The sequence below is a fragment of the Conger conger genome, chromosome 11, assembly GCF_963514075.1.
Source record: "Conger conger chromosome 11, fConCon1.1, whole genome shotgun sequence".
In the NCBI taxonomy this organism is placed as follows: domain Eukaryota; kingdom Metazoa; phylum Chordata; class Actinopteri; order Anguilliformes; family Congridae; genus Conger; species Conger conger.
Genome location: NC_083770.1, coordinates 46,384,272 through 46,523,540, shown reverse-complemented (window position 1 = coordinate 46,523,540; position 139,269 = coordinate 46,384,272). Strand labels below are relative to the sequence as shown.

The 139,269-nt window shown below is 47.9% G+C and overlaps 9 protein-coding genes across 15 annotated transcripts in view; 7 read left to right on the top strand and 2 right to left on the bottom strand.

Annotated features, from left to right (window-relative positions):
* Positions 1–19,891, top strand: part of slc4a5a (solute carrier family 4 member 5a) — a 26,013-nt gene extending 6,122 nt beyond the window's left edge. The window contains exons 5-23 of the mRNA XM_061259746.1: positions 350–405; positions 2,540–2,697; positions 3,121–3,208; positions 3,955–4,109; positions 5,320–5,448; positions 7,348–7,522; positions 8,448–8,581; positions 9,573–9,844; positions 11,268–11,332; positions 12,300–12,491; positions 13,185–13,298; positions 13,743–13,904; positions 14,273–14,451; positions 15,325–15,397; positions 16,016–16,084; positions 16,596–16,769; positions 17,283–17,450; positions 18,528–18,586; positions 19,237–19,891. Coding sequence (XP_061115730.1) covers positions 350–405; positions 2,540–2,697; positions 3,121–3,208; positions 3,955–4,109; positions 5,320–5,448; positions 7,348–7,522; positions 8,448–8,581; positions 9,573–9,844; positions 11,268–11,332; positions 12,300–12,491; positions 13,185–13,298; positions 13,743–13,904; positions 14,273–14,451; positions 15,325–15,397; positions 16,016–16,084; positions 16,596–16,769; positions 17,283–17,450; positions 18,528–18,586; positions 19,237–19,402 — 2,588 coding nt within the window. The 3' untranslated portion in view covers positions 19,403–19,891. The remainder of the gene's footprint in view (positions 1–349; positions 406–2,539; positions 2,698–3,120; positions 3,209–3,954; positions 4,110–5,319; positions 5,449–7,347; positions 7,523–8,447; positions 8,582–9,572; positions 9,845–11,267; positions 11,333–12,299; positions 12,492–13,184; positions 13,299–13,742; positions 13,905–14,272; positions 14,452–15,324; positions 15,398–16,015; positions 16,085–16,595; positions 16,770–17,282; positions 17,451–18,527; positions 18,587–19,236) is intronic.
* A 1,646-nt stretch (positions 19,892–21,537) lies between these two features.
* On the bottom strand, positions 21,538–25,553 carry ogfod2 (2-oxoglutarate and iron-dependent oxygenase domain containing 2). The gene is made up of 7 exons (XM_061261696.1): positions 24,742–25,553; positions 24,565–24,621; positions 24,326–24,436; positions 24,131–24,230; positions 23,649–23,773; positions 22,760–23,017; positions 21,538–22,454 (listed from the first exon to the last, which is right to left on the bottom strand). Exons 1-7 carry the CDS (start codon positions 24,877–24,879, stop codon positions 22,182–22,184), a joined length of 1,062 nt encoding a protein of 353 aa, XP_061117680.1. The 5' UTR covers positions 24,880–25,553; the 3' UTR covers positions 21,538–22,181.
* On the top strand, positions 24,497–30,428 carry zgc:113436 (uncharacterized protein LOC503528 homolog). Of its 3 annotated transcripts, none has more exons than XM_061261695.1 (9): positions 24,497–24,838; positions 25,476–25,644; positions 26,102–26,295; positions 26,469–26,580; positions 26,775–26,913; positions 27,415–27,469; positions 27,566–27,823; positions 28,320–28,436; positions 29,149–30,428. In XM_061261695.1, the coding sequence occupies exons 2-9, from the start codon at positions 25,476–25,478 to the stop codon at positions 29,395–29,397; spliced, it is 1,293 nt and encodes a 430-aa protein (XP_061117679.1). In that variant the 5' UTR covers positions 24,497–24,838; the 3' UTR covers positions 29,398–30,428. The 3 variants fall into 3 exon arrangements, with proteins under 3 accessions (XP_061117679.1, XP_061117678.1, XP_061117677.1); XM_061261694.1 differs by having other exon boundaries at positions 25,428–25,644; XM_061261693.1 differs by lacking the exon at positions 24,497–24,838 and having other exon boundaries at positions 24,998–25,644.
* Positions 30,429–31,452: 1,024 nt separating this feature from the next.
* abcb9 (ATP-binding cassette, sub-family B (MDR/TAP), member 9) lies at positions 31,453–42,548 on the top strand. Of its 4 annotated transcripts, none has more exons than XM_061261222.1 (13): positions 31,453–31,486; positions 31,682–31,759; positions 32,300–33,426; positions 34,541–34,655; positions 34,762–34,892; positions 35,620–35,825; positions 36,411–36,608; positions 37,442–37,570; positions 38,447–38,635; positions 39,125–39,298; positions 39,934–40,093; positions 40,470–40,606; positions 41,563–42,548. In XM_061261222.1, the coding sequence occupies exons 3-13, from the start codon at positions 32,784–32,786 to the stop codon at positions 41,866–41,868; spliced, it is 2,388 nt and encodes a 795-aa protein (XP_061117206.1). In that variant the 5' UTR covers positions 31,453–31,486; positions 31,682–31,759; positions 32,300–32,783; the 3' UTR covers positions 41,869–42,548. The 4 variants fall into 4 exon arrangements, with proteins under 4 accessions (XP_061117206.1, XP_061117205.1, XP_061117208.1 ...); XM_061261221.1 differs by having other exon boundaries at positions 31,455–31,759; positions 32,300–32,434; positions 32,720–33,426; XM_061261224.1 differs by having other exon boundaries at positions 31,455–31,759; positions 32,720–33,426.
* Positions 42,549–42,827: 279 nt separating this feature from the next.
* Positions 42,828–63,224, top strand: vps37ba (VPS37B subunit of ESCRT-I a). The gene is made up of 4 exons (XM_061261357.1): positions 42,828–43,016; positions 52,354–52,525; positions 58,903–58,985; positions 59,567–63,224. The coding sequence occupies exons 1-4, from the start codon at positions 42,912–42,914 to the stop codon at positions 60,020–60,022; spliced, it is 816 nt and encodes a 271-aa protein (XP_061117341.1). The 5' UTR covers positions 42,828–42,911; the 3' UTR covers positions 60,023–63,224.
* Positions 63,225–64,869: 1,645 nt separating this feature from the next.
* On the top strand, positions 64,870–75,900 carry ascc2 (activating signal cointegrator 1 complex subunit 2). Its single transcript, XM_061259894.1, has 19 exons — positions 64,870–64,975; positions 65,564–65,669; positions 65,817–65,975; positions 66,479–66,652; positions 67,082–67,211; positions 67,314–67,381; positions 67,569–67,682; positions 68,407–68,519; positions 68,962–69,036; positions 69,126–69,230; positions 69,407–69,475; positions 69,586–69,660; positions 70,104–70,305; positions 70,935–71,131; positions 71,691–71,810; positions 72,385–72,627; positions 72,842–72,932; positions 73,246–73,340; positions 74,654–75,900. Exons 2-19 carry the CDS (start codon positions 65,583–65,585, stop codon positions 74,826–74,828), a joined length of 2,292 nt encoding a protein of 763 aa, XP_061115878.1. The 5' UTR covers positions 64,870–64,975; positions 65,564–65,582; the 3' UTR covers positions 74,829–75,900.
* Positions 75,901–77,544: 1,644 nt separating this feature from the next.
* On the bottom strand, positions 77,545–83,180 carry rnf215 (ring finger protein 215). Of its 2 annotated transcripts, XM_061259893.1 has the most exons (10): positions 82,821–83,180; positions 82,312–82,449; positions 82,032–82,103; positions 81,813–81,898; positions 81,426–81,480; positions 81,222–81,326; positions 80,769–80,885; positions 80,337–80,477; positions 79,102–79,204; positions 77,545–77,738 (listed from the first exon to the last, which is right to left on the bottom strand). In XM_061259893.1, exons 1-10 carry the CDS (start codon positions 83,058–83,060, stop codon positions 77,716–77,718), a joined length of 1,080 nt encoding a protein of 359 aa, XP_061115877.1. In that variant the 5' UTR covers positions 83,061–83,180; the 3' UTR covers positions 77,545–77,715. The 2 variants fall into 2 exon arrangements, 1 of the variants encoding a protein (XP_061115877.1); XR_009709998.1 differs by having other exon boundaries at positions 79,102–80,477.
* Positions 83,181–83,227: 47 nt separating this feature from the next.
* On the top strand, positions 83,228–105,128 carry LOC133141183 (SEC14-like protein 2). The gene is made up of 13 exons (XM_061261620.1): positions 83,228–83,326; positions 83,950–84,139; positions 85,279–85,354; positions 88,889–88,932; positions 89,973–90,035; positions 90,190–90,378; positions 91,089–91,184; positions 92,013–92,073; positions 92,316–92,399; positions 92,802–92,908; positions 98,089–98,228; positions 99,282–99,451; positions 100,380–105,128. Exons 2-13 carry the CDS (start codon positions 84,086–84,088, stop codon positions 100,529–100,531), a joined length of 1,236 nt encoding a protein of 411 aa, XP_061117604.1. The 5' UTR covers positions 83,228–83,326; positions 83,950–84,085; the 3' UTR covers positions 100,532–105,128.
* A 2,907-nt stretch (positions 105,129–108,035) lies between these two features.
* On the top strand, positions 108,036–139,046 carry LOC133141182 (metal transporter CNNM4-like). Its single transcript, XM_061261619.1, has 7 exons — positions 108,036–109,424; positions 120,415–120,558; positions 120,922–121,056; positions 123,776–123,945; positions 131,151–131,247; positions 136,621–136,796; positions 138,684–139,046. The coding sequence occupies exons 1-7, from the start codon at positions 108,041–108,043 to the stop codon at positions 138,900–138,902; spliced, it is 2,325 nt and encodes a 774-aa protein (XP_061117603.1). The 5' UTR covers positions 108,036–108,040; the 3' UTR covers positions 138,903–139,046.
* Positions 139,047–139,269: the final 223 nt, after the last annotated feature.

The window sequence follows — 139,269 nt, the reverse complement described above, 5'->3', positions numbered from 1 at the left end:
AGTTTTCAATTTCAAGGTGCTGTAATGGCATGAAGTACACCATGCACTGACAAAGAAAAAACAGTAAAAAAAAACTCATTCATTCACTCTCATGTTGTTCTCTCTCTCTCTCTCTCCAGTATTGACTGTTTCTTTTTCCTTTCCTTTCTTTCAATGTCTTGAAAGATTTGTGTTGACACCATGAAATGAGAATCACTCGCTGTAAGCCTGGCGTGGGATCTGCCAATCCCAATCTATATTTACCCGATATCATATCTTTAAACATTAACATTAACCAGCATCAGCAGTGGCTTGAACCGAAAGGTTTCTGTGGAATGTGATTGGCTGAGGACTGTGCCCTGTGTTCCAGGCCACGCCCAGAGTCGGAGCATGAATGACATCGCAGACACACCCAGCGAGGACCAGGTGACTCTAGACTCCTCCCCAACCCCCCTCTCAAACAGCCAAGTAGTGCACACAGAGGTATATTATGCCTTGTGTGTGTGTGTGTGTGTGTATAATGTATCTATGAATATTCATAGGTGTATTCATACATACATACGTACGTACACACACATCAGGCAATTCGGCAAAGTGCTGGCCTCAGGAGTGACTTGGGCCCTAAAGGCCCGGACACACCAAACCGACGGTCGGCCGCGGAGCGCCGACAAAGATCGCCTCGCGTCGATACGCGTCGTTAATGTTGGCTGTGCCGAACACACCGCAACGACGGTCCGCCGACGGCCGAGTTGCACGTACGTTCTGCGCCTGCGTGAGAGGTAATAACTCTCCACACCAGCAGGTGGCGGTAGTCTGTATTTGTCTTTCAAAAAATGGAAACCGGAAGACCGGGGAATGCGTTTGCATTGCGTTGGACCTAGAAGCAGCCATTGTCTCGCTCGCAACAAACAGTTTGCAGCAATTTCCTTGTTCTCTCGCTATTTAGTAATACTAATCGAAAATTATGTCTGGTAGTGATAGTAACTTTGGAATGGCTTGCTTTCGTCGCTTCCGTTTCTCTTCTCATGCACTGATTCGCTAGCTGGACAGCCAATCAGAGAGCTCTCTCTCATCGACGGCTCCGGGGGCTCCGGGGAGCCCTCCAAAACATGCCGACGGCATGACACACCGGAAAGACTTGGCCGACAGGGCGCCACCGACGTCCGACGGCCGACCGTCAGTTTGGTGTGTCCGGGCCTTAAGATGAATTATTTCCTGACTATGACTAGCAGTCCACAGCAGTGGAACACATTTGTTCTAAGGGCTCCAAGTAATACTTATTTACTCATTTAATTGTCTCAGTGCTACTCCCATATAATATCCAGTAGAAACACAGCTGCCAAACGTGTAGTTTTAACTGTAGGTTAAGGAATAATCACATAGAGCCATTTCCACTTGATATTACAGTCGCCTGGCTATCTGTATGAGAGCGATCTCTCTCCCCAGTGTCTTCCAGAACATCTGCAGTGTGCTGGGCTAGTTTAAGTGCTGCGCTCCAGAATCTCTGCAGCAGCCAAAACAATTAACCAGTGCAATCCAGCGGCAATTAATTCCACACACCTGCTCTCCGTGATCAGATAATGACAAGGTTATAATTGATGTTGATGGTGGATGCCATTTCAGCGTCGCTCAGACCAGTGTCTGCTGGATTCAGTGCTGTTGTCTCACTGCCGAACGTGTGGGGCGCGCACTGAGGTGAACGCGGCTCGTGGGGAGGAAGCGGCAGTCTAATAAATAGTTAAATCGCGCGCAGACGTTCAGGAAAATATGTGTTTTTTTTGCAAGAACACAGTCCCTGTCTTGAGGGTTGAGAGCACAATGTAATCTCATTTATGGAGAAAAGCTGCTTTGTCTGCCTGTAATTTGTCTCACCGCCATGTCTGCTAAATAAAATCAATACAGTCTCTCATTATAGTCATCTACTGAATAGATAATAACCACGTTGCTTTTGTGAACTTCCCATCCATTGTCAGTGGGGCAGAAAGTAGCTGTAGCCGTCATAGCGTTCTTCATAACCTACCCTCCAGTTCCCCTTCGGCTGTTTTGTAGCACTTTGCTGAGCCAATAAAGAACCGGAGATTGATGGATTATCAAATGGCCGAGACAAACACACGTCCTAGTTTTTTTTGTTTCTACTCAATATTGCTTTTGGTGGCGGCACGGATGGCGCAGTGGGTAGCACTATCCCCGTTGGCCAAGGCCTCTCTGTGTGGAGTTTGCATGTTCTCCCTGTGTCTGCGTGGGTTTCCTCCGGGTACTCCGGTTTCCTCCCACAGTCCAAAGACATGCAGGTTAGGCCGATTGGAGAGTCTAAAATTGCCCGTAGGCATGAGTGTGTGAGTGAATGGTGTGTGTGCCCTGTGATGGACTGGCGACCTGTCCAGGGTGTATTCCTGCCTTTCGCCCAATGTATGCTGGGATAGGCTCCAGCCCCCCTGCGACCCTGATCAGGATAAGAGGGTTCAGATAATGGATGGATGGATGGATGGATGGATGGGATATTGCTTTTCTTTAATGCCCCGCTCTGCCGCCGTCTTCCCCGCTCCCCGCTCCTCCTCAGCTGAAGAACAAGTTCATGAAGAAGATTCCCCCTGACGCCGAGGCCTCCAACGTGCTGGTGGGCGAGGTGGACTTCCTGGATAAGCCCTTCGTGGCCTTCGTGCGATTGGACCAGGCCACCACACTGGGGGGGCTGACCGAAGTGCCCGTGCCCACCAGGTCAGTCTCCCGCCTGGGTGAACATGACCCCACCACTGTGTGTGCTGGTTACACATCTCCCGTTATGAATACAAGACAATTCAATATATTGCACATAATGTATGTGGATATCTTTAAAAATGTATAAAGACACATATTTCACAGCAGTGTACATTGCAATCCTCACAGTGATATTCCCCGTACTGTATTTTGAGGCATTAGCTTGACAAATTGTACTCATTTTCTGTAAAGCAATGGTTCCCAACCTGTTCCGGGAGAGCTACCATCCTGTAGGAATTCATTTCAACCCTAATTTGGCACACCTTGCTTCCACTAATTAGCTAATTAGCAACAGCGCAGGGAACCACTGCCGTAAGGGAACTTCTAGGTTCAAAATCCTGTTACAAGCAGGTCTTCCCTGACCCTGATCCCACCCACACTCAGGTTTTTATTCATGCTGCTGGGTCCCCCTGGGAGGGCCAAGTCTTACAACGAGATTGGCCGAGCCATCGCCACGCTCATGGTGGATGACGTAAGTGCCCGTCTGTGTCCTGCCCTGCCTTCTGGACCGGTGACCATACCTGTCCCGTGTACAGTATGAGTTACGAGTGACAGCTACAGTGTGGACCTTACGATGACAATAGTACTTACGATCGTAGTAGTAGTAGTAGTAGTAGTCATTTATTTTGGTCCTTATTAACAATTTTTACAGAATGAATGCACATAGAAATAAATGAATAGCAATATTGACGGAAAAGGTGTAGGCTGAAGCTTTAGCTTTCCCTTTCCCTTTCCCTTTCCCACACCTTTCCCACACCTTTCCCTCCCCAACTCACAATCACTGTGATTAGCCTTAGACCGTAATGGCACTTATGTATAGATATTGTTACTTGTATAGGTATTGTTGTTTTTATTGGCTGTTGTATTCCAGCTGCCAACAGTGGTATGCTAGTTTGAATGTTGATTGTACTCTTCAAGGGTTCTGAATTTCTGTATGTTTACACTAGGACTCGGAACTGTACTGTCCTCTCAGGTCTACTTTTGCACTCGTTCTTGTGATTGATTTGCACTTTGTTGTACGTCGCTCTGGATAAGAGCGTCTGCTAAATGCCACGTAATGTAATGTAATGTTATTACACCTACCCTTTTTACACGATAACCCTTTCACTACTAGGTTTAGTCTATACAAAAACAAAACATAAGAGAAACAAAAACAAAAAGTTAAATATCTCTTTGCGTAGTCCTTGACCTCCATCCGTGCGTTCCCTCTCCTTCCAGCTCTTCAGTGACGTGGCCTACAAGGCGCGGGACCGCGAAGACCTGATCGCCGGGATCGATGAGTTCCTCAACCAGGTCATAGTGCTGCCCCCGGGGGAGTGGGACCCCAACATCCGCATCGAGCCCCCCAAGAAGGTCCTCTCCGCAGACAAGAGGTAGGACTGAGGGCGCGGAACGCACATGAAACACTGGGTGACTGTTGCCAGCACAGTTACCGTTCTCACCGACAACAACAAAAAAAGAAAAAAAGCGCAGATGTTTCAAGAAGGCTTTTTGATGATTTTAATGTGCTCAGAGACAAAATAACTGCAAAACAGCACCCAAGATGTCTCGCTGCGGCACTCAAGCTGTCATTGGCTCCTGTACAAATAGAGGAAAATAAGTGAATAAATCAAGAAAAAATCAAAACATAAATGGACTATTTATTTATTTATTTAGTAATTTAATTTCCTCTTATCTGTACAAGCACTGGTGACAGCCTGAACGCCTCTTTGAGAGCAAAAAATCCTTTAAAAAAAATAATATGATTTGTTCTCGGATTCAGTAGTGGATGTAATAACTAAATTGGTCACTTATTGGATATTGCACAGAAGTATAAGACATGGACTAGCACTTAGCCTCAGCATTTCAGCACAGCCATGCACTGGATAGCACTGTAGCCTCCCTGCAAGGAGGTCCTGGGTTTGAATCCCAAAAAAAGGCCAAATGCCAATAATATATAATCCCGACTGAGGCCTTTCTGTGTGGAGTTTACATGTTCTCCCCGTGTCTGTGTGAAGTTTGCATGTTTTCCCCGTGTCTGTGTGGAGTTTACATGTTCTCCCTGTGTCTGTGTGGAGTCTGCATGTTCTCCCCGTGTCTGTGTGGAGTTTGCATGTTCTCCCCGTGTCTGTGTGGAGTCTGCATGTTCTCCCCGTGTCTGTGTGGAGTTTGCATGTTCTCCCCGTGTCTGTGTGGTATTTGCATGTTCTCCCCGTGTCTGTGTGGAGTTTACATGTTTTCCCTGTGTCTGTGTGGAGTTTACATGTTCTCCCCGTGTCTGTGTGGAGTTTGCATGTTTTCCCCGTGTCTGTGTGGAGTTTACATGTTCTCCCCGTGTCTGTGTGGAGTTTACATGTTCTCCCTGTGTCTGTGTGGAGCCTGCATGTTCTCCCCGTGTCTGTGTGGAGTCTGCATGTTCTCCCTGTGTCTGTGTGGAGTCTGCATGTTCTCCCCGTGTCTGTGTGGAGTCTGCATGTTCTCCCCGTGTCTGTGTGGAGTCTGCATGTTCTCCCCGTGTCTGTGTAGCATTTACATGTTTTCCCTGACTGCCAGACGAGTGCTCTTACCACCTGAGCCAATGTCGCCCCCCGTCTGTCTGCGCAGGAAGACCATCTTCTCTCTGCAGGAGCTGGGCCAGATGAACGGGGCTGCAGGCAGCGGTGGGCGGGTCTCTGAGGACGAGGAGATGCCCGTCGCTCACGAGCCGGGAGAGGAGCTGGCCTACACCGGGAGGTAGGCAGCTGAACGTTCCGGAAAGAACTGCGGCTTTCCTCCACGTACGCGCCGTGCGTTTTCACGGCGTGCGCATTTGCCCGCTTCACCGTGTCGTTTCATCGGGTATTAAAATGTCTCCGTAGCGCGTTCAGCACCGGGGGCTGGAGAAGTGCTGAACTAACCGTTATTCTCATTACCGGGACGGGGTTGAGCGTGAGGTTGGGCGAGAGCTCCTCCGAGAACGTTTTCTGTTTGCAACATCCAGCAATTTCACAGGTGCCGGGAGCGCGGAGCGCAGCGGTAAAAGACAGGGGGATGACTGCGCGCACTGTGTTAAATGCTGTGCGAGTTTTAATGATGCAACAAAATGTCAACATGGAAGGCTCTCCTCGGCTGTCGCTGCGTATAATTCACGGTTGTTCGGGTTCGTGCAGCGTGCAGGTGTTTGCAGCAGTGCGTCTGAAGCAGACTGAGGGCTCGCCTCTCCTGACGTTGCATCCCCTGACAACCTCGAGACAACTTTTCTTACCCTCTTTCCCTGTTTGGATTTCCCCTTCGAATAATGTTATAGTCATAGCTGTGTGAAGTGGTACAATACAAATCGTTATCTGTTGAGGTGACATTCCAGTTATTGATTATCGTTATTGGGCCGCTGTGCCTTCTCGGTGATATTGCAGCTGTGTATTCCTGGGAGTTTCACTGATCTTCTCCACTTCAGTTCAATTAAATTTTATTTGTATAGCGCTTTTTCCACAGTGGGTTGTCACAAAGACACTTTACAGAAGGGAAGAATCATGGGAAATATCAGAACCTGAGTCCCCAAAGAGCATATGAGATAAACGACTCCATAGCAGGAGAAAAACCCTCAAACAGTAGCGAGAAATAACGATGGGAAGAAATGTTGAGAGGAACCCGGCTATAGGGGGATGCCCATCCTCCGCTGGCCTACAGGTTAAGATGGCAACAGTTCAGGTATTGAGCTGGCTGGTAATCTAGAAAGTACACATGGAGGGATGTAGATTCTGCAGTTCAGAGGGGAGGGGGTGAGTCTGTAGCTCCAGGATGTGGAGTGTACAGTTCAGAGGGGGGGGGGGGGGGGGGGGGTGAGTCTGTAGCTCCAGGATGTAGAGTGTGCAGTTCAGAGGGGAGGTGGTGAGTCTGTAGGATGTAGAGTGTGCAGTTCAGAGGGAGGGGGTGAGTCTGTGGGATGTAGAGTGTGCAGTTCAGAGGGAGGGGGTGAGTCTGTGTTGGGTGTAGAGTGTGCAGTTCAGAGGGAGGGGGTGAGTCTGTGTTGGGTGTAGAGTGTGCAGTTCAGAGGGAGGGGGTGAGTCTGTGGGATGTAGAGTGTGCAGTTCAGAGGGAGGGGGTGAGTCTGTGGGATGTAGAGTGTGCAGTTCAGAGGGAGGGGGTGAGTCTGTGTTGGGTGTAGAGTGTGCAGTTCAGAGGGAGGGGGTGAGCCTGTGGGATGTAGAGTGTGCAGTTCAGAGGGAGGGGGTGAGCCTGTGGGATGTGTGGATGCGTGGACATGACCCTGGAGAGGAGCGGGCTGCAGCAGTACATGACCTCAGGGCAGGGGTCCAGTTAGAGGGGTCCAATGGTCCAAGAGCTCGGGGAAGACTTATGTATGTCTCTCTGAATGAGAGAGCCTGCTACACAATCGTAATGTAATGTAATGCTTCATTCTCTGTACTCCTACAAGTGTATTTACTTTAAATAGCCTATTTATTATGATTTTGAGAGTTACTTCAATTGCAGTCAAGAGTGCAGGTTATTAATTAAATGTTCAACTCACAGGCAACAGCATGGCAGCCCAGGTTAAGCGTAGCAGGTGCTGCCCACCCCCGACCTGCTTTGGGGGCGTATGTAACAGCATTTCCATTTGAAAAAGGGGGGCACCTTTCCCACAATGCACTGCAGGTTCTGCGGAGGGCTGATCCTGGACCTGAAACGGAAGTTGCCATGGTTTCCCAGCGACTTCTACGACGGCCTGCACATCCAGTCCGTATCTGCCGTTCTGTTCATTTACCTGGGCTGCATCACCAACGCCATCACCTTCGGGGGCCTGCTGGGTGACGCAACGGAAAACTACCAGGTGCGTCGGTAGTTGTGCGGTACTATAATACCGTAGATTACCGCGGTGTGGTATTTTTAAATAGATTTATGAAATTCAAAAACTCCGATGATCAAATAGGCCCTAGTCCTTATCTTCGTTGTACTGTTAGCAGTTGAAATTGTACTTGCCTCTAGGGTATTTCAGCGCACTTATCCCTGGTTATGGGTATGCACTTTGCACTTTGTTGTACGTCACTCTGGTTAAGAGTGTCTGCCAAATTCCATTAATGTAATATAGTGTAATGTAATGTCATGTAAGTCCAGTTCTCTAGGGCCTACACACTCACCCCATACCCTCCTTATGACTGTATACTGTTGTTTACCACTGATGATGATATGATGAACAGGAAGATTAAATATAATTTATTAAGTGACTGTAACATGTTGAATCATAACAAAGAATGAGGTTTTCTGAAAAGCCCCTTGGTGCTTTCCTGGCCTAGATCAAACTGCCTGTTTTTGAAACAATTGAACAAAAAACTAAATCTTATTTCAACGTCAACGAAGCTCCAAAACATAGGATTACAATCACATAAAAGAACTAGTGAGAATTTAAGTTTCTTTGAAACATCTGGAGCAACTTGCTGTGGGGTGACATGGCTCAGACAGTAAGAGCAGTCGTCTGGCAGTCGTCTGGCTGCCAGTTCAATCCCACCCTGGGTGCATCAAAGTGTCCCTGAGCAAGACACCTAACCCCCAAAATGCACCTGACGAGCTGGTTGGTGCCTTGCATGGCAGCCAATCACCATTGGTGTGTGAGTGTGTGTATGAATGGGTGAATGAGAAAGCATCAATTGTACAGCGCTTTGGATAAAGGCGCTACATAAATTCCAACCATTTACCATTCAGCATTTACTTTCCTGGGTGCGGGCAGGATTGACAGGCTGCCTCCGCCTCTTCCGCAGGGCGTGATGGAGAGCTTCCTGGGCACTGCCCTCACGGGGACGATCTTCTGCCTGTTCGGGGGCCAGCCACTCGTCATCCTCAGCTCCACGGGACCCATCCTCGTCTTCGAGAAGCTGCTGTACGAGTTCAGCAAGTGAGCACGCGTGGGCCGATGGCAGGGCGAGCGGATCGCAGTGATAAAATGGCGGAAGCCAAGAACACTCACCTGCCAGACTACCGCTGGCGACCGCTGTCCGGGCTGTCCTGGCATTTTGCATATTAACGGTGGCTAAAAAAATCGTTTTGTGGAACTTGTATTTCACATTCTCTTAGTTCATCCTCATCACGTCCGCCTTGCTTCTGCTGTACTCTAATAGAGTGGTTGGCTAAACTCTGGGCCACTCTGTAGATGCGCGGTAGATCAAAGGCTGGTTCAGGTTAAAAAAAGATTTTCTTTTATTAAAAAGAGGCAAAAAAAAAAGAGTCCAAGAGGCACTTTCCGAACGTTTTCAGGAGATTCTGACATTATGAAATAGGTTTTTTAGAACTGCTGGCATTTATGGCAAGTCCAGGGTTGAAGCCTTAAGGGATTCGGGCAAACGGCTCACGACTGGTTGTCATGAGAACAGCCATATAACTGTTTAACCATTGATTTTATGTGGACTTTTTTTAAAGAGAATGTGATGCTGTGGCAGCTTGTAGCCTAGTGGCTAAGCTCCATGACTGGGACTTGGAAGGTTGGTGGTTCAAGCCCCGGTGTAGCCTTGATAAGACCCACACAGCTGTTGGGCCCTTGAGCAAGGCCCTTAACCCCACATTGCTCCAGGGGGGATTGTCCCCTGCTTAGCTTTGGATAAAAGCACCAGCTAAATAACAAGGTGTTACTATTATTTCTGATCTAAAGTTGGTATAGAAAGGGTTAGGATTAGGGATACAGGGATACAGCTCACAGATGCAATATCGATGATTCACTTCCTTAGGTTATATTTGACTTCAAAGAGGCAAATATTTAAGGTCGGTACAATCAGACATTCATGATATGAAGTGCCGTTGGTGTCTCCATTATTCCTGTGTTGCGTCTGCAGCGTCTCCACGTTGTGTTGCGTCTCCACGTTGCGTCAGAGTGTCCGTCTGTCCCTCTCCAGGAGCAACGGCCTGGATTACATGGAGCTGCGCTTGTGGATCGGACTGCACTCCTGCATCCAGTGCCTGCTCCTGGTCGCCACGGACGCCAGCTACATAATCAAGTACATCACGCGCTTCACCGAGGAGGGCTTCTCCAGCCTCATCTCCTTCATCTTCATCTCCGACGCGCTGAAGAAGATGCTGGCCGCCTTCGCGTACTACCCCATCAACTCCGACTTCAAGCCCGACTACGTGACCTTCTACAAGTGCGAGTGCCTGCCACCAGACCCAGGTCAGTCCGACTTGTCGCGACTTTGGGGTTTGACGTGGTGCGTTCACGGGCCGTGACGTTGAAGCGGGGCTTGATTAACCCGAAACGGACCGGAGCTACATTTACATTTACATTTTTGTCATTTGGCCGACGATAGAGTTTGAGAAGGTGGGTTTTGAGTCTGCGTCGAAATAGGGGGAGGGATTCTGCTGTTCTGACAGTGGTAGGCAAGTCATTCCACCACTGAGGAAACCAGAACGGAAAACAGGCGTGAACGTGCAGCTCGACCGCCAGGAACCATAAGGCGACCAGAGCTGGCAGACCGGAGTGGTCTAGGCAGACCGGAGCTACCTGTCATACGCTCACAGATGTGTGCTAAACTTTGTGTTTGTGTTTGGGTCTGGAGCAAAACTTACTCGGTCAGCTCACTGCTGCTCCACGCATCATCACAGTGGGGGGGGATACTGGAACTAACCACCCACGGCAAGGTGGGGAGGGGGGGCCAAAAAGGCCTGGACTAAAGTTTGCTATGGTCTACAATTTTAAAGTGGCGCATGTACACAGGGACTAACATTTTGTGCTACACCTCTGCCACCCATTCAATCAGAAAACCTCATAAAATGGGTGTGGCTGGAGCTTGCCTGGAGCAATTTGAGAATTTAGGGTACTACAGTAAGTTGTGGTGTGTGCTACACTCAGTGTAGGACTATAGGTTAGTATGGTGAGACATAACTAGGGTCACTGTCACAACAGAGGTGTGGCGCACAACATCAGTGCCATTGTTTAAGTGCAGCCACTTCCCAGAGGTGTAAAACCCAGAAAGTGAATGTCTCCCCCTTCCTGGATTTGCTCATTTGCTCAATTCTTCACCCAGGAGGTGGAGCTAATTAGTGAAAACAGCTGGCTGAGTTTGTGGGTGGAAGAAACGCGGGGCAGGACCTTCGAACCCCTGGGCTTTCCGCCTCTGCGTGTTCCCTAGTCTCTAGATTAGAAACAGTATTTATGGGGCTGACCCCACATGAGGTATGCGTTCAGCACTGTACAGCTTAGTCATCAGTACATTATATGTGTTGGCCAATTTGACAATATTTCAGCACTGTGTATTTGGATATTTCACCATTATAACTGCTTTCTGCCATGTTTGCTTTTGCTGCAACAAACACTTATTTGGCTGCTGTCGGATCGGAGTGAGTATCAGTTTATATTTCTCTAGCATGAGCACGGTTAATTTCTCCTTTATTTATTCAGGCAAATCATTTTAAGCTTGAATAAATCCTTGTATACCTTCAGAAAAAATGTGTATTGATTTTAAAAAAGTGATGTTTTGTTTGTTTTCTCTCCTCCTTATTCTGCACATCATCATATTCTTTTCTCTTCTTTTTCCTTCCCTTATTTTCTTTCCTTCCCTCGCCGCCCCTTTGCCCTCTCACCTGCGTTTGAACAGTCGCTCGGACGATCTTCGACGTTTCAGCTTCGGTCGTCCCGGACAACAGCACCAGTCTCTCCACGGTAAGTGGCAATGCCACTGTGTTTGTCTGCGTTAGAAACACTGGACCACCTCAGTCCCCACAGGCTGATCTACGGCAAGAGGAGCGGTGCGGTAGATATTTCCATGGTTGATATTCATTGCACAACTGGTACTTACCTCTACATGGGGTGACATGGCTCAGGCAGTAAGAGCAGTTGTCTGGCAGTCGGAGGGTCGCCGGTTCGATCCCCCGCCTGGGCCGTGTTGAAGTGTCCCTGAGCAAGACGCCTAACCCCCAAATGCTCCTGACGAGCTGGTTGGCGCTTTGCATGGCAGTCAATTGGTGTGTATGAATGGGTGAATGAGAAGCATCAATTGTACAGCACTTTGGATAAAGGCGCTATATAAATGGCAACCATTTACATCCAAAGGAGCTTTCTGTTGTAGGCTCCCATTCTCTCTCCCTTTTTTTCTTTTTTTTTTCAATTTTTCCCTTTTTTCTCCCAATTTGGTAGGCAATTGTACCCTATCTAATCCAATTAGTGTTACGCCCCCATCCCTTCAGCGGCCCAGAGGGAGAACAACACGCCTTCTTCAAGCAGTCTCGTCTCACAGCCTGTGACCGTAATTCCAAGGCGACCGGGGTGCGTGCATGCAGCGATCCTACTAGTCCCCGCTGAGTCCCTCCCTTGGAGCAGTGAGCTAATTTTGCTGCTCCATGTGAGCCGGCCAAACTCAGATTTTGACAGGACCGGGAATCGAACCCCGGTCCTCAGTGTGTCAACTGTAACGAACTGACGCCTGCATCAAGGTCCGTTACTTTAGCTGTGCGCCACCACGGCCCCCACCTCCCCCACCTCCCTCCCTTTTTTTAGTGCTCTGGTCGAGGTCTAGCTCTGGTCACTTGCCCGCTTCCTCGACATTCCCTTTTCTCTTCGCCTCTTTCGGGGCCAAGGGTCCCTCATCCTGCTCGGATGTTTTTGGTCCACCCCACTCTTGTTTCCGCAGTCGAACGCAACCGCCCCGGACTGGACCCAGCTCGGTAACAAGGACTGCCTGACGTCCGGGGGCTCCCTCGTGGGGAAATCCTGCGGCTTCGTCCCTGACCTGGCCCTCATGTCCTTCATCCTCTTCTTCGGCACCTACTCCATGGCCGTCTCGCTCAAGAAGTTCAAGTTCACCCGCTACTTCCCGACAAAGGTAGGCCCAGTGTGGAGAGCGGAGTATACACTCAGTGAGCACGTTATTAGGAACTTTATTACACCTACTTATTCTAATCGGCCGATTTTGAGGCAGCAGTGCAATGCATACAATCATGTAGATACGGGTCAGGAGCTTCAGTTAATGTTCACATCAACCATCAGAATGGGGAAAAATGTGATCTAAGTGACTTTGACTGTGGAATGATTGTTGGTGGCAGAAAGGGTGGTTTGAGTTTCTCAGAAACTGCTGATCTCCTGGGATTTTCATGCACACTAGTCTCTAGAGTTTGCAAAGAACAAAGAAAATCCAGTGAGCAGCAGTTCCCAAATCCATATACAAATCCCTGTGTAGATGGGGTTCCCACCGTGGTACTTTCTTCACTGTGGGCCCATCTCTGTACGTAACTCTCTGCTTTCCCCCCGGTCTGGATAAAGTGGAGAAATATGCAAGGAGACTGGACTACTTGCTTAACTTGACACAGTTAAGTATCATTTAAGCTGTTGAAGGTCCAGGTATATGTGGAGAAATCATTGGAAAGCAACACAATACTTGATAAACGAAACTTATCTGGGGCTTGAAACATACCTTTTTCCGTGGGGTGAGATGTTTCTTAATGTAACATTTTCTTCCGTCTTTTCTTGCTTCTCTCTCTCTCTTGGTTTGCATTGTTTACGTTCCTGCACCTCGCAGCTCCGGAAGCTCATCAGCGACTTCTCCATCTTCATGTCCATCATGACGTTTGTGGGTCTGGACATGTACATGGGGCTGAAGACCCCCAAGCTCATTGTGCCTTCTGAGTTTAAGGTGTGTGCTGCCAAACTCATCGTGCCTTCTGAGTTTAAGGTGTGCGGGTGCTTTCGTATGCCTGTCTCTAACTCCTACTGGGGGCAACATTGACTCAGGAAGTACGAGCAGTCGTCTGGCAGTCGGAGGGTTGCTGGTTTGATCCCGCCCTGAGTGTGTCGAAGTGAGCAAGATACCTAACCCCCATATTGCTCCTTACGAGCTGGTTGGTGCCTTGCATGGCAGCCAATCACCGTTGGTGTGTGAATGTGTGACTGAGAAGCATCAATTGTACAGCGCTTTGGATAAAGGCGCTATATAAATTCCAACCATTCACCATTTACTGTACATGTACAGCTGCTTGTCCATGCTATGTCAGGGTACCATGCAAGTGTGTGTTTATCTGGCGTACACTGTAACCACTGGGTTATCCTAAAAGTTCCTCTTTATGACCATCCTCTGCAGCCAACGCGTCCGGACCGGGGCTGGGTGGTGACTCCATTTGGGAAGAACCCCTGGTGGATGTACCTGGCCAGCTTTGTGCCCGCCCTGCTCGCCACCATCCTCATCTTCATGGACCAGCAGATCAGCGCCGTCATTGTCAACCGCAAAGAAAACAAACTCAAGGTGCCTCACTGGTGTTGAAGCTGTTCTTAGTCAGCACCAACAACTCCGTAATAATGTCTGCCAGCTCTTGAAATGTTCTGGGGACACCAGTGAAACTTGGACAAACATTTCTAATACCATACTTGCTCTCTTTTAACATCTCTCATGTATTCCCAGCACTCTACAAAACCTGTAAAATTTTATTTAACCAAGCATTGTTGAAATTATTTCTTTTATTTTTATCACCTTGGCATTTGAGACCTTTGAGGCGGCCATTTTGTTGTGTTTGTTATTTGACCATTATTGGCCAGTCATGTTTGGCTTGAGGCCGCATATGAAACAACGCAGCGCGATGTCGTTGTTCCCCCCCCCCCCTCTCTCCACATCAGAAGGGCTGCGGGTACCACCTGGACCTGTTCTGGGTCGGGATCCTGATCGCAGGCTGCTCCTTCATGGGATTACCGTGGTACGTGGCGGCCACCGTCATCTCCATCGCCCACATCGACTCGCTCAGGATGGAGAGCGAGTCCAGCGCCCCCGGGGAGCAGCCACAGTTCCTGGGAGTCCGGTGAGAGACGGGAGGCCGTCAGACATTATATTACATTACATTACATTACATTACATTACTGGCATTTGGCAGAAGATCTTATCCAGAGCGACGTACAATAGTACAAGTGCAAACCCCATAACCAGGCACAAATGCGCTGAAAGACCCTAGAGGGAAGTACAGTTTCAAGTGCTAAGAATACAACAAAGTAAGGACGTGGGCCTTGTAGATTATGAGATCTATGAGCCGTCTTAGGATACACAACACTGGGAATAATATCGTATACACTTATGTAGGAACAACAGTGTGCATAGCCAAATGAAAATAGAAATGAAACCATCCGAGCAAACAAAACCCTAGTAATAATTAAGCACGACAATTGTAAGAACTAAAAATAACAGCTAACATTCGATTAGAGATTGCAGGGAGGTAGGGAGGGGTTTGAAGAGGTGGGTCATAGGTCTGTGCTTGAAGATGGTCAGTCTCTGCTATTCTAACCTCTATGAGGACCTCTACATGGGGCGAAATAGAGGATGCACTTGTATCTTCATCTTGTTGTTGTAGCTCTTTTATCAAATCACTGGCAATCATACCTCACTTCTGCCTTAATACTTAACCATTGCTTTATTGACGTAGGCAAAGCTTTACTTCGTGAGCTAGACTTCTTGGTGTTCCTGGCTATGAATAGCTGCTACTTTATGAGAAATGTAGTTTATCTGACCTGCGTTTGTACTTGTTCCAGTGACCTTCGTATGCACTTACTGTACATGACTTCATCTGCAGACTATAATTCAATGTAATGTAACGCAATGTAAAGGATTGATTAAAATGGGAGTATAAAGGGAGATCTGTCTACACCATGCCCTGTCCTTTTGTCCCTTTCTCCACATGCAGGGAGCAGAGACTGACAGGGATATTGGTGTTTGTGCTAACAGGAGTCTCCATCTTCCTCGCACCTATATTACAGGTGAGACTGACATATTGACACAAGCAGAGATGGGGGTCGGTTCCAGTTCAGTTAAAACCAATTCAAACACATTCAGTGGACTTCAATTCATGAAATAAAGTCTTCATCGAACATGGGCAGTTTTCCGTTCATTCTTTGAATTGACATAGAAGTGACCCAATTCTGGTAATAACTAACAAAACAACATTCATAGAAGATTAATTATAGTAGTGTATTGTAACTTAAACATCGAAGATTGTTGGAGCGACTGTTCAAACGCAGATGAGAGGGCAAAGGGGCGGCGAGGGAAGGAAAGAAAATAAGGGAAGAAAAAAGGAGGGAATAGAATATGAGGATAAGTAGGAGAGGAAACAAAGAAAATATCACTTTTTTGAAATCAATAGACATTGGATTTATTCAAGCTTAAAATGATTTGCCTGAATGAATAAAGGAGAGATTAACAGAGCTTGTGCCAGAGAAATATAAACTAATACTCACTCCAATCCGACAGCAGCCAAATAAGTGTTTGTTGCAGCAAAAGCAACAGTCATTGTGGAAGGTTTTGTGCTTCTACGTATGTGAGGGTTTGTAATTTGAAAGAAAGGCTGAGTTGCGTTTCTCTCCCTCTTCTATCCATAGTTTATCCCCATGCCGGTCCTCTATGGAGTCTTCCTCTATATGGGCGTGGCCTCTCTCAGTGGCATCCAGGTGCAGTGTGTGTGTGTGTGTGTGTGTGTGGGGGGTAACAGAGAGAGAGGGAGAGAGGAAGGGAGAGAGGGAGCGAGAGAATGAATAGAAGAACACCAAACATTTGTTTTATTTGTATTATGCAGTTGGACAGATGGGGTTCTTTTTAGGTCATGGGGTTTTAAAGGAAATAAAATTGCCTAGCAGTGCAGCAAGATTCTAAGAAGGTAAGCAGAAATTGAGTCTTCACAGTGCGTCTATGAATACGAGACAGAACTTTACAGTGGGGGGGGGGGGGGGGGGGGTGTGATGCGTGACAGTGACTTGAAATAGGGGGGCATGACTCACCGAATGGCATTGTGGTAATCTAGTTCAACGCCTGTTCATAAAAAATGCAGACATTGTGACTTTTTTAAGACAATACTGTCCCAATACTTTTTTTTCCATTCGACCGCATAACATTTTCTTTGGAAGAAAGGCGAATGCGTGGCCATTAATGCGTGAGCCCCGCGCGTCTGCATGTTTTGGGCAGTTCTGGGACAGGATCAAGCTCTACATGATGCCAGCCAAGCACCAGCCGGACTACTCGTACCTGCGGCACGTCCCCCTGCGCCGGGTGCACCTCTTCACCCTGGTGCAGGTCGTCTGCCTGGCCGTGCTCTGGATCCTCAAGTCCACTGTGGCCGCCATCGTCTTCCCTGTCATGGTACCAGCGTTGGCGCTGCACTGCAAAAAAAAAAAACGATGAAAAATAAGTCTGTCTCAAGAAGTTTTTTTTTTTTTTTTTTTTAAGTATATATATACCTACTTATTCATGCGATTATCTAATCAGCCAATTGTGTGGCAGCAGTGCAATGCATACAATCGTGTTGATGCAGGTCAGGAGCTTCAATTAATGAATTCATATCAATCATCAGAATGCAAAACAAACTGAATGTGCTATGAATGAATGTGGCAACACTTTCCTTTGGAAAGTGTCATTCTTTGGAAGCCTAATATGACTTCTTCAATAACCGCAAATAGGCAGTTGGTTTGTTATGTCACCAATGGTGCTGACAGATTACAGATATACTAATTGTGCTAATGTGAGATTATGCATATTTTACATACGTATTTTTAAAGTGAAAGTTAACAATATGATCTCTCATCATCTCTAGTCATTCCTTCCCATACCCCTTGATAATGTGACGCTTTCCCTCTCCCGCTGTCCCTGCCTCAGATCCTGGGACTGATGGGGGTGCGGAAAATGCTGGACAGGGTGTTTTCTCAGCACGACCTGGCCTGGATGGACGACATCCTCCCGGAGAAGGACAAAAAGAAAGATGAAGAAAAAGAAAAGAAGAAAAAAGAGAAGAAGCCCAAAGGCGGGGAGGACGGCGAGGAGGAGGTGAGGGACGACGCCGGACGCTGTGAAGGATCCTTTTCTGGCGTAACAACTAGCCCCCGAGCAGCTTCTGGACGCGTCTCCTCCTCTCCCACGTTGCGCTTTCTCCCGTTTCCCTGCTGCTCCACTTGGCCGGGTCGCCTCTGCTCTGAATGCTTAATGCTGCGGCTGCCTGGCCTGGCCTGGCCTGGCCCTGCATCTGACCCGTGGTGTCTGTCCCGCCTCTCGTATTTCACTTGCAGAATCCTGATGTTCCAATTTAGGCCTTTTTCACGGGCCTTTCTTTTGTATGGATATCAGGGAACATGCCAGCCTGCGGGCTCTGTGAATGTCTCCGTTACGCTCCACGTTGTATGTCTGTCTGTTTCCCCCTTGCATTCTACAGGAGAAGCCATCAACCATTTCCATTCGCTGTCCCTGCTGTCAATCATCATTGTCCTGGTCCCGCCTCCACCAATCACGTCTGCTTATATAAACTGTATTTGTCTTTGCATTCTCAATGCTAGCAATGCTTTTCTTTCTCCCATTAGTAAGGTCCCCATTCCATCCCCTGTAAAAATGAGTCAGTATTTAACTGTATTAGCCCAACCCCCCAGACCTACTCCATGGGCACTACCCTACCTGTGAGTCTCTGAATGTGAGTACCCTCTCCTCTACCCTACCTGTGAGCCTCTGAATGTGAGTACTCTCCTCTACTCTACCTGTGAGTTTCTGAATGCGAGTACACTCTCCTCTACCCGATCCACACAAACTGAATCCCAGAAGTGTGTGCACTAGACTAAATCTACAGGGAAAATATTCGAGAGTACAAACGTCACAGAAGAACAGCGCAGCACTTTCTAAAACACTGCTGTACATTGTGAGCACGGATTCTAATCATTTTGTGGTTAAACAAAAAAAGAAAAGTCATGTCCCAACAAATCAGATGCAGCTCCTTTCTGAAGGTGCCTGCTGCCACCAACTGGAGTGTTAAAATTGTTCTTAATCTCTCCAAACCATACTTCTCCTTTTTATCTCTCCTTTGCTACTCCATACCTTTTTTTTTTGTTTGTTTGTTTCTGTTTTTGCTGCAAGTTTAAGCAGGAGAAGATCCGTCCCTACTCCAACTGCTCCCCCGGTGCTTTGGACGCAGACCGCAGGTACTGTGTGTTCAAACAGCGCAGTGCCAGTGTATTACAGCCATCCTGTTATGGGTGTTTGCTCCCAGCCCGTCAGTTACAAACACAAACACAGGCACAGATACACACAGCTGAGACTCTTTTTACTTGAACTATGCACCATTCACGATTCCATTACCATTTAACTTGAATTCATCTTTGAGTATAATTAATATTAGAAGGCTGGAAATCTGTAGCTTACCGGTTGCCTTAAGTAATAAACAAGCACACATCATAAGGTTTCACCACTTCCAATCTGTCAGTTTATTTTCTGTGAGGACAAACATCTTACAGCTATGTTACAGTGGCTTTCTGGATGAATGACTTGAATGTGACCAGAAATGTCACTGTAAAAATGTATTTGGTTAGATCACTGATAACCCCTAAACGATTTGTTGACCTGTGACGTGGCTGCAAGGTACTGATCAATGTGGAGTCAGGACGTGTACATTTTTCCAATAAATCAGTGTTGTCCTCATCGATTTACCAAAGTAAAAAAGTAATTTCTGGCCCATCAGTTGATGTAATATCGACCTCCACGACCGACGATGAGCTTTTTTTATTTAATCTCTGTGAAATGTGCCGGGGTGAATGTGCACTGACAGTCGCCCTGTTCTGGCCGCCATCCCCAGCATCACCCTGCACCTGAAGATCTCCTGCCCCCCCTCCCCGGCCACGCCCCTGTCCCAAGGCATGTCCTGCCCCATGCCCCAGCTCAAGATCGAGATGGACTCCAGCTACGACGACACCGACTCCGACCACCGCCGCAGAGACCGGAGCGGAGAGACCACGCTCTAGAACCACAGACACGACACTGACCACTGCCACAGAGACCGGAGAAGAGAGACCACGCTCTAGAGCCACAGACACGACACTGGCCACCGCCACAGAGACCAGAGAAGAGAGACCATGCTCTAGAACCACAGACACGACACTGACCACCGCCACAGAGACCAGAGAAGAGAGACCACCCTCTAGAGCCACAGACACAACACCAACACTGACCACCGCCACAGAGAGACCACGCTCTAGAGCCCACAGACATGACACTGACCACTGCCACAGAGAGACCATGCTCTAGAGCCACAGACACTACTGTGGGCACTGACTGACTGTACTGTCTCCTGCTGTGGATTCTGGCAGCACTGACACTGTAACTGACTCCAGAGTCTGTACATACTGACAAGGCTCTGACACTGTAACTGACTCCAGAGTCTGTACATACTGACAAGGCTCTGACACTGTAACTGACTCCAGAGTCTGTACATACTGACAAGGCTCTGACACTGTAACTGACTCCAGAGTCTGTACATACTGACAAGGCTCTGACACTGTAACTGACTCCAGAGTCTGTACATACTGACAAGGCTCTGACACTGTAACTGACTCCAGAGTCTGTACATACTGTCAAGGGTCTGACACTGACAGACCCCAGAGTCTGTACATACAGACAAGGCTTTGACACTGTAACTGACTCCAGAAACTGCAAATACTGAATGAGCACTGACACTGTAACATACCAGGGTTCAAATATTTTTTGTCTTCGATTCAAATACTTTTCTGTGCTCTATTGATCATGCCTGGTGCAATTCAGCCTGCAACGAGCAGATTACATTCTTCGGATCATTTCATTTGTTCCAATACACAAGGCAAGTTTAGTCAAATGTATAAATGTTTTTGAATCCAAAACCAAACACTATTTGAACCAAGGTCGGTAACATTCTGCAGAAACTGCAAATACTGGTATACAACCCTCTTTTCTGAAATCTGGGGCAGTAAAGTAGTTCTAATTCCCTGTATTCCGGAAAGAAATATGCAATTCAGGAGGCCTGCACATACATGGACAAACAATAATATTATTTTTCCCATTTCCATTATAGCAGCTCCGATCTTTGACTGTAGGTTCATCATTTTCACGCTACATAAAAATCCGCAAGCTGTACCGTACAAAAGAAACAGTTGTCCTCACAGATGAACAGGAAGGTCAGTATATGTACTGTATATATATATTTATACATATTTTGTGTATCTATATTTGTAGGAAATGTATTTAAATAATGTATTTTACATTGTTCCAAGAACCCATGATTACAGCATTGTAATGTAACATGTATTTTAAGCTCTGTTCACCTGTACCCTCGCAAGCTCTGAGGTGTCATCAGAAAATACATTTGAAAAAGAAAAATCGAGGCAGCATTATGCAGGAAATGGCTAGCTCTGTCCCCTCTCACTTTCCAGTGAGTATCCACACTTTCTTCTCATCTCTAGAAATCTCCCTGTTCTGTGACACTCCAGTAACACCTGTGTGGTCCAGCTCAAGAAGAATTTCATTAATACTTAAATGCAAAATCTCACTTTGACTCTACTGGACAAAACAATTGTAAAATGTAAAACAATTACGTCACCCACATCATTTTATATGCATGTGTATTTACTTTTGATCTGGCCCACTTGGATTGAGGAGAAAGTGTTTGTCTGGGGTAAGACAGTTAAGTGACACTTCTCTGGAAGCAGAGAATCTACTTTTTTCCCCCCACCTATTCCACAGTGTGCAATTCAGGGGACTGATTACAAGCAAGTTTCTTTTTAAAGATATTTTTTAGGCCTTTTTCAGCTTTATTGGACAGTATAGTATAGAGAGACAGGAAGAATGGGAGCGAGAGAGAGGGAAAGACATGGGACAAATGTCAGACGGTCGGATTCAAACCGCCGACGTCGATGAGCATGCGGTCAGTGCTCTACAGGCTGCGCCACCGAGACACCCCCACAAGCAAGCGTCTTAATAGGATGTTTAGAATATAAGGTTGTAAATAAAGTTATATTCATTAAGATTTGTACAATATTTTATGACAAAGCTAAATATTGTGCAATTAGAAATGCAGTGTTCTGTCATGCAGTGAATATCCATTTCAGTTTTGTGAAGACAAAATGTAGACTGGGCAAGTGTTTTTTTTAATGTAATTTCAATTACATTAACACGTATTGCACTGCTCATTTGGCATCAGCAGGAGAAAGCCGTTAAAAGTACATTTAATTTGTTTACCAATTTCCGTTCCCAAGTTAGGGAAGGCATTTTTTTCGTATGTTTTGCATATCACATATTGTCTCAACAGCTGGCTGGTATATATTGTCTACTACATTTCATAGTAGTACAACATTACTCAAACTTTCAATATGCATATTTTCTGCTGAGGCTGTTCTTACGAAAGAATTATTATTTCTCTTTTTCTCATTATTACATTAATCTGACCCAGGGACTGCAAGTTTAAAAGTGCAAAGAAGGCAAACAGTACAACTAAATTAATTATGCACATTTTCAGGTACAAAGTGAAAGGGTATAATGTTAATTAAAACAACACAGACATCCCAGTTAGTCAGTGGGTAGCATCTGTTCACTCTTCGGAAACAGACTCATAGACTTTTCCAAATGAGTACACCATATGTGGCATCAGCCCTGGGGAAGAATAATAAGATTGCACTTGTGAAATGATTAACATGCGATCAAAGATCCTGCATGGGCACGAACTGCAATATGTGTACAGACATACGAATACTTTCTTGGTCATAACACACGGCGCTAATTCAAGACGCACAACATGTTTGGAAATGCGCCCGCCTGCGCGTCGTCGGTGAACCCGTCGGCGAAGCCCCGGCCCTCCATGAGCTGCGGCTTGTTGCCGCACATCGGGCAGAGTTTGTTGCGCACGCGCGAGGCGCGCATCCACACGATGAGGTTCCAGCGCTCGCCGGAGGAGATACGCAGGGCGCCGTGCATCTGCTGCCCGCGGTGGAGCAAGCCTTCCGCCACGCGGTGTTCCGTCTCTGCACACTCCGACTCGCTCAGGGGAACCTGTAGGGGGGGAATGTGCGCGAAACTGAGAACGCGTGTAATGGCTCGAGTGTCATTATCGCAGCAAGAGTCACTGTGCCAACAGCACCTGTGTCATGGAAATACAAGAGAATAAAACGATGCAAAATAATAAAAGTACTTTGGAGTCACTGAAGCACAGTTGGCAGAAACCAGCAGCTTCACATGGTAATGAGGCATCTTAATTTAAACAAAACCCCTGTTTTTGTGAAAGAATGCTTTCTTCTCAATCTCACTGGTCCGATTCACTGAAAAGGAACGTTACTGGTTCGCCACATCTTACATACGTGTCTCATGTCTCCAAAGTACAGATTTCCCTCCACGAACTCTTTGCCCAGAGAGACGTTGAGCGTGACTTCAGCGTTGTCATAGTGGTAGCTGAGGTCCAGGTCCTCGTGCATGGCGTACTTCACCACAAAGGCCTTGTGGCTGTCCAGACAGTGCCCCCCGCAGTCTGGGTAGAGAAGCGCCGAGACAGGCTGGAGGTATTCCTCACGGAGAGGGGTAATGAACCCTTCATCAAATCCCAACTCGTTAAGCAGGATCTGTCAGGGAGGATGGCATACCAAAGTCAGTAACATTTAGATTGTCACTCTTTTGGGGCATGGATGCGTTAAGGGTCCCGAACTGGGACACTGATAACAGATAATATTTCCTGATAAAACAGGAGAAACAGAAGAGTTGGTGGCGCATCAGTTCAGGCTTCTCTCTCCAGCAGGAGGGAATGCGCTGGTTGCCTAGGTTACCTCTCAGCGGGAGGGAATGCGCTGGTTACCTAGGTTACCTCTCAGTGGGAGAGAATGCGCTGGTTACCTAGGATACCTCCGTGTTTGCCTCAGAAAAACAATAGCGCCCCCTGAGGTGAAGTCAACATACATTAATCTCAATCCCGATAATCCCAATTATCCTTTACCATACACATTCACACATTCAAGTTATGGCAAAAAAAGCTGAATCAAAACATGATGAAAAGCACCAATATTGTTGATATGGCGCATTGGGACTCACACTGTCGCTATGGGAAGATTGCGGCCTACCAGTACAGGCCAGGGGGTGTTGTGTGGGAAAGCTGCAATGCAGTACATAGTTGTGGGGTGTCACATGTTAAGCTTCCTCATCAGTCAATAATACCCAGACAAAAGTTGAAATTGAATGGTGCGATTAAAGATATCATACCCCATAGTTGTTCATGGTGTTGGGTCTGCCCTTGGGTGCCTGGGACTGCTCAAAATGCTCCAGCTCTTCAATCAACTCCTCACAGAACTTTCTACTGAATACGGGGAACCGATACACCCTTTGTGCTACAAACAGAGAGAAACATCGGTCTTTATAATACAGTCCAACAAATTGTGGATTTCATAGATCTCATTATTACAAAAATAACCCACATTAAAGTATCTACCTTCCCAAATCAACTTTTCAAATTCACGAAGCTGATTTGTGAAGGTAGATTGTGCTTCATTCCGTCAATCAACCATTAGACAAGTCAAATTCATCTCTGGTTTAAAGGCAATGCCGCAGTGCATTAGGCTATTTTAAATAACCACAGTACAGAACAGCTCATTAACTTTTACTATGATTTCTGGTAGGACTAAAACCAGTTCACATAAGATGGACTCATGACAGCCCGGAAAGTCCAGCTTTTTTTCACGACTCACCTGCCAAGGGTGAAATGAATTCCAGCAAGCCCTCTTCACTGGCCCCATCGGAACGGCAGTAGTTGACAATTTTGAGAAATTCAGGCGCCAAGTAGGAATCCTGGGTCAGTGACAAGTAAAATGAAAGTATATCATGTGACTTTGCTGTAGAATTATTGTTGCTGTTTTTTTTTTCGAACAGAAACTTCACTTTACCTGTAAGAAGTAAAGCTCTTTATGAAGTGGTTTATACGCTTCCTTTACAAGAGCAGCTCGCTCTGCTGATTTCACGCAGAGCTGTTGCCGCCTTTCAACTTCTGTTTTAATCTAGGCGAAAAAAACATCCAGTCACCCTGCTGAAGTCAAACAGCTGAAGCTAGGTTTTGAAACAGGTGGTAGCTGATATTTCAAGATGACTGAATTGTACACGTCGACATAACTGATAGCTCGCTAACCTTTTTAAGGAGTTCCTTGAAGTGTATGTCAGTTGAACAGCCACGAGTTCTTAAGACCTGAACATATACCAACAGCTTAACACATGTTTAGTCCATTTTAAAGTATAACGTCACTTTGTATTCAATGGTTTAAATACTATTCCCGTGCATGGGTGACAAAGCAATGGCAATACAAACCTCTTGATAATCTGTTCGGAATTGCTGTTCAGAGATAAATCGAACATGAAGCTTGTATTCCTCCAGAAAAATATTATCCGTGCAAAAACAACTGCAGGTATAAAATTTTATTCGATTATGATGTTCCTTACTTTGCATGGCTAATAATACGTATTTGCTTGGCACAAACCTGTTTCAGTCCTTCCACGAAGTTAAATCGATTAAATTAGGAATTAGTGCTCGTGTGCCTCAATAAATTGCATTAATCCCATAGACCGCATAAGATTAAAACGCAGCTGTTGCTATTTTCTGTGAGTGTGACGCTTTAGTGGGCTGTTTTGTTTTTGTACAACCATAAATGTGTCCGAAGGAAACATGTATTAAAACGCAGTTGTGGCCGCTTTAAGTGTTGAAATGCAAATTAAATGGTTGCGTTAGCCAAGCCACAACCCACAAACAACAAAGATTCGCTGATCTCAAATTCAAGACGTGCCTGGGATCCGATTACCGTTACATTAAATAAAGCATTAAATTAGCTAAGAAAAACTGTGCCTCCATTACTTCCTGGTCCATCAATAAATAGCATCCGGCTTCTCAATCAAAACGAAAGTCGATGAACTATCATTCTCAAACAATGTGCTATTAAACTCAAAGCAGCCAATGTTTTGCATTTTATCTGCAGCGTTTGAGATATTTTAATTTTATAGTTTCGCATATGTCATTGATTTGGAGTTTTTTTCTACGACGTGGCCCAGATGTTGAGCATGGATTCTTTGCAAGTGGCCGAAGAGGAGGTCGTGGAGTCTACCTCTAACCGGCTGGAAGACATCTACACGTTTTTGGATGAGGGCACCTACCCCCAATCTATGAATCCAATGCGAAAAAAAAATCTGAAACGATACGCCCAGAAATTCATGATTGAAGGTAGAGTCTCATCTATAACTAATTCAAGTAGTTGCTAGCTAACTGAAGCCGAAAGTCGCGGATTTGTAGCTAAATAATGTATAATTTAATTAGCTCCTATTGGTTGCTAAGTTCCCTGTCAAGTAGGCTAAGTAAACACAACGAATTAAGAGCATTACCCCCCTTAGTTTACATTTCTAGCGATGTGGCGCTGACTAGTGTATACTTACACGAAAGATTCACTGAATGTTCGATCATCCAGTTCTTTATTTCACAAATGTACAGTTATTTATTATTATTATTATTATTATTATTATTATTATTATTATTATTATTATTATGACTTATTGTTGTTGTTAATGTTGTTGATCAAGTTTTAGCTTTAATCTAGAATACAACATCTATGTTTATCAAGAATTAAAAAAATGTCTGTAAAAATCGAATCAAATTCTTCATGACTCTGGTTTCGCTCTAACAGAGGGACGACTGTATTACGTGGGACCAAAGAAGGAAGAGAAAAGAGAGGTGGTGATTGACGCTCAGAGGAAACAGCAAATCTTCCTGGAGTGTCACTTCAATGATATTGGGCACCACTTAGGACAGAAGAAGACCGTGCACAGAATTCAAACAAAGTACTACTGGTTGGGCATTGTAAAAGATGTGGTGGACTGGGTATGTGTCGGTCAGCGTGGCATATACTGTGCTCCTTTTTTCCATTATCTTTGGTGTATAATGTGTCTACATGCATGTACACGTGTATTCAATGAAACCCAAAACCATTCTCTGTTTTAGAATGATTGTATAGACCTACACTTTATAGTCCATCACCTTTTTTGTCTTTATAGATTAAATTGTGTGAAACCTGCCAACACACAGAGAGGAATAAAAACATGACGAGAACAATCCGACCAATAAAAGTGGAAGCTCCATGGGAAATTCTGGGGATCGACATTTTCGGTAACTTTGATCGAGGGGTTGAAAGAGTGGATCCTGACAATGTCTCAGAGTATGGGGGGAAGAAATGTTAAGAGAGGATTTTAGAATAGGCCTTGTAATTACACCCATGTATAGTAATGTGCACTTAAGGTCAATCTTTCTGATCTAGCGATATGTTTTTATGTATGAATGTTTTATTTGGTGTTTACAACCAGGACCATTTCCAGAGACCAAGCAAGGCAACACAAATGTCGTAATCATAACTGATTATATGAGTAAATGGGTGGAGGCTTCCCCGATACCAAAGAGGGACTCTTTGTGTGTTGCAAGATGCATTTCTACAGCCATTTACAGGTAATCGACACATATTTACTCGTTGTTTTATGCACAATGCATTGTCAAATTAGCGTTTTACTGTTTTGCTAGTTCAGTGTTCTACTGCTCATGGGAAGAAACACGCATCTTCATAGCTGCGAACTCTCACGCTTTCGGCGTGGGACACACGCATTTGCATGTGCGTGTGAAAACAGGCAAATGCGTGTGTCTCACGCCGAAAGCGTGAGAGTTGGCAGCTATGCATCTTTCTAAGTTTCTAAGGGCGGCCTGTAGCGGCCTGTAGTGTAGTGGTTAAGGTGCATGACTGGGACCCCCAAGGTCAGTGGTTTGATCCCCGGTGTAGCCACAATAAGATCTGCACAGTCGTTGGGCCCTTGAGCAAGGCCCTTAACCCTGCATTGCTCCAGGGGAGGATTGTCTCCTGCTTAGTCTAATCAAATGTACGTCGCTCTGGATAAGAGCGTCTGCCAAATGCCAATAATGTAATGTAATGTAAGTTTAAATGTATGTGTTTGTTAGGTTTGGGACGGTAAAGACGGTGTACTGTTCTCAGAGTATGGACTTCTGTGATGAGGTAAGACCTTTGCGCTCTCCGTTCGACTCTTCGTTTTTGCTCAGTATTGTGAAGCGCGCCGTCAGACGTGTGACGGGCGTGTCCTCCTCCCTTCAGGTGACGAAGCACCTGTGCGACAGGTGGAACGTGGTGCAGAAGGTGTCTCCCGTGGAGCAGCCTCAGCTCAACGCCCTGTACGACCGCAGCAGCAGCCTGCTCCGGGAGGCCATCCGCCAGGTGGTGACGGAGAAGCAGGCCGAGTGGGACGACTTCCTGGACCCGGTCCTGTTCGTGTTCCGCACCTCCGCCAACCCCACCACCCGGTTCACCCCGTACTACCTGATGTTCAACAGAGAGGCAAGCTTAACCAGCGAGGTGAGCGATTCATTAAAGACGTCGGTCACTCGACTCGGTGTGTGGACGAGGTGGGTAGGGTTTTCTTTTAGTTGCCTAACGACAACTTGCATTGATTACTTTTTTAAATTATAACCAATGCAAGAATAATCCAAAATAAAGATTTATTTATGAATATAATGATGAATAATTATGTATTATTATTAATAGTATTTTATTCATTATTAATAATGTTAATTTATATCAAATTATATATTTCATATATTAGATTATATGTACCTCCTAAAACAAACCTTTGAATCACTAGATAGGCCTGAAGCCACTGATATATATGTACTATAATTCCCCTCCAGATATTTAGATACTGATTCATGGACCATCAGTAGCTTTTGAGTAGAAAGTGTTCAAATACCGTATGTAAGATTCAGACCCACATTAGTAGTTAGTTCCGTGTAATGAAAGTAATTATCATATTTACATTATGATTTTTGCTTTTGCATTGTCCCTCTTCCTAAAGATGGAAGTTGACTTCCTGAAGTATCACCAAGTGCAGGAGATTTGTCCCGTGAAAGAGGAGAGTGTGTCCAGCTTTGTGGAAGCTATGCAGGAGCAGCAGAACAAGGTCAAGCAGCTTGTGAGTCCCCTCTTCTCGCCTGGTTCATCAATTTCATTATGTACTGTTTTGTACCTCAAAATGCATGCATGCCCATCTCAATGAAAATAAAAAATCTTCAATGAGCGTGAATGAATTTCGTGATACACATCTCACATGATCAGTTGAATGATCTGTGTATGACTTGAAGGAATGGGCTTCAAAGTTCAAAGTCTACCTCAGTGCCTCATTACTGTGGCTTTACTCTACACAAAGGTCAGCCCGGATTACATATTGATCCAAGAATACAGCGCTTCAATTGCTACAGTCAATACGCCAACACGTGTGGGCACACTTACAACAATAAAGGAGCAAACTCAAAACTTTCAGGGTTTAAGAAAATAACACAAAACAAGCAGACCTTTGGACCCCTCATTAAATTCCACCAACAAGAATCCACAATTACGGTCACTAGATTTTCGTTCAGAGCTGAAACCCCAAACTAGACCAAAAACCCAGACACAAGCTGGTTGGTGCCTTGCATGGCAGCCAATTGCCATTGCTGTGTGAGTGTGTGTATGACTGGGTGAATGAGAAGCATCAGTTGTACAGCACTTCAGATAAAGGCACTATATAAATGCCAACCATTTACCATTAACACAAGCGGAGCCAAACAGTCCAGAATAATATTGTTTGTGAGAGGTGGGGAGTAATGCCAGCCCTCTTCACAGGTAGCCCTTGCGTTTGTTTGCAGGTCGTGGCGAACATGAACGGCGCGTACCGGCAGCAGAAGAAGAACGCCAAGCGGAGAGCCCGGAGCATGCCGTCCATCACGTTCAGCGTCGCGGACCCCGCGTTCGGGACCGGGGAGTCGCCGCCGCTGAAGAAAGAGAGCCTGTATCTGTCCTTCCCCGTGACGACGGTCCTCGCGGCCGAGCAGAGCGGCTCTGACGATAAGAAAACGGACTTGGAGTATTCCCTCCCGGTTTCCCACATCCACTGACGGGTCGGGCCGGAGGACTTGACGTATACTGGCCTCTGAGGTGCATTGGCACGCTACCCCGGTCCATTTTTGGGTAGACTGTTCGCACCTCTCGACTGTGTGAGTCCCACACGGGTCCAGCCTGGGTCCGCTCTTGTTGACGCGTCAGAGGGAATGTGTTGAAACTACAGCAGGGGCTGTTCAACTGGCAACCCAGAGACCAAATTCTGCCCACTGTGTATGTAGTTCTGGCCCATTTGCCACTGAGATGAAGGGGAAAAGCATTATTCAGATGCATCTGCACAATGTTGGCATACCTTCCACTAGTGACACAATAACAGCTATGCATATATTAAGAATGCATCTACTGTGTTTACACGTGTGCTGGGACCTATCTGTGTGGAGCTTGCATGTTCTGCACATGTCCACTGGGGTCTCCTCCCACAGTGAAGCTAACCTAACCCAGTTAGGCTAATTGGCGAGTCTAAATTACCCGTAGGTATGAGCGTGTGTCTGCGTGCGCCCCGTGATGGACTGGCAACCTGTCCAGGGTGCATTCCTGTCTCTCGCCCAATGCATGCTGGGATAGGCTCCAGACCCCCTCCCCAACACACACAAACACACACACACACCATCCACAATACTGACCAGGAATAAGTGGGCTAGATAATGGGTGGAAGTTTTATAAGTTGTATGTGGGAAATGTTTTCCCCCTTATTCCCATTTTTAAATAGGAAAAAATATCAAGGAAATGGTTGAATAACCTTGAACTACATTCTGAAGCAAGACCTTGCACTCCATGTTCAGTTTATTTTAATATCCAATGGATTTTTTTTTTGGTCAGTATTTTTTATTTTGTTTTCAAGCTGTTTACAAGGACTAGTGTCTTTGATGCCTCAGAAGATGACTTTATAGAACATGTTCCTGTTGAATTCGGGCTGACGATTTGGGGTATTGACTCTTACTACCTGTGACTGTCGCATAATGCACTGATGTAACTTACCATTTTCCTGCTTTACATAAAGACTGGCTTGATTTTATTTGATATGAAACGGTTTTGGGTTTAGGTGCTGTATAGCTCATATGCGATTTATTTGACCAATTTATTAGCCTGACTGAGTTTCTGTGTGAAGGTTGCTTATTTTCAGTCATGGATACAATAGTGTATAAAATACTTGCATCAGCAAGCCTATTGTAGAATGACCGTATTTTCCACTTGGTTCAATCAAGTGGCTGAAAACTGTGGCCTTACTCTTTATGGGTATGGTGTACGGTATTTAAATAGTGATGTGGTTTCCGGTATAAATGCTGATTTTACCACAATTCATATTTATTATTCTCCAGTAGCTGCATAGGCATCACAATTACTACATTTCTAACCATGAATGTATTTCCATTGATTAGCGTTTCTCTTTGCATGACATTACTAGTGTAAATGTCAGCCGTTCTTATCCTAAACTATTATTTTCTTTTTTTCATCACATTTTGTTTGAATTCCATTCCGTTTTCTTTTTGCATATTTGTGATTTGTTTGCCGATATTTAGTATATCTTTACGAAAGGAATCTCTTTTCGTTCATTGTCACTTTTATGTTATTTGTTATTTGTCTTGGGACGATTTAAATGTACAGCTAAATGATTCTATGTGAGATTGGGCTCATACCACAGAAGTCGCACAGCAACTGCCATAATCCATAATGAAAATTTAAGCAAAACCTTTGCGGCAATATTTCTTGGGCTTTGAATATTTTCAGTTGAAAATTCAGCTGCAACGCTCGAGTAGATGGTGCAAATTTCTACAAAAATTTACAAACTAGTCTATACAATTGCAAAGCATGTTCCTGACTTGGTTCTAATTTCTGTTTAATACAAACACTAGTATTAAAAACAAATATATATGCCATTTCCGTTTGGCGCAAATTATTATCATAAAATGTTGCCATCTCACTCGCAAAAACAGGAAACTGATAAATGTAATACTTTCACAAGCACATGGCTCTTCCATGAGATTAGTTAAAAAAAAAACCGAGATTATTTTTCAAGTGACGAAAATATCCGGGATACAGGACGTAAGGCAGCGTTGGAGCAACTGCAGATACCTTCCTGTCAAGGTAAAAGGGAAATTCGTAGCCGATTTACGTCTTACGAGACTGTGGGAATGGACTGCCGCTAATGAGTTACAAAGAAAGGCGCTATGTATAGTATCTAACACGCTGATAAGGCTCGGTTAACCTGACAAGTTACCACTGTCCGTCGGGACAATATTTTTAAGGAGGAGCTTCTAAAAGCCGGCTTCCGTACTGCAGATTTAAAGACTCCCGATGTTCTCTGCAGTCCAGGCCACACTGAAGAAACGAGGATCATAAAATAGACTGTGACTACAGGTAAACTTATTATTTTTCCACATGACTACGTGAACGAACATTTAAGCTTGTATAATTAAAGTACGTATTTGTATCCTAGTACAGATCTTAACTTTGAAATCGTATGTAAGGAGTGGATTTGAATGAAATTCAGAAGTGTGGTGGTACGTGGTTATGTTTTGACGCACTCAAATGCTTGTTAAAATGTAGCTAGGACAAGCTAGCCGAATTATATTGACACAAAGTCACAATTAAACGACCGTTTCCCTTTTTAATCGAGCGCGAATAGTTGGGACTAGCTTTCTCATCCGTATTATTAAAACTATAGCCTACCGATACCGTAATATAAAAGAACACACTGGTTATTTCCAGTGTAAGCTCTAATAATAATAATAAGAAATTTTATTTGTATTGCGCTTTATATATTTTTTAAAAATCTCAAAGTGCTAAAAAAGAAATACAAAACATGAGAAAATTTTTTAAAATCTAGCAGAAGGCTCTAGAAAAAAGGTAGGTTTTTAGACCTCGTTTAAAAGTATCCACAGTCTGTGGTGCCCTTAGGTGGTCGGGGAGAGCATTCCACAACTGGGAGCAGCCGAGCAGAATGCCCGATCCCCCATTGTGCGGAGCTTGGTCCTGGGGGGTTTGAGGAGGTTGGTGGTTGCAGAGCGGAGGTTACGTGAGGAGGTCTGAGGGGTAAGGAGTTCCTTGAGGTAGCGGGGGGCATTTCCGTGTATGCACTGGTGGGTGAGGAGGGAAACCTTGAACTCAATCCTAAGTGAGATGGGGAGCCAGTGAAGCGATTTGAGGATGGGGGTGATGTGATCATATTTGTGCACCCTCATCAGGATCCTAGCAGCGCTGTTTTGGACATACTGTAGTTTCTGGAGGCCGTTACTAGGAATCCCGATGAGGAGTGCATTACAGTAGTCAAGCCTGGAGGAGACAAAGCTCTCCACCCCATATCCTTCTCTTCCGCAGGTATCGGTTGTCCTGTCTTATTGGTCCCAGATCAGGGCACACCTGACAGCTCCCGTGTCGGAGAATGAGGCCAGCAGCAGCCGTGTGCTGCAACCTCTTCTCCATCCTGGTGGACGTCGCGGTCACCACGGTGCTCTACGTGCATGGGTCCCGTCCGACGCCTTTCGCGAAGGACCTGCTGGACTTCGACGTTTTCACTTCGACCTTCGACCTCTGGGGGTTAATGCTGGTCAGGGTATCTCTGCTACTGGGGGGCTCCGTCGGGGTGTCATGGAACGGTGCGGACGGACCCCGGAGGGTCTTGGCCGTCGGGCCCGTGTGCGACTTCGTGTGCCTGGCGTTCACGGCCTACGCCGTGGCTAAGCTGCTGCTGTTCTCGGAGCAGGGCTCCCTCATGTACGACCCCTGGTTCCTGAGCCTGTTCTCCTGGACGTGCGCGTCGGCGATGGGGACCATGTACCTGTGGAGGCGGCTGGGCAGGTCCCACAGCGCGGGGACCGGCGGAGGGGCCAGCGAGGAGTCGGAGAGGCTGCTGGACCAGGCTGCGGAGGAGGAGCACGAGGAGGAAGCTGCTGGCGAAAACGAACGGAAAGGGGCGAAGGACGCGCCTCATTCCGGGGCGACCGTGGGTCGACTTCTGTCCTACTGTCGGCAGGATGCGGGGCTGCTGGCCATCGCATTCATCTTCCTCCTCCTCTCCGCCGTCTGTGAGTCTGTCCGTCCGTCCCAGAATCCCACGCACGTCAGCGGCAAACGGGGATGAAGGTCCCCCCCCCTTTCCAATGACCTGAGACGACTATTCATAAAGCAGTGTCAACACATGCCACGATCGCTGTCATTTTCAATGATTAACCTTAATAATCTGCCTGTGTGCCGAGAACAATACAAAGACTCGTCATTTGAATGCTCTTCCGGGGGAAATGATAAAAAGTCATTTTAAATTTAAAAAATCTGTTTACTTACAGGCGGCACGGATGGTGCAGTGGGTAGCACTGCCGCCTCACAGCAAGGAGGTCCTGGGTTCGAATCCCCGTCGGCCGGGGCCTCTCTGTGCGGAGTTTGCATGTTCTCCCCGTGTCTGCGTGGGTTTCCTCCGGGTACTCCGGTTTCCTCCCACAGTCCAAAGACATGCAGGTTAGGCTGATTGGAGAGTCTAAATTGCCCGTAGGTATGAGTGTGTGAGTGAATGGTGTGTGTGCCCTGCGATGGACTGGCGACCTGTCCAGGGTGTATTCCTGCCTTTTGCCCAATGTATGCTGGGATAGGCTCCAGCCCCCCGTGACCCTGTTCAGGATAAGCGGGTTCAGATAATGGATGGATGGATGGATGTTTACTTACAGCTAATGATAAGGGGCCAGTTACATGGACACAGATTCATCTCCATTCAAAATTTTATTTAGGGCTTAATCTGTGCCTCTGAAACTGGAACAAGAGGTCATAAGAGTTCTCAGGATTGGCAACATTGCCAGTCTGAGTCACTCTACTCTAGTATTGCAGTCACTGGTGCAATCTTGCCAGTCATATTCCATGTTAATGACCCATTGTGCTTTAACAGTGAAAGGTCAGGTCGTGCTGGAAAAATATATCTTCCGTTAAGCCCTACAGTTTCCCGTGTCACAAAGGCAAAGTACAAAAACAATATTGTTTTAATTTTACAATTTTATGACTGAGGACAATATTCAGGTTTTATGTGAATTATACATTATCTGACATGTGTCCTGTATCCAACTTTATTCAAGGTGTTCCATTTGACACCACTGAATAAAGTTGGATCATTTGAGTATCATAGCACAGCAACATTTCCTTCTTTTTTTTTTTCAGCCGAAGCCTTCATACCGTACTACACTGGACAGGCTATAGACGGCATCGTGATTCAAAAGAGCATGGAGGCCTTCACAAAGCCCATGGTTATTCTCACAGCCCTGGCCCTGCTCAGGTGACATCCTGCAATCCTACATTATAGGGCTTCACTTTGCCCAAAAGCATCCCTCTTGTGCTGGTGTTGGTTTGACTGCCACCTCAACCGGTTTATCTCTCTCCAGCTCTATCGCCATAGGACTGCGGGGTGGTGTTTTCTCCATCACCTTCGCCAGGTTAAATGTCCGTCTGCGGAACCTTCTCTTCAGATCGCTGATGCGCCAGGAGATCGCCTTCTTCGATGCCACCCATACAGGTTGATCAGGGTGATATTTGTAATTTAAATACACCTTTGTGGCAAAACCATCAGCAAAAATAAAACCAAATCTTTTAAAATGGCTCCTTTTAGGTTTTGGTTGAAGTTAAATAGTTCATTACTAAGGTGTCTTGAGATGGTGGATTTTTACTGTGATGTGTTCAACATCTCATGCACATTAGCGTGTGGGAATCATAGATATGATAATATATGAACTCAACCGCATTATAGCCACATCATCATAGGTCATACATGACATTGGCTCAGGCGGTAAGAGCAGTCGTCTCATTGGCTAAGGCAGTAAAAGCAGTCGTCTCATTGGCTCAGGCAGTAAGAGCAGTCGTCTCATTGGCTCAAGCAGTAAGAGCAGTCGTCTCATTGGCTCAGGCAGTAAGAGCGGTCGTCTGGCAGTTGGAGGGTTACCGGTTCAATCCCGCCCTGGGTGTGTCGAAGTGTCCCTGAGCAAGACACCTAACCGCCAAATGCTCCTGACAAGCTGGTTGGTGCCTTGCATGGCAGCCAATCGCTGTTGGTGTGTGAGTGTGTGTATGAATGGGTGAATGAGAAGCATCAATTGTACAGCGCCTTGGATAAAGGCGCTATATAAATGCCAGCCATTTACCGTTTACCATCATAGGAATCATAGAAATGTTTATTGGGATGACGGGTACCCGGGTGGCTCTGTGCTGATACAGGCAGGTTATCTCTGCCGTGGATCGTCCTCCAGGTGACATCACCTCTCGGCTGACGTCTGACACCACGCAGGTGAGCGACCTGATCGCGGAGAACGTGAACCTGTTCCTGCGCAGCGTGGTCAAGGCCCTGGGCTTCTGCTTCTTCATGTTCAAGATGTCCTGGAAGCTGACCCTCGTCATCATCATGGGCTTTCCCTTCATCGCTCTGCTCTCCAAGTTCTACGGGGAGTACTACAAGGTAAACACTGCCGTGTTCCCCTCTGCTCGCCCCCCTCTGCGATGTTTGTGAGCTCAACATTCTGCTTTTATTTGGTTTTAAATGACTAAACTCATTTCAGCTGTTTGTTTTTATGTTGTTGTAAAAATTTATGTTGTCTTTCTTGCCGCGCTGCTAGTTTATGACGTGCCTTAACTGCCTGTCTTTACCTTGTGAACTAGACTTGATGTTCATTGCTAGGGATCACCGATGCTTTATGTGAATTGTACCTTATCTGACACGTGGTCTGTAGTGGCTCAATGACCGGTTCGTTAATGCACTAATCGTACGCGACTTTGGATGACAGCTTCTGCCAAATAAGTATACTGTAATGTAATATTCTGAGTGAAAAGGTAACACCTTTGCACAATCTGGAATCGAAAGATTCTGATTGTGATCCGTGACTGTAGATACATTGTGGTGAATGTGTGTTGAGGACTTAAATATATGAGGAGAACAGAATATAAACCCTGGAAGAGTCGTATTTTGGCAAGTACCTTCTCTAGCAGGCCCGTGCTGATGCTGTAGCCCATTATAACCATTACTATCCCCCCTGATGTGGCACAGAAATTGACCAAGGAGGTGCAGACCGCTCTGGCGCAGGCAAACAAGCTGGCGGAAGAGACCGTGTCCGCCATGAAGACGGTCCGCAGCTTCGCCAACGAGGAGCAGGAGGCTGACTCCTACTATGCGAAGCTGCTGGACATGTATGAGCTGAACAAGAAGCAAGCCCTGGCCTACTCCTGCTACGTGTGGTCCAGCAATGTATGTCCTGCCCTCGGAGGTGCCACCGGGGACTCTGGGCCCCATGAAATGATTTCACTTTGGGCCCCATCACTCCAGACATTATTATGTTATTATGTAATATTTCAGCCCCTTGGGATCATCCTATCCCAGCACCCCTTACTACCCTGGTACTACCTAGCACACCTACTCAACCACCAGTGTGTATGTACTACCCTGTTACTACCTAGCACACCTACTCAACCACCAGTGTGTATGTACTACCCTGTTACTACCTAGCACACCTACTCAACTACCAGTGTGTATGTACTACCCTGTTTCTACCTAGCACACCTACTCAACTACCAGTGTGTATGTACTACCCTGTTACTACCTAGCACACCTACTCAACTACCAGTGTGTATGTACTACCCTGTTACTACCTAGCACACCTACTCAACTACCAGTGTGCATGTACTACCCTGTTGCTACCTAGCACACCTACTCAACTACCAGTGTGCATGGACTACCCTGGTGCTACCTAGCACACCTACCCAAACACTGCTGTGTATGTATTATCCTAGTACTACTCAGCACACCGACTCAAACACTGCTGTATACAGTATGTACTACCCTGGTGCTACTTAGCACACCTACCCTAATACCAGTGTGTATGTACTACCCTGGTGCTACCTAGTACACTTACTGTAATACCAGTGTGAATGTACTACCACCTGACTAGCACACCTAAACACTGCTGACAAAGCACTTTTTTTTTCTGGTTTTGTGTAGTGAACTAATCATGGGTTTCATAACAATAATAATAATAATAATAATTAATAATGATTAAACGTTAAACGTCCCTCTTGTCCTAGCTCTCAGAGGTAGCCCTAGAGGTGGCCACCCTGTTCTACGGGGCCCACCTCGTGATCTCGGGACAGATGACCGGTGGGACGCTCATCGCCTTTGTTATCTATGAGCTGGAGCTGGGGGAGTGCCTGCAGGCAGGTCTCATCACCTGGCATGCTACACAATAAAACTACAATACACTGCACTACTGCCAGGCATGCTACACAATAAAACTACAATGCACTGCACTACTGCCAGGCATGCTACAACATAAAACTACAATACAGTGCACTACTGCCAGGCATGCTACAACATAAAACTACAATACAGTGCACTACTGCCCGGCATACTACTCAGTAGGACTACAATACAGTGTACTATTGCCAGGTATTCTACACAATAGAACTACAATACAGTGGACTACTGCCAGGCATGCTACTCAGTAGGACTACAATACAGTGCACTACCTACACAGTAGAACTACAATACAGTGCACTACTGCCAGGCATGCTACACAATAGAACTACAATAGAGTGTACTGCTGCCAGGTATTCTACACAATAGAACTACAATACAGTGTACTATTGCCAGGTATTCTACACAATAGAACTACAATACAGTGTACTACTGCCAGGCATGCTACTCAGTAGGACTACAATACAGTGCACTACATACACAGTAGAACTACAATACAGTGCACTACCGCCAAGCATGCTACACAGTAGAACTTCAATACAGTGCACTACTGCCAGGCATGTTCCACAGTAGAACTACGATACAGTGTTCTACTGCCAGGCATGCTACTCAGTAGGACTACAATACAGTGCACTACCTGCACAGTAGAACTACAATACAGTGCACTACCGCCAAGCATGCTACTCAGTAGGACTACAATACAGTGCACTACCTACGCAGTAGAACTACAATACAGTGCACTACCGCCAGGCATGCTACACAGTAGAACTACAATACAGTGCACTACTGCCAGGCATGTTCCACATGATGCTGAACCCCGCTTTCCTGTGTTTCAGAGCATAGCGTCGGTCTACACAGGGCTCATGCAGGGCGTAGGCGCAGCAGAGAAGGTGTTTGAGTACATCGACCGGAAGTCCAAACTGGCGCAGGACGGGCAGGAGGCCCCCGAAACGTGCAAGGGGCTGGTGGAGTTCAGGAACGTGATGTTCGCCTACCCTACCCGTCCAGAAACGGAGATACTGAAGGTACTGCATCTGCTCTGTAGTCTGGTGGCTGTAAAAGCATAAGTTCCATGCATGGCTTTCTAGTCTGGACCTGTGCTGTTCCCTTTCTCTGGAACTCAATCAATGATATAAGATTACAATGAGTCTGTGTTCTGTATGAGATGGATAGAGTACAGTACTGCGCAAAAGGCTTTTTTATACTATATTCATATACACTCACCTAGCACTTTATTTGGAAAGTTTTACTTTATTACACCCACTTATTCATGCGATTATCTAATCAGCCAATTGTGTGGCAGCAGTGCAATGCACACAATCATGTAGATGCTGTACATGGGTCGCTGTAGCGACGGGTAGCAACGGGTTGCTGTAATGATGGGTTGCTCTAGTGACAGGTCGCTGGAGTGATGGGTCGCTGTAGCAACGGGGTTGCTGTAGCGACGGGGTGGCTGTAGTGACAGGTTGATGCAGTGACGGGTCGCTATAGTGACAGGTTGCGTGTGTTTGCAGGGCGTGTCGTTCACAGTGCGGCCGGGCGAGGTGACAGCGCTGGTGGGGCCGTCGGGCAGTGGGAAGAGCTCCTGCGTGTCCCTGCTGGAGAACTTCTACACCCCGCAGCAGGGCCAGGTGCTGCTGGACGGGAGGCCGGTGCACACCTACCGCCACTCCTACCTGCACTCTCAGGTGAGTCCTAATGCCACTCCTACCTGCACTCCCAGGTGAGTCCTAATGCCACTCCTACCTGCACTCTCAGGTGAGTCCTACTGCCACTCCTACCTGCACTCTCAGGTGAGTCCTAATGCCACTCCTACCTGCACTCTCAGGTGAGTCCTAATGCCACTCCTACCTGCACTCTCAGGTGAGTCCTAATGCCACTCCTACCTGCACTCCCAGGTGAGTCCTAATGCCACTCCTACCTGCACTCTCAGGTGAGTCCTAATGCCACTCCTACCTGCACTCTCAGGTGAGTCCTACCTCCACTCCTACCTGCACTCCCAGGTGAGTCAATGACTGAACCTGTTATGAAAGGACTGCTCAGTGTTGCTTAGACAAACCCTGTGTGAAGCGTTGTTCTAATTGTGCTGTGCCTTTTTTATTCACCAGGGGGCAGCAGTGCACTTAACCCTCAGGAGTAGGGCTCTGTCTGAAACTGCTTACTTGTCTACTATTGAGTAGACAACTTGTATGCAACTTGTCTACTTAATAGTAGGCAATTAAGCGGCCCAGGTTTTGCATCAGCACCAGCATGTCCAGTTAAGGATATTGTAATCGGGTATTTGTGATCCTAAGCAAATGAAGAGTAAAACATTTTTTTTCAGATAGCATTGGTGGGTCAGGAGCCAGTCCTGTTTGCTCGTACTGTTCTGAAGAATATCTCCTATGGCTTACCGGACCCCCACATGGACACAGTGGTGCAGGCAGCCACTAAGGCCAATGCCCATGACTTCATCAGCAGCCTGTTCCGGGGCTATCAAACAGGTGATCTCACAGCCTACTGGAAGGAATAATACCACAACTGCATCGGGCAACAAATGACGATATCTTGTTGATTATGTGGAGGCGAGAAAATTATTCCAGTTATATAACTGCCTTGTTATACTAAAGAGCAAAGATTTTTCTTGGACATTGCACTACACGATCGTCTTAATCATTTTGAGAATATAATGTAGATCGACTTACAATCTATGCATTATTTATAGTCATAGGCTTTTATAGATGAATGGGCAAAGGGCCCGATCAGCACTTGGTTTACCTTGCAGATGAATAAGTAACTGCGAGTTATTTAAACTATGTGACGTGTCCAACGTGTCTGCCCTCCTCTCCCCCGTGCGTCTGCTCCGTTGCTGGGAGACAGGAGTGGGCGAGAAGGGCGCTCAGCTGTCCGGGGGTCAGAAGCAGCGCGTCGCCATCGCCCGCGCCCTCATCCGAAATCCTCACGTCCTCATTCTGGATGAGGCCACCAGCGCCCTGGACGCAGAGAGTGAGCACATGGTGAGTGAGAGAGAGCGGGAGAGGCGCGGCACAGAAGCACGCTTCAGTGTTCCCCGCCCGCTTCAGCGCGGCAAGAGCTCCGTTATGACCGATGAGGAGCCGTCACATTTTTAAATGGGCTCCACAAAACTCGAATGACACTCGTTATCAGAAACCCCATATCGCTGACTTGAACCCTTTGAAGAATAGGTTTTTTAGATTTTGTTTAAAAAATAAAAGTTAGTGTTCTAGAACTGCGTTGCTTACAATCGCCTGTTGCGATCGTTACACCAGCATTAGAATGTTCAGTTAATCACATATTTTTTTTTGTGATTTTACAACACATTAAAGGGTTAAGTCTTGTTCCTTATTTTCATACGGTGTTGCCAAGTGCAGATATTTCCCACCAAAGGACGGGGAGCGGGGCGGCATTGCTGCAGTGGAGATTCCGGCTATACATGTACAACTGCTTACAGATTGACTTGTTTCTTGTGTGGCATTGAAAGAATCGCAGGAACAGATGACAAGTTATGTAAAGACAGTCAGTAGCCTACTGCGCAGGTTAAGCGATGCTCTTTTTTTGGTATTGTTTTTGATTCGCTTTGGCACAGCAATGTGCAATCTCTCGCACAAACACGTGGGCCTAAATATGCTAATTATTGCAGAGAACAAGATAATGAAACATGAGGCAGGCAACGCAGCACACGTCATTCTAAAGCAAACTATATACTTAAAGTTTTAATCCCTCAATTCAATCAATTGTTAAAATGCCAATGCTGTAAAATGCCATATTCTAAAAGTTTACACATTGCAGATGGTACAATTTAACAACACGCGCACTTGCCTGGGCTGACTATACCCAACCTCATTGTACTGTGTCCAAATGTTCATAGCATCCCAGAGACTAGACATTACAACCCACTTGATGTGATTAGGAGCAGAGATACACACCTTACCCTCGCCCCCCCCTCCCCTAGGTCCAGCAGGCCCTGAATGACGTCATGCGGGACAACACGGTGCTGGTAATCGCCCACCGCCTCAGCACCGTGGAGAAGGCGGACAACATCATTGTGATCGACCAGGGCAGCGTGGTGGAGCAGGGGCCCCACCGGGAGCTCATGGCCCTGGGGGGCCTCTACTGCAAGCTGGTGCAGAGGCAGGTCCTGGGCATAGAGACTGGAGCGGAGCAGCTCAACGCTCCCGAGGAGACGGCCAGGCGGCCAAGGAGCCGGACCAGCTGTAGGCAGGACAGCGTCGAGTCGGAGAGCAGCCCGCGGTACTGAGAGGACTGTGGGACTGTTCGGATGGACCGCGAGGGGCACTCTCAATTGTGTCCTGACCCAAAAACCCTGGCCCGTTGAACTGTGAGGGACCAATATAGTCTTGAAGAGTAAGAAGTTGAATCATAACTTTGAGATTGAAGGTACGAGGTCAGTGCGAGGTCAGTTGTTAAACTAGTATGACACTCTGATTATGGTATCGGACACATTAAAATGCTTTTTAAATGATAATTTATGTTTCCAGGTGTTCCGGGTACAACTGAAGAGTAAAATTAAAGAATATGTTGCACTCAGAATTATCATCAGATTCACAAATGTCTTAACATTTTAAATCATAAGTTGTTGGTGAATGCGTACATTTACAGAATATTATATGTATTGGGAGGCCTTAGTGATGCCTGGTGATGTCATTAAAGCAGCAGAACTTAAATAACAAAGTATAGAGGCTATGGTGTGTTGAACAAAGTGTTGCTGAAAGATACTGAATTCTGAAATGGATCTAAGAGATGGCTACATTTTCTTTTTATTCCTGTTGATTCTTTTTATTTATTTTTTACAAAAATGCAATTGTTGACAGTTTGGATGGAGCATCTGAGAGCAAGGATACCTTGGAACCACAGGAATAGTTTTTTTATTCCCATGTGAATGACAATGGCCTTATATTATTAAAGGTTTCAAATACACATTTAGTCATACGTTTTGATTATTGTATATTTTAATTATGTATCATCACCATCATTCCAGACTGTAATAGGGTACATAAAATATTGCGAACACAACTACCAAATCAAAATTCATAATATAAATGAATTATTTCGCTTGTTTTCGACTTCCTCCTTCAAACCGAAATTTACACTGATGTTTCATGCAGTGTTTTCGTGAAACGCTGAATGACGTCGGTATCCCTGCCTTCTGATTTGATAGTTCTGGGCAAGAAACCCACAGACTTCCGGTTTGAAAAATTGGACTGCTGTTTATTCTTGTGTTCGAGGCTCGAAAGGGAACCACACAAACGGGATTAGTTTTAGCACTTCACCGCTGTAGACATGTCCGGGTTCGGGAACAAATTCAGTTCTTACTCTATGACAGAGCTAAACGAATTGCTGGAAAACGATGAAAAGCTTAATACAATTGTTCAAGAAATGGAGGAGGTAAGCATGATGATTTAGTCTTGAATTCGCAATAGCTTAACATGAGCTCGCTAACATTACATTAGCAATTTTGCTAACGTTAATCTGCAAATACAATCGTTAGACTACAATGCGAGACGGGGCGGTGTCGGTATTGAGAGAGTTTGGCTAGTTTTAAAACTTAATAAGTAACATTCGCTACATGGAGAACTAGTTAACGCTACCAAAGAGGTAAAGAACACTGGACCATTTCTCAGTATGTTACTTAGCCAATGTGAACTTGGAAGAAGTCGGGATCAGGGCGCTAGCAACCGTAGCTAAAACTCCGTTCACGCCTCTTGTTGAATACCATTAAGTCGCAAACAATTGACTCATACCGTCGATATAATGAGGCTAGCTGCTAGCGAACTCAATAGCTAGCTCTGAACGTTAGCTAGCTAACTGGATTCCTATCGAGCTAACTTTTTTGCTGTCAGTGCTAGCTTGATGGCTTGTAAGTAGCCTTGTTTTGTAGGGTCCCGTTAAATAGTTCAAGCAAGTTTTTGTTTGTATCACGCACTATTTACGCAATTTGGTCAAAACTAACAGCAATGTCAAAACCGTGTACAAATGCATAATATGTAAGCTTAACTTAAACAATGCAGGCTTGCCCTTGGGTGCACAGTCCGTACACGAGGGTGTTTAATTACGGCACTAAATTAAGATGGTACTGCTAGTCTATCTAACTTTAACTGTCCAATTCGTCGCCTATTCATACAATGCAGAATGACCATATGACCATTAATGTGACTTTAGGTCGCTAACTGCTACCAATTATCTAACGTTACCATTTTATGACAGCTTTCAATACTATTGAAATTACTGCTGGTGCAACATTGGCACTGCTTAGTTGCGGTGCAAAAGCGCACTGTCCCACGCGCCAGTTTCTAATCCGACTTTTTGATGCGAGGGCATTGCTGTAAAAAAAACGGGTTGCTAGATGTAAACTGTTCCGAATTATCCTCCGTCTAGCTAACAGTGTCTTGCTCATTTACTGGTCCGTAGAATGTGGCCATTGGGCAAGTTCCCTGTTTGTGTATGGTCTCTGGTATATGATTCCGAATATAACGCATTCCCTTCGACAGAATTAATTTCTCACTTAAAGTGCATGAGTGCTTGCATAACCTGTTCCTGGAATGTTGGCAAATGTGTACACTGATGCTTCCAAACCGCAAAGCAACTCTGAAACGAGAACCATGCAATTAGCGGCCAGATGGGGAACTCAAATCGCGATGTCTCCCAGTCCCCCTTGAAAACCCTAATTATCACTCCGGATGGATCTTCCACTTAACCGCGAACGGATTACTATCAAATACTAATTTATCACAAGATTAGCTTTTTTGCTGATGATTTTTTGCCTATAATTAATCGGGTAAATACTCCTTGCCTAATTTTAAACCGCCCTGAATTTATTACTTTTTTCAGTCCTCCTGTAAATCGCTGATGCATTCTCACTGGGCAGGAACGTCCGGCCTTGCCTTTCCGCTTGCTTTGCAAATGTAGAGCTGGAGAAAGATAATCCTTCATTTGCTTCTGTTTGCATAGAAGGTCATTGTGCATGTTGTCTCCATCTTATAAAAGGAACTAGTCCTGCTGTTGCATTGTCCTTTGTCGAAAGCTGTGCAATATTGCGTCTACTGATTTGCATGTCTCTGAAGAGAAGGTATTATAATTACGCAGGGAATTTGTCAATATTTATCAGAGAGCACTTTATTAGTGATTAGCCTAATTACTGTTTGTCATCCTCACCTAGACATACTATTACTTATTGAAAAAGGGTAAGCAAACATGCAAAAATGTAAGGGGTTTGCATTCATCAGCTAGTCAGAACCCCCAGACATTTGTTATAAGCGCATGAAATAGGTTGGCTCCTCTCAACACTTATCTGCTGTGTTTGATTGCCTGCATTATCAGGTCTGACTCCGTGTTGTGCGATTGTTTAACAAGGTGCGAGCTTGCTTTCGGTGATACGGCCATATAGTCCTTGTGAAGGTGAGTTCCACCTAGCTGCTGTATACACCGAGGTGTCCTTGAAAAGTCGGTGAGGAGTTTTGAACCATTCCCGAGTGGTACTGACGTACTACAGAGGTCACGGAGAGGCTGCGGCCTGGTTCGTGAGGCGCTGAACACTGCAGTGGGCACGTTTGTTGCTAAACCCTTTAGGTTAATGTAGCTGTTTGATTCAGTGCCAAGCACTGACTTTGAACTGAGCCAAGCACTTCACACTGCTCAGTTCAGGCCAGGTTTCTCTGGGAAAAGTCGAGAAGAAATTAAATGAAACGCGTTATCCGCATGTTTGTCCTGTTGCTTCGGCCGAAAAGACAACGGTGGGGGCTGGTAGTGCTTGGAGCCGAAATTCAGAGATTACCGAGAGCGGTACCTGTGAAGGCGTTTGCGTTTATGAAAGTAAATGTTTACGTTTATTCACTTCTGGCTTGAGTCCGTGTTAGTTTAGAGCCGGAGCCTCCCACATACAGCTGTCGTCGGGGGGGCTACTGCTGCATGTGCAGTGGGAGTCTCCAGGGTTGTGTTTTCAGGGTCACTGAAGATGAGGTCAGGTCAGGCCAGGCCAGGTCAGAACAGCCAGCCAGACCTGCAGTGCCAGTCAACCCCAGGCTGGAGGCTTTGAATTGTGCCTGAAGACCTCTACCCCCCCCCCCCCCCCAACCTGCCTGCTGAACAGGGACTAGGAATCCTTCTATTTTGGGACAAAGATGGCACCGCGTCTTGAAATAGCTGAATGTGCACACTCCATAATGCTGGGCTGGAAACAAACTAAAATGGGTTAACCCCCTGAGGCTCTGCGCACAGTGGGATTTAAACGGTGAGGTGGCTGCGGGGAACGGGGCACTGCCGCACCAGAGCTCTTTTTGAGTTCGGCCTGGACGAAGGTCGGTCTAAGCGTGTAATTCGACACGCGAGCGAGCCGGAACCACATGTTCCGTGTTTGCGTCTGAGCGCCTGTGGAAACGCCTCGCAGATGTGCGCTCCGTCGAGCTGATTAGTAGAGGCGTCCATGTTAACGTCGAGACGGCGTTCGCTGGTAAGCAGTGTGAAGAAGTTTTTTTGACTTCACACAGAGAAGTGAAGTCAAACCGTCCACCTGACACCCTCCTGCACTGTTTGCTCCGGCTTTGCCGCTAAAGCAAGAGTCTGTTTCCAGGAGCCACCCCCCCCCCACCCCCCCCAGTTATTTTGGTTTTACTGTGTGTTTACAGTTGGGCCAGCCTGGTTTTGGTTTTGTGTACAATGAAAGACATATTAGTTATGTCTAATGCCTGTAGAGTGTATATAATGGGTCCTCTGGGGGATCTGAAACTTTGTGGTTTGAGGAAGACGGTATACTTGAAGGGACTGAAACTGAGGGATGATCAGGGGGCCGGATGTGAAGAGGAAGTTCTGGGGAGGTTTTACCCACACGCCTGGGCCTACCCCCTTCTCCTTCACGTGTCCGTCCGTGGATGACTCATGCTGTGCGTGCGGAATGGGTGGGGTGGGCAGGAATGCCAGATCACGATCAACCCAAGCAGCAAGCGGGCAGACTGTGTGGTTCGGATGTCTCCTCGTCTGTCGTGTGCCCTAAAAGCGGCAGCTTCACTTACACCAGCACCTTATCTCCGAGATACGTGCATCTGAGTCAGGGGAACGTCTTGTCAGGCCATCTGGAGTCGGAACGGCTTGTCTTCCTTTCACAAGCACTTGAGTGACACATGCCAGTGGAATCAACCCCCCTCCCCCTCCCCTGACAACCTCAATTTCTGAAATTTGAAAGAGAACTGAACGCACAAGCCTCGCGGTTTACACAAGGTCACCCGTGTCTTGCATTGGGCCACTTCACATAGTTCTGAGAAGGGAACAAGGGTAACTTTATTGTACAGATAGTATTGCCTAATATGCTCTTCCCCCCAAAGTGTCTTCTGCTTTACTGATATATGTAGTAGAACCTGTCCCTCTGCAGGCCTGATATGGAAGGGGGGGGAGGTGACACACCGTTTGTTGTGATTGTGGCCAGTGAGTTGTGGCAGGTAAACCGGGCATCATTGATCATTGACCGTGAGAGACTGGCCTGTCATCTGCAGTGAATCCCGTGCTCTTCCAGTTCAGTGGAGTTCTCACAAGGCCCGCTGGTTGTAAAGGTGCAGCCTACAGCCGTGTGGCTAAGTAGCTTGACTGGGACCCAGAAGGTTGGTGGTACAAACTCCAGCGTAACCACAATACGATCCGGGCCGCTGTGGGCCCTTGGGCAAGGCCCTTAACCCCGCAGTGCTCCAGGGTGGATTGGCCCCTGCTTAAATGGTGAATGGTTGGCATTTATATAGCGCCTGTAGCCAAAGCGCTGTACAACTGATGCTTCTCATTCACCCATTCATACACACACTCACACACCGATGTCGATTGGCTGCCATGCGAGGCACCAACCAGTTCGTCAGGAGTATTTCGGGGGTTAGGTGTCTTGCTCAGGGGCACTTTGACACACCCAACTGCCAGACATCCCTAGTCAAATGAACTGTACCTGCTTAGTCAAATCGATTGTAAGTCTCTTTGGATAAAAGCATCACGTGAATAGCTCTAATGCGATGTGCAAAGGGGTTTTCCGGTCTGTGCTTGTGGAGGCGGCAGTAGGGATGGAGGGGTTTGAGATCCCCTTCTGGGTCCAGTGCTGCCTCGGAATTAGGAATGGTATCTGATCTTTGGTGAAGACTGAGGTTTACACTGCTCAACTCTTCTCCAAGCGTCTATTTGTAAGGACAGTGATTTCCCCCGACCGCGTTCCCTCTGTAGCCGAGAGAGGGCCAGAGCTCGGCCCAGTTGTTCCCGTACGATCCGCACGTGTGCCCTTTCTCCCAGGAAGGCCCTCGTCGTTCGTACGGATCGGAGAGCGGCGGAGCCGTTCCCTCGCGGTCGGAACAAACTCGTCACATCCGCAGGTGAAGGGCGACCTGCACATGATGAAACGCCGTTCAGTTACACAGTAAGCCAGTAAATGGAGGTTTATGGTTGACCTCGTTGCCCAATCCCTATTGTTTGAGCTAGGGGAGGGGGAAGCCAAAAGGGCAGGAGTCTTATGAGAGCGTGCGTTCCTCAGCTCTGACGTGACGTTTCTCTGATTTAAGTGAGTGAGTCAGGATGGTGAATGACCAGGTCAGTGCATTGGCTGGGGAGGAACAATGTCACAACCAATAATTATTTTTCAATGAGTTATATGACAAATAATCCTTGGTTAAAACACGCCCAACATCATTTTACACGCCGCACCATGCGCTTTTAAGTTGCAGCCATAGCAACACTGGTATTTCTGGCAGCATGGCTAACTTTGCAGTTCTGCATAAATGGCAGGCATTTATAGAGCGCCTTTATCCAAAGCGCTGTACAATTGATGCTTCTCCATTCACCCATTCATACACACACTCACACACCAACGGCGATTGGCTGCCACGCAAGGCCCCGACCAGCTCGTCAGGAGCATTTGGGGGTTAGGTGTCTTGCTCAGGGACACCTCGACACAGCCCGGGCAGGGGATCGAACCGGCATCCCTCCGACTGCCAGACGACTGCTCTTACTGCTTGAGCCATGTCGCCCCCCTATTCCGCATGTTGTGACCTTTGGGTTTTAAGAATTCAGGCCCATTGAGCCAAACAAAATGATCACAAGAAGCTAAATTTGCAGCATTAAAATGCGGGAGCAACCACGTCAATTTTTTGAAAACTGATCCGGAAAGATCGGTCAGTTTACTAGCACAGGAGCTGATCCCACCGCTGTTCAGTGTTGCTGTTCAGTGTTGCCTTACTGTTGTATTGGCCAAATGACGCGTTTCAGACTCGGTGTAATGTTTGTATCACCGTTTAATTGCACATCACAGAAGCGCAAAATTTCTTATTTTGTTGACTGTCAAGTTGTATCGACGTTGGCTTGCATTTCAAATGGTATTTAAATTGCATTTCGAAAAGCTATGCAAGCTAACTGGATAACCACTAGCGTAACGTACAATAACGTTAGAACAAACCGGTTGGCTTGAAAAAGACCCTTCCATTTTAATAGTCACCGGAGAACACAGAAGCAGCTGCGTTTTCAATAAAACGATCATCTAAAGGGGTTTTGATCTGGAGCTTGACCAAGGGTTTGCCCGATTTAAAAAAACCTTTGAGTATGATCTTTAGGCTCGATATACAAGCAGGACAGCGTGTCGTTTTGAATGTCCTGTCAGGTGACATGATGTTGTAGTTGCATGGACATTGATTGCTTTTCCAGTGTCATAGAAATATTAACTGCACGTACTTTAGCTTGTTTGTAATAGACGTTTTAAAGACCGTTAAAAGCTGTTCAACCCGAGTGTGGCTTGTACGGTAGTTGCATGCGGTTTTGAAATGAGCTCCCTTTCAGCCACACAGTCTAAATATGAAAGGATATGTAAACGGTTTTTTTTTTTCTGGTGTGTTTGGCGCTGCGGTCATTGGGCTAGCTCTTGCACAGTCATCCCACATCGTTCGCGTTCAACCGTGTCCCTGTTCTTTCTTTCTTCCGCAGTTCCGCGTTGGTGCTCGGAAATTCTGCTCTGGGGCGTGCCAACGATTTCCCTAACCAGGAAGAAATCCCGTATAACCTGTAGTCCCGTACTGCTGCCCATAGCGGTGATGTAAGGGCTGAGTGATTCTGTAATGGGGTTCAGTGCCGTCCCTGATGCACATTCTTATCTTTGGGCGACATGGGTCAGGCGGTAAGAGCAGTCGTCTGGCAGTCGGAGGGTTGCCGGTTCGATCCGCCGCCCGGGCTGGGTCGAAGTGTCCCTGAGCAAGACACCTAACCCCCAAATGCTCCTGACGAGCTGGTCGGCGCCTTGCATGGCAGCCAATCGCCGTCGGTGTGTGAGTGTGTGTATGAATGGGTGAATGAGAAGCATCAATTGTACAGCGCTTTGGATAAAGGCGCTATATAAATGCCAACCATTTACAATTTATCTGCTCAGTTTGAGTGTCCTGTAGTGTTCCTCTCTGTCCTGGACGTCATGGTGATACGGATGATGGTCTCTCTGTCCCAGCCAGTGCAGTGCAGCAGGGGGGGGGTCTCTCTGTCTCTTGTTTGTTTTTCTTTTTACGAGTGTACAACCTAAGTGTCCATTTTTGGTAGATAGCCGTGACGTCAAGGGCGTAGCCGCGACGATGAGGGCGTAGCCGCGGCAACGAGGGCGTAGCCGTGATGATGGGACAGCAGAAGAGCTAAAACCGTCTGCGTTTGACCAAAGCGCCCCAGAACGCCTCCCGCCCAGACCCCAGTCCACAGGGCAGTGGGTGGAGGGGTGGGTGTGGAAGAACCGGGCTCTGATTGGTTGCTCACTTTTAACTTTTTGAGGGCAGTGGGCGGGGTGTGGAAATACACCGGTTTATTTTCAACAGGGAGGAAATCTCAGGGCTTTTATTATAGCTGCGTTCTGTTGTGTTTGGTTGAGTTAACCACTTAGGGAGGTGTGTGGACTCTCCCTCTGGGAATGGAGGGGGGGGGGGGGGGGGGGAGAGCCTCCTTCTGTAACTGCATGCGCCTCCTGCCCCCAGAGGAGGCAGCGCTGACCCTGTCTGACTCCCCTCCACCACTAGCAGCAGTGGGAGAGGACTGTGTAGCTTAGCGCTTTTTAAAATAAACTGTCTGAAGAACGGGGGGGCGGCTGGAGTTAACCGTGTTTGACTGCGCTTATAAACACGGGCGCGACCGATTCGCTACGTTTCTAACTGTCACAGTGCGCCGTGTTGTTATGGCGATCCACGCTTTTTCTTTTTTTTTTTTAAACACGCAAAGAATCCGTGACACGTTGCCCCTGCAGTGTGATAACGGCCACATTAATAACACGGCCAGGGCTGTCTCTGTTAAACACTACACTGTCCACTGAAAGTGTTCCACTTTGGCATTAAACTGTAAACCAGTAACCTGTTCTCTCCTCCCCTGAAGAAGTGGGAAATTAACGGAAGCGGGGAGAGTTGGAAGTTAGCGAAAGCAAATGTTTTACTGGGCTTTTTAGTGCAGAACAGAGATGAAGAAAGATCCTGTGGCATTTCAGTGGTCAGTGTTCATGGTGACGCCGGAAGAGGCTTGCGGTCGAGGCCTAGGTCGGGCGTCTGTCCCTGCTAGGCTTTTTCTCACAGCTACAGACGCCAAAGCCAAAGTGCCTGCTCGCGGAAAATGTAAAGTTGTTATCCCGGCGCAGACGTGTGTGCTGGGCAGTGAATAAGCGCTTGTGAGGAGCTGTGCTGTTTCATTTAGCCCCGTGATGTGGTGGGGACCCGAAAGGGGGGCCGCCTGTAGTGTAGTGCTTAAGGTGCATGACTGGGACACGCAAGGTCGGTGGTTCTAATCCCGGTGTAGCCACAATAAGATCCGCACAGCCGTTGGGCGCTTGAGCAAGGCCCTTAACCCTGCATTGCTCCAGGGGAGGATTGTCTCCTGCTTAGTCTAATCAACAGTACGTCGCTCTGGATAAGAGCGTCTGCCAAATGCCAATAATGTAATGTAATGTAATGTAATGTAATGTAATGAAAGCTCTTGGCTGTGCGGTTTGAGCCGTGCCCTTATAGCCTGTGAGTATGAGGGCCTGGTGACGGTCTGAGCGTGTCTGAGGGGGCGGTGCCCTGTACCCCGGCAGGTTTGGGGAGTGGGCACCCAGGATCAGTAGAGCTCAGAAATGTACTATAGGTCTGTGTGAGGGCCCCAGCAGACATGCCGGGTTAGCTTTGAGGCTGCCTAGGGAGAGACGTTTGATTGGCTTCTGGACACATGATGTCATTATGTCATACGACCTAGTCTCGGTCTCTTTGGCAACCGTTTGCGGCAGCTCTTTGACCCAGAGAGCCAGTGTGCAGAGGAAATGCTGGTTAGGGTTTGGGTGTGCTGCTGTAACTGATCCTGTAATGAACACATGAATTACAGTGTCAGCAGCTTCCTATTCATTCTGTCTCAGTGCCTGAATTTCATATTTTTTGCCACAGACATATGTTAAGGAATGTAACAGTGTTGCTTTGTGATGTATCTATGGTAATGGTCATGGTGTGTGGTGTTTGTAGGGTAATGGTGTTTCAGTGTGATGTATGTCGTGGTGTTGCTGTGTGTGATGTATGTAGCGTAATGGTGTTGGTGTGTGGTGTTTGTAGGGTAGTGGTGTTTCAGTGTGGTGTTTGTGTCGTGGTGTTGCTGTGTGTGATCTACGTAGCGTAATGGTGTTGGTGTGTGGTGTTTGTAGGTTAATGGTGTTTCAGTGTGATGTATGTCGTGGTGTTGCTGTGTGTGATGTATGTGATGTATGTAGGGTGACCGTGTTGCTGTGCACTTGTTGCAGGTCCTGGAGGTGCAGCGGTCCAAGGAGATGACCCTGAGTGGTAACCGCACCCTGGCTGAGGAGAACCTGGGGCTGCAGCCCCAGCTGGACTGCCAGAAGAACGAGCTCACCAAGCGCTACCGCAGCCTACAGGAGCTGTTCGAGGCCTACCAGGTCCGCAAGTCCACGCTCGGTAAGGACATGGAGTACTGCTGTTTTAGTGCACACAGACATATAAATAACACATATCTAAACACACACACACACACACACACACACACACACACACACACAGGCTCACATTCAGAAACTGCACACACACACACACACACACACACACACAGGCTCGCATTCAGAAACTGCACACACACACACACACACACACACACTCGCACGCACGCACGCACGCACGCACACACACACACACACACACAGGCTCGCATTCAGAAACTGCACACACACACACACACACACACACACACACACACACACACACAAACACACACACACACTCACGGGCACGCATTCAGAAACTGCACACACACAGGTGCACTCACACACACAGCAGGCACCAATGCACACCTGCTTATTCAACGCTTCTAACCTGTTTCCCAAGTCCACCTGTGTACTAATGTATGAACCTGTCTCTGTGTAATTCCACTCTGAAAGCATAGTGCCTTTAGGACAGGCAGGTGGGTTGGCCCTTGTCAATAGAGAAAGACTCCATGTTGAACTGGAAAGTGAGCCAGTGTAAATTGCCTATCTGGCAATGCCACGTCTAACTATTGTGTGGTGACATTTGGGGCAGTGTTGAAGTCAACATCACCTGTAATGGAACATGACTTAGTATCTTCCTTCCACCAGGGATTTGTGATGCGGAGAGAGAAAGGGAAATTGTGAGACTTGCATGGGTGCCCCTCTCTCACACCATGTGTGTGTCTGTGTGTGTCTGTCTGTGTCTGTGTCTGTGTCTGTGTCTGTGTCTGTGTCTGTGTCTGTGTCTGTGTCTGTGTCTGTGTCTGTGTGTGTGTGTGTGTGTGTGTGTGTCTGTGTGTGTGTGTGTGTGTGTGTGTGTGTGTGTGTGTGTGTGTGTGTGTGTGTGTGTGTGTGCGCGCAGGTGTGTTTCTCTACACGTGAGCTTCTCACACGCAGGCCGCACCGGTTTGGCCAGGTCTGTGTGATTTTCCACAGCTGGACTCCCCGGCTACAGCTGAGCTGGCTCCTCCCACCTCCTGACATCACTCTGTGGGTCAATGGGAGCAGGGTCTGTGGCCACGCCCCCTCGCCGGCCCCCGGCCCCGTGACACTCTGTACTGTACGTGTCATATTTAAAACAGGTGTTACCAAGTGACATAACTGTCGCCAGGCAACCAGCTCAAAACAGCCAGTCAACAAGAGAACTGAGAAAGTTTGGCTTCGTTCTTTTGTCCTGCACAGGAGCAGAGAGGATTACGGCCCCCCAGGGCACATGATTACATTCCTTCTTCTTGGGGGTGGGAGGGCGGGAGGGATTCATAATTTTTGTACTTTTATAGAAACTAAATGTTTCTGCAGTGGTGACACGGGTGTCAAGTTCCTCAGGGTAAACGGGGGCGTCTGGTTGTATTGTACATCACTCGACAGGTCAGTGGGGAGGGGGGGCTGTCCAACTCTGTTCCCGGGGATCTACTGTCCTCTACAATTCCACTCCAAACCTAAACACAGCACACCTCACTCAACAGCTAGAGATCTGGGCGGCCTGTAGCGTAGTGGTTAAGGTAAATGACTGGGACACGCAAGGTCAGTGGTTCTAATCCCGGTCTAGCCGCAATAAGATCCGCACAGCCGTTGGGCCCTTGAGCAAGGCCCTTAACCCTGCATCGCTCCAGGGGAGGATTGTCTCCTGCTTAGTCTAATCAACTGTACGTCGCTCTGGATAAAATGCCAATAATGTAATGTAAAAAATGTAATGTAATCTGAATGAAAGCCACCAGGGCAGTGGATCTCCAGGAGCAGGGCTGGGCAGGGCTGAGCAGCCCTGGGGTAAAAGCTGTCGTGGGCTGTGGGCCCTCTGGCTCTGTGTCTGCCACAGTGCAGCGACCGCACCCTCCTCTTCTGCTGTTGTTTACTGGCTCCCAAACATCGCGCTGCTTGATTTCATTTATTTCTTATTGTGTTTTCTGTAGAGGAAGTAAACAAACCCCTGTGGGCGGCCCTTTGTGAGAGAGAGGGAGGGAGAGAAGAGGGAGAGGGAGGGAGAGAAGAGGGAGAGGGGGAGGGAGAGAAGAGGGAGAGGGGGAGAGAGAGAGAGAGAGGGAGAGGGAGAGAGAGAAGGGGGGGGGGGGTTGTGTGAAATGTAGGTAACCTAGTTTCCTCCCCCAGCCTGGCAGTCCCACTTATGGATTTAGACTGAGCAGGATTCCCCCACACAGCTGCTCTGGAGCTCAGAGAGAATGAGGGAGGGGCAGAGGGAGGGAGAGAGGGAGAACGAAGGAGGGGGGAAAATAGAGAGAGAGAGAGAGGGAGAGAGAGAGAATGAAGGAGGGCAGAGGGAGGGAGGGAGGGAGGGAGAACGAAGGAGGGGTAAAGCGAGAGAGAGGGAGGGAGAGAGAATGAAAGAGGGACAGAGAGAGAGACAGACAGAGGGGGAGGGAGAGGATGAAGGAAGGAGAGCGGGAGATTGAGAGATAGATTGTTATACATTATTATTATTATTCATATTGTTGTTTTATGTAAACAATCACTTTGGTGATACTGATGTGGTCGTATGCGGTCATGCCAGTAAAGCTTATTTGAATGGAATTGAGAGAGAGGAACACAGCAAGAGGGAGAGGGCGAGAGTGAGACGGAGAGCTGAAGACACGGAGAGGGAGAGGGAGAGGGAGACGGAGGGAGAGAGAGAGAGAGGCCACGTTTGACCCAGATGAAAAGTCCCGTCCCCTGCAAAGGGAGCATTGTTGTTGGCGTGAGTCATCCTCACGCTTCTCCTCTTTAAATCCCCTGCCATGGCAACGGGTGTCTGAGGGAGGCCGCAGGGGGGCGTGTCGGGGTAGCCGGTGCCCCCCTGTCTCCCTGCCCCCCTGCCCCCCTGCCCCCCTGGGCGTGGTGGCACAACACTGCCGCTTTGTGCGGTGGGGGTGCGAAGGCCGTTCACAGACCGGGGTGGCGGGCGTGAGGGGGTGTGTTACAGACGTGTTACAGACTCCGTCCGGCAGGCTTTCCCCGCGTCAGTTATCGCCGAGCGGCCTCAAGCCCCGAGACAGGCCCGCGCTCCACATACGGTCGAGGGACCGGACCACCCCGCGCGTCGCCGCTGTGGGCTGGGGGCCCGAGGGTAGGGCTCCCCCTGCTGGAGCCCAGGTGAAATGTAGGAGGTTCCCCAGGAGTGCGGTCTCTGTGAAGCTGCTCCCCTCCCCGCTCCACAGATCACCGCTCGGTCAAAACTCTTCATGAAAGCCAAAGCAACGGTATGGTAGCAGCTGGGACAAATTAAAGCCCCCTTCATATGTTGATCGTCAGAAATATATATTTTTGGAATGACTGTGAGGTTCATGCTAAAGTGGGGAATATATCGTGGCATAGTGTTCATTAGTCTTTAGGCCTGGCACCCCATTTGAAGTTTTCATTGTTTGTGCACCATATTTCAGCTGTTTTGGTTCAAGTGTTTTTACATTACATGTCATTTGGCTGATGCTTTTATCCAAAGCAACTTACAGTTGATTTAGACTGAGCATGAGACAATCCTCCCCTGGAGCAATGCAGGGTAAAGGAAGGGCCTTCTTGTGGCTACACTGGGGATTGAAACACCGACCTTGCGGGGTCCCAGTCCTGTACCTTAACCACTACGCTACAGGCCGCCATAAGTCCTGAATGTGGTCCTTTCTCAGGTCTCTAATCATGTTTCTGAGCAGAACCACAAGCTTACTTTATGGCAGGAAGCATCATGGGAAATGTAGTCATTGTAAAGCCTGTGCGAGGGGAACTCACGGGCAGGTGCAGCAGTGTGGTCCTCTCTCTCTGGAGCTCCGCGGGGTCGAGCCTGGGCTGGGGTGCCCGCAGAGAGAGGGTCCGGTCTGGGGCTCAGGAGAGCGAGGCCTGTGGGATGGCGGTCGTTCTGCGGCTCGCCGTTAACGTCGGCCATCCAGCGTCTGGAATATCCTTGTTTTGCTGCTTTAAGACGGCCAGTGTCAGGCTACGTCGCCTTGCATTCACATTGAGGAAACTCGCTGCGGAGGCCATTCAAATCTGGTTTAAAATGCTTAACACGCCAGACTGGGTGCTGACGACTCGACAGACTGGCGTTCGTCAGGATAAAAGAGGATATCAGTTTGTGTCGTTCAGGAAGGACGGATTCCTCGGCCTACACGGCCCCGAATGGGGCCTCTCACTGAACAAAAGGAACATTCCAGAACAGAGGATTGTTTTTTCTTTTTTTTTTAAGCAGTTCAAGGGCATCCTTTTGCTTTTGAATAGTAGACAAAGACAGATGTTGCCAGTAATTCTCTAGCTAACTACTGGGCTCTGTTAGGCAGGATACTGTTTTGCATTAGAAGTTCCAGCTGTCATTGACTGAATTTTTTTTTAACGGAAGGAAGTCTATCTCAATGCTTGATGAAGTGACTTGTAACTACTGCACTGGCCTTTTCTGCTTCCGTTTACTTTACCCCCCTTTTAAAGGCATACCTCCCACCAGGGGTTTGACATGAGTGTGAAGCGCACTGCAAAAAGGTTAAAGTACGCAGAGATTTTACGTCATTACTATAATGCGTACCTAAACCTAGATGCAGTAAAATCGTTGCGCATTTTGCTGTGTGTGCCTAATTGCACATGACTAATGTGAACCCCCCCTGCCCTCCCACCCCCAGTAAACAGAACAGGTACGTGTCATTGGTGACCTCACACAGAACAGGTACGTGTCATTGGTGACCTCACACAGAACAGGTACGTGTCATTGGTGACCTCACACAGAACAGGTACGTGTCATTGGTGACCTCACACAGAACAGGTACGTGTCATCGGTGACCTCACACAGAACAGGTACGTGTCATTGGTGTCCTCACACAGAACAGGTACGTGTCATCGGTGTCCCTGCGAGTACCTTGCTCCTCTGATTGACCCCGCGGTTGCCAAGGAGTCTCCAGGCTAATATGTGCAGAATCCTATTACGGCGCATCCCATAATCCCCTGTCGATTTCCCGCTGCCCTGTGGCATTGATCCAGGAGGTCACGACAGCCCAGTCGCCCGCGCGGAGCGCTCACACCATAAATGTGTGATATGGGGCGGCCTGCAGCGTAGTGGTTAAGGTACATGACTGGGACACGCAAGGTCGGTGGTTCTAATCCCGGTGTAGCCACGATAAGATCCGCGCAGCCGTTGGGCCCTTGAGCAAGGCCCTTAACCCTGCTTCGTCAAATCAACTGTATGTCGCTCTGGATAAGAGTGTCTGCCAAATGCCTGTCATGTCATGTAATGTAATGTAATAAAGCCACCAGCGGGTCGCTTTAACGTGTTCCTGATGCGTGTCTGACACAGGGCGTGAAGGGAAACCATTAGGAGTCTGTACTTGTCTTTGTAGTTTGACCGGCATGCAGAACGTGACTGAATTCCTAGCGTAGCTGTACGTTATGTGCGCTTTGTAAGTGCGGTTTGAAACGAGTCCCGGTCTGGCAAGAGCAAGTCTCCCCCCCCCGTTCACAGGGCCCCTCAGCTGCGATCTGATTGGGCCGGCGGTAGCCCTGGAGACGTCACTGGCTGTGACTCATCGGATGCCTGAGGCAGGAGTTGCCGGAACGTTCTGTCGCGCAGCTTCAGGGTTTAGGTTTCGGGAGGGGGGGCGGGAGGGCGTGTGAACACCTTGTCCCGTCTGGACAGGTCAGCTGTGGTCCCGGGTCCAGTGCGGATGGAGATTGGAGGCTCACTGGACATCATCAGTCAGTCTGCGTCTCTGCGAACATCGCTGATTAAAGTCAGCGTTTCACACGTGAACGTGGAGCTCAGTGTAACCCAGGAGAACCGGTTCTTCTTGAGTTTACTAAAGGTCATTTCAGTGGTGTGGCATTCACCAGAAAGAGCCACTCGAGGCTTAATGACGTATTCTGAGGAAAGCTTGAATGTGCTCAGAGAAACCGTATCCCACCGTACAGGTATACGTTACCTGGGGGGATGGCTGTGCCCGTGTCAGTGTGTACGTGCGTGGAGTGTGTGTGTGTGGGTGTGTTGAGCTGTGCAGGTGTGTGGGTGTGTTGAGCTGTGCAGGTGTGTGGGTGTGTTGAGCTGTGCAGGTGTGTGGGTGTGTTGGGCTGTGCAGGTGTGTGGGTGTGTTGGGCTGTGCAGGTGTGTCAGTGTGTTCAGCTGTGCAGGTGTGTTGGTGTTGAGCTGTGCAGATGTGTGTTTGAGAGAGATGTGCAGGGGTTAGCCCTTTGTGATGTAATGTGTCAGTGTGTACGTGTGTATGGAGGTGTGTTGGGCTGTGCAGGTGTGTGGGTGTGTTGAGCGGTGCAGGTGTGTGGGTGTGTTGGGCTGTGCAGGTGTGTGGGTGTGTTGAGCGGTGCAGGTTAGCCCGTTGTGACGTAACGTCTCCATGGTTACAGATCAGAGCTCAGGAAGCGGCTCCCTGGACACCCTGCTGGCCCTGCTGCAGGCGGAAGGAGCCAAAATCGAGGAGGAGACGGAGGTACGGGCGCCCCTCGCACCCCTGCCGCCCGACCGTGCGTTCCTCCAGGAGCGCGGTCACGCCCCGCCGGCCTTGCCTGCTTTCACAACCCGAAACTGGGAACTGACCGCTTCTGACTCCACACACAGAAGCTAAAATGGCCGCCTTCACTAATCTGAACATTTGCATGTTTTAGTTTTTTTTTTCTGCTATGCATTTCCATACCATCCTGAAGTTCCTGAGCAACGTGGATTCATTAGCTGATACACATGCTCATTCTGTGCGAGTTTGCCTTTAACTCAAACCATTCGTGACGAATAGGTGAATAGGTTTCCCTTTAACCCTTTCAGTCCCAAGCCCAATATGAAGTGGCCCTACACAAATCCCAAGGGGGCTTTTGGCTTTGGTTGAGAAAATTGAGAAAGTTGAGAACATTTAGTACGGTTTTAATAGGGGCCCATTTTGATTGGTGGAAAAGGTATGAGTGGCACTGTGGGGATTTTACAGTAGTTACTCTTGGCACTGAGAGGGTTACGGCAGTGGTGGAGGGTGTGCACTTTAAATTTGACTCCCCTCCCTCCCTCCCCCCTCTCCCTGAACAGAACATGGCCGACTGCTTCCTGGAGGGGGACATGACGCTGGACGCCTTCATCGACGGGTACCAGAGCAAGAGGAAGCTGGCCCACCTGCGGCGGGTGAAGATCGACAAGCTGCAGGAGATGGTGATGTCGGGACAGCGGCTCCCGCATGCCTCCCCCGCCCAGTCCTCCCGCGTCCCAGAAGCCCCCGCTGCGTCCCCCGCCTTCCTCGCGGACACCAACAGCTCCCCCGTGCCCCAGCCCCGGAGAGCCCCCCCTCCCCCGCCCACCCCCCCCTCCGCCACGCCCCAGGCCCCTGCGCTCCCCTACCCCCTCGCCCCCTACCCCCCCATCCCGCCCCGAGCCGGCCACAGCCCTGGCTACCCCAGCCCCTCCGTGCCCTACATGCCCCAGTACCCCCCAGCCCTGCCCCAGAGACCCCCCCCTCGCATGGCCCCCCAGCCTGGCTTCATCATGTAGTGGGGGGCCGCGGGGTCAGGTCGGGTCTGGGGGGCGTAGGGCGGCCTCTCTGTCTGCACCACACACAGCAAGCCGCACACAGAAAACACAGGGAACGCGTTGTCTTAATCAGTCCAAAATATATCTGTCCTCCGGCACCTACAGCCGAACTGTGAATTCTACAGCTGTCGCCAGCTCCCGTCTCCTTTCAGTCAAATCAGGATCTTAAGGTCTTGCCTTTGTCCACGTTTCTTTCTAAAAGGAAAGCCCCGCTATAGCCCGGCTGGATTGAGCGCCGTTTTACGTGCTGTGACGGCAGGGCGTGTGTTGATTCCCGTTTTCTCGGTCATGCTCTGTCGATAAAGGAGCAATAAATCGTTTGTTATCTGCAACTTTCCGATATTTTGACAGAATAGAGGGCCTCGCGCAAGGCTAGGAGACGTGCGTAACTAATCCGAAAGTGACCAGGCTGAAACATATGCAAACAGACAACCGAGACCTTACTGTGCCGTTTTATAGACCTACGGAAACAAATAGCTTGTTTTTAATGCCATCTTATTTCAGAGAATTGAGCATTTTTGATTACCAGGTTTATTTTACAAACCTGCAGCCAAAGATGTTTTCATTTTATTGAATTGTTTTCCTGTTGGAGTGCTCAAAAATGTCTAGTCTTTTATTTTATTTTTATTTTATTTTTTAACAAATAGGTAGGAGTAGGAATACTTCCAACGAAATGAAAACTGGACTACATGCTTTTCGTTATTAGTCGGAGTGATTGACCAGGAATTATCAGGAAAAGTAACTCCTACTGCGTTGGTATTGTTCAAATTCCCATTCCGCCAAACCTCTTCAGACCCGTCTGTACAGATGGTGAGTTGCATATCTGCAGGCTGAGGGAGATGGGTATGTGGGCTTCCTCCACGCCTCCCTCCTTGGCTGGCTTTAGAGGGCAGGGCTGCTGGAGGTGAAGGAAAAGCCTGTTTTTGTGGTTTGGTGGGCAGGCCCCAGCAGCAGGGCACTGAGGCCTGCTGTGTCTCTCAGCAGCAGGTCGGGGCCGTTGGCCGTCGGAGCCAAGTGAGGCTGCAGTCGTGCCAAACGCTTCCCCCACAGGAAGTGGCAATACACGGCACTGAGCATGCTGCTTCTCCTCAGTGTGTGTGTGTGTGTGTGTGTGTGTGTGTGTGTGTGTGTGTGTGTGTGTGTGTGTGTGTGTGTGTGCGTGCGTGCGTGTGCATGTGCGTGCGTGCGTGCGTGTGTGTGTGTGTGCGTGTATGTGCATGTGCGTGTGTGTGCGTGCGTGTGTGTGTGAGCCACTGCTCCTCCTCGGTACTGGTGTGTGTGTGTGTGTGTGTGTGTGTGTGTGTGTGTGTGTGTGTGTTTTAGCGCGTGCATGTGTGTGCGCCTTGTGGGTGCGTTTGAGCACCTTGTGTGTGTGAGAGTGTTGTGTGAGCGTTGTGTGAGCGTGTTGTGCGTGTGAGCGTTTGTGTGTGCGTGTGAGCGAGTGTGTGTTGTGGGTGCGAGCGTTGTGTGACACCGTTGTGTGAGACCGTTGTGTGTGCGTGAGCGCTTGTGTGTGTGTGTGTGTGTGTGTGTGTGTGAGTGCAAGTGTGTCCACCACAGACACACTGAAGCCTTCATGCTATAGTCGGCCCCACCAGCCAGCTATACGCACTAATGACCCGGTCTGTGTCTGGTCACGTTGCGTGACCATTTCTAGTCTAGTAAAAACTAATATGCATATAAAATGTGAGCGTTTGTATATACGTGTACGATTGAGGGAGTCGACCTCAATTAAATCCTGTTGAAGCTGCTCAGGAGAGAGCTGTCATTTTAGTCTGCAGAGTAGCGTACATCCTCTCCGTGTTCCTGTCACCGTTTTCCACTCCTTCCCATCATTTTGCACCTTCTCCTCCTCAGCTCTTGTCCCCTATAACAGCGCTGATGATCATGATGATCGTGATTATTATTAATATTATTATTATTATTATATTGCAGCTACTATGAACACCTGTGAGGTGACGCATTGTCTGTCCTGTGCAGCTCAGTCTCCTGTGCCAAGGAGCATGAGCGTATTGCACTGGGTTTCCGGAACAGAACGCTTCGGGTCAGACTGGGTCAGACTGGACACCAACATGATTTTTTATTTTTGGTTTCATTTTGATATTCCTTCCCTTTTCGCCCCTCGTATGATTTCAGTTGGGGGTGGCGTCATGGGTTTAATTCTGCTTTTTCCAGGGTTTGCCATTAATTGTCCTGTGTGTCCTGCTTTATTTGGTCAAACCAAGCCCCCCCTTCCCTCTGTGCTGCAGTGGGACAACTCCCATTTAATCGCCCTGAACCCAGCAGGTCAAATACCCATCTGCCATTTTCTAAACATGGGAATTAAATTCAAACTACAGTGCACTGCGTGTCTGTGGCGTATTTGGGTGCTCGTATGTCAGTCTGCCATATTATCCAGCTCTTCAGATTGAGTACTATGGCCACACTGGGCGGATGGCTTAGTTACACTCAGCATATACACTCCTTTTCTCAGTTATCTATTAAATCAATTACATTTTTACATTTCTTTTGTGTGCGCGTGTGTCTTGCACCCCTCATCACAGTTCAGATCACACTGGTAGGGCTTGGTGAGAAGGCATGCTGGGAAACGGAGGCTTCATGAACCGCAGGAAAAAAAAGAAACTACAGTGCGATTGTTCGAGTTTGATGAGGCCTTTATACTGTGTGGTCACTCCACCCATTTTGAACTTTGTGAAGTTCACCTCACCCCATCCTTAGTGAGAGGACAGACAGAACTATCCAGCACTGTGCATGCAACAGAGCCATCTGTCTGTATTTGACTTCACAAAAAGTACTTTTCACTGATTGCCAAACTACTTGATAAAGAGTAGTGTCTCTCCCCCCCCCCATACATGTGCTGTTTTTATCGATTTCCGTCTTTACATTCGTGAGAGAGATTTGAGAGATTAGTCTGCAGGCATGTCTGCTGTAAGCAGTTAGGATTCAGCTCGATGTGCCGCAAGGGCGCAATGCAAACCCCTCAGATATAGATAGGTGTTTTCATAATGTAAAATAGTATCTTGTACACACTCCTAATGTAAAATATGTTGATTGTTATTGTAATACCGTGTTGTCTGACTAATGGAAGATTGTAGTGGCGGACTGCAGAAAGTTACCTCTGTCTATTTTTAAGGCTAATAAAAATGTTTTTATATCTGTGCAACGTCTCCTGTGTAATGTTTCCGTAACGGTCTGAAGTGAATGTTTCAACTTAATTGAGTGCAGCATCCTTCTTGTTAAACAAATGTATGTAATGGTCTTCTGATCAGACCTAGGCAAAATAAGTTACTATAAGTTCCATAAAAAATAAAAAACTGTTTTGTGCAAATTCAGTGATTTGCAGATGGAGGGTGACCCATTCTTTTTATTTGAGGTATTTGTAAATTTCTGGTAAATGGAACAAATTATTTAATTCGAAATTATTAAAATAATTAATTAAAATAGTATTTTAAATTAATATAACGGTGAAATATTTTTTTTTCTTTTTCATAATTACTTTAACGTACGTTAGAAATAATATAAATAATGGCCATGAATTCCCCCTTCTCTACGTGTACTGCTTATCTGACTCCAACCCCACTCATGAGAATCTGCAGCTTTGTGGGCTCCACCCTCTGTCAGTGGAGGGAATAGCATGCCTGGTTACAGAGCACACCTGGTTACTGAGCACGCCTGAGATTAATCAGCCTATTAGCGCAGCTGCTTCAGTGCTCCAGTGCCAAATGTTTGGAGAGGTGTTATTGGAAAATATTATTTTGTTGCATGCATTTGCCTACGTTCATTTAATACGGCAGAAAATGTGCTAAATCATGATCCATTAATACGCGGAAACCCTGAAGAGGCTTAATGACTGTGCTGTTACTGGGATATACACCAGCTGCTTAACGTGACTACAGATACACAATTCAGAAAAACCATGTTAGATACGAAACGGGTCACGTTTGTGTATAAAGGCCATCGAACGCATTCAAAAGCTCAACCAAGAGCAATGAGTCACTCTGGTAGACACATCTCCCCGCTCTCTGAATTCAGAAGGATAACAGCCGTGAGTGTGAGTCTCCCTGTTGGGCACAACTCTTGAGATACCTGAAGACCAGAGGGAAGCATCTGGAAGAGGTGAGGGGTGAGTTCAGACAGGATTGCTGTAAAACACTAATTTCATGTTTTCATAGTTTGAATACTACTTTATCTTAATTAATTACATTACGTTACATTACATTACAGGCATTTCGCAGACGCTCTTATCCAGAGCGATGTACATTAAAGTGAACCCTTAGGATGAAATTCATACTTTTTCCAATATCATTTTACACGCCTCTCGTGGACAACGATGGGTTAAGCTATTGGAACTGTTGAAAGTATCTGAAATGACCTCATAAAATGAAATTAGTATTTCAGATATTTTAAGGCTTTTAAAATAAATCTGAAATAAAGTATTTAAAAATAAACAAAACATTATTTAATTTATACATAATGGAAATAAATGAATCTAAATGCCTAAATTAATCTTGTTTATTTTAAAGTATACATAATATGCCTTGGACCAAACTCAAGAACGCAGATATTGTTACAGATTCGGACACACAAACTGGTTCCAGTTAACTTTAATGTTCAGCATATTCCGGGCAATAAAATGCACATTTTAATATCTGCTTAAACATTAAGAGAAATTAGTTAACGTGGTTCTTCAGCACAATTAAAACATATTTTAGTGTTCACAGTAATGTTTCATTCTTATTATGAAACGCATTGTACATATACGTCAGCAACGTCACTGGATAGCTACATCACGGCGAATTTTACGTTTTACGCAGGCGACGTAGGAAGCGAATGTGGCGTTTTGACGCACTCATGTAATGGCTGGGGAGAGATCCCAGAGAAAGACTATCGTTACTACAGTGCATTTCGTGACAGGTTGTATAATTTTTGTTATTCGAAACTAATGCTTAGTCTTCGTAGTTTTAATGTTATCAATTATAACTGACATATTTGCCAGCTAGCTAGTTAACAGACTGTGACATGCTAGCTACCTAGCATAGTCCGATATGTGTGGTACGATGCTATGGAGTTAGCTAGCTTATAATACTAGCAGATAGCTGACTGGCTATTCATTCGTTCGTCACCTCCGGAACCGCTTACCAATGACAATTTCACACTTTATTAGTCCGTTGCACTTGTAAGGTAACTTCTCATAGCTTCCGGTCCGTTTCTGGTGAATACTGACTAACTATACGTGTATTTACCATGATGTATCTCGATTGAAAGTTTTGGCACGTAGCTTACCTAGTTAGTTGCTATCCAACTAATTTACCATCTGCCCGGGTCTTGTTTGCTGCCTAGCTTGCATCCCAACAGTGTTCTTCTGGCATTTTAAACTCGCTGCACAAATAATTGTGTCACATTTAACATTTGGTTCACTGGGCAAGAAACCAACTACCAACTAATGATTGTTGGGGTATTTTCTGTTATAACTAGCGTAACTGACCGTTTTCACCCCCTCAGGTGCTTGTAAACGGAAGCGATGGCGTGTGCAAGAGTCCCTTTGGACGAACAGCATGTGACGGAGCCAAACGGGCCCTCTGGTAGGGACCGTAGCCTACCGGCGCTGGTAAGTCAGCAACACTTTTATACGTGTACTTCAGCTATATATTGGGTTCTTTCACCTGGTGCACAGGCAACAGCAGCTGACAGTGTAAGCAAATCGTCGGGCGCATAGTATTTTTGACATGAGCGCCCGTGTTTTTGTGCTCGGCAGCATCCTGAGCGGGTGGAGGACCGGAGTTTCGTGGCCTACAGGCCCCCACCGCTGGAAGGTTCTGCGGCACACCTCGAGGAGTTCCTGGAGCATGCTCAGTTCATTGCTGACGACCTAGACTGGCTGCTGGCACTACCACATGACAAGTTCTGGTGCCAGGTCAGTAGTCCTATCCTATATCAATTCCATTAATATCATGCGGCAGGATTGCTGAGTTTGCTGGATAAGTATACAGAGTAAAACCTGGAAATCTGTTATTTTAGTCAATGTTCCAGTTTTGTGTGAGGCACATCCATTGCTTGTGTCCCCCTTATTGTGGATGGGAGGGTTTACTGCGTCTGTATTGTGGCAGTTAGTCACAGTTTGCTGTGTCTCTGTATTGTGGCAGTTAATCACAGTTTGCTGTCTCTCTGTATTGTGGCAGTTAATCACAGTTTGCTGTGTCTCTGTATTGTGGCAGTTAATCAGTTTACTGTGTCCATATATTGTGGCAGTTGATCACAGTTTGCTGTGTCTCTGTATTGTGGCAGTTAATCACAGTTTACTGTGTCTCTGTATTGTGGCAGTTGATCAGTTTGCTGTGCCCATATATTCTGGCAGTGAGTCACAGTTTGCTGTGCCTATATTGTGGCAGTGAGTCACGGTTTGCTGTGTGCCTCCAGGTGGTGTTTGACGAGTCCCTGCAGAAGTGCCTGGACTCGTACCTGCGTCACGCTCCCAGGGGCCTGGACCCCGAGGCGCTGCCGGCCTCTCCCGCCGTGGCGGACATGCAGCGCCGTCTGCACCGCTCCGTCTTCATGACCTTCCTCCGGATGGCCACGCACAAGGAGTCCAAGGTGGGAATACCGATCGCGTCTTCTTCCGGTTTCAGCTTTCCACGAGGCTGAGGGTTGAATTAACACGTCGTTGGCGACATTGGCTCAGGCGGTAAGAGCAGTCGTCTGGCAGTTGGAGGGTTGCCGGTTCGGTCCCGCCCTGGGTGTGTCGAAGTGTCCCTGAGCAAGTCACCTAACCCCTAAATGCTCCTGACGAGCTGGTTGGTGCCTTCCATGGCAGCCAATCGCTGTCGGTGTGTGAGTGTGTGTATGAATGGGTGAATGAGAAGTATCAATTGTACAGCACTTTTGATAAAGGATCTATATAGATGCCAACCATTGACTATTTATACATATGCGTGCATTTTTCAGGTGTAAATGTGAGGTGGTGATGTGTCTGTCCCATTTCCTGTCCAGAGTCCAACTCTGTTTTGATTGGTTCCTCCTCAGGAGAACTTCATTACTCCAGCGGTGTTTGGGGAGATTATTTACAACAACTTCCTGTTTGACATTCCCAAGATCCTGGACCTGTGCGTGTTGTACGGCAAAGGAAACTCACAGCTGCTTCACAAAATGATTGGTATGATTTTTCTGTCATTGTTTTTTCTTTGGGTTTTATTTTAAAAATGATTCGCTATCACAGCCAGCCTACATCCTAATATGACTGTTCGTCTTCCAACAGAGAACATATTCACTCAACAGCCCGGTTACTATGCTGACCTGGAGGAGGCGGTGCCTACAATTATACAGGTGCGAGGCCCAACACGTTCTCCCACACCCTTGGCGACTCTACCACTGTATATCTGTGTCTGTGCCGCCGTATGTCTGTACACGGCGTCTGTATCTGCGCCACCGTTATCCCACCACGACCCCGCAGACCTGACGGACCCACCCGGGTCTCAGTGTAACTGATCTGGCTGCCGTCTCCCTCCCTCAGGTGCTCGACACCATCCTGCAGAAGTGCGGCCTGCAGCTAGAGGGCGCCACTGCCAGTGAGCCCCTGAAGCTGGAGGCTCATGGGAGATACACTGCCATGACCATGAGTCAGAAGGTGCCCACATAATTTCACCCAGAGACAGACGTGGATATGTAACACAAAATATAGCTGGCATTTATAGATGGCCTTTATCCAAAATAATCGCTGAGAAGAAAGTTACTACGCGGTGTCGACGTTGTTTTTAATATGTTGTTTCAACATTGTTTCAACAATACTTACTTCATAGAAAGTTTTCAGTGAAATCGTGCACAAATATAAACTCTGTGGACATTTCCGAGGAACAATAGCATTATATTTAGAAGGAGATAATGTTTCTGGAATGTAATATTTGGTGCTTTGAGGCTACAAAAAACTTAGCTGATAGAAACTTGTCAAATCTGAATGGATAGATAGCACTTTGGGTAAGAGTATTTAATTTTTGGCTGAACTGCCACTTTATCTAACAGATATTCATATATTGTTTTAAGGAATAATGGAAATTGGCACACGTGACCCATTGTATATTGCTTGTTTTATATATTCCCAAGATGCTGAAGTTGAGTAACTTTCTCATAACTGTATTTTGATGAACTGCCCCTTTAAGGGCAATCACAGTTCCCTCCAGGTTTTCATAGTTTAGTGCAGACACAAGGGGGTTGGCCTACAACCTGCAGTGACATCACATCATGGTGACGTGCTATTGGCTGTCTCCGTGCCCCACAGCGCGCGGCTATAAACCTCACCTTTGTCCAGGGTGTTTCGTAAAGATGTCACAGGCTTGTGCCTTTACCTCCTGCAGGACCTAGTGGACCTTGTCCTGTACTTGTGCGACTCCTGTACCACCATGTTCTCCTTCCTCGATATCTTTCCTGCTGCCTGCCACACCTTCCAATCGCACGGTTTCCTCAACAGGTGGGTCACAGCAGCCGCTGTAACTGGTGATGTCAGCTCCTTTTGACCCATCCAAACGGTCCATTACATTACATTACATTACATTATTGGCATTTGGCAGACGCTCTTATCCAGAGCGACGTACAACAAAGTGCATACCCATAACCAGGGATAAGTTCGCTGAAAGACACTAGAGGGAAGTACAATTTCAACTGCTACCTGTACAACAAAGATAAGGACCAGGGCCTATTTTATTTTATTTTTTAACAAAGAAACAAACAACAGAGCAAAAGTGACCAAAGTTCACTATCCAAACACTGCTTACCTAGCTGACTAAAAATACCGATACAGCTCCTTCATTTCAACTACAAGATGTAAAAGACTGCATTTATTGTAATGAAAACCAAAATTGGGGGACTGTTTTTTTTTTTTTTAAAAGGCCATCACCTGTTTCTTCTCCTAGACTGGCTTCGTTCTACGAGCTGGCTGTTCCGGACATTGAGAAGGCCATACGAAAGAGGAACTTTGACGATAAGAGGTCAGTGCTGCCGCTGGTGTGCGTTGGTGTTTGCCAGCCCGCCCCTGGCTTGTTTGACTGACGCAGAGGCGCCTCCCCTCCCACTGCAGTCTGCAGGAGGACATGTGGAGACGGGTGTCCCATTCCTGCAGGAAGATGGTGGAGATCGCTCACCTGTTCGTCCTGCACACCTGTCTGCAGCCTGTTCTGGAGGGGTGAGGGGCCACCGCCACGCCTGTCTCTGTCTGTCCTTTTCACTACGCTGACCCTTAGCCTCCTCCTTCACCCTTCACCGGCCCTGTAGCCTGGCTCTTACTGTAGCCCAGCACGGAATCTGAGTTGTTAGCCACTGTCTGGGATTAACGCACCTTTTCATCCCGACCGCTTGCAGCTCAGAGAACATACAGTCGTTTGTGGAGGACTTCTTGCAGATCATGACCGCCTTTCTCCAGGAGAAGAGGTATGAGGTCCAGACGTGTAGTAATATGAGAGCTTCCATTTCCTGTGTGCGAGGGTGTTAACCAATAGAAAGGGTTCATTGTTAGATTCGGTGGCTGATTCCTGTTTCAGGTTCTTGGTGGACTACGACGAGCAGTTCCCCGTGGAGGATGATGTCAGCCTCTTGCAGCAAGCCTTCCCTCATCTGTATCCTCTAAGTTCATTATCTTTTCCACCTTAAGACTCTGTGTGCCACTGAACTCATTTCCAATAGGGATAAATATAAAAATGACAAGATATTAAGGCTATTTTATTCTTGGCTGCCCTCTGTAGGAGAAATTGGAATTGCTTATGTCATGGCAGTTGCATTTTACCGATCTGCATTGCCACTGTTTCCTGGGCTGCTAGTCAGATACAAACATGCCGTTTAGAAACTACTTACTTGACCTTGTAACAAAATGTAATTATTTCATAGAATTTGAAAAAAAAGTAAAAAGAAATCTCTGTGTTGTGCCTTAATGAGGACTACATTTCGGAAAATAAAATGATTGCCCAGAACCTTTGATGGACTAGCCAGGAGCTTCTCCACAGACACAGAGAAACATGTCTTATTGGCTGGTTGTTTCCTTTAAATCCCTCTATTCCACCAGCGATGAGACCAGGACGTCCTACCTGCTGCAGGGGGTGGAGTGTGCCTGGGAGACCGTGGGCAGGAAGAGGGTTCGGCCCGCCCCCGTCGCCCCCCCCCGGGAAGTGGAGGGGGGGGAGTGGGCGGAGACCGCGGAAGACCAGACCAATGGGCTGCAGAGGGGCGCAGAGGCCCCCGTGGATCCCCCTCAGAAGGGGGATAATGTGAGTTTGGGGGGGGGCTGCTCTTTTCATGATCGCGGCTGCGTTCTCATTCCTTAGCTGGAGTGATTTCCGGGGTGTGTTCTACTGAGTTAGCTGGATGGATAACCGTGCTGACTAAAATCCGGAGCAGCTCTGTTTACTGTTACTGTACTGTTTACAGTCCATGATCCATATCTGGGAGGGTTCCTGGTTTTACTCAGTGCAGTTGTCCAGCTAACGGGAGTAATCCTGCTTTGTGAAATATCCCCCAGATAACACGGGGGGCGGCCTGTAGCGTAGTGGTTAAGGATGTGCAGTCAGTGAAGGGGTGAGGCCTCCTTCTGCTGATTGCTGTTATCTCTCTTCCTCCTTCTTCATTGTGACCTTTTACCTTCCTCTACAGTGGCAGCTGGGGATGTTGTGCTTCATTATTAACCGCTTTTCCAAACCAGAACAGCTTTTCGAAGCCACAGTATCTCGCCACAGTATCTGTGCAATGGCATCCGTTTTTGTGCAGAAACACTTCCTGCAGCTGACAGATACTCTGGCTCAGCGTTACGAAACGTTTGGCTGAACTTCAGCGAGGGCCGGTTCCGCGGCCTCGGCCGTTCCTCTGCTCCTCTGACCCCGCCTCCCCTCCCCGCCTGCAGGGGGCGGTGTGCACGGTGAGCGCGGGCGAGCTGGAGTCCCTCCTCTCCCACATCAGGGACCTGCTGCCGGACCTGGGCGAGGGCTTCATCCTGGCCTGCCTGGAGCAGTACGGCTACAGCTCGGAGGTCGTCATCAACAACATCCTGGAGGACCGGCTGGCCCCGGCGCTGGACAAGCTGGACCGGGCCCTGCCCAGGTACGCACACCTGCCCGCCCCCCCCCCCCCCCTCTCTCTGCGGAGCGATCCGGCTTCACCTGGCCTTCACCGCCACACCCGGGTCTTCATGCTAAGCCCCTCTGACAGGGATGACTCTGTTGACCCATCTAATGATCGTCTTTTATTAAAATCGCTGGTATTTCCCATCCCAGAAACGCTCACAACTACACGTGTCGACACAGGGCTATGGTCAGGTCAGGAGCCATGCCTAAAGGCCTGCGATTAAATCAAATCGGTTTGATATTCAAGAGTCAGTAGTCACACACTGGATTAAGACTGGATCGGGAGAGCTGTGACCATAGCCTGACCATAGCTCTGACCGCCCTCACGTCAAACGACCGTCGGAGGTGGAGGTGCGTGCAGTGATTACACAAAGACTGGGGATTTTCCTCAGATCTTGAAAACGGCTAAATCTGGACTAAGAGTCCTGTATTGTACGGCAGGCAGTAGGTGAGGTGAGCTGTGCACAGCAGTCTGCAGTGTGAGGACTGGAGCGTGTGACGCTGTTAATGACGCTGTTGATGATTCGCTCCCGCAGGCCGGTGAAGGAGGAGATCCCGCCGGTGCTCAGCTCCAGGTCCAACGTGTTCGACGACGACGACTTCGACGTGTTCAACCGCGACAAGGTGGACATGACCCGAATCTGGAAGGGAAGGAGGTGAGAGGAGGGGGGATACTCCACTGTGTTGCTTCGTCTGACTTGGTGGAGATGTTTCTCATTTTAGAGCATCTGAGAAAGATATTATATGATTAAATAAAAGAACACACTTCTCCACCACCATACTCATGCCTGGAATCATAGCAGCATCAGAGGTGGAATGTCCTTGTAAATAGTATATAGTAAATGGTTGGCATTTATATAGCATTTATATTGCACCTTTATCCAAAGCGCTGTACAATTGATGCTTCTCATTCACCCATTCACACACATACTCACACACCAATGACGATTGGCTGCCATGCAAGGTGCCAACCTGCTCGTCAGGAGCATTTGGGGGTTAGGTGTCTTGCTCAGGGACACTTCGACACACCCAGGGCGGGGGATCGAACCAGTACCCCTCCGACTGGCAGACGACTGCTCTTACCGCCTGAGCCAGTGAGACGACTGCTCTTACCGCCTGAGCCAATGAGACGACTGCTCTTACCGCCTGAGCCAATGTCGCCCCGTGTCGAAGCCTATTGGCCGAGTGGCTCTGCAGTGAGCCGCGTGGCTGGGTGTCTGTTCCCCGCAGGCAGGGGAAAGGCGGCCGGGAGTTGCTGGACGATAAGGAGCACATAGCGGAGCAGCGCGCCCGGTACCAGGCCTACGAGACGGTGGTGGACGAGGTGCCGGTGGGCCCCGGGGAGGAGGGGGCCGGCGCCGGGGGCGGGGCCTACGTCACCGACGACTACGACGACGAGTACGACGACACGTACGACATCAACCAAGTGGGCGCCAACGACCTGGACGAGGACGACGACCTGCTGAACCGCAGGTACGGGCCCGAGCTGGAGCGCACGCGGAGCGGGGAGCTGCCGGGCATTGTGGGAAGCTGCCGGGCATTGTGGGTAGCTGCCGGGCATTGTGGGTAGCTGCCGGGCATTGTGGGTAGCCGCCGGGCATTGTGGGTAGCCGCCGTGCGCTGTGGGTAGCTGCTGTGCATTGTGGGTGGTGAGGCGTTTGACGGACTCTGCCCGTTCCCTCCACAGGCCCTTCACCACGCCGCAGGTCCTGCGTACCAGCAAGCAGCCCAAAAGCAGGCAGGACGAGCAGGAGGAAGAGGAGGAGGAAGATGAAAAGGTGCGGTGCCGTTTTGAGAATCGGGACGAGAGGGAGGAAGGGCTCCCCTCAGACACCTGTATATTCAGCATCTCCGACAGGACTTTTCAACCAATTTTATCATTTGCACCGATTGCATTACATGTCTGTTTCCACTCCTGATATGACTCTTACCCCGGCCAGCCTGTGGAGAATGGGCTCTATATCCGGGTTCCTGCAGGATTTCTTCCCATTATGCCCATAACCCCTTTTGCGTTTCCACTGCAATGCGTCATTGTCTCGGCGTCTCATGAGTAAAGTTGGACTGTGTTGAATGTTGCGCCTCTGCTCTCAGGATGCGGTGGTGAAGAGAGACCAGTTCGTCCAGGACCCGGCCGTGCTGAGGGAGCGGGCCGAGGCCCGGAGGGCTGCCATGCACAGCAGGAGAGGGTGAGGGGCCAGCGCACCAAACACCTGCACCACACACCCGCACCCAACACCCGCGCCCAACGCCCGCGCCCAACGCCCGCACCACACACCCGCACCCAACGCCCGCACCACACACCCGCGCCCAACACCCGTGCCCAACGCCCGCGCCCAACGCCCACACCACACACCCGCGCCCAACACCCGCGCCCAACGCCCGCACCCAACACCCACGCCCAACGCCCGCACCCAACGCTCGCGCCCAACACCCGCGCCCAACACCCGCGCCCAACGCCCGCGCCCAACGCCCGCACCAAACACCCGCACCAAACACCCGCACCAAACGCCCGCGCCCAACACCCGCACCCAACACCCGCACCAAACACCCGCACCCAGCACCCGCACCCAACAGACATGGCATGACTTCTACTTCCTGACCCCAGGGCTTTACAGCCCTCTCTAAACCTGGGCCCTTCTCTAAACCTGGGCTCTCTCTAAACCTGGCTCTTCTCAAAACCTAGGCCCTTCTCTAAACCTGGGCCCTCTCTAAACCTGGGTCCTTCTCTAAACCTGGGCTCTCTCTAAACCTGGCTCTTCTCAAAACCTAGGCCCTTCTCTAAACCTGGGCCCTCTCTAAACCTGGGCCCTCTCTAAACCTGGGTCCTTCTCTAAACCTGGGCTCTCTCTAAACCTGGGCCCTCTCTAAACCTGGGCCCTCTCTAAACCTGGGCCCTTCTCTAAACCTGGGCCCTTCTCTAAACCTGGGCCCTTCTCTAAACCTGGGCCCTTCTCTAAACCTGGGCCCTTCTCTAAACCTGGGTCCTTCTCTGAACCTGGGTCCTTCTCTGAACCTGGGCCATGCTGCCACCAATATTGCACCACCCTGTGGGGCAAACAGCCTCAGGTGATTGACCTTAAAAGATTCGATCTCAAATTGTGGCACTCGCTCACAAGAAGTAGAACAACGCCCTAACCAGACAAACCGCCCAGTATGATTGCAGTCTACCTCAGGACGCATGTTTACATTTCCCTCAAGCAACTTTTTTTTTTTTTTTTTTTTTAAGCTTCGGTGATAAGGTTTAATGCTTATTGAATACTCACACATTAGCTCACGGTAGTCTTAAGTGGGAGCAAATGTGCTTTTAAATGTACTGTGTCAGAGTGGACTTAAAACGGAACGTCTTGCAGTGTAAGCAGCACTCGTTGCATTAGAAGCTTGGCTCATCGTTTCTAATATAATTCTAAAGCATGTTTTCGTGAATGGAAATGAACGGTGTGAAGGGGCGGAGGCGACGGGGCTTCACGCGGCTGTGTTTTCGGGGTGGTGTACCCCACAGGTACAGCAGACCGGAGCCGGCCAGTCACGTGGCGGGCCGGCCCAAGGGCCAGGGGCAGAGCCAGGAGACGGCCCAGGACCGCCGCAGGAAGGAGGCCCACAAGGGCCGCGGGGCCAACCACAACCGCCGGAACATGGCCGACCGCAAGAGGAGCAAGGGCATGATTCCCTCCTGAGGCCGGCCGTCGTCACGGCGACACGCGTGTCTCTCGCCAAACCCTGGGAGAAAGGGGGGGGGCGGGGGCCAGAGGGACACTCGGGGGGCTCCGGTATCCATGGTGACAGGCAAAGCGGTTGCTTCCTGTCTTGGGACTTAGTCCCAGCCCCCACTCCCCTACACTCGGTGTGACTTCTGGATCTCATCCTGTTCCCTTGTATCAGTTTAACATCCCTACGTTTTTCATACTTTTTTTTTTTTTTTTTTTTATCACTGCTAACAACCCTGAGGATCTTTCCACCGGAATGTTGCCTCAGTTGGCATAGCCTAGTTCAGAATAATTGACGTTTTAAACGAGGAGTCTGAACCGTTTTGTTTCATTTTAAAACCAAAAAAAAAAAAAGGTTAAAGGTTTAGTTCAAGGATTTTGTTTGGATTTGCTCAACGGAAATAGAATTTGAGCATGTAGAAAAAGTGACCACAAAAAAAAAAAAAAACAACACTTTTGTTATCAGAGGGGAAGAAGGAGGGAGAGGAATCTGCATTTGATCACTTTACACAATGGACTCCAAACCAAAGCGCTGACGGACACACCAGACACATTCTGCCATGTAACAAATCCATTTATTAAAAGAATGGAGTAATGTAAACGCATTCTGTAACATGAAAATCAACACGTAGGCAAACGGACTCGAGAACAACAGAATCCAGGGGGTCCGGCCTGAGGAGATGCCTCCGGTACTGTGGAAGGACAGGTTGGTCTCGGCCGGGTACGGAAAAAAAACTGAACCGCTCGGAGAGGGGGGCCGCGCACACACGCCTCCGTTCCTCTAAAGTTTGCAGCAGCAACAACAACGCGCCATTAGCTTTGTGCGAGGAAATGGCGGCAAAGGGCTTGTGATTCTGAAGAACACCGACTCTAGCGGTGAACGGTCTCACCATGCACTGCAGCTAACACAAGAAGCAGTTTCATATCAAAGAGCATTTTTCTAATTATAAAAAAAAAAGCTTATTTAAGATTGCTTTTGTACTGGAGGTTGTGTCAAAACAAAATAAAGAATGAACACGTTAATAAATACCGTTTCCTTCGAGGGCTGCAGTTTCTGTTTCTCCGCTTTCAAGTGTTCCACTAGATAACCTTTTCTGAAAGAGACTTACAGACAAACCCCTTTTAAGAGTAAATTCTTGTAAAAATGAAGGGGGAGTTGGAAGAGCTAATATTTTTCCAAGACATTTATTTTTAAAATGTTTCTGTGCATACGCACACTAGTTGATTCTTTATGGCGGTTAATAGCAGCTGCTAATTGTTGCTAGACAGGCCTCAGGCCAGTGAGTTAGCCGATTTGTTGACAATATGAGCACACAGATCACTGGACTTGGGTGGTAAATCACACAAAGCCAGTGAGAGAACCAGAAGGATTATTTCATTGGCAGTAATAAAAGTAATTTCTCATTACTGTAAAGAGTTGTTGAACATTTGGCCATGTTGGAAGTATTAAAATTGGCGAACACTGCCTACAGATACACACAAGTGCATTTTAGAACAACTTTCAAACTGTGCCACTGCTTACTCAAACAAGTCTCTGTTCAACTGCTGAAAGTGGCAGCCATCTTGGACTACGCCATTCTAAAAGTTTCAAGTTCATAAATACAATGGGCACTTTGTTCATGGCCAGTTCAATGGCCATTTCTAGACCAGTACAAATGTTACCTCCTGGTTTCATTTTATTTTTCTATTTCACCTGCCTCTTGGAAGTCTTAACATCTCTTGATTTAAAAAAGAAATTTTAAAGAATATATTGCATCTTTTAATTGCAGTGAACATTAAACGTTTAAAAAAAAAAAAAAATAGTACCTTTTTTAACAGTACTATCCTTCAAAGTCAGGAGCAACAGCCAGACTACACGGATCATTTTCAATGTCTGTGCCGGGGGTTTTCTGTTCAAAAGCACAAATGAGAGTTTAAAGGACGTTGCTGTTGGATGTTTCTAATGAACATTTTGGCCATTTTGAGGCTACACAAAGTTGGATACGAGAGGTCAATATCAGGGTGAGCTGCAGCAAATAATATTATCTAGAAAACATGTTTCACTGCAACTATCTGAATGAACAGATATTACTCTGGGTAAGTAAGGGTACCTTAATTTCATTTTTGGGTGAACTGTCTTTCAACAACCCTTTATGTCATACCCGCAGTATGGTATTTTTATTTTGTGGTCAATTCCTGTCCTCAACAAGAATTACTTGAGAAAAGAAGATACTGCTGTATCAGAGGGATATATTTCATATTTACCCAAAGATGGCATTGAAAAACACAACTATAAAGCCATGCTTGTGTCACCAGGTATTGTCATACATACACCTGTATGTATAAAAACAAACGAATATGCATCGATTAAATACACTAAATAAAAACGGTTGGCTCAATGCAATATGGTCTTTCTTAAGGTACGGTTAAATAGTTCCAGGACTGGTTAGCACAGTGTGCAAGAAAGACCTTAATGTACTCTATGGGGTCGTACCTCAGATTGGACAATGGTTTTGATGTTCTTGTTGTCACACACAGTACATACACAGTACATGCCAAAGATGACAAAACTGTAAAATATAACGCAAGTAGCTGATCCATGAACTAGAAACTAGGGTTACAGCGCACGTCCAGTGGGGCTCCCCAAAGTTCAGCCAGCTTCCACAAGGCCAGGGATCCCCCCCCCCCCCCCCCCCCCCCCCCCCACCCCCCCCACCGGACATTCGCCAACCCTGAAGAGGACCTGTTACCATTCCCAGACCCTCTCCCTACAGTACAGAGATAACTGAGGTCTGAACCGCCATTGTAAAACTTCACAAGAGAACGAGTATGAGTCTTGATCCCAGTTTTCTTCAAGTCAGGGTTCCAGGAGCTGCCATTAGCTGTCTTTGCAGAAGTTAGCTGTGGGCGGAAATATTTAAACTGTCAAAGTTCTGTTGGAAGTTCAAGGCAGCTACCATAACTTGAAGTCACCAAGTGGCTATGCAAAAGATAATTACAACTATTATACTGGCCAATGACTAAAGCCAAATACTAGACACCAATGATAAGGATTTATGCCATATCATATTTTTTATAAATGGGTACACAAGGTCAGAAAATGCACAAACATCTTGAGTTTATGCTCTCAAATGCAGTCCTTTATCAAAATGCTTAGTGGTGGCAGGTTGTTTTGTTGATTAAAAAAAAGTGTACAGCAGGGCAGCCAAACCCTGTTCCTGGAGATCTACCATCCTGCAGGTTTTAATTTCAACCCTTATTTGGCACACCTGATTCTACTCATTTTCAGGTCAAGGAGGGCTCTAGCAGTTCAACTGCTAGAGCTAGAGTTAGGATTTGGAGTGAAAACCTGCAGGACGGCCGATCTCTCCGATTCCTGGTTTAGAGGAATATTGTAGCATTATGAGCAGGGTTAATTAACTCCAGGTCCTGAGGGCCGCAGTGTCTGCAGGTATTTGCTCCTAATGTGCGCGACACGACCTGATTTTACTAATTATGTTACCTGCTTGGTTCAAGTAAGTAAGCTCATTGGTGGAATCAGGTGGTGTAGTACATATCTGCCAAATGCCATTAATATCTGGAGGAATTCCCTGCAGACACTGTGTCCCCCTGAAGCTGCAGTTGAGTAAGCTGATTATAAAACAGGGGTCTCCAACTCATTGCCACAGAGACACAACTGTATACAGGTTTTCATTCCGACATATTAATGCTGCCTTCATTCATTCCAATTCAGCACAGAATATAAGCAACAGTTGTTATTTAGAAAACACAAATAATACATTTAACTTTAAACCGGAACGTTTTGTTCCCGTTTCCTGGTTGAACGGCATGTTTTCTCCCAATTGTGTGCAACGTTTTGCAACAGGCTTCGAGGTAGGTTTGCTCCCGTTTGGTGGGTGTGTCGGGAGTGTAGCCCGAATCAATAATGACGTAGGCCAATGCTTAAAAGCCCAGATAACGCCTTCTCAGACACCAAAGGAGCAAACCGTACCGACCTCAGTCAGTGCGCCTACGGTTTGCAAGGATCTTCAACACGCCACCATTTTTGTTTAAATAAACGGGTTTGCTACATTTCGTCGGGGCCAAACGTAGCTGTGGTACAGCGATTGGTCGGAATGAAAACCTGCATACTCCCCGTGGCTCGTGATTGGACAGCCCTGTTACAGAGCAAAGCGCTGGCTGCGGCTCTGCGATGTCGGGCGGAGCCGCAGACAGACAGACAGACAGACGGGCGGGCGGGGGCGAAGGCGGAGGCGTCTCTCACCCAGGATGCTGCGCTTGCATAGCGGGCACGTCTGCTGGAGGAGCAGCCAGGGGTCCACGCAGTCTCTGTGGAACTCGTGCAGGCAGGGCAGCACCCGCAGACACTGCGGGGAGACAGACGCACGCGCAGACCGGCACGCTCAAACGGCCATCGCGGGCTCAGTCAAATCACGGCGAGTCGCACAAGAGTTCAGACATGTCACGGTTCCGTCTGCATCTTTAAAGCGTTTCTGCCTTTAAAATGCCGGTTAACAACCGCTAATACGATCATTAAATAAGAAAACGTCGACCGTGTAAAGCCCATTTTTTATGTTTTATTTGTTTAAAAGTTTGATTCCACCCACCGACTAAGTTAGAGTGCAATGGAAAACTAATACATGACTCTTGAAATTTTACAAAAAGAGATTACCAGCATTGGGCCTCATGCAAGAGCATTTTCATAATCTTATCATGCATTTCTCTTACTTTTTTTTTTCGTATGGAGGGCTCATATATTTGTATCACCTTGTGCACCTAACTTCCTAACAACTGTCCTAAATGAAGATGTCGTTATAATACAGAATATGGTACTGAAGGTGGGTTCTGACGGCCAATGGGATTAACAGTAACTGCTCCATGCAAACTGCACAGCTGTAAATGGTAAATGGCAGGCATTTATATAGCGCCTTTATCCAAAGTGCTGTACAACTGATGCTTCTCCATTCACCCATTCATACACACACTCGCACACCGACGGCGACTGGCTGCCATGCAAGGCCCCGACCAGCTCATCAGGAGCATTTTGGGGGTTAGGTGTCTTGCTCAGGGACACCTCGACACAGCCCAGGCGGGGGATCGAACCGGCAACCCTCCGACTGCCAGACGACTGCTCTTACTGCCTGAGCTGTCCGCCTCCCCTGCTTGTCCCAGGTCACAGCCCGGGACCTTGGGTGAGTGACACTTCCTACTCTGCAAGGCTCTTGTGTTTGCATGACTTTGTATGACCGGTCAGGACCACTCGACCTGTCATACAAATGTTGTTCCTACAAAGCAAAAAGATTCAACTTAAGTAAATTGGTGAATGCACCTTAAGTTCTCTTAAATCACCTAATTTCAAAAGATTTGAGCGATTTTAAGAAGAAACCTGTCCGTACACGTGGTTCTTGCGTGAGGCCCACTGAGTGGCAGTCTGAGGTCCTCCCAGGCGCAGGAGTGGTGGGGAGGGTTGGCTGTATGGGAGAAGGTTACTGAGCCTACCTGGTTATTGAAGAACTGCTCCAGGCAGACGGCACAGTCCGCCTCCCCTGCTTGTCCCAGGTCGCAGCACGTCTGGGGCGAGTGATACTTCCTGGTCTTCAGGGCAGCCAGCTGCTTCAGGATGTCCTGCTTTGGAAGTAACTGCACACAGCACGTCCATCACTGTTCCCATTCTGTGCCGGACATGTTTAAATCTACATTTGAGTAATTTAGCAGACGCTTAATCCAATACGATTTACGTACAGGTGCATAGGTTCTTCAACAAGTTAAAAACATCACATCCATAAATACCAAAACGGCAGCTGTTCGAAACAAAAAAAGGACATTTATTTATTTTTTGTATTTTTTCTTTAAAAGTAATCACCACTGAGGAACCAGAACAGCTCATGGTATGAGGTCAGCATTGGCACCAGCGTAGAGAAACTGGTTTACCTCCATGTCATCGTTGAGCTGGTGGTCCCGATACTGCCAGCGTGCTTGAACTATGACCCCAGTGCAAAGGATGAGGGCCACCAGGAGCACTGTGTTCCACAGCTGCTGGAGGTACTTCTGTCAATACAACCGACAGTCAGCATTTGCACTGTGTAGCACGCAGTTATTATAGCCTAGCAATACTGTACAAATTTGCTAATCCTCTTCCTGGAATTTTCTAGCTGTCAGTTGGCAGTGGGGAAACATTGTTGTTGCAATGTTTTGGAAATGAGAAAAGGGTTTTTACTACCATACAGCCATGGTGGTAGAGGTTAGATTCAAAGACATTAAAGACGTACACAGTGTTGCTTTGTTCTCTCGTTGCTGTGGTTTATTTTCATGAAAAGGCTGTGTTTGCATAATGGTATTGAGCATTAGCTCAGTGCTTTGGGTGCCGTTGTTGGAGATTCCCACCTGAACCTGGGAGTTAGTCTCTCCAGTGCAGATGACCCCCTGCCACTCCCCGTAGAGACCCCCCCTCGACCGTCCACAGCTGGACCACAGGGTCAGGGTGGCCCCCTGCGGAATTAAGACCGTCATCATAATCATCATTATTATTATTATTATTATTATTATTATTAGGCAAATTATAAACCAAGCCTGCAATTTAAATCTTACCAGATTATCCTGTAGGATGGTCTTGTATGTGATTTTTGCTGTTGCATGCAGGCCCCTACAAACAACAATCTTGTGTCACTGTATTGCACAGGATTTAAAAGGGGAAACTCCGAATCAGAAATATCATCTGTACAAAGCAGTGGCAGGTGCTGAACTTAAAAGCAAGGCAGTATCGTTTACGATCAAATAGAAGCCTGGAATCAAACAGGGCTGAAACTCACTGGCACACACATACACACGCCCACACACACACACACACACACACGCACGCACATCCACAAATATCACGGTATATATGAAATTATTTAGTTAACCATCCCCTATCAAACCAACACAAAGTACTGAAGAGGTAACGCAAGAAACACTGGGATTTTAGAAATACAACACCTGAGGAGTACTCCAATGAGCTTGGTGACATTTTCTGACGACTGAAACACGATAATTGGTTTGGAGAGCACCTGGGAGAGATCCATCTAGGAGAGACGGACATGTAGGAGCCGAATAAATCCCTCCAGGTAACCAAAGCGCATTACAGGCATATGACGATTATCTGGCGGGGGGGGGGGGGGGGGGGGGGCTGATGGTGCCTGGCGGTGCCTGGCTTACCTCTCTGACTGTGTTCTGATTCAGGGCCAGGATAATAAGGGCCGAGGCACCCAGCACCAGGGCCCGCTTCATCTAGAAACAACAGACGAGCGACGTTATGGATGAATTGACACTCTCCACCAGTGCAATATCGACCTCAAATGGACACGCAGCCATCTCGGTTTAAATAAAGGCTTATTTTGAACCGGTTATTCAAACCAGCTGCATTCAAATCATTTCCCTGCAACACGTTATTTACATACCACTAATTTTGGAATGGATAGGTGATTTTTAAGCTGACCTTGCTAACAACCGCAGCTGCGAACGACTCCTGGTTGCTACTGGAAACCTCGCTCTCTTTCATCTTAACTGGAACCACTCCAATCCAGGGCTCCTCATCCTCGGGTTTCACCTTGAGGTCAAGTTCGTCATCCTGTACCTAACGTACAAACGGAAGAAGTTGTTGGACTTTCATATAATTTCGTATTTTATTGTAAAATTAGGTTTGGCCTTTTAAAAGCTCTTTATTTTGAAGAGATTTTGAGTGAACTCCCTACAAGCAATACTTTGGCTACAGTGGTTGCATGATTATCCTAGTATGCAGCAACACTCGTAAAAATGTTTCATTAAGCACAATTAAGTACATTTTCAAATAGGAAGCATGCTCAACAGCTCGGCGTCGCAGCTCTTCAAGTGTCTCTCAAATTTGCGATTTGTTAACGGTTTTAAATTACGTTCCGCAGTCAAGTTTAAGAAAAGGGGGCGTGGGCAGTTTGGATTAACTTGAATGTCTTAACGTTAGCTACTTACCAATCGAAGACTCCCTTCGACGGGATCATGGTCTCGATTACCAGGGCCATCGTGTGTTTTGCTACCCCAACTTCCCTCAATTACTTCGCCCTGTAGAACACTGCTAACGCCCTGTCGATCCCTCAGAAAAACCTCCATCAAGCCTACCTTTTCACCAGAAACCAGTAGACACGACCAAAATGAAGGGGCCGACAATATCGACACGACAAAAATATAGCACCAGAAGCCGTCAACAGCCATAGCTTAAATGTATAGAATATTAAATATTAGCTAGCTAATAAATACTAGTAATAACGGCTCTTCATAGCTAATTGGACCACCCCAACCAGCATTCAGAATCAGACAGCCTCAGAATGTAAACACGACTACTGCTTCCTGGTTGCACAGGAAGGAGGGGTCTGATCTCAGACATTCGGGGTGAGCGCGCCATCTGTCGAAAACGTGGATTATGTCTCCGAAAACAAAACAACACCCAAAGGTTCATTCTTCCAAGGGCCTTAACTGAGGTATTAAAAACTATTTACATTTAAAATGTAATGTGTATTACACTTTCTCCATAATCATAGCATACCTAAACAATAGTATATTTTTTTCATGTTTTCAAAAAAAGTATTTATTACTAGGTTGGTCTAGTATATATTAAGTCGAGCGAGAAACAAGTGGCTATCTATTTGCAAACGTTTTGTAAATCAAATTGTAGTCGTGTGTGTAATAGCTAGGTGGCCACCTGCAAGGAACCAGAGTATTTTGCTTGCTTTTTAACAAGCACAACTTTAAAAACAATGTTTTCCACGTCCGCAACACAATAACATATTTAGGAAAATATGGTCTTTAAAATGTTGATTTAATGTAAATACCATGGAATACAAAGATCATATATTAAAATAGGCTCTTTCAAAATATGCTGCTTTCATATAATAGACGAAATGTAGCAATGCATACTGTTGTTATTATTATTAGTGGTGGTAGTAGTAGTAGCCTACCAATACTTGCAAAAGGTACGGCTTCACAATACTAATACTAAGCCTGACGTTACTATTACGTTATTATTAGTATCAACATTACTGACATTAAATAGTTTGATAACCATGTATGGGCGTCTGAATTCCGTTCTGCACTCTTTCCGTAGTGACGGGAGATGCTAAACAGCGCCCCCACGCCCTCCCGCCGTCCTAAACTAAAGCGCAACGCAGTACGAAGTAGGAGGAACAACACCTCGAGACAAGCCAAAGGACGGAGCATTATTCATAGATTTGACTGGCAGGATGAGCGGACGGGTCGGCGACCTAAGCCCGAAGCAGGCTGAAGCCTTGGCACAGGTAATTTAAATGTGACTAATATATTTTCATTTCGCAGAGGTGCATCCTTTCCTCATCAACGGGGGCATTGCCATCGATTTCATACCCTTGAGCGTTTTTACCAGGGTTTACTCTGAACGCTCTGACACAGCAGCTTCTGTTGCATAGAAACATTTGTCGTTAAAAAGGAATTTAGTTTTGATAAGGCTCGCATTGTTCGCTTTTCAGTTATTTTTTTAATTATGTGTAATTTCGTCTAAAGTTCAGCAGGGGTGATGTCGGGAAACGGCATCCCCTACGCACTAGTGAGCCCCATAGCTGATACTGTTGGCTTTATAGCTAACGCAACTTACCCGTTAGGTTGACTAACTCGTTAAATGTGCTGGTCTTGTAATGACAGGTGTTCAGGTTCACCGATACAGCGTGTGTAAACCATTATTCCTTTACCAACATCATGACAGAGTCTACTGTATTTGCGTTACACCCGGTAATTAACTCTATTATAATAGCTGGTCTGGGCTACTGTAACATTAATTGTTGGATAATTTCCTGCGTTTGCATGCTGTATCGATTTCCCACCGTGTGCTTAAGGCATGTGCAGGATAGGCGAAGCCCAGCGGTAGCTACGTAGTCCAACAGCGGAAATAACTGGAAACGACCGTTTTATAAGATTATAATAATCCATGATGTACCCCGGTTCCGATGGGGTTTTTTTTGTATATATCGTGTGCATTACTCAATTTCTATATGTATGTGTTGGGACGGCAAGTCGAATAGGAGTAGAATATTTTTGCTGTGATATACATAAAAAGTTATAACTTATAAATGAGCAATGTTGCGCATTTTTAACATCCTGTTTTAGTTTCCCTTTTTAGCATGCACGGTTATCTTATCTTCTTTCTGTGTGATTTACTTTCATCACTTAAATGAAATCTGACTTGCTCTTTATTTTCAAGGATTATGTGATAGTTTATGGTACCGCTGTAGTATGTTCAGATCGTCTGTTTAAAACGGGCAATTATGAAAGTGTGCGAAACAAATATCACTGTTGTTGTTGTTGTTGTTAGTGTCTTCTGAATATCTAGGTCCAATATGTACCCTGCGTGTATGTGGCTTGTGTTTTTCTGGACCATAATGCTCTCTGTCCTTCTGCCGGGCAGTTTCGAGAGAGGCTTCAGGATATTCTTCCCCTCTTGCCTGCACAGAACGACCACTTCCTGCTTCGCTGGCTCAGAGGTGAGGCCCGCGGCTCTTCTGCCCGGCCACAAGCGCAAGTGACTGCACAGAAACATGTCCAGTGTTAATTCAACTCTAACAGCTCCAATCAGGCCCACGTGTACACTGTGAGAGTTAATTGAACAGTGAACATTTTTCTGTCGGTGTGTGTGTGTGGCTAATGCTGAGCATGCAGCTGACCCCTCGGTCGTGTTTGAAGGGATGGATCATTCTTTTTGTAATTAACGTGAAGCTGGTATTCACGTATTGATTTCTTAATGTGATCTGTCAAGAATGTCTTTTCGTCAGAGTAAGCATACATACACGTGTAACAGGGTAAAGGATGCAAAACACACACAGAACCTCAAACATGGAGTCTAGACAGCAGCCGCAAGACCTGTGGTTATACAATGCCGTGTCTGTTACCATGCACAAACACACACCGTGTTCACATTGCGGCTAAGATACGGCCCATAAGTTAGAATGGTACTTATTCAGTAAATTTCCATATTGTTTAAAACCAGCTTGAGACAATGACTTCTTTCAGTTAGAACAAGTGTGCCAGGTAATTCCTCTTCCCACTCTCTCCATCCTGTGTCCCTAATGCAAAGTGAGGGCAAGGGCACAAAATAGAGTCCTTTGTTTTTGGGTATGGGGTGAGTTGTGGGAATCGGCCTAAAAACCTGTAAAATAATAATCAGTGCCACAGCGAAGTCAGTTACAAAAGTCTGCGAGCTCCTCCATCATCCTACAGGCTGTTGTGAAGACGACACAAAAAGCTTCGCATCTTGATCCGTGCATATCCAGTCAAGGCAGCCTGGAGCGTAGTGGTTAGGGACCCGCACGGTGGTAAGGTACATGACTGCGACCCGCAAGGTCAGCGGTTCGATCCCCGGTGTAGAGCCACAGAGAGCCACGCAGCCGTTGGGCAAGGCCCTTAACCCTGCATTGCCCCAGGAGAGGATTGTCTCCTGCTTAGTCAACTGTAAGTCGCTTTGGATAAGAGCGTCTGCCAAGTGCCAGTAATGTAATGTAACATAAGCTAATGCTTTCCACCAACAGTTTCTCGGGGAATGGGTTAAATAGGTCATTGGTATTTATATTAGTTCTAAGAAAACAATCCTCTCGGAGCTAAAAGATTTGCTTCCTGTGCAAATTATTTAAATAATATTTAAATAATATCCATCCATCCATCCATTATCTGAACCCGCTTATCCTGATCAGGGTCGCAGGGGGGCTGGAGCCTATCCCAGCATACATTGGGCGAAAGGCAGGAATACACCCTGGACAGGTCGCCAGTCTATCACAGGGCACACACACCATTCACTCACACACTCATACCTACGGGCAATTTAGACTCTCCAATCAGCCTAACGTGCATGTCTTTGGACTGTGGGAGGGAACCGGAGTACCCGGAGGAAACCCACGCAGACACGGGGAGAACATGCAAACTCCGCACAGAGAGGCCCCGGCCGACGGGGATTCGAACCCAGGACCTCCTTGCTGTGAGGCGGCAGTGCTACCCACTGCACCATCCGTGCCGCCTATTTAAATAATATGCAAAACAATAATCTGGGCCATATTTGATCTGAAATATTGTAACAAAGTAAGATTGACCGGGTTGGGTTTCACTAAATTATTGGCTGGTTGTGGCCTTCTCTCTTTGTGGCACACCGATCTGACACTGAGTGCTGACAGGGACTCATCAAGACCTCGTGTCCTGGCTAAGATGTTCAATTCCTGGAGAGAACGCTGCTTCTGTTCTTCTGTCTGTAGCGTGTAGACCAGCGCTTTTCACTTCCAGGTCCTGCGGGCCTCAGTGTCTGCAGATATTTGCTCCTACCTTGCGCTACACCACCTGATTTCACTCATTATTTTACCTGCTAGGTTCAGCTAATTAGTGAAATCAGGTGGTGCAGCGCACAGTTGAACTAAATGCCTGCAGACACTGCGGCCCGCAGGACGTGGAGTTGAGCAGCGCTGCAGACACTGCAGGACGTGGAGTTGAGTAGCGCTGCAGACACTGCAGGACGTGGAGTTGAGCAGCGCTGCAGACACTGCAGGACGTGGAGTTGAGTAGTGCTGCAGACACTGCAGGATGTGGAGTTCAGTAGCGCTGCAGACACTGTGCAGGACGTGGAGTTGAGTAGCGCTGCAGACACTGCAGGACGTGGAGTTGAGTAGCACTGCAGACACTGCGGCCCTCAGGACGTGCAATTGAGTAGACTTTACCCCGTGTTAACAGCAGGCTGAGATCATGGAGGAACTCGTTCCCTGGGCTTTTTCTGATAAGATTATCAGAGGTAACCGTGTTACGATGAGGCAGAGGTCAGTGGGTCCAGGTGGAAAAGCGGTTGTTTCATAGGCATGGACTGTACTGTACTTCCCTCCAGCTCGTAGGCATTCACTTCAGCTATGCACCTGCCAGACTATACAGTACTGAGTGAAAGCCACGCCCTTGGAGATCCATGCTGTCCGTCAGAGGGATCCATTCTCGTACAGTCCATAACCTGTCTACCTACCTCTTCCAGTTCTTCATTGTGAAGGCTGCTATCTGTGTCTCTGTGGCACAGTGCCGAATGCTTGATTAGCATTCCTTCGTTACATTACATTATTGGCATTTTGGCAGACGCTCTTATCCAGAGCGACGTACAGTTGATTAGACTAAGCAGGAAACAATCCTTCCCCCTGGAGCAATGCAGGGTTAAGGGCCTTGCTCAAGGGCCCAACAGCTGTGTGGATCTTATTGTGGCTACACCGGGATTAGCACCACCGACCTTTGCGTGTCCCAGTCATTTACCTTAACCACTACGCTGCAGGGCCGCCTGTGCACTACCCTGTTGTATGCGAAACAAATCAGATCCAATCCTGAGCCTGAGTCACGCGTGGAAACTGGGGAACTTGAGCAATACGGCAGAGGCTTTTCGGTTGAGTTAGAGGCACAGCGAGGGAGGCCCGCCCTCATGGTGCTGATCCTCCTTTCGCTGGCGTTCAAGCGGATTGCTGGATTTCATAACTGTCAGAGCCACGAGGAGAACTTCCCTTTTCTCCGCATTCAGATTCTGGGAGCGCTGCTTGCACCATACTCGACTTGCATTATGGCATTATAGCCAGTGGCCGTTACGGCCACAGCGGCCTGGTAATCACCTTGACTTAGCATTAGATACTTAGAGTCCACATGACTCCAGGTCCGGGTGGCAGGAGCTGGCTCACGTTTGTGGTTCATATTATGTGAGGGTGCCCCAGATTTAATTTAGATACGCTTTTATGCAGTACTCTGTTTTATTGCAGTGCCGTGATACCGTGTGGAAGTCGCACTAATGCTTACCCTATCTGATTGAATAGAGAGACAGACCAGCCAAGCCTGCCCGTTACTGGAGAAAAAGCACACTCTCAGAGATATTGACATCAGTAAATATATGCATTTTCAACTTGGGGCTGCTTGAATCTGTATCCTTACAGATTCCTAAGTTTAAGATATAACAAACCTTTTTTCCAGTGTTGATTAATTTATCTTTTATTTATTTAACTTGTCTTATGCTTTCTGTTTCCCAGCCAGAAACTTCAATGTGGTGAAAGCTGAAGCAATGCTCCGCAAGGTACCACATTCTCAGCATTTTATTACACTTTTATTTCAGTTATCTATGATAACTCATATCAAATGGGCAGGGAATTGTACATAAGGAAACTGTGAGTCATTTATATGGGTAAATGATCCACAGATCTATTGCACAAACGTGTGCCACGATAACGCTGCAGAGGAACCTCGGCTTTGCCGGGTTTCAGTCAATCACGTTTCGACAGGGTGGCTTCATTCGTTTTTGGCAGTGTAATTATCTTTGGGCCAGTTCCAGGTTCTCTCAGTGCCAGTTTTGTGGCAGGTTCTGTGCCTAGGCCAGGAAGCATGTTAGTGTAGCGCAGTGGCAGGTTCTGTGCCTAGGCCAGGAAGCATGTTAGTGTAGCGCAGTGGCAGGTTCTGTGCCTAGGCCAGGAAGCACGTTAGTGTAGACCAGTGGCAGGTTCTGTGTCTAGGCCGGGAAGCGCGTTAGTGTAGCGTGTCAGAGCCAGTCCTGCTGTCCCCGCTGTGTTTGCTCTCAGATCCCCTATCCCCCCACTGCTGATTGGGCAGATATTAACACTAAGCCTCCTGATCGCCTTTAACCCCCCCCCGCCCCCTCTCTGTTCCTCGTGCCGTGTAGGAACAACATAATCACAAGACGGTTTTGTCGGTGACTCAGTGTAGAGGCCTGTGTAGTGGAGCCCGTATGTGTACCTCTGAAGCGTTTCATAACAAACTTTACTGTAATTAAAAGAGCATCCTTTGTGCTTCTCAGTTTCTCACACAGGGGTACTGAGACTACTGAGGCAGTAAATTACCGGGCCAAAATAATGAGGAACTTTATGGCATTAGTACAGGCGGTTTTATCTCTCAGCGGCTACCTCGCTAACGTCTGAATAATTGAGCAGCTTGTGTAAGAGGAAGCTACACAGCTGCCTTCCAGAGCCAGAGACACGGTTAAATAAAGACCGTTTTATATAGAGAGAGCGAGGTTTAGTTTGTGTGATGACATAGGCCATTATGGTCATATATCTCTCTCTGAAAAGTGTGTTTTAATATTTTCCAAAACTGTGTTCTCAGCATTTGGAGTTCCGAAAACACGTGAAAGCCGACACGATAACCACCGACTGGAAAGCACCGGAGGTACAGTCGCTTATGCGCTGTATTTATGGTTTTTAATATGAGTGAGCAGTAGCATTTTACATAGCAATAAAAGACGTCGAACATTTTTGCATTTCCTCTTTATGGTGTCATGGTTTGAGCCAATCAGCTCCTTTCCCTTGTGTCTGGTGGTCAGGTGATTGAGAAGCACCTATCCGGGGGCATGTGCGGCTACGACCGAGAGGGAAGCCCCCTTTGGTACGACGTGATTGGCCCGGTCGACCCCAAGGGCCTCATGCTGTCCGCCTCCAAGCAGGACTTTGTCAAGTCCAAGGTGCGAGACTGCGAGATGCTGCAGAAGGAGTGCGACCTTCAGTCTGAGAAGGTACGCTCGGCCTGATGTCTGTTAATGTCTGTTAATGCCTGTTAATGACAGGCAGCTAAGGGATCAGCCCCTGCATACATTCAATCACTTATCAGACCCTGTACACCAGCCAGACCCCCTCCGTTCCACTACTTCGGGACACCTGGCCCCTTCCCCCTCATCGCCCCTGCACTTCTCGGTCACGACTGCTGTCTGTTCTCACCCCACGGTGGTGGAATGACCTTCCTGTGGATGTCAGAACGGCAGAGTCTCTGACCAGTTTCAAGCGCAGGCTGAAGACTCACCTCTTCAGGCTGCACCTTTCCCTCCCTACCTCACTACCATGATTAGGCTTGTGTACGCCATAGATTATGATGACACTTATGTATAATTATTGTTGTACTCCGGGTATTCTAGCTGCCAACTGTGGTATGCAAGTTGGTAAGTTGATAAGTCTGGATAAGAGCGTCTGCTAAATGCCTGTAATGTAATGTAATGTAATGTAATGTAATGACCTGTAGCCAGAACCCAGGGGTTCTTTTTCCTGTCTGTGCCTGCTGTCACACAGGTTTGATTAATGACGATGTGTAACTGCCCTCCTGTGCAGGGTTACCTGTGCCTTTGTGTTTCCCTTTCTTTCCCCCTCACTCACTGTCTATAATTCATCTCCCTCTTTCTTTCTCTCTCTTTCTCTGTCTCTCTATCTCTCTCCCTCTCTCTGTGTGTCTCAGTTGGGGAAGAACATAGAGTCCATCACCATGATCTATGACCTGGATGGCCTGGGGATGAAGCACTTGTACAAGCCCGCCATCGAGACTTATGGAGAGGTACAGTACGGATGCCGAGGGGTGTGAGCGGCTTGAAACATACCCTACGCTGGCACACACGAAACGAGACGCTTTGAGATGCGCGTTTCAGACGTAGTTGAGTTCCGGCAATGTGCCACTTGAAATTATTAACTCAAGGCAAGAGCGAGCTGCAGTGCCGAGCGTCACAGCAAGGGGGCGCTATAGCAGGGAGCAGCAGGATGAAGCCGTCTTCTTCTGTGAAGTCGCTTTCGTCCGTGCAGTCTTTCCACTACCGCCCTGGAGCTGCCCCCTAGAGGCTCATTACCACCACAGAGACCTAAGAACGCGCGTTGAGTAGGTACACTCAGGATGTGCGTTTGTAGTGCATAGGCTTGGCGTTGTCATTTGCGTCCACATACTTACGTGGGGTATGTTTCGGGGCTTATGCTGGATACACCGCGCCCCATTAGCAGGTGATAGCTTGTCTGAGGGTGGGAGAGCTTTCCGTTTCATCTCTGCACTCAAACACAACGGCTTTCAGCCTCGTTTGAAGTCTTTATCCAAGCAGTTCATGTGAAAGGAAATCTTTTAATTAAAGAGCCTCAAACTCCCAAAAGTCCCATACACCTGGCCTTCTGGGATCTGTCGGGTCTGAAGTGTTGCTGTTTGTCTGTTCACCCCGTAGGTCTGTGTAGAGAGGTCTTAGGCTTGATGAGGGTTGTAGTGAAGCCTGTAGGTCTGTGTAGAGAGGTCTTAGGCATGATGATTGTTGTAGTGAAGCCTGTAGGTCTGTGTAGAGAGGTCTTAGGCTTGATGAGGGTTGTAGTGAAGCCCGTCGTGTCCCTTTTCTCCGATGTGTCCCTGCAGGTGCTCACCATGTTTGAGGAGAACTATCCAGAGGGGCTGAAGAGACTGTTCGTCATTAAAGGCAAGTGCCGCCTCTGCCCGGGGAAGTCGTAGCTGCCCGTGTGAAGAGTTCAGTCCTGGCATCGCCCTGAAAAGGGGTGTCGTCGTGAGACGGGGTTATAATGATTCGTCCTGAGTCTGAGCGTCCATAACGCTGTGTGAACGGAGGGGCTGTGTGAGGTTCGGTGCCACGTTTGGGGAGTGGGGAGGGGTGGAGTGGAGTCGAGACCTGCCCCCTCACATCACTATCATTCCCCCCTCCAGCTCCCAAGCTCTTCCCTGTGGCCTACAACCTCATCAAGCACTTCCTGAGCGAGAACACCCGCCGCAAGATCAACGTTCTGGGAGGTGAGAGGAGGAGCGCCTGGTCTCACGCGTAGCGTGACCGTGTGCTCACTACTGCCCTCTGTCTGCCAACAGCGTGAGCACGCCAGTCTGAAATTAGTGCTCACTACTGCCCTCTATCTGCCAACAGCGTGAGCACGCCAGTCTGAAATTAGTGCTCACTACTGCCCTCTATCTGCCAACAGCGTGAGCACGCCAGTCTGAAATTAGTGCTTACTACTGCCCTCTGTCTGCCAACAGCGTGAGCACGCCAGTCTGAAATTAGTGCTCACTACTGCCCTCTGTCTGCCAACAGCGTGAGCGCGCCAGTCTGAAATTAGTGCTCACTACTGCCCTCTGTCTGCCAACAGCGTGAGCGCGCCAGTCTGAAATATGTACTCACTACTGCCCTCTATCTGCCAACAGCCAACTGGCAGGAGGTTCTGCTGAAGCACATTGAGCCGGAGCAGCTGCCGGCGATCTACGGGGGCACGCTCACGGACCCCGACGGAGATCCCCGCTGTAGGACCAGGGTGAGTCCAGGAAACCGGCTGTAGGAACTGCTTTTGCTTTGATTTTAATGCGCCGTTCGTAGTAGTCGATGCTTTTTAAAAGCTGCGTATAACAGCGCTACCTACTCGCCTAGCGCTGGTTAGTGCGTTTAGGTGGGGACTGCGGTGCCCTTGAGGCTCCTCTGCATGCCACGCCCGCACGTCAGTAGCACCGTTGAGCAGCGCCACGCTTTGCCGCGTTACAGACAGACCCCCCCCCCCAGGCTGTGCGTAGAGCTCACCGCTGTCTGAGACAGGAAAGGAGACGCTCCAAAACAGGCCAAATGACCCCCCAGTAATGCCTATAGCATGATGATGAGAGAAATAATTTAATACAAGCCTATTAAAGATGGAGGTTATGATGCGAATGTGCCCCTGAGAGAGTGGACGGACTGCCAGCTGACCGTGATGTGGGCGTTATTTTAGTAAGTTACTCCCGCGAGAGCGTGCAGTGCCAGGGATCCTCTACCAACTTTTCACAGAGCAGTTCATGTTGTTTTCTAATTTGACAGTTTGTCGGTTGATGCAGCTACACAGTGAAAAAAAGTGTGTTGTTCAGTAAACATCCTACTTTCTGAGAGCCAAGTAAGAACAGATGATGGCACAGATTAATTCAGACTTGTACAAGCAGATGACACTGGAATCACTGTCTCTTCTCAGTGCCCCACCTGGTTGATCTGGTCTGACTGGGGTTAGTCTCAGATTCTCCTTCATAATGGCCTCAGCAGCAGACACCCACTGGTCCCATAATTCCTTCTGTATTGAGCCATCCTTCCACTGTGGCCCTCTTAAAGGCCTAACGTGCGGTATTTAGATTGCAGATCCACCCTGTTCTCCTCTTTCATCCCCACCCGCTTCCCTGCCTGCAGAATCACTAGTTTTAGGGAGTGCATGTAGTTCAGGGCTGCCCAAACCTGTCTACCCTCCTGCAGGCTTTCACTCCAACCCAAACGCAGCACACCTCATTCCGCAGCTAGAGCAGGGCTGCCCAACCCTGTTCCTGGAGATCTATCATCCTGTGATAGACTGTGATAGACAACAAAGCACACCCCAGTCAACAGCTAGAGATCTCTAATTAGCAGAATCAGGTGTGTGTGATTAAAATAAAGACCTATGGGACGGTAGATCAGATCAGTGTGCAGTGTTGAGCAGCGCCGATGTACCTACCTTCAACCTCCAAGCACTGACCCTGGATCAGTTCAGTTTTTTTGCTTATAATGATAGGGATCAGGATACAATTTTGTGAACGTGATCCTGGATCAGCGGCTGGCAGGGGTAGGAAGTAATTGCGCAAAGTAGTGCTCGCTAGACAGACAATAGATCGGATTTCATGCAAATTAAATAGTTTGGATTTTTCAACTGTGAATGGTAGATACTTTTCCTGAATTTTAGAAGGGCTAGAGGGGGGAGGGGGTGATGTTTTCTTAATGCTGCTATGCTACAGCACCAACACGCTCCTGAGTTTTATTCAGCGTAATGCAGGGAATGTCTTAACAGGCACTAACTTACACTGTCTGTCTGTATATAAGGGCTACGTTTGTGTGAGGCCCTTCTTAGCCGACCAACTGCATGTTAACCGTTTATTTTATAGTCAGGTATTTAACAGGTACAGTAAAAATATCATTTGCATCATTTTAACGTAATACAAAGTTGAAAGGAATGCAAGTTTCTGTGAAAACTGTGGTGTTGTATTTAACAAGCACAAGTCCATGGTGCTTATGAGGCAGATATTTCATTGCTGAGTGCGTCCACCCTGGGTTTCAGTCGGTCCGGGGTGGCCATTCTTATCCGCAATGGATGCAGGCTTTTGTTTTAGGATTAACACAATGATACCTGACTGAACGAAATAATTACGGTTCTTCAGTCAATGCTTTGATAAGTAAAATCGGATGTCTTAGTACTGGGCTAAGACGAGATAAGATTGCACGCCCCTGCAATAGACCCACCCAAGCCAGCTATAAGTTCTGCTGTGCTGTGCTGCTTCTCAGTGGAGTAGAGAGTTGGTGCTGTGGAGGAGTGCAGGATACTCCCCCAGAGTACCCCGGCAACCATGAAGCACGATTACGGAGATAACTGAGAGCCCTCCCAAACCTGGAACATGATCACGGACTGCAGTGCTGTTCCAGGTTTTTATTCAGTCCAGTTATCCAGCTATCCCAGTGGTCGTGCTTCGTGATAACGGCCCCAGACGTTGTTGTTGTGAAGTGACTCCGGAACCTGGTATTTCTGCCCCGTAGATACATAGGTAGAGGGACCCCACCGGGAGCGGAGGACCACCGTTTGCCGTCCTTTTGAGACAAAACCGAAAAACGTCAGTGGACTTTTCCCGCTGGGATGCGCGTCTTCTCCTGGTGGACTAAACGGAACACTGTCACTCCTGATTTTAATCTCCGCTTTCTGCGCCCCCGGCTAGACTTAGAGTGAGAATAGCAGGCTTTGCTCTGTTAGGGGGGGGAAAGACATCGTAGGTTTTGCTGCTTTCGTGAAGCAGTGGTTCCCGACCCTCTCCTCGGGTATCCAGGTGTTCGCTCTGTTCCATCCCAGCACTCCTGTGGCAGCCCGTGAGGGGCTCGATTAGATGGGCCGCGACTGTCCTAAAGTACCCTCGAGTCCCGTGTCCTGTGACTCAGGCCTTCATTCCTCCTGATCATGTCCTAAATCTGTACTTTTACTGCAGAGAGAGGCAGCTTGTGTTTCCTGTTTACTGCTTCCTGCACAGTTTGTGTTTAAGCCCCCCTCCACCCCCCCCCCCTCAGTGATGACTGCTTTTGGTGTAATATCAGATAAAGAAGTGTGTGAAACGATAAGAAGTGGGTAGTGTGTGCATCTGTGCATGCTCTGTGAACGCATCGCAGAGTGTGTTTGTAAAAGCAGTGTTAATGGGGCCAAAGTTCAGTTCAGGCATGGAGGTTCAGGTCATTTTACTCTCTGGCTCTCTGGGTATCACACTAACGTGCAGAAACACCTATAAACAATAGTCAAATGAGGGTCCATCAGTATGTCTTATGTTATGATGGTATACTGGTCTGGGGCCAGTAGGTGCTCTTTGGCTGTTACAGCCTGTTGTGTGTTTCCAGTGCAACTGATCAGGAGGAGTACTGGCACAGGCGAACAGGAGAGTGTGTGTGTGTGTGTGTGTGTGTGTGTGTGTCTGTGTATATATGTGCATGCATGTGTGTGTGTGTGTTTGTGCATGCATGTGTGTGTGTGTATGTACATGCATGTGTGTGTATATGCGTGTGTGTGTGTGTGTGTGTGTGTGTGTAACTGTATGCAGGCGCATGTATGTATATACATGTGTGTGTGCATGTTTTCACGTGACTCAGTTTCACATAGAACCTGTAGTAAACATCCCAGCCCCCCTAGGCTACGTGTGTGAGTGTGAGCTCCGTTCTCTCCCAGCGAGGAACATGAACTGGCCCGTGGCCCATTCATCACATCCTGGGCTTGTGATTCCCGGCCTCTCCCTGTTTACCGCTAATGCTAGTGCCCTCCCTATCAGTCCGTCCTGGAAGTCATAATATTAGTGTGTTTCGTGGACTCCAGCTGGTTTTCATGCGAATAAAAGGAAGTGCGAAGACTTATAAACAGTCTGGACTCTTTTTGCTGTGCATGTAAGCTATTAAAAAAAAGCATACAGCAACAATGTTTTATTCCCCTGAGCAGCTGTAGATGTGCTCCAAGGGTAGTCGCATGTTTTTTATCATTAATATCAATAAAAGTCTGGCATTCTGGTCTCAGAAACATCACTTTTTTATTTCGGTGCTTGACAGCTTGCAGAATATTTTGTTATCTGTGCTATAGACACATATATATATATATATATATATATATATATATATATATATGAACCTTAAGACTGAAAAAAAAATCCATGAAAGCTGAGTAGATATACTTAAATCTAGCAAAGATAAGAGAGTTGTTAAACAGTCTAAACTAATGAAGTGGGACGGAGTGTTGGAGAAAGTTGGAGTTGGAAAAACAGAAGCTAGTTTCACTCCAGGCTGAGGACTGAACCACCGAGTCCTGTTCGAGGGCTCATGGTCGCCATGGTGCTGAACCCTCCAGCGTGCTGCTACTGTCCCAATTGAAAAGGGGGGAGGAGCGTGCCTAGCTTCTGTAGGGAGGGGTGGGGCTCTTCCACCCCCTCCATTCATGAACCTTAGTGCACTTCTGTGCGCTTGTGGGCGGGTGTGTTTTTGACTGGTCATTTCAGCAGTGTGCTGTATGGAGAAAAGAATACACTTTCGCTGAAACGAAGCAGCAAGCTCTCTGATATACAAAACTAACACTTTAGCACTTTCTATATTGTTCCATCCACGTAAGGTACATAGTCGTCTTGTTCCTGCTGAATCAGCTCTTCAGCTAAACATTGCTATCAATGTTTGGGCAAATAAACTTGATCTTCATCTGCTGACCAACAAACAGACGCAAGTACACGGTCTACCACAGCACAGCTGTTCTGCTGGAACTTTTGAGTGATGCGATATCAAACTATCACAGCGATCAGATATAAAACAAATGTTTTACAAGTGTTGATCCACATTGTTAACACTTAAATATAAAACTTAATGTACCCTAAAAATGATTAGATCAGTCTGAAGCCTCTGGTTCATACACTGTCTGGATCAGTGCTTTGCGAACTGTTTTGTAAGAATCTAGTGCAGATTCTATTAAGCTTCTGAATTTGGGCACATGAGGAAAATACCATGAGCCAAACCATCAGTGCCTTAAGAAAAATGCTATATGTGAACTAGAGAAGTGCACTAGCTCACCATCATCTGACACTGATGACGGGGTGACATGGCTCAGGCAGTAAGAGCAGTCGGACGGTTGCCGGTTCAATCCTCCGCCCGGGCTGTGTCGAAGTGTCCTTGAGCGAGACACCTAACCCCCAAATGCTCCTGACGAGCTGGTCGGCGCCTTGCATGGCAGCCAATCGCCGTCGGTGTGTGAGTGTGTGTATGAATGGGTGAATGAGAAGCATCAATTGTACAGCGCTTTGGATACAGGCGCAACCATTTACCATTTACCATTTACCATGTCGCATTGCAGCCTGCTATCAGACGTGAGTTTCACTTTCATTACCTCGTTATTCTCACTTCTTTGATGTTTGTGTGATCCTCTGTGGCCCGGTGTGATTCCCCTCTTCTGATTGGTAGATACAGTACGGAGGCGTGGTCCCCAGGTCCTACTACGTGCGCGACTCCATCACCATGCAGTACGACCAGTGCATCTCCATCAGAAATGGCTCCACCCACCAGCTCGAGTACGAGATCCTCTTCCCCGGCTGCGTGCTGCGGTGAGTGGCATTGTGGGTAACCAGACCCTTTCCACAGGAGGCTCTGTGCTCCATTTTGTTTTTCAGCTATTTCCTTACCCCAATTGTAAACGGCCAAACGTGTTTGGACAATTTGACAGTATTTATAATTGTAATCACGACAGCATTCTCTGCCAGATTACAGTTTCACAGCATTTGTAATTGTAATCTCTTCAGCATTCTCTGCCAGATTACAGTTTCACAGCATTTGTAATTGTAATCTCTTCAGCATTCTCTGCCAGATTACAGTTTCACAGCATTTTTAATTGTAATCACTTCAGCATTCTCTGCCAGATTACAGTTTCACAGCATTTGTAATTGTAATCACTTCAGCATTCTCTGCCAGATTACAGTTTCACAGCATTTGTAATTGTAATCTCTTCAGCATTCTCTGCCAGATTACAGTTTCACAGCATTTGTAATTGTAATCACTTCAGCATTCTCTGCCAGATTACGGTTTCACTGCATTTGTAATTGTAATCACTTCAGCATTCTCTGCCAGTCCCAGAGAGAGTAGGCCAGTATGCGCAGCTTTGGAAACATGTAGCCAGTAGCCGCTGCCTCTCAGTCTGCAGAGGCTCAGTTGTGTGGTTGTTGTGGCTGAGCAACACGCCAAAGATGGCAATCTCAATATCAGCTCCTATTCCGCTCTATCCAAGCCGTACATGGGGCGGCCTGTAGCGTAGTGGTTAAGGTAAATGACTGGGACAGGCAAGGTCGGTGGTTCTAATACTGGTGTAGCCACAATAAGATCTGCACAGCCGTTGGGCCCTTGAACAAGGCCCTTAACCCTGCATTGCTCCAGGGGAGGATTGTCTCCTGCTTAGTCTAATCAACTGTACGTTGCTCTGGATAAGAGCGTCTGCCAAATGCCATTAATGTAATGTAATTTACGAGAAGCCGTTCCTCTCTGAGAAAAGCCAGATGCAGCATTCACTTTCAACGCAGCATAACATTCGGACAAAGGGGCCCATTGCCGCACAGAGAACAATGGCCTCAGTACCACCACCGTTCCCATGATTCTCCTCTTCCCAGATGGCAGTTTGAGAGCATCGGAGCCGACATCGGGTTCGGTGTCTTCATGAAGAACAAGATGGGGGAGAGGAAGAGGGCGGGGGAGATGAAGGGGGTCCTGCGGAGTGAGCGCTACAACGCGCACCTGGTGCCAGAAGAGAACTCCCTCACCTGCTTAGACCCTGGCGTCTGTGAGTGACAAATACCCGGCAATCTGCACGCTTACCGGCATCTAAGGGGTTAAAATACATTAAAGTCATATTTTTTATTTATTTATTATTATTTTTTTTATTTTTTTTGACAAATAAAACTGTAGGGCGGCCTGTAGCGTAGTGGTTAAGGTAAAGGACTGGGACACGCATGGTTGGTGGTTCTAATCCCGGTGTAGCCACAAAGCCGTTGGGCCCTTGAGCAAGGCCCTTAACCCTGCATTGCTCCAGGGGAGGATTGTCTCCTGCTTAGTCTCATCAACTGTACGTCGCTCTGGATAAGAGCGTCTGCCAAATGCCAATAATGTAACTGACTTGTGGCATTTTGCAGGGTATGCAATGCTGAGGTGTTAAATAGGCCTGGGGAATAGGATGATGTTAAAGCAGCCGTGGATCGCAACTTTTGACTCCTGACGAGTGATACTCCTCCTCGAATGCGAGGGAAATAAATGATGCCAAGGGCATTCATCTTTGCCAACATTTGATATCAATTTTAGAGACATCACCCAGCCCTGGTGTTAAAGGTGCAATAGGTGAGATTTTTGTGTTAAAACATTGTTACAAGACCATTGTAAATCCCTTCCTATCAGTGGGCCGGCACTCCAAAACATCGTATTACTGTACAATAATTGAAACTCACTGGTTGAAAATTGGTTCTAATTGCCGCAGCCAGTGGCGTTTCAACGTCAGCACGCTCACAGAGAAGGGGGTGGGATAAACAGTGTTGTGGTTTGAGCGTGTTTGTTGCTGCAGTTCCTCTCTTGACCGTTAGAAGTCCGAAATGACCTATTGTACCTTAAATGAACTATAGATAGTGCGGTCTGTGTGCATGTGATCTGTTCAAGTTGAAGTAACGCTGAACATTTTACCGTTTAGACTCTGACATAAGCTGCTCCCTGTCCACCCCTAGATGTGCTGCGTTTCGACAACACCTACAGCATGTTCCAGTCCAAGAGGATCAGCCTATCGGTGGAGGTGCTCCTGCCCGACAGCCTATTGCAGTCCCCGAAGGCCGGAAGCAAGGACGTTTCTAACACGAGCCTGGCAACAGAGGGCCAATAGCAGGGCGGAACAGGATCACATGCCGCAACCGAGCGTCGTGATTGGGCTACGCTGAAAGTGGGTCGCTCACAGAGGCTGTTCAGTCCGGATGCCGACTCCCCAGAAGCCCGACATCATTGAGGTACTTTAGTTTACAAAGAGCCTTTTTAAAATGCTGCTCACGAAGGAACAGCCAGACCAGAGGGAACCTCTGTCCTGCGCACAGAGCAGAGATTCTGGCTCTCTTAATTGTGGCCTGTATCAAACACTGTTAGTGTGCTTGAAAGTTGAAGTAGAATGCGAACGGCGTACTTTGAATCGATTGTTAACTTTTCCAAATAAGTATTTATTTTTGAGTAAATCCGCAAATGATCGGTCTTGATTATTCTTGTATTTATTGTTGTACCGCCCATCTACCTGCAGTATTAAGTGATGGGAGATATCTCGTCACCTGAAGTGCGATCTTTTCGTCAGGAAATCTTTATTCAACACTATGTATGAGCGTACATATTACATTCTGTTTGTTCTATCACTCCATAGTGTGCCAGTACCTTTCTTTCACACACACACACACACACACACACACACACACACACACACTCACACACACACACACACACACACACACACACACACACACACACAGACACACACACACACACGCACACACACACACAGTTCAGTATTATATAGTATTGAGGAAATGTGGCCTGGTATAGGCTTCACTGAATATACACTCAGTGAGCACTTTATTAGGTATTTATTAGACATATTTTTTAGACTTTAAGTCTTCTGTCTTCTGCTATCCACTTAGTGGTTTGATGCATTGATGCATTTGACCAGTGTGGCCCTTCTCCACTGACCTCTCTCATTTACAAGGTGTTTTCGTACCATTCTCTGTAAATTCTAGAGACTGTTTTGTGTGAAAATCCCAGGAGGTCAGCAGTTTCTGAGATATTCAAACCACGCTGTCTGCCACCAACCACCATTCCACGGTCTAAGTCACTTTTTTCCCCATTCTGATGGTTGATGTGAATATTACCTGAAACTCCTGACCCGTATTTGCATGATTTCATGCATTGCACTGTTGCCACATGATTGGCTGATTAGATAATCGCATGAATAAGTAGGTGTACAGGTATATCCTAATAAAGTGCTCAGTGAGTGTATATGCCAAAAATAAAAATAATTTAAACTTGAAGGTAAATGAATACAGCTTCCTTTTCTCTTGCAGGTTATATCAATGAATGTTTGATATTAGATTGTATTATTTCTGGACCACCATTGCCTCCATGTAGGTTCTATATTTTCTTGTTGAGGCTTACAGAATTATGTTGTGTGAATTATTCTGTAGCGTGTTATCTGTTGGGTTTGTTTTTATGCCACACGCTCAGTAAAGGGGTTCCTGGTGATTTTTCATGTAATCGTTGCTGTACGTACCAGCATTCCAGATGACTGTTCAGACCAATTATATCATGTTTACAACGAAAAACTCCTTTCGGAATGCCTTTTCTGTGCTGATTTAGATAATGCATTGTTTAAAAAAACAAGGGCGACTGTATGCTTTAAAAACCCCTGCACTTCTCCGGGAATCAGTGTCCCAAGAATTAACATTCCATTACCTTGTTGTAATTGTGTAAGTGTAAATGTTTTGTGCTCGGTGTGCGGACTGCTGTTGCAGCACATCTCACGACGACATTAGAGGTACAACAGGTCATTTCAGACTTCTGACGGTCAAGAGAGGAATAGCAGCAACAAACCACAAACGCTGTTTATCCCTCCCCCTTCTCTGGAAATGCGCTGACGTGGAAACGCCATTGGCTGCGGCAATTAGAACCCATTTTCAACCAATGAGCTTGAGTTATCGTACAGGTATACAATGTTTTGGTACTGAGTGTCGGGCCGTCAACTGTATATTTTGAAACCCGAATTTAAGGACTTTAAACAGACAGAGGGTGAGTCAACATGTCAGTGAGCCTTTTTCAATGACAGGAAGGGATTCACAATGGTCTTGTAACAATGTTTTTCAATGTTGGTCTTGTAACAATGTTTTTCCTACACAAAAAATCTTTCCTATTGTACCTTTAATGTCTCAGTGTTCTGGTCATGTGCCTTGGTCATTTCTTGATAATTTCTGTCTGAAACATATGAGTTGTTTTTGACTGTACATTTAACCAGAGGATTAAATCCAGGTTCCGAAAGTAAAACTCCTCCCCACTGTTTTGTTCAAATCACCTGGATATGCTAATTGGCACAATTTTTCAGCCAGGTGGTAGAACTGATTAGTAAAACTAATCTTTTACTTTCTGACTCCTGGACCTTCCACCTCTGCATTTAACTTCCCGATTAACCTTTAAACAGTGTATATAACCAGTTCCAAATATGTACAGTAGAGCTTTTGAGATATGTGAATGGGGTCATTCAGAGCACTGTGAATGTGCTTAACTTCTAAAGTGGCCTGAGAATAAACCAACTTTAGGAATTTTCTTAAATACCTTTGTTGGGATTGTATACTGCATCATACTGTAACATTATTTTATTTTTTTAATTGACTCTTGGTGATGAACATGAATCAATTTGCACTCCAAAAACAACTCAAGGCAACATATGGCCTTAATTGTGACTGTTGACGGCAGGTCTGGCCCTCAATGGCAGAATTGCTGGCGCTCATTCTAATCGCTTGTCAATTTCGATTTGAGGTCAATCCAACCCAAAAAATGCTCCTTGAAGGAGCTAGGAGCAAGGAGCTAGGAGGCTCCAGAAGGACTCTTATGCAAGGATACACAAGTACATCCTTCGCAGAAGTATTTTTGTACCTGTAGATCGACCTCTCCCTGTCTGCCACATCTGTAACTGACGTGGCTTCAAACTGACGTTTCACTGAACGAGGACTTTCCATTTGCCTAATGAACGTTTCCTTGATTCCTCTTGTCCTTGCATCCTTTCCTTGCTTCCTTTCCTTGTGTCTGCCCATGGGGCGGAGCTAAGAAAGGATGCAAGGAGTGAAAAATAAGCGATTGGAAAGAGCTGGTGGTTTTCATTCTGCCCCTCTAATCAGGAGTGACTCAAACCAGAGACACCGGGCGAGTTAGACCTCTGGCCAGTCAGTCACTAATCAATCCATGAACTATCAGGCAGAACAGAAGGGCCGCAGTACTACTGGCCTCGAGAGCCAAATCTGAGTATCACTGCTTAGTATCACTGCTTAGCTACTCTGAGCTGACCCCTGAGGTCAGTTGTACTGCTGGTTACTGATTGGCCAGAGATTACTCTCACTTGGTGTGTCAGGTATACGTCAGTCTAAATCGGCGAAATCGGGAAACTTCAGCCTTTTTCACACTAGGGGGTAACTGGTACCAAACTTTAGCCTTAAACTTAAATTTGAGGGAACTATCACCACGTGTGAATCAAGCTTAAGCTTAAGCTGTTGTTCGCTGAAGAGTCCACGCTCCTCGTTCTCAAGGCCTTAATTGAATGGTGATTGAAAGGAAAACACGAAGACCTGTAGAACACTGCAGTCATCCTTGACTTGACTTAATTACCCAGAAGTCTGTAGTGCAGCGATCCCCAGTCATGTGCCCTGGAGGACCGAGAGTATGCAGGTTCTCATTCTGACCAATCACTTCACCTGCTGATTTGACAAATCTGCTTGAAGGTGTGTCAGCAACTCAGCAGGTGTAATGATTGGTTGGAATGAATGCATACTGTTGGCCCTTCATGTCATGACTGTCCACCACTGCTGCAGTGTATTCTTGGAACTAGAAAAATGTCTGTTTATGAACACCCAACTCCGCCTGTGTGGGTACACTGTTCTGTCAACTGTAAATGAAATGAAGATGAAATATGAGACACTGGCATGTCTTCCTCTGCTTTCTATTCCATGGTGGTATTTATCGTTTGCAGGTACAGCCAGTGTAAGATACTGGTGCTACATGGTAACAAAGAAGTGTAAATGCAAGTCTTAAGTGTATCATTAAACATGTCATTGTTTCTCTCGTGTTTTTTGTAATTGCCTGATCGTTATTTGAAGGCATAATTTAACAGCATCAAGCCAATACTTATACATATGAGTGAGTTACTGTTTTGAATTATGCGTCATAAAGAGGACCAGAGGAAAAAAATGCAAGCCATCGACTAAACACAAAAACACTGCCTTGAGCGTTATTAACTGTGTTACTGCTGTTGTCTTTCTGGCTCTGTGTCATCACTACGTCCTGTAGAAGTAATTCCCCTGGAGGTGTGAGGCATGTAGCTGCCTTCTCTGCATGTCTAGAGGAAAATAGAATGAAGGCACAGCATAAGCCTGTTCCAGCTCTGCAGGAGCCCTAGATGGTGTCTAGCTGTATGGAGTTAAGAGGGCTGTGGGAACCATTTTGTTGACGGACAGATTAAGCTTTTTGAGCAGTCAGCCCTGAGAGTTTTCAGAGCATGTTTATACAGGCGTGCGGGCCTGTAATAGCAGATATTTCATCTGCCCGGGTCTGTGCTAATGCGGGAGCGTTTGCTGTACACGGGAGTGCATTGAATGGGTCTTAGGAGCACGCTTGTCTTAAGGACAGAAGAACATTGTTCATCTTTTTAAATTAAGAATATCTGTCATTAAAAAATGTCAAACAAACTGTATTGTCTATGTATTGGAATGTATGTTTAGTCAAAGGCTTTTCTTTTGAACTAATATGCTTTCACTCAGATTCAGTAAAGACATGTCAGTTCTGAAGCAAGGCACGTGAATTTAAAAAAATGCAATGAATGTAAAATGTGTTCTCTTGCTTATTTGGTATTTTGGCAGCATGGTTATTGCCACAGGAGAATTTGGGATCACTGGAACAAGCTGTATCCAAGGGTCTGTGACATCATGTAAGCCTTGAACTTTGAATTCTGCTTTTGGCTATTGCATGATGTCATCCCTGTTGTCCTCATTTCTGTCCATTTACAGGCTGTTCTGTTGCTGCCCCCCAGTGGTATTAAGTAGTATATTGGTCAACATGTGAGACATGTTGCATAATATTTTAAATTAATGGATGTTCAGGGCAGGTTCCAGGTAGAGGTGGTATTTTAGCAAGTTTTAGCAAGTGCAGTACTCAGCGTTAGCTTCACCTGTAAAGGAAGGCCTGGCTTGGTCAAAAACATGATATCAGACTTTAAAGCATTTCTCTTCTGCACCAGAAACTTTTTATTTTATTCTATCTACTGCTGACCCTTGAGGAAACAAAGCCAAGAGACAGGAAAGGTACAGGAAATAGAAATGGTCAGATGTTATAGAAAGCCTAAGATCAAGTGGTGGTGGTGGTGGTGGTGGTGGGAGGCACCAATGTACAATGGAAATCCTGAAATTTGGGAATATACAAAGGTATCAAAAGTTGGAAAATAATTCACCGGAAAAAAAACTTCACAGGAAGTAAAGCAGGTAATTCCTGCTATAGACACAAGAGGGCGCTGCATGAGCACTGAACGGTGGGTGAAAAGACGCACCAAGCACCATAAAATATAAACCGCAAAGCGATCCTCAAACTCCAATCTGAACTGACCGAAGGTCAGCGATTCGTGGTCTCTGCGATCACTGTCAGAATAAACTGAATGTTATTCAAAAAAGCGTCTTGAAATGCAAATATTATTCCATGGGCAGACATGTCCATTGATTCATTTCCGGATTTTTTGGCCTGTTGCAGTACCTGCCTTTGCAGGTTTTGTACTTTGTACTTGTTGTAAAACTTTGAACTTACAACAAATCTTTGTACGCACATGATTCCTGTATTATCGCAAATAATTATGACATATTCTGAATTGGTGTTGTACCGTGAGGCTACACCATAAGTCATTGTGCTTCATTCTGTTCAGCATGCAAAGCTAGCTGTGAATGTGTCAATCAACATGTTTATCTTCAGTGAGTAGTGTACTTAACTAACCAGGCCTGGCATCCATGGCAAAAGATCCCGCACACTGTGATTGCATCCCTGTGGTTTATGTGGCACTGGAAGCATACTTCACATTGCGGTTTCTGTTCCAAGAAATCCCTTTTTAGTCTCTGGTGCCCTGGCAGGGCTCGGACAGGAGCCCAGGGGCGAAGGGGCATGTCACACATGTCATGTACAGAAACCGCTGTGCTTCACTGGAATGGCTGTGTCATTTACAAATGCGGCGCATTCCTCCGGTGTGTATTCACCTGGGGAATAACAATGATCGGCATTCCCAGAATGCCATTTCATTTACACTTTTTAATATCGTGTACAGCGGTGTTTCAGAAGTGGGTGTTGTTGTTGTTTTTTGGCAGTGTATATTAGACGCAGTCGGATTACAGTGCGGTGAACTCAGCTGCAAGAGACAGTGAATGTGGGACAAGTGCTGCGTGTGCCAATTCACTATGTACACTCATTCTACATGATGCCAGTTCTGTCACGAGGAAACACTACTCCCTGTATTTGTAGCTTTTTGTATGAACCCGGGAGGAATGACTCAATTGCAGAACATGGATCTCTAAATAAACAAAACAAATTTGAAAGATTAATGTGGGATAGCAAAAAAGATTAGCAAGTGTATGCATGTCTCTTGAATTTACTGAATGTTGTTTTTGTTTTTACCTTGAGAACCATGAGCAAGTTTTGCGAAGGGTTTGGGTTTTCTAAAAATATTTCTGTAAAGCACACGGTCAGCCAGTAGCAATAGCTGTCGCCCACTTAGTTAATTAACTGCATCTACATAGCTGAACTACAATGATCTCATCGCCAACCAATCAGAGGGAGCTCGGTATCTGATGATGTAATGTTTACCAACAAGGTCTGCAGGGCTTGTTGTGCCATAAGTCAGAGCTACATGATGCATCATGCTGATGAGAGCCAACGCCACATATTTTGTCTAGCACATAGTTGCAAGTGTATGTTACAAGTAAAATTGCATATAGGTAACTACCCTGGTGTAAAATCCAGCTATGCCAGCTTGACCAGCTTGAAAATAGAGCTGGCCAAGGTGGTCATAAGCTGGTCTAGCTGGGTATGAGCTGGTCAACCAGCAACTGGCTGTTTGACAAACATAGCTTGAATGTTGATGTCAAGTTGGGGGGCTAGTTCTGAACTGGTCAACGAGCTAAACTATGTCGAGCTGGGAGCTGATCTGAACTAGTCAACCAGCTGCCAGCTGTTTCAAAACCTAGCTTGAGCTCTTATTTTCAGCAGGGTAGGATTGGTTGCAGGGGGATATTGAGTATGCTAGGTTTTATTTTCACCTTAAATCTAAAGCTCCCACTAACGTCTGTCTAATAACATCTGTATACGGTAGCTATGATTACCTACTTTCCACGAAAAGTTTGGTGCACTTAAATATGTTAACGTTGTAAACATCCTACATCTCCATATCCCGTTGTCCACCTTAAGACGAGTCACAGTCCTCCTTAAATTACAGGAAGCAGGAAAACGCTTCCTCATTAGTTGACGTTTCTGGTGGGCGTCCCAGAGGGAGGTATTATGTTAATGAGGGGCTGGCTATGTGCAATGAGTAGGTGACGTCAGCTCCCGTCTCGCAGAGAGTGAAACAAACATGGCGACAGACTGGAGTGGACAGGGGTATATTCTAACTTTAATCATTTTTCTCTGGAGCGCAGTAGCCGGTCGAACGGAGGCAGCGGGAGTGGAGGTCAGTAACAGCAAGATCTTTGGCATGAGACTGGAAAGAAGCGACAAGCCAGCGATAACGACTGATGACGGGGTCATCCAGGTAACTGAGGAGAGCAAGATCCTGCTCAGGTTTTATGGGCTGCAGATCAACTCGAACACCTCTTCACAGATCAGGTTCACGGAACGGAGTGACGAGGATAACGAAAATGAAATTTTCAACAGGACTTGCGCCGACTTCACGAAAGACTTCGTACTCGGCCGTCACATGAACGCGAGCAACCAGGGCACTACCGGAGTGCTGAGTGTAAACATTAAACCGCTCCGCAAGAGCGAGCCGCACAAGGAGTATGGCTTGTGCGTCAGGCAAAGCCCGGAAGACAAGTGGTACCTGCTGGGTGAGACGGACGGCCGGCTCCGGGTGGTGGAGGAGAAGCCGTCCCTTCTGCCGATGTGGCTGCAGATCATCCTCATCGCATTTCTCCTGGTGCTGTCAGGCATGTTCAGCGGACTGAATCTGGGGCTGATGGCCCTTGACCCAATGGAGCTTCGCATCGTTCAGAGTTGTGGTACCGAGAAGGAGAAGAAGTACGCACGCAAAATTGAGCCCATTCGCAGGAAAGGGAACTACCTGCTGTGTTCCCTTTTGCTCGGCAATGTGTTGGTAAATACCACTCTCACAATCCTGTTGGATGACCTCATCGGCTCCGGCCTTGGCGCGGTGGTCGCCTCCACGATTGGCATCGTTATCTTCGGCGAGATCGTGCCCCAGGCGTTGTGTTCTCGCCACGGTTTGGCAGTGGGGGCCAACACTATCCTTGTGACCAAGTTGTTCATGCTGCTCACCTTCCCACTGTCGTATCCAATTAGCAGACTCCTAGACTGTGTGTTAGGCCAGGAGATTGGCACCGTGTACAACCGCGAGAAGCTCGTGGAGATGCTCAAAGTGACAGAACCGTACAACGACTTGGTTAAAGAAGAGCTCAACATGATCCAAGGAGCTCTTGAGCTCCGTACTAAGACCGTGGAGGACGTTATGACTCCTCTGGGTAACTGTTTCATGATCCACAGCGACGCGGTGCTTGACTTCAACACCATGTCCGAGATTATGGAGAGCGGTTATACGCGCATCCCGGTCTTCGATGACGAGCGCTCCAACATCGTGGATATTCTCTTTGTCAAGGACCTGGCGTTCGTGGACCCTGACGACAGTACGACGCTAAAAACGATCACCAAGTTCTACAATCACCCCGTGCATTTTGTCTTTCACGATACCAAGTTGGATTCCATGCTGGAAGAGTTTAAAAAAGGTTGGTACATCGGTAGGGGAGTTCAGTAAAGTTGCACAAATGCAAAAACATGTTGAAGTCGTTTGTGAACAATTTCAGTTTTCAGCCTTTCATTTCTAATCTTAATTAGCATAATTGTAACTGCCCTGAGTTTACAATCACGTATAGGACATTGGTATCCATTTGATTTGTTCTCACACACACACACACACACACACACACACACACACACACACACACACACACACACACACCAAGTTATCAACATTGAAACCATCTCATCCAGGCTAGACCTATCATACTTTTTATTTGAATGGTCACAGTAAAACACTGGAATGTGATCGCAAGGATTACAGTGAATTACAATGAATTGAAATAGTTGCATACAGTTACAGGAAACATCATGAAAGACTGGAAAACGGTCACTGACACGATGATGCATTGTGACGGGATTGTTACAAAGCAGTGATTACAATCAGAACGTGGAAAGTAAATGTAGGCTAATTGCGATGTAGTAATGTCACAGACAAAACAAAAAAGAAACAACCCCCAGAGAATAGCAGTGGAAAAATACTATGCAACACAAAAACCGTGAATGGTAAACGTAAGGCAATTCAACCAATTACAGGGTACTACTAAAAGCGTCATAGCAAATAATGTGATGGGCAATATAATCTTAGTATGTAGACAAAACTATTAGTTCGTCTGAAAGATATGCGCTACTGAAATTGATTTTGGTTGTGTAAAATAGCCCAGATTGTGTTTTCATTAGAATGGAATGTTTATTGATCACATTGATTACTCGAGCAAAATCTTTACATGTAAGCTATGGCATGAGGAGCACTCTTAACTAGCCGAAGGACGATGTACGATCAATAGACCAGTAATACAGTGGACAGGTTAACTCTCAGACCGTTGGGTATTGATGATTGCTGAATACCTACTATGTGTGCGCAGTATTACGAACCAGTGAATCGCTAGATTGCCCCCAACTGCACAGGAACATAGAAATTGGCAGCGCGCCCGCACCTAGTTGTTTTGTTCCCATAGAGACGATTGATATGGAATAGGGCGGGTTTATACGCTGCGTATCATAAGATGGTGATAATGATACACACTGCCTTGACTGCAGAACCTGTTTTCATTAAATGACCAGGCGTCATTTGAAGTGAGGACGAGTGTCGAAAGCGTCAGTGACATTGACACGTGACATTGGCGACGTTGGCTCAGGTTCTAAAAGCAGTTGTCTAGCAGTGGGAGGGTTGCCGGTTCAATCCCCCGCCCCAGGCTGTGTCGAAGTGTGCCTGAGCAAGACACCTAACCCCTAAATGCTCCTGACGAGTTGGTTGGTGCCTTGCATGGCGGCCAATCACCGTTGGTGTGTGAGTGTGTGCATGAATGGGTGAATGAGAAGCATCAATTTTACAGCACTTTGGATAAAGGCGCTATATAAATGCCACCATTTACCATTTACATGCCTCATTATGTACACTCTGCATTGAGCCAGTGCTCTAAACGATATGCATGCGGTTGCATGCGGTTGGATGGAGTGCTTGTTCTGTAATCATGAAGCTATTGTGCAGTAAAGCGGTACCTCAGTGTCTCTGACATATGTAGGCCTGCTGTTGAAGGCACGTGAATAGACACACCTGTTCACCTGCGCTGCTTCAACACCCCACGCCGATGCAGATTCACACAAAAGGGAGAGGAGCGGTCTTGTCCTTGTGACAGAAGAAGATGGGAGTTGTTGCCCGTTCTCTCTTAATACAGTGGTCCTCAGTGCTAGGCCTAGAAGCCCACAGAGCAAGCTCTTGATGACAATAATAAATGACGTAAATAAATAGGGACTTCATTCGTGAAATGAATCAGGACGCAAGTCATCACTAGAAGCAGTCGACTGCGCAGTTTATTGGCCTCATCTGGTGTCTTGGCCTTGGACCGCTGGTGGTAGCCTATTTCAGGTGATAAGGGAATCGCTGGAGCCCTGCAGCTCCTCACGGTCTGGGTGGAAGACCACGCTCTCTCAGCTGTGCGTGCTGGGGGGGGGGGGGGGGGCGAGAGCTGCTGTCTGCTGCCCCGTGCCGCACTCTCTAAACGCCACTTCCTCTTTGCAGTCGTGTAAAGTCATCATCTCTGTGTCTCTTGGAGGCGTTTGCTGAGGCCTGTATTGTGGCTGGGCGGGGCGGGGTGGGGGTGGGGGTGGGGGGGGGCTTGTGGCCATGACTCTTGACTGTGTGAGAGGTGAGGTGCTGACTGGCCGCAGCAGACCTGCCTGCGCTTTAGCTGACGGCTACCACACTCCGCTCAGGCATCTGCGTACGGGGCGAACCACAGGAAATGTGTTCGCGCTCTGGGGTATTGCGCCTGCTGGTTTAGGAGCCCCTGTTTCATCCTGTTCGTGGGAGTGCAGAATGATTGTGTGCACACTGAATTGCATTTTCAACGGCCTTCTTGCTAATTGGACCCATTTCTGGTTGTCCTCTTAATGCCAGTTTAAAATCACAGGCCCCTGTATTTGGACAGTAAGCCCTGGGGTTAATTATTTTCTACAGATTCTCAGTGAATATATGCACATATGCTAGCTGCATTGATCTGCATCGCCAGTTTACACAGGTTGTCGTTTGCATTTTTACTTTGAATACATGCATCTATCATTTCAGTTCATAGCCTAAGTTACAGGCAGTGAAGGTGATCTTACTCAATGAAAACAAGCTCTTGAAGAGATGATTAGTTTAGGCGATGACGGCCCAAATCCCTACTAACACTCACTGAAGATGAAAGTAATCTTAAGTACTCTGATCCTCTCTCTTGATCCTGAGAACTGTGTGCACAGCTAGTTATTGGCTGTTTTGAATGGGTGTGACATTTTATGATAACCAATCCTATCTGAATGAGTTTTGCATACAATGGAGGCTATTATTTAACCAGTATTTCACATGAGCAAGATGACTTTTTTAATTTTTAATTTTTTTTTTTGGGTCAAAGCCTCATGACACAGTTATGCAGATACACACACTGTATTGTGGGCACCGGACACAAACAGCTTCTCTCAGTTAGTAACACTGTATCCCCCAGCCCCTGGACTGCGTGCATGTATGTGTGTGCGTGCGCGTGTGTGTATGTGTGTGTGTGCGCGTGTGTGTATGTGTGTGTATCGATGTCAGCCATGCATCAGCCGTGTCCTGGAGCACTAATGCACATGACCCCCCCCCCCCCCCCCCCCAATGCTCTTTCCCGCTACTCTCTGCACCCTCTGTTGCTATGGTGCTGGCCGAGCATGAGGTCACATACATTCAGGTTCAAGTTTATCTGTGTAGCTGATTTCATACGCATGGAAATCCAATGTGCTTTACAAATAATAGATTTACAGAGTTGGAGCCTGTCTTGAGTAGTCTGGAAGGCTCTTAGGTTATTTCATTTATATAGCGCTTTTCTAGATGCTCAGAAGTGCTCACAGTGACGCCTCAACCACCAGCAATGTGTGGCACCCGCCCGGGTGATGCAACGGCTGCCATTTTTGGTGCATAGTAGCAGAAAGCAGCTTCAACGGATCTTCCGGATTTTATCCCAGGAACTTCCTGAAGACCGATTACCTCAGGGGGCCTTCTTTTGGGGAGACCGTTCTGATACTTTTCACGGAGGTTCCCCTTTCTCAATCCTGTCCCAACCCCCGGGGGGAGGGGGGGAGGGAGGAGAGTCTAATTTCATAAATGAGACGTGTGAAACCACGGCGGTTTACCGTCCCGATTGAATCTGGCAGCAGGTTGTTGTTCCCTTGCGCTCACGCCGGGTACCTTGTGTCCCCGATCACTCCTGGGCGGGGTCATAAAAGGAGATGGTGTCCGCCGCCGCTGCCTGGCGCCTGGGTGGCGTGGGGGCGGCCGTGGGTCACTGGGGCGTGCCGAACGCTGGGTGGGGAGTGTGGGTTGTCGCGGCGCGATCGATTGGGCTGTTGACCGCGCCGGCGTGTGCCGCTCCGCCCGCGCGCGGCTCGTGCGCTGCCTGACCCCTCCCCGTGTCGTCTGTGCCCGCCCAGCAAGCGCCAGCATTCCGGAGCGTGTTCCAATAAGTCACGCTGCGCAGTCAGGATTGCTCAAGGGTGGTTTCCCTTCTTTTGTGTGGGTGTGTGTGTGTGCGTGCGTGCGTCTGTGTCTGTGTGTGTGCGTGCACGCGTCTGTGTGTGTGTGTGTCTGTGTGTGCGTGCACGCGTCTGTGTGTGTGTGTGTGTGTGTGTGTGTGTGTGTGTGTGTGTGTGTTGGCATGCGTGTGCGTGCGTGCGTGTGCATGTGTGTGCGTGTGCGTGCGTGCATGTGCGTGTGTGCGTTTGCGTGTGCATGTGTGTGCGTGTGCGTGCGTGCATGTGCGTGTGTGCGTGTGCGTGTGCATGTGTGTGTGTGTGTGCTGACAGTTGGTTGACACTGACTGTGAGGAAAGAGGACTGGATGCATGTCTCTCGTTGGCTTCCCCTTTTTTGGGGGGGTGGGGTTTTTGAGATGTTCTCCGCTTGTGTGCCCGTGCTCTCCCATTGGTCAGCCTTTGACCTTTGCTCCCTGGGCGCCCCACCTGAACTCAGCATTCCGCTGTGCTGTCAGTGAGTCAGCTGATGAGACTAATTTGCTCACCCCACACACACACACACACACACAGTTTTTGTTAAATGTTAACTGAAGCGGCAGTTGGTTAGGTGTGGGTGAGATCATGAGAATTGAGTGGCATTTCCCTCAACATTTCACCATGATACATGTGTGTCTCCCTTTTTCTTTCCTCTCCTCTCTCTCCTCTCTCTTCTCTCCTCTCTCTCTCCTCTCTCTTTCTCTCTCTCTCTCTCTGTGTCTCTCATCTCTTTCTTTTCTCCCACTCCTCTCTCTCTCTCTCTCTCTCTCTCATCTCTCTCTTTCCTCCCACTCCTCTCTCTCCTCTCTCCTCTCTCTTTCCTCTCTCTTTCTCTCTCTCTCTCTCTCTCTCTGTCTCTCATCTCTCTCTTTCCTCCAACTCCTCTCTCTCCTCTCTCTCCTCTCTCCTCTCTCTCTCTTTCCTCCCACTCTCTCTCTCTCTCTCTCTGCCATGTTTTTCCACTCCGTCTTCCTCTTTCTCTCTTCCTGTCTTCTGCTCAGTGCTGCCGCATGCTGACTGAGCAGCTGTGCCGTTTCTCCACAGTAGTAGTTTCTCCACAGTAGTAGTTTCTCCACAGCACTGCCTCACTGTCTTTCCTGGTCTGTATCTGTGATGGCCTCTCTCAGCCTGATCCCCATACGGTCTGACTGCCGTATGTAGATTTCTATGAATGGCCCACAATCCCTCTCTTTGCGTTGCCAAAGGATTGGTATTTATTAGTTTGGACATTCTTAGCAGAAGCCTATTGCTCACTGTGCAACTGTGTGTGGGATAGGGAGTGGCCGTCAGTCGACAAGCCTGGGTCCAAACTCTGCTATGGTTCCCAGTTGTTTTTTTGTTGTTGTTTGTCATTAGATTTTCCAAAAACACTGCATCCTGGGAATGTTGAGTCTGTATGTGAGGGTCTGTGTATTTAGGACTGTATTTTGTTCATTAAGTACTAGGACTGTGTGTTTTGTTCACAGGAACTGGGACTGCGCGTTTAGTTCACAGAAGACTGGGACTGGGACTTTGTATTTGGTTCCCATGGACTAGGGGGGTATATTACATATTACATATAAACATGGAACAGCTGTTTTTATTTCAGTCCATGTTCCAGTTTTGGAAGGGTTCTGGGTTTTACTCTGTGAACTTATCCAGCTAACTGGGCAATCCTGCTTTGTGATACACCCACTTGGACTGTGTATTTGGTTCATAATGATAATAATTTGGTATATAGCTGACGCTTTTTCCAAAGTGACTTTTGATTAGCAGGGGTCAATCCCCCCTGGAGCAATGCAGGGTTAAGGGCTTTGCTCAAGGGCCCAACGGCTGTGCGGATCTTATTGTGGCTACACAAGGGTTTGAACCACCAACCTCCCGGATCAGTCTACTCAATAGTCAGGCCACTTGGCTACAGGCTGCCCCTGTTACTAGTTCACATGGACCAGAACTGTGTAGTTAGTTTAGTTAGTTCACATGGGCTGGAACTGTGTAGTTTAGTTAGTTTAGTTAGTTCACATGGGCTGGAACTGTGTAGTTTAGTTAGTTTAGTTAGTTCACATGGGCTGGAACTGTGTAGTTAGTTTAGTTCAGTTAGTTCAGCTGGACGGCGACTGTGTAGTTAGTTTAGTTAGTTCATATGGACTGTGTTATGAGCAGGGGCAGGCTGAAACTAATCTGTGTGTGAAAATGAGGTTAATTACTAATGTGAACATTAGACTGTGGTTTTTTTGGTTGCCGCTGGTGACAGAGTGTGATTGGTTGATGGTGCTGAGCAGTGCACCATGTGATGAGCCTGTGATGTCATAATGGAGAGCTCAGGCAGGGGTAAGTGTGTGTGTGTGTGTGTTTTTGTGTTTGTTGTGTGTGTGTGTGTGTTTGTTGAGTGTGTGTGTGTGTGTGTGTCTGTGTGTGTGTTTGTTGTTTGTGTGTGTGTGTGATGATGGTGGGGGGGGGGCTTGTCCTTCAGTCAGTCCTTTGACAGAAACGTGACGTGGCCGGTCAGGAATGTTGTGGAGGGGTGAGAACATTGTGACGGACGCTGGAATGTGATTCGTCAGCGGTTGTGTTCCCGCTTCCTGTCCCCGCGGCCCTGGTCAGCGCGTTTCCTTTTTGGGCTGTTCTGACTCGGTCTGGGGCCTGCGTGACATCACTGAGAAATTAGGAGATTTCGGGGATAGGACATGAGCAGCTGCATAGCTCATATATGAGTGCACGCACACTTGGGTCACTGCAAAGGTCTGGAAAATAGGCCAACGTTTAGAGGAGAAGTAGATGACTAAGCAGAACTGTGCTGTTCAAATACGGAGATTTTTGTGTGCGTGTTTTTCCTGTTTTTCTGTGTGTGTGTGTGTGTGCATGTGATGTTGCTTCCCTAATGCCCTCAGCCAGTCGTGGAGATGGTGCTATATTAGGATGTAGTTAGAATGGTCATCGTGGTTATGAGAGCTGGTGAGAATTACGATCTCAGATCTCAGATCAGCGCATGACTGTGATGGTTCCCGAGAACCATTGTCTGCCTTTAAAACGGCATCTTTTTACAGTTTTCATTTGAACAGCAGGAAAACTGAAATTGTGAATCTCTTGAATATTTTCATAGCATAAAAAAAAAATATGTATATATATATATTGGCAGCTTGTTCCATTCTGTTCTTTTAGATTAAAAAGTACTTGTAGGCCTGAGACTGACTCACTGACTGACTACACACGCGCGTCGTGTGTGTTTGTACGGTCGCTCGGCTCGTCTTCTGTGTGTTTCTGAAACTGACTTACTGACTGACTACGCACACGCGTTGTGTGTGTTTGTACGGTCGCTTGGCTCGTCTTCGGTGCGTTTCTGGAGGAACCTGTCGCCTGTTTACCCACAACAGTGGAGGTCAGCGGGGCTAATTGCGCCTGGCACACTCGCCGAACAGTCCCACAGCTGGCGAGGTCTCAGTCATCACTTCCTGTTTTTCATCGTTTGGTTTTCTTCCGCGGTGGGGGGGTCGGGTTGTGGTGGACCCTCAAGGTCGGTGATGCATGTCTCTCGATCCGCGGTGTAGCCGCGATAAGATCCGCGCCGCCGTTGGGCCCTTGAGCAAGGCCCTTAACCCCGCATTGCTCCCGGGGAGGATTGTCTAGTCTAATTAACTCTAAGTCGCTCTGGATACGAGCGTCTGCCAAATGCCATTGATGTAAAAGATAACACACACTATCACACACGCTCCCTGCCCTGCTGGATTTTTAACATAACGTTTGTGAACCAATGCGAGTGAATATTAGCATGTCTGCAGACGTTGGACGTGATTTGGCAGCGGCTATAGGAAGTGTGAACCAGCACAGGGAAGTGAAATGGAGGGCGTGCCCGATGATAATCGAGTTAACCTCTGATCTTATGACTCGGCAGAGATGATCTTGTCACTGACGTACCTGCAGCAGTTTGGCCGGGTGTAGAGCGGATCAGAGAGGGCCAGAGTGGGCCAGAGTGGGCCAGAGTGGGCCAGAGTGGGCCAGAGTGGGCCAGAGTGGGCCAGAGTGGGCCAGAGTGGGCCAGAGTGGCCCAGAGTGGCCCAGAGTGGCCCAGAGTGGCCCAGAGAAGGCTGGAACAGAAGGTAGCATGCTCTGGTCAGAAATACCCAGGTACAAAAGCTTTGATGGAAGTTTAAACCATGTTTATTTAAGTTTTTCTCTGGGCTTATTTGTGTGTCGCCTCCACAGACTTGTCAAAGTGTTTTGGTAGGTTTTAAAAAAAAAATTTTCACCCTCCTCCGCAGGCAAGATCCTCGTTTAACAGTCACAGCATTTGGCAGTGTTGTGGTCGCTGTGAAACAGGAACAGCAGAAAGCCTTTCAGAATTTCCCACTATACCGTACAATCGCACGTGCCATTTGGCAAGCTGCCACACTTCTGTTTTTTTTTTTTGCTGAATCACAGGGCAAGCAGCACAGAAAAGGGGGCTTTTAAAGAAGGCCAGGTTCAAATATGTTCCGAGGTCATGTTTCAATATTGTCCAATGTCACGATAAATACATGCAGCTCAGTCTGTTTCCGCTGACCCACTGCTACATTGCTGGGCCATTGGTGGGTCAGTGGAAACATTAGGCAAGGGCTTGGACCGGGTGGCATTTTTGGTGAGTAGCCTTAGTTAGTGGTAAGTTAACTTCTGGCTTCTGAGTCCACAGCCATTGAGGAGCAAGGAGGTTGATCTTGAGCTGGAGATTCGGCCAGCTGAACTGCGGGGACATAAATGGCATAAATATAGCGTCTTTATCCAAAGTGCTGTAAAATTGATGCTTCTCATTCCCCCATTCATACACACACTCGCACACTGTGCCATGCAAGGCACCAACCAGCTTGCCAGGTGCCATGGAGACCTGTGTAAACAGCCGCAGTGTGTGTCCGAGTCACTATTTTTCTAGCCTCAGACCACTCACTGTCCGAGATGTTACACCATCAAATTCAAATGTCAAAATAAGCTTCATTGGCATGACCACGCATCAGCGTAGTATTGCCAAAGGGATTGTTTACATGAAACAACGATACCACCAACAACAACCATACAAAGAATAATAAAGTCAGCGATAAATAGGGCGTTTGTATCATCGGTAATGGACTTTGTATGAACAAGTGCTGATGCATGCTGTCGCTGATGTGCTTTGGGAACACTCACGGATTCAATGTGTTTGCGTAAGCCTAGCCCATAAGTTCAAGTGAAGTCCAAGTCTGTTGCTATTGATTCCTTGTTTTGTGTGTGAATAAAAACTGAAGGACCGTTGGCCTGTGACTCCCAGCATTTGGACACACCTCTGTTTGTGCTCTGGTAGTAGATAACAGGGATGAAGTTAGGTCTCAGTTGAACTGAAGGTGTTTCTAATCCACTCCTGGAGTATCGGATCGACAAAGTACTGCAGCAGTGACAGCAACTGACACGCTAAATTTGAGATTAAATAACGATCCCTTTAAAAAAAATAATGAATTAATGAATTAATTAAGACATAATACTGCTGCAAAAACACCCCCAGCTTTCCTCTTTCCTTAAGGCCAGTGTCTTACCGATAAGCATGCAAATGCTTGTGTCTGGGGGGAGGGGAAATGTCCCGTCAGTGGTTGAATGTTTACATGACAGGTATTAGGCTATTTCTGAGGCTTATGCTTTGTGTAAAGATCCCTACCCTGCTGGTGGCAGGAGGGTGTGTGTGAGGGAGGGGGGGGGGGGTGTGAGGGAGGGGGGGGAGGGGGGTAATGGTTTCGTCCGCAGATCCAGGTGAAGGACCGTTGTAGCGGGTTGTAGGCTCGAGGTGCTCCTCTCTCACACTCTTTTTGCGTTGTTCACGTCGCAAACCTCCATTCTGAGGGGCCGTTACAATGCCAGTGCGCCGTAAGAAAGGGAGGGTTGTGTTTCCAGTTCTATTTTTAGGGGATTCAGCTGGATGTCTCTCCCCTGGCCTCTGCTCCGTAGACATCAATAGCTCAGTGTCGGGCGTGAAGGTCGCCCTGCGTGTTTATCTGGGCGCGGACGCGTCCTTGGATCAACACAGCCGCGTCTGTCACTGTAGCTGTGAGCATAGCCCCCCCAGGCAGACGGTGGCTAACGTGTGTGTCTGACTCCAGCAGCGTTATTAAAGACCGCGGTGCGGTAGGGGGCTATTTGCAGCTGCTGGGGCCCGGTTTCACCGAGCGTTACTCCGTTAGCCGGATTAACGGCGCTGACTAAAACCCGGAAACCCTCCCCGGAATCTGGGACGTGGACTGAAGTAAAAACGGATATTCCGGGTTTTCACTCTGCTCAGTCGTCCAGCTAACGCAGTAATTCTGCTTGGTGGAACAACCCACAGCTGGTAGGAAAGCGTAAGCCTGAATGACATGCGTGAATGGGGTGTGTGCGTATGTGCGCGCGTGTATCTACGTGTGTCTACGTGTGTCTACGTGTGTGTACGTGTGTGTACGTGTTTCTACGTGTGTGTACGTGTGTGTAAGAGAGACACTGCACGGGGTTCAGACAGAGGCGGCTTTGTTTCAGGCTCAGTCCCCGGTCTTGTGGAGAGACGCTGCTCCCTCCTGCCACTGCGGTTGGCTCCAGTGCAGTCGTTTCAGCCCCCTGTTTCAGCCCCCTGTTTCAGCCCCCTGTTTCAGCCCCCTGTTTCAATGCAAGTCAATGGTCACTTTATGGTGAAAATACAAAGTCGAGCATTTTCTTTCTTCACAGGAAAATATAGTCGCAATAGGCGTTTTTTCTTTATCTAGTGTCTCCCTATGTGTCAATTTGTTATGTTATTGTGTTATTAGGATGATATAACGATACTTTGTGGATTAGTCATAATGTGGCCTCTACAATGGTCTACGGTCCAGACCCTGGCAGACGGGCCTACAGTGGTCTACGGTCCAGGCCCTGGCTGACGGGCAGCTTGCCTGCTCTTGTGTCTCCGCGCCTGCAGGTAAATCCCACCTGGCCATCGTGCAGAAGGTGAATAACGAGGGGGAGGGGGACCCCTTCTACGAGGTGCTGGGCCTGGTCACGCTCGAGGACGTCATCGAGGAGATCATCAAGTCCGAGATCCTGGACGAGTCCGACCTCTACAGTGAGTTTCCACGGCAGCCAGCCGACCGCCTCTCGCCGTGATTGGTCACATAGTCAGAAGCAGAAGTAGGGGTGGAACTAGCAGTGGCTATTGTTTTATTGTTTCTCTAACTGATTAGAGAAACACAAAAAAATAAAAAATAAAAGCTGGTTAGAGCAAGAGTTTTTTTAAACCAGATTTTGCACCTTCTCTGAAAAGCCCTCCTGTTGGCAGGAGTGTAGAACTGCTGTGCCCACGTGCCCATAAACACACTGTCACCATCTCTACGGCAGCAGTGTTTTATTGGTGTGCCTGTGTGTCGGTGTTTGCACGTCTCCCTGATCACCTGACTGTGCGTGCGTGTGTGTGTGTGTGTGTGTCCAGCTGACAATCGCAACAGGAAGAAAGTGGCCCCAAACAAGAACAAGCGAGACTTCTCCGCCTTTAAGCACGAGAGTGAATCAAAGGTCAAGATCTCGCCCCAGCTGCTCCTGGCCGCGCACCGTTTCCTGGCAACAGGTGAGGGAACAACAGGCCACGCCCCAACACCTCACACCTCACACCTCACACCTCACAGTGTACCTGACACCACACCTCCTTGCACCATTACATTACATTACATTACTGGCATTTGGCAGACGCTCTTATCCAGAGCGACGTACAGTTGATTAGACTAAGCAGGAGACAATCCTCCCCTGGAGCAATGCAGGGTTAAGGGCCTTGCTCAAGGGCCAAACGGCTGTACGGACCTTATTGTGGCTACACCGGGATTAGAACCACCGACCTTGCGTGCCCCAGTCCTTTACCTTAACCACTACGCTACCGTCCCGCCAGACCACAGTCCCAGCCGTGCACCACGACCTGCCAGAACAGCGCTCAGCCCACGCCCCGCATCACCACTTTCCCTACATTACTTGCCCATTGCATCACACTTATATCTTATTGCATTACATCATAGCCTGCTGCAGCGCATCCCACTTCTACGCAGTCCACCAGCACAGAATTATTAATCGGTATACGATAATAAGTATACGATGTGTGACAAGTGAAATTGGGAGAAAATGTGGATATGAAAATGAGCTGCAAGGTTCGTGTCCCAGTCCTGCCCACGCGGGCTCACGTGGAGCAGCAGAATGGGCTCGCCGCTCGGAGGGAGGGACTCGGCAAGGGGATCGCCACGGACAACGGCACCCCGGTCGCCTCCGAATCACGGTCACGGGCTCTGAGACGACACGGCTTGAAGAGGGCGTGTCGCTCTCCGGCTCGCCAGATCTCTCCGGGCCGCCGAGGGACGGGGTGTAGGCGCCGCGTCCCGGTCTAGGCGGATAATTGGAATAGATAGGGTACACTTGGCTACCAAATTGGGAGACCGAGGGAAAAACGAGAAACAAATTGAAAAAAAAAAAACAAAAGAGAGAGAGAGAGAGAGGGAGCTGCAGTGATGGACGTTAGCTGTGATTGCAGAAATGCACTCGTGTCATTATGTAAAAGATGTAATGATAGCCCTGGGCAGGAAATGAGCGCTTGTGTGCGAACGCACAGGATGGCAGAGGCCGCTGGCGCGGGATTGGTCGGTTCCCTTCGGCCCCGAGCGGCTTTATTTCTGCCACTGCGTTGGCGACACCTGAACACACACACACACACACACACACACACACACACAGGCCTCACCTGTGTGACTCACTCACACACACACACACACACACACACACACACACACAGGCCTCACCTGTGTGACTCACTCACACACACACACACACACACACACACACACACACACACACACACACAGACCTCACCTGTGTGACTTACACACACATGAGGATACACACACACACACACACACACACACACACACACACACACACAGAGGCCTCACCTGTGTGACTCACGCACACACACACACACACACACACACAGACCTCACCTGTGTGACTCACACACACATGAGGATACACACACATACACACAACACACACACACACAGACCTCACATTACATTACATTACATTACATTATTGGCGTTTGGCAGACGCTCTTATCCAGAGCAACGTACAACAAAGTGCATACCCATAACCAGGGCTAAGTGCGCAGAAAGACCCTAGAGGGAAGTACAATTTCAATTGCTACCCGTACAACAAAGATAAGGACCAGGGCCTATATATTTATTTTTTATTTTTTTATAAACAACAAATAAACAAACAACACAGCAAAAGTGACCAAACTTAACTATCCAAATACTGCTTACCGAGCCAACAAAAAATACCGAAACACTACGTAAATCACAAAGACAACAATTAAGGATCACAGGGAGGTAGGGAGGGACGGGGAGAGGTGCTGTCTGACACACAAACACACACACACACACACACACACACACACACAGACCTCACCTCTGTGACACACACACACACACACACACACACACCTCACCTGTGTGACACACACACACACACATAGACCTCACCTGTCTGGCACGTGCACACACACACACACACACACACAAGGATACACACACACACACACACACACACACACACATAAGCATACACGCACACATAACACACACACACACACACACACACGCAGACCTCACCTGTCTGACACACACACACACACACACACACACACACAGACCTCACCTGTCTGACACACACACACACACACACACACAGACCTCACCTGTCTCACACACACACACACACACACACGCAGACCTCACCTGTCTCACACACACACACACACACGCACACACACACACACACGCGCGTGCGCGCACATCAGCGGAGGAGGTGGTCTGATGCTGCCCGCCTATTTTTAGTGTCTAATTCTCCTCCGCATATTTTTTTCCTTGGGAAAACATTCCTGAGTCCAAGGGCATGGCTGTACCCAAAGCTTGCCCTGATAGGGTGTTCTCACTTGTAGGGGCGTGTCAAGCTGTCTGCCAGCGCCGGTTGAACCAGTTTGTAGGTCCCTTGCATGTCTCTTTTTGTGGTTGTGTGTCTTTTTAAACAAAAGACTCATTGCAAGGAATGCAGTGTTCCCCGGAGTCCTGGCTAAATTCATAACCTGCTGGTGTGTGATGAGTGTTCTGCCACAAAATGGCCGCCTCTGCATAGGTGGTGGTTGAAGCGGGTTTTCCCCTTCATCACTCAAAGCAGGGCTTTGAGGGCCTAGAGAAGCCCTTCCATCTATGTGACCCCCCCCCCCCCTCTATCTGTGCTGTCTCCCCGTCCAGAGGTGAGCCTGTTCCACCCGTCCCTGATCTCAGAGAAGGTCCTCCTGCGCATCCTGAGGCACCCCGACGTCATCCAGGACATCAAGTTTAACGACGGCGACAAGCGCTCCGCCCTGCACTACGTCTACCAGCGCGGGAAGCCCGTCGACTACTTTGTGCTCATACTGCAGGTGAGCCCCTGACGCCAGCGGAAACCGGCTTCCTGGTGTCACTTCCTGGAGCCGCGCGTGTCACTTCCTGTCATGAGGGACGGGGCCTCGCATGGCTCTAGCGCACGTGCTTGAGCATGCCCAGTTCAGAGTGAGAGTGAGAGTGTGAGTGTGTGTGTGTGTGTGTGTGTGTGTGAGAGAGTGAGAGTGAGAGAGAGTGTGTGTGTGGTGTGTGTGTGGTGTGTGTGTGGTGTGAGTGTGAGTGTGAGTGTGAGTGTGAGTGTGAGTGTGAGTGTGAGTGTGCTAGCCCCATTCCATTAAGACTAAAAAGCGACTTTAAAAGCTATTAGTATGGGCAGCCAGACTTGGGCCAAAGCATTGTGAGGCATAATATAACAGCCAGTGGAATTGATATTAGCTGTTTTCAAGATTAGACTTTTGTTTTGACACTTTGAAGGACACTGCACCTTAGGTACTTGGAGTAGATAAGATGGTTAGCTGAAAAGGGGTTGCTTTAATACCCGCATTTGAAAAGGTCACAAGGTCACGAGGTCATCATAAGTCAAGGGGTAAGGAGGGTTTGGGGGGGGGGGGGGGGGGGGGTGCGTGTGACAGGAGGGATAAACTGGCCAGCTTGAGAACGCTGGGTTCAGACGTTAGCCAGGTGGTCTGCGCTAACATCTCTGCTCTTAGCGCACAGAGCTAAGGGAGCTTTAGCGATCGCAGCGAGGCTTATCCGGGACGTTGCAATGCCCACAGGGGTCACCGGTCCACTGGGGACACTCCGTCCAATCGCAGGCCGTCTGAAGCGGCCTATGAGGTGCTTCGGCCTGTGGAGCTGAGGCTCCTGGGGTGGGGTAGTGGTAGCGGGCGCTAGCCGGCGGGCGGTGTTTGGCTCCTCGCCGGAGGGTGGTGGAGGCGTAGCGTCACCTGAGGCTGGGGGTTCAGAGGACCGGCGCTGGGGCCTCAACCTGTCCCCCGGGCCTCCCCGCGGGGCCCAGCAGGCCTGCCCTTCACTAATTGATCCCCTTACAGGAGGAGGGGAGATGACCTGCTGCCCCGGAGCTGCGCGTTAGCGCGCTAATCCCGCTCTCCCCGCCCAGGCCCAGATATTTACAAACACACACTCACCCAGACGCATACACACACACACACACACACACACACACATACACTACACACTCACACAGACACGCTCTGTCACACTCATACACACACTGTCTCTCACACACTCATACACACACACACCCAGACAAACGAACACACACACACACTCACACACACACTCACCCAGACGCACACACTCACCTAGACAAACACACACACACTCACACAGACACGTTCTGTCACACGCATACAGTCACACACACACACACGCACAGATGCTCATATTCTTACACGCACACATGCATTGTCTCTCTCACACACACACACACACACACACACACACACTCACACACACAAGGATACACACACATAAGCATACATGCACACATAACACACACCCACACACACAGACCTTACACACACACTCACACACACACACACACACACACACACACACACTCACACTCACACTCACACACACACTCTCACACACACACACACACACACACACACTCACACACACTCCCCAGGGCTCTTCTTCTTTTGTCTTTTGACTCCTCCCAGTGGGGCAGCGGGGCGTCGCCCTGCCCGCTTGCTGTGTCTTAGGCTCATGAAGCAACTCGTCAGTACATCCTGTCCTAAGGACCTGTCGAACCTGGGCTACAGGCTGCTCTCTCTCCCTCTCTCTATCTCTCTCCCTCTCCCCCCCTCTCTATCTCTCTATCACTCCATGTCTATATCTCTCCCTTTCTATATCTCTCCCTCTCCCTCTCTATCTCTCTCCCTCTCCCCCCCTCTCTCTATCGCTCTATCACTCCATGTCTATATCTCTCCCTCTCCCTCTCTCTCTCTCTCTCCCCCTCTCTCTCTCCCCCTCTCTCCCTCCCTCCCCCCCTCTCTCCCTCTCTCCCTGTGAGAGTTCTCATGCAGCCTGTAGCTCAGCCCCTGCCTGGTGTTCTCAGCATTTTCTGGCCAAAGACACGATGTAAGCACATGGCATTATGTCTGTTGTCATACGCTGCTGGAGTCTGCTGTGTGATTGTTACGCTCCCCCCTAAACAGTAATTAGACAGAGTCAGGCCCAGGCTCATTAAAGGCAATCCCACCCACCCCCCCATCTCTCTCTCTCTCTCTCTCTCTCTCCCTCTCTCCCTCTCTCCCTTTCTTTCTCTCTCCCTCTCCCTCTCTCTCCCTCTCTCTCCCTCTCTCTCCCACGTTCTGCTCCGCCGTGTTCTCTCCCAGGTTTGGTCTCCTCTGCTGGGGGCAGGATGTGGCTAACGCACATCTGCTCCGCCCACTGTGAGCGGCGTGGGGGGGGGGCATGGCGTGGGGGGGGGCATGGCGTGGCGTTGAGGAGCGCTTGGCGGGGGCTCATTCCAAGCTGCGTGGTCTCAGGAGAAGGCTAAAATGTCCTTATGTTGCATCATTTGTGCCTCTTCTTTATTGGCTTGTCTTGAAATCCAGTTTAATTCGCTAATTTGGTAAACATTCACGCTTATTCATAATAGTACTTTGCTTGCCAAAATAGGGGTTTGGCCAGGGCGCAAATGTGTCTGTTTTTAAGATGATTTTAAGTCTGGGATATTATGACAAAAGAAAAGCTGGTATGCAAGAGATTGAGTGTGATATTTTTTATTGTGTGTGTGTGTGTGTGTGTGTGTGTGTGTGTGTGTGTGTGTGTGTGTGTGTGTGTGTGTGTGTATGTGTGTTGGTGTGTTGGTGTGTGTGTGTCTGGGCATGTATGTGGTGTGGTTGTATTGTGTGTGTGTATTGTTGTATTGCTGTGTGTGTGTGTTGTGTGTGTGTGTGTGTGTGTGTGTGTGTGTGTGTGTGCGCACATGGACGTGGTGTGGTTGTATTTTGTGTGTGTTTGTGTGTTTGTGTGTGTGTGTGTGTGTGGTTGTTTTGTTGTGTGTGTGTGCGTGCTCATGTACGTGGTGTGGTTGTGTGGTTGTTTTGCTGTGTGTGTGTGTGGTTGTATTGCTGTGTGAGTGTGTGTGTGTGTGTGGTTGTTTTGCTGTGTGTGTGTGTGTGTGTGTGTGGTTGTTTTGCTGTGTGTGTGTGTGTGTGTGTGTATTGCTGAGTGTGAGTGTGTGTGTGTGTTTGTGTCTGTGGTTGTATTGCTGTCTGACTGTGTGTGTATGTGTGTGTGTGTGGTTGTATTGCTGTGTGTGTGGGAGGATTACAGGAGACTCAGAGGGGTTACAGTTTATCCTGATAATGCATCGTCTGCCCCAGTCTGTCTTTTTCCAATTATGGCAACATGGTCCCACTTCCTTGTAATTGACGTTATTGTTAGCCTTTATTTATTTGTCTTACATATTTAGACCGAGAAATGCAGGATAATGATAACGCGCTCCGTGGAGGCATGTACATTAACTGTAATTGCCCGAGCCAAAACACTGTCATCATTAGACAAATATTTGTCCTTCCGCTGGGCCGGGGAGCGGGAGGGAGGTGGAATATGTCGTTACGCTGGAGAAATAGGCCAAGAAGCGAGGCACGGCCATGCTCCCTGACCACGCTGATCCAGGCTCCTGAACACAGCGCCCCCTGCAGCCCTGGGGGAGGCAGTGCGGGGCTCTTTCAGTTGGCCTGTTGTTCATATTGTCCGTCAGGTTGTCTGGTCAGTCGAGGGGATGCGTGGGCAGTGACTGCTAGCAGCAATCCACGAGTATTACACACACACACACACACACACACACACACACTGGTTACTGTCTCACACACAATTGGTACAGTTACACACACACACACTATTGGTACAGTCACACACACACACAATGGGTACAGTCACACACACATACCCTCTGTGATACAGAGGCACACACACTTGCGTCTGGGTGTACTGGTCGTTCAGTTGTATCCTGTTTGGTTCAGTAGAGGGTATGCACATTATTGCCATCTGTGGAAGAAACTCATGATTTCTCTGTCGATGATTGCCAGATGTGAACTTTGACCTCCGCCCAGTAGATTTTAACTTTATCGCTGATCCTGAAGAATGTTTGGTTTTCAAACACAACTTTATTGTCTTTGTCCTCTGATCTTTTATTTTATTTGTATCCTAACAGCCCCGTGAATACTAATACCAATAGAACTGTATATATGTGCATATCGTTTATTTATGTAGTTTAGCTCCAGCTAAGATTAATTTAACATATTTAGGAGATTTGGAGATAAGCTTGAGGTTGCGAGTGCCAGTCTCTCGCCTGTCTCCCCTCTGTGAGAACTACACACTGCTGGTCCTCTGTGATTCACTCCATTTCCCAGAAGCCCTCAGGGGTCACATGACTCTTCCATGGCACCGGTTCAGTGTGTCACTCCCAGTGCTCTGCGTGTCTTAGGCGTGAGTGTGTTCACACAAAGGGACAAAGGGCACATCGCCCTGCTCTGAGGAGTTACTGGTTTACAGGGCTTGTGCAGTCGAGTCATTTCCCGCCGTCTTACTGTGTTCTGCCTCCAAACCTGAAGGTGTGCTTTTCTGTGCAAGGTTACCTGGGTAATTTAGAGAGTGTCTGTGAGGGCAATTAGCAGTTTCTATTCCAGTGATTTCTGGATTTTAATCTGGATTTCAAATATAATCAATTTAGCTGAATATATATATATATATATATATATATATATGAAATGATGACTTGAAGACCGTTGGTTATGGTGGTGAAAATGTGTTGCATTTTGGTGCCATCAAACCTCCATTACAGGCATGAGTCATCAGACTGGTGGCGGATATACATACACATGTACGCGTGTTTCTGGCGTTATCTCTACACGCCTGTAGCTCCAGACATGCTCCGTGGAGCTTGCAGCAGTCACCAGTAGAGTACCGAGTGTTGGCAAAGCGCAACAGGTGATCGATGTGCAAAATAAAAGAACAGGTCTGACGAGAATAACTCCTCTCTTTCCCTCTTCTCTTCCCTCTATTCTCTCTCTCCCTGACTCACCTGTTTCTCCTTTCTCCTCTCCCCCCTCCCTCGCTCCCACCTCTTTGCTGGTTTTGTTGAGGCTGCGGTTAGAGAAGTCCGTAGTGAAGTGTGGGCTTGCTCGAGACGGCTGTCCTGGGGCTGTTTACTCTCCGCTTTGTTTGTTGTGGATATTACGTCAAAATCTGTGTGTGAATGAAGCTGCCGTCTTCTTGTGCAAAAGATGGGACGGTGTGTGTGTGTGTGTGTGTGTGTGTGTGTGTTTGTGCGTGTATGCTGTACCAGGATTGTGGGCTCTGTCTGTGTGGAATTTTGGGACGTGTGTGTGTGTGTGCCTGCGTGCGTGTGCGTGCATGTGTGCTTGTGTGTGTGTGTGTGTATTTGTGAGTGTGTGCGTGCGTGTGTGTGCTTAAGTGTTTGCGTGTGTGTGTGCGTATGCATGTGTGTGTTTGTGTGTGTTTGTGTGTGTGTGTGTGCACATACGTGTGTGTGTGTGTGTCTGTGTACACGCTGAGATTCCCGGAGTTCCTGAGCAGAGCTGGGATTAACTGTCCTGTGTTGTTGCTGCAGTTCACACATTCCTAACCACCGGATCGAAAAGAGCCCCCGCCCCACCCTGTCCAACCCTTTTGTCCATCTGTCCGTCTGTCCATCTGTGTGTTCCCCAGTCCCCGCAGCAGGTCCCAGCTCCTCACAGTGTTCTAGGGAAGCCTGCCCCACACAGGCCGACAGGGGAACTGCAGCCCCAGTCTCACCATAACAACATCCCAAATCTCTCATTCACCAGTTTCTGTCTCTCAAAGCCAGGGTTTTTGTGTGTGTTCCCCTGCGTGTTCCCCTGCGTGTTCCCCTGCGTGTTCCCCTGCGTGTTCCCCTGCATGTTCCCCTGGCCCTGGTGCATGTTCCCCTGGCCCTGGTACATGTCTTAGTCTTCCTCCACACAGCCACTTGTGATTAATACACAATATTTCATTGGTTGATGGCCTCCATTTTAGCTGTGGTCTAACAAACCCACACACAGGCACAAGATCTGATCAAAACCGCGATGGGGAAAGATTGAGCGTGGCCCATTTATAAAGCTCAGTGAACTGAAGGAGCAGTAAATTAAATAAGTTGTTTGTGCCGTCCGAAGGACTGGCACGGTGATGACTCATGGGAGCTGTTGACTTGAATCTGGATTGGTTCGGTCAGTCAGGACAAACTCATGCCACCCACCAGCACAGCCTCCCTTGTCTTTGCACTTAGATCTGTGTGAAAGGTTAACTAGGGAGGGGAACAATAACCTGCGGTTCTGAAGGGTATTTACCTGTGTGTGTGTGTGTGTGTGTGTGTGTGTGTCTGTGTCTCTGTGTGTGTATGTATGTGTGTGTGAGAGAGAGATAAATAATCTCTCTGAAGGGTCTTTGCCTATGGTGTGTGTGTGTGTGTGTGTGTGTGTGTGTGTGTGTGAGAGAGAGAGAGAGAGAGAGAGAGAGAGAGAGAGAGAGAGAAATAATCTCTCTGAAGGGTCTTTTCCTATGGTGTGTGTGGGTGTGTGTAAGAGAGAGAGAGAGAGAGAGAGAGTTAAACAAATAAATAATCTCTCTGAAGGGTCTTTACCTATGGTGTGTGTGTGTGTGTGTGTGTGTGTGTGTGTGTGTGTGTGTGTGTGTGTGTGTGTGTGTGTGTGAGAGAGAGAGAGAGAGAGAGAGAGAGAGAGAGAGAGAGAGAAAAATAATAATCTCTGAAGGGTCTTTGCCTATTGTGTGTGTGTGTGTGTGTGTGTGTGTGTGTGAGAGAGAGAGAGAGAGAGAGAAATAATCTCTCTGAAGGGTCTTTACCTATGGTGTTTGTGTGTAGCCGTGTGTGTTTGTGTATGTGTGTGAGAGTGTCTGGTTCTGCCCGCTAACACTGATTGTGTATTTGTGTCTGTGTGTGTGTGTGAGAGAGCCTGACACTGCTTGTGTGTTTGTGTATATGTGTGTGAGAGAGTGGTTGTGTGTGTGTATATGTGTGTGTGTGTGTGTGTGTGTGTGAGAGAGTCTAACACTGCTTGTGTGTTTGTGTATATGTGTGTGAGAAAGTGGTTGTGTGTGTGTGTGTGTGTGTGTGTCAGTGAGTGTGAGTGTGAGTGTGAGTGTGAGTGTGAGTGTGAGTGTGAGTGTGAGTGTGAGTGTGTGTGTGTGTGTGAGAGAGGCTAACACTGCTTGTGATCCACAGGGACGGGTTGAGGTGGAGGCTGGGAATGAGAACATGAAGTTTGAGACGGGACCCTTCTCCTTCTACGGTGTGATGGCCCTAAGTGCCCCGTCGCTGGGTGAGGCCCCCGTCCGTCCGTCCGTCCGTCCGTCTGTCCGTCTGTCCTCTCTGTGCGTGACAGTGCAGCAGAACTACACGCTGCTGTTCCTCTGTGATTCACTCCATTTCCCAGAAGCCCTCAGTGCCACAGGTGCAGTGTGTCACTCCCAGTGCTCTGCGTGTCTTAGGCGTGAGTGTGTTCACACAAAGGGACAAAGGGCACATCGCCCTGCTCTGAGTTACTGGTTTTAGTTACTGGTTTACAGGGCTCGTGGGGTCGAATCATTTCCCGCCGTCTTACTGTTTTCTGCCTCCAAACCTGAAGGTGTGCTTTTCTATGCAAGGTTACCTGGGTAATTTAGAGAGTGCCTATGAGGGAAATTAGTAGTTCCTATTCCAGTGATTTCTAGAATAAGGGGATTTTGATCAGATTTCACATCAATTTGGCAGAATTTCTTAAATTACCCATACAAAATTGTAAGTGTTGATCATTTTTGTTAATCCTTCTAGAAGTATTTATTTCTGATGGGTTATACATGTGCAGTTATGAAGATGAACAGCAATGAAGGGAGTGTCAAATTAGCAACAGTGACATTAACAGACCACTATTTAATTTGATTATTTTAATTCAGGTGCTCCACCTGAATGAAATCAGGTACTCTACATGATGAAATGCTGTTTTTGTTTTTTTTTGTTTTTTTCTTCGTAGGCGCTGCACTACTGACACCTAGTGGTCATAATTCAGTATTGCAATGTCCCCTATTGCCTTTATTGTATATTGTCTAACTTCCCCCACAGTGATGGGAGAACGCATGCTCGTTAAATGTGCTGAGCCTGCATTGATGTTCTACGAGGAAGCCTTTTGTGTCGTATTTCAAGTGTGTTACGGTAACTGTATGGGTATGGTGTTAAATGTTATAACAGGTTGTATATAGTTGGCTGGGCCCGGATACCCTGGACCCGACTGCACTCCCTCTGTCTCCTTAAAGAAGAAAACTGTCTCTGCACTCCTGACTCCTCTCTGTCGTGTGAAATGTTGTTGTGCCTCACTTCTTCCCCCCCCTAGCTCCTCCTCTTACTTTGAGTGACTGTCTCTCTTCAGTCCGCTGTGTCCCCTGTTCACTAAATGTAAAGTGCACACACGGTGTCTCCCAGCCTGCATTATCTGATTATATCTATATATATATACACACATATAGGCACTCATACAGAGCGAACGTTAGCATCAGTTCCCGTTACTTCATTATTAAAACATGGGCTCGCTTCTGAAGTGCACGAAGAGCTGATGCATGCAAAGCCTCCGGCCCTGTGTGAGTGTGAGTGTGAGTGTGAGTGTGAGTGTGAGTGTGAGTGTGAGTGTGAGTCTGTGTGAGTGTGAGTGTGAGTGTGAGAGTGAGTGTGAGAGTGAGAGTGAGAGTGAGTGTGAGTGTGAGTGTGAGTGTGAGTGTGAGAGTGAGAGTGAGAGAGTGTGTGTGTGAGAGAGTGTGTGTGTGTGTGTGAGTGTGAGTGTGAGTGTGAGAGTGAGAGTGAGAGTGAGAGTGAGAGTGAGTGTGAGAGTGAGAGTGAGAGAGTGTGTGTGTGAGAGAGTGTGTGTGTGTGTGTGAGTGTGAGTGTGAGAGTGAGAGTGAGAGTGAGAGTGAGAGTGAGAGTGAGAGTGAGAGTGAGTGTGAGAGTGAGAGTGAGAGTGAGTGAGTGTGTGAGAGTGTGTGTGTGTGTGTGTGTCCACAGCCCCCAGCCCCCAGCCCTCTGTTGGGGTTACTCTGCCTAAGCTTGGCTTAGCTCCGGGATCAGTATGACTGCGCAGTCTTGGAAGTCATACAGCATCTTTGACCACTGTTTCTCTTTAAAGGCAAGCCCCTCCCACTGTCCAGCCGTTGTCAGCTTCATTGGTTCAATCGAAGGATTTGATTTTAAAGATGTATATGATCAGATTTCACCTCGAATCAGTTCTCAAAAAAGGAAGAAAAGTGAGCAAATCTTGTGTTATTTTGAAGACTGCATTTTTAAAACTTGGCTTTACTCAGCCTGATGAAGTGTGTGGAAGAAACATGTGTCTGTCTGTGGTGTGTAGTCCAGTAGTTACAAGAGTTTGTACACTCCAGTTTAAACATTCAGTCTTCTTAATATACAAGGTTTTCAGTCTTTCTTTCTTGAGATTTGTTTGCTGTTTGAGTCCCCACTCTTATGAGACCTGGAATCAGTTTACAAAATTGTAATTTGTGGATCTGTTCATATTTGCGGTAATCCACGTGGAAGTATTCTTGTCTGCTGGGTTGATGGGATGGTGTTGGGAGTGCCTGGCTCTTTCTCTCTCCCGAGGCCTCTTCTCTCCTTCCCTCCCTCCTTCCCTCCCTCCTCCTTCACCGTGCCCTGGGCCTTCCCCTTTGAGCCGTGTCCCTCTCTCTCTCCCTCTCAGTGGCCACGTCTCGCCCTCGTCACCTCTCTCTAAAAAGGTGTTCTGTGTTCTCTCGGGTTCCAGGTAATCTCCGGCATGTCGGGGTCTGGGGGGGGGGGGGTAGCTAACACAGAGACCAGTGGGGGGGGGGGGTCGATGCTGCCTCGTTTTACTTCTGCCGTAGAGCCCCCATCCGGCTCCCAGACCGCAGGGTGCTGACGGTCACTGTTTCTTAAACTACGGGTCATGAGTGTACAAGCAGGGTCCCAGAATGAGTCTGGCCAGGTGGGCTATGCTAGTGAGTGTGTGTTTGAGAGGTTCCCTCATTTGGGTCAGGATATCAAAAGGTCCAGTGAGTTTGATCAAAGAAGAGATTCAATTAAGGAATAAATTAAACCTTTGAAGAGTATGTTTTTTTGGGATGTTTTTTTAAAACAATTTTTAAGGTCTGTGTTCTAGAGCTTCATTGCTTTGAATTGCCAGTAGTGAATGTTCAGTTGGATTGGGGCTCTCGGTGAAAGGCATTATGGGTACAGCTGTAGGTAGGTTCGGTAGCACTAACTCTAGGGGGCACTCTGTCCCAAGACATTAAACTCTGGCAAAAAAACCTGCACCATTGCCTATTAACATGCTCACGGAACTAACACACTCCCCCTGATCCACCCACTGTGTGCAGTCCCAGACCCACGGGAGACACAGCCCCACCCTGCCCCGCCCTGGGGCGTAACCAGTCTGAACTAACGGGGTGGACTTCGCCATAACCAGTCCAAACTAGCCGGGTGGAATCTGGATGGAATATAGTGGAGTTGCCAGCAATGCTGAGGAGTACTGATGTTGTTTCACGTGTTCTGTCAACCATGGACTCAGGAGCGGTAGGGTCTGGTAGAAGCAGGCAGGGAGTGGAGCACAGGAAGTAGAACATAGGAAGCAGGCAGGAAGTGGAGCACAGAAAGTAGAACATAGGAAGCAGGCAGGAAGTGGAGGACAGGAAGTAGAACATAGGAAGCAGGCAGGAAGTGGAGGACAGGAAGTAGAACATAGGAAGCAGGCAGGAAGTGGAGGACAGGAAGTAGAACATAGGAAGCAGGCAGGAAGTGGAGGACAGGAAGTAGAACATAGGAAGCAGGCAGGAGGAAACAAGGGGATTTTGGGAGATTCAAATCATGGTGCCCAGTCTTAACCTCCTAAGACCCGCACTCTTTTTTGGTATGCATTTTTAATTTCTCTTTGCTATTTGGGCTTATTGGGACCTGATAAGTATAAAAACTAAGCATCATCTTTTGACATGATGTAGTTTTTGAGAAAAATGATGTCCACATATGTGGACTCTCGGTCTGAATTCCCAAGTATTATGTTATGGTTGTACAGCCCAAAATGTGGAGTCCACGCATGTGTACGCCAGGTCTTAGGAGGTTAAGCCAAAATCATCTCCACCATAAGTATGGAAACATGAGGGCAATATGTGGCATGTGGCAGCTTCCAGAAGAATTTCAATAGTGGCTTTTCATTGGTGCTTATTTCAGCTGCCACATCCACATTCTCCCGGCAGATGCTGATCGCTAATTGAAATCTTCACACCTATGGATGCAGTTTCCATGTACATTTTGTCACAATGTCACACTGCTGATGCTTACCCCTCTGCCATTAACACCCTGTCCTCGTGCTGTTGCAGGGGGGGGGTGGGGAGGTCACGCTGGAGCCCTGCGTAGGGGCTGAGGCTCTTGGCAGGTGCTGCACCACCCCCCCCCCTGCCCCCCCGGGACCCATCCGACACGCAGTGTGTCCCGTGTCCACAGCCTGCTCATTGTGTAACCACTGCACCGTTTCACCTGGCTATGTGTCGGTGTTAAAGGCAGGGGCTCTGACGTATCTGCAGTGTTCCTGGTCATTCCAATATTCCACTGGCTGCGTGATTAATAATATTAATAGTAATAATGGCTCTTTCTTTCGCGCACACACACGCGCGCACACACACACACACACGTACACAGATGCACACACTGGTGTCAGGCACATGTGGAGTTTGAGTGTAAACAAACGTCAGATGTACAAAGCAGTAATAAGATGTCTTGATGGGAGATGTGCTTGAAGGAGCATGTGAATTATAATATTCCCAGGTGCAATCCTAGGCCGCCCAGTAAAGCATTAGGTATGTGTTTGACTATCTGTGTGTTCTAGTCCTCATTAACCTTTCTCTTAACCAGCCGGTAGTACTGCAGGACTCTAATGGTGAAATTAAGTCTCGTTTGTCCATCCCGATGTAATCCAGAATCTTAACCCTTCTCAACATCCCAATCTAATCTGACATCTCTCCCCATCCTGTGTCTTTCCCACTGTGCTGCTGACTCCTCTCTGCACTGTTTACACTTTATTTTCTTCCTACTTTTCTTCATTTGTGCCATTATAGTGTTGCTGTGTGTGTATGCACACACGCGTGAGCACTTGTGTGTGTGCTTGTGTGGACGTGTCTGTGTACATGTGTATGTGTGCATTTGTGTGTACATGCCTCTCTCCTTCTCTGGTGGTGTGTGTGTGTGTGTGTGTGTGTTTGTATGTGTATGTGTGTGTGTGTGTGTGTGTGTCTCTTTCTCTGGTAGTGTGTGTGCATGTCTCTCCTTGTAGTGTGTGTATGTTTATGAGTGTGTGTGTGCGCGCGTGTGTGCGCGCGCGTGTGTGCGCGTGTGTGTGCGTGTGTGTGCGCGTGTGTGTGTGCGCGCGTGTGTGTGTTTGAGTGAGTGTGTGTGTGTGTGTGTGTGTGTGTGCGTGAGTGAGTGTTTGAGTGTGCGTGTGCGTGTGTGTGTGTGTGTGCGTCTGTGTGTGTTTGAGTGAGTGTGTGCGTGTGTGTGTGCGCGTGTGTGTGTGTTTGTGTGTGTGCGTGCGTGCGTGTGTGTGTGTGTGTGTGTGTGTGCGTCTGTGTGTGTTTGAGCGTGCGTGTGCGTGCTCCTCTCCGGTAGCTCTGCTCCGTTGTTCTGACTGGCGTGCTGTGGTGTGTTTCAGAGTTCCGCTCTCCCTCCCACATCAGCGGGCTGAACCGCTCCGCCTCGCTCAGCCACACGGACCGCACCGACGCCCTGTCCGTCAGCGGCAGCAACAGCCAGCTCAACAGCGCCCCCTCGCCACAGTACACCCCCGACTTCTATGTGCGCGCGCTGTGTGACCTGCAATACGTCAAGGTGAGCCGCCGCACTCAAACAGCACCCAGTCACACACAGCACCCAGTCTCAGCGCCCAGTCACACACAGCGCCCAGTCACACACAGCACCCAGTCACACACAGCACCCAGTCACAGCGCCCAGTCACACACAGGCCCAGTCACACACAGCACCCAGTCACACGCAGGCCCAGTCACACACAGCACCCAGTCACACACAGGCCCAGTAACACACAGCACCCAATCACACACAGGCCCAGTCACACGCAGGCCCAGTCACACGCAGGCCCAGTCACACGCAGGCCCAGTCACACGCAGGCCCAGTCACACGCAGGCCCAGTCACACACAGCACCAGTTACACACAGCACCCAGTCACACACAGGCCCAGTCACACACAGCACCCAGTCACACGCAGGCCCAGTCACAGACAGCACCCAGTCACACACAGGCCCAGTCACACACAGGCCCAGTCACACACAGCACCCAATCACACACAGGCCCAGTCACACACAGCGCCCAGTCACACGCAGGCCCAGTCACACACAGCACCCAGTCACACGCAGGCCCAGTCACACACAGGCCCAGTCACATACAGGCCCAGTCACACACAGCGCCCAGTCACACACAGCGCCCAGTCACACACAGGCCCAGTCACACGCAGGCCCAGTCACACACAGCACCCAGTCACACGCAGGCCCAGTCACACACAGGCCCAGTCACATACAGGCCCAGTCACACACAGCGCCCAGTCACACACAGCACCCAGTCACACACAGGCCCAGTCACACACAGGCCCAGTCACACACAGCACCCAATCACACACAGGCCCAGTCACACACAGGCCCAGTCACACACAGCACCAGTTACACACAGGCCCAGTCACACACAGCACCCAGTCACACACAGGCCCAGTCACACACAGCACCCAATCACACACAGGCCCAGTCACACACAGGCCCAGTCACACACAGGCCCAGTCACACACAGCACCAGTTACACACAGGCCCAGTCACACACAGCACCCAGTCACACACAGGCCCAGTCACACACAGCACCCAATCACACACAGCACCCAGTCACACACAGGCCCAGTCACACACAGGCCCAGTCACACACAGCACCCAGTCACACACAGGCCCAGTCACACACAGCACCCGGTCACACACAGGCCCAGTCACACACAGGCCCAGTCACACACAGCACCCGGTCACACACAGGCCCAGTCACACACAGCACCCGGTCACACACAGGCCCAGTCACACACAGGCCCAGTCACACACAGGCCCAGTCACACACAGGCCCAGTCACACACCCAGCGCAACACTCTTGGTGCCATGCACTTGCTCTACAGCACAACTCCGGTCCTCGGGGGCCGGTCTGCATACTGGTTTTTGTTCCAACCAATTGCCTTGTTTTTAATTTGCTGACAGCTCTATAAATTACCCTGGTTCATGCCTGTACTTGAGCACAGTAAAATCGTTAGGATACACTTGCAGTCTGCAGCTGTAGCTGGTACTCATACAACATGTCAGATGAGACATGATTGAGTCAATGAAATAGTTATGACCAGACGATGGCACAAAATCCTGAAACGGATCGGCCCTTGCTGTGCACCCCTGCTCTACAGACATACAGTCACATACACCCTCCTGATGCCTGGCACCAGCCTCACGACCATCTTTTCGTGACCCACTCATGAAAGTAACATTTACAAGGCTCATCGATTTTCAAAATTTTACTCCGTCAATCGGAGATGGTGTTACTTGGTGGAACTTTTTTTATTAATAATGATAATAATGTATTGCCTTTCTGAAGTGTGAGTTCTCAGAGCACTGCACTGTGGATGTTGGAGACTCACCCCCCCCCCCCCCCCCCCCCCGTCTCCCCCGTCTCCCCCCCCCCACTCAGATAACGCGCTCGCAGTACCAGAACGGGCTGGTGGCGTCCCGCATGGACAGCACCCCCCAGTCCCCGGAGAGCGGACACACGCACCTGGACTCCTCCCCCACCCAGCCCCCCGACCCGGCCGAGAACGGGCCCGACGAGACCACCTCCCTCCTCAACGAGCAAAACTGCCAGCCCTCCCATCAATCAAACCACAACACCCACACAGAGAGCACCATCTGACAGCAGGGGGGCGGGACCGAGAGGACCCTGCACAGAGAAACACAGACCGAGAGACATGCACACAGACACGCACGCACACACACAGACACGCACGCACGCACGCACACACGAGGCCCCGGCGCTCTGGAGCTTCTGCCACTTCCTTCGCCTCACTTCCTGTCTTCTACTTGAACCTGTGACACTCCACGTCCTGAGAGACCCTGGGCCCCAGATCTGAGTGGTGCGCTTTTGAGAGATGAAGCAGCGTTTGTGTGTGTGTGCGCGTGCGCGTGTGTGTGTGCGCGTGTGTGTGTGCACATGTGTGTGTGTGTGTGTGTGTGTGTGTGTGTGTGTGTGAAATAAGGTGTGTTAAGTCCAGTGTGTATGG

Excerpts from the sequence above, each read along its gene's own strand:
- ogfod2 (XM_061261696.1), bottom strand. The coding sequence starts at position 24,879 with ATGCAAAGTAAGGAACATCATAATCGAATAAAATTTTATACCTGCAGT. Across the intron at positions 24,231-24,325 it reads AAGAGCTTTACTTCTTACAG|GATTCCTACTTGGCGCCTGA; the intron begins GTAAAGTGAAGT and ends TCACTGACCCAG. Across the intron at positions 22,455-22,759 it reads ACTTTGGAGACATGAGACAC|GTTCCCCTGAGCGAGTCGGA; the intron begins GTATGTAAGATG and ends CCCCCCCTACAG.
- zgc:113436 (XM_061261695.1), top strand. The coding sequence starts at position 25,476 with ATGTTGAGCATGGATTCTTTGCAAGTGGCCGAAGAGGAGGTCGTGGAG. Across the intron at positions 26,581-26,774 it reads TCTGGGGATCGACATTTTCG|GACCATTTCCAGAGACCAAG; the intron begins GTAACTTTGATC and ends GTTTACAACCAG. Across the intron at positions 27,824-28,319 it reads AGGCAAGCTTAACCAGCGAG|ATGGAAGTTGACTTCCTGAA; the intron begins GTGAGCGATTCA and ends CTCTTCCTAAAG.
- abcb9 (XM_061261222.1), top strand. The coding sequence starts at position 32,784 with ATGAGGCCAGCAGCAGCCGTGTGCTGCAACCTCTTCTCCATCCTGGTG. Across the intron at positions 35,826-36,410 it reads TCTACGGGGAGTACTACAAG|AAATTGACCAAGGAGGTGCA; the intron begins GTAAACACTGCC and ends GATGTGGCACAG. Across the intron at positions 40,607-41,562 it reads ACGCAGAGAGTGAGCACATG|GTCCAGCAGGCCCTGAATGA; the intron begins GTGAGTGAGAGA and ends CCCCTCCCCTAG.
- vps37ba (XM_061261357.1), top strand. The coding sequence starts at position 42,912 with ATGTCCGGGTTCGGGAACAAATTCAGTTCTTACTCTATGACAGAGCTA. Across the intron at positions 52,526-58,902 it reads GGTCCGCAAGTCCACGCTCG|ATCAGAGCTCAGGAAGCGGC; the intron begins GTAAGGACATGG and ends CCATGGTTACAG. Across the intron at positions 58,986-59,566 it reads AAATCGAGGAGGAGACGGAG|AACATGGCCGACTGCTTCCT; the intron begins GTACGGGCGCCC and ends CTCCCTGAACAG.
- ascc2 (XM_061259894.1), top strand. The coding sequence starts at position 65,583 with ATGGCGTGTGCAAGAGTCCCTTTGGACGAACAGCATGTGACGGAGCCA. Across the intron at positions 67,212-67,313 it reads GCTGCTTCACAAAATGATTG|AGAACATATTCACTCAACAG; the intron begins GTATGATTTTTC and ends GTCTTCCAACAG. Across the intron at positions 70,306-70,934 it reads CCCCTCAGAAGGGGGATAAT|GGGGCGGTGTGCACGGTGAG; the intron begins GTGAGTTTGGGG and ends CCCCGCCTGCAG.
- rnf215 (XM_061259893.1), bottom strand. The coding sequence starts at position 83,060 with ATGGCTGTTGACGGCTTCTGGTGCTATATTTTTGTCGTGTCGATATTG. Across the intron at positions 81,899-82,031 it reads ATCAGAACACAGTCAGAGAG|ATGGATCTCTCCCAGGTGCT; the intron begins GTAAGCCAGGCA and ends CGTCTCTCCTAG. Across the intron at positions 79,205-80,336 it reads AGCAGTTCTTCAATAACCAG|TGTCTGCGGGTGCTGCCCTG; the intron begins GTAGGCTCAGTA and ends GTCTCCCCGCAG.
- LOC133141183 (XM_061261620.1), top strand. The coding sequence starts at position 84,086 with ATGAGCGGACGGGTCGGCGACCTAAGCCCGAAGCAGGCTGAAGCCTTG. Across the intron at positions 90,036-90,189 it reads CCGACTGGAAAGCACCGGAG|GTGATTGAGAAGCACCTATC; the intron begins GTACAGTCGCTT and ends TCTGGTGGTCAG. Across the intron at positions 92,074-92,315 it reads GAGACTGTTCGTCATTAAAG|CTCCCAAGCTCTTCCCTGTG; the intron begins GCAAGTGCCGCC and ends TCCCCCCTCCAG.
- LOC133141182 (XM_061261619.1), top strand. The coding sequence starts at position 108,041 with ATGGCGACAGACTGGAGTGGACAGGGGTATATTCTAACTTTAATCATT. Across the intron at positions 109,425-120,414 it reads GCTGGAAGAGTTTAAAAAAG|GTAAATCCCACCTGGCCATC; the intron begins GTTGGTACATCG and ends CCGCGCCTGCAG. Across the intron at positions 136,797-138,683 it reads GTGACCTGCAATACGTCAAG|ATAACGCGCTCGCAGTACCA; the intron begins GTGAGCCGCCGC and ends CCCCCCACTCAG.